The sequence below is a fragment of the Polyodon spathula genome, chromosome 5 (assembly GCF_017654505.1).
Source record: "Polyodon spathula isolate WHYD16114869_AA chromosome 5, ASM1765450v1, whole genome shotgun sequence".
NCBI classification, from domain to species: Eukaryota; Metazoa; Chordata; class Actinopteri; order Acipenseriformes; family Polyodontidae; genus Polyodon; species Polyodon spathula.
The window spans coordinates 3383863-3528041 of record NC_054538.1 but is presented as its reverse complement, the minus strand read 5'-3'; the positions used below and the strand labels follow the sequence as shown (position 1 = coordinate 3528041).

The following is a 144179-nucleotide window of genomic DNA, read 5'->3' as shown; positions in this document are numbered from 1 at the left end:
AGATGTTAAATCAATGTCATGCACAGTTCACATCTTACCTTTGTTAAGGTGGTCCACAATGAAAGGTGCTCTAGAAAAATAAAGATATTATTATAGTATACACTTCCATGTCCAGATAAAATTTCTTCAACTTTGTTTTTTCAGACAGAATATATTTCCCGCTTAATATCAAAACATTCTTTTCTATATGAGGGCTTTATTTCATGTATAAATGTGTTTTATCAAAATAATACTGGATAAAGTCTGTTAGAAGGTTCATGGTAAACTTTGAAGTCTATAATTGCAGATCCATTTATTTCCATTTAAATCCAGGCTATAGAAAACAGTTCAATTGTATTACACTGTTTCACTTTTAAACTTCCCTGTAATAAATACTTATGTTTTCTATCACAGCAAAACTTAAATAAATGCAACACTGTGGCTTTTTTTAGTTTCAAATAATATCTTGTCAAAAGGGTTACGTTTTCTTTTGCAATACCTAACCCCAGCTGGTGCAGCTGGTGTTTAGTTATTTATACTGTATAAATGGGTAATTGTATGTACAAAATAATGTGATATCTTGTAACAATTGTAAGTCGCCCTGGATAAGGGTGTCTGCTAAGAAATATAATAATACAGAACATTTAGCCAACTTTGCATTAACCCGAGCTATATTTGTGTCTTACGAATTAGCTATGTCCCGACAAATTCTGTAAAAAGAAAATGAAGTGATGATCAACAAATGCGCCAGTAATGTAAGTACCTGCATTTCATTTTATCAATTTGAATTCAGTTGACTGATGCAGCTGAGATGTAAGTTATGCTCAACTCTTGCCTCTATTCCTGTTTTGTTTTTGTTCCCATATAATTGACACTTTTCTAAAGCTCAAAGGGAAGTATTAACATTCACTTTTAGTCACTGTATGAGAGTTTTTTAAATTTAAGCTCACGTTGGGAAGTCGAATACTCGTTTGAGAGCTTTTGTCAGAATCATTTTCTTTATGTGTGGTAGGGACTTGCAGCTCGCTAACGTTACTGAATTTGTGCTGCTATGCCTGTTGGTGGTAAATCAAATTCCGACTGTCAAAATGTTTTGGTAGAGTGTGCGTTCTTGGAGAATATGGTGCTATTTCTGACAGTATAGAGTGTCCTCAGTACGCATATTGGTAATTACGTCATTACGCTTAAGTCATTAAGTCATAAATGGCCCATCAATGAAAATTTGGGGCCCAGTCAGGAATTAAATCCTGCCATCGCCCCTGAAAAGAACTTACACTTTAGACAACTTTTTTAACAATAGGAGGACCATAGAAATACTCATACCTAGAAGCCCCGCAGCAGTCTTTCTGACTGCTGTATTCAAAACACTATAAATAGTATAACAAAAGGGGAAACAGTCGGATGTACAGTGGATCTCAAAAGTATTCACCCCCACATTTTATTGTGATACAACATGGAATCAAAATGGATTTAATGAGGAGTTTTTGACACTGATCAACACAAAAAAGTCCATAATGTTAAAGTGAAAAATAAAATCTACAAATTATTCTAAATTAATTACAAATATAAAACAGAAAATAATTGATTGCATAAGTATTCACCCCCTTGAGTCAATATTTGGTAGAGGCACCTTTGGCAGCAATTACAGCCCGCTTTGCACATCTGGACACTGCAATTTTTACCACGCTTCTTTGCAAAATTGCTCAAGCTCTGTCAAGTTGGATGGGGACCTTTGGTGAACATCAATTTTCAACTATTTCCACATATTCTCAATTGGACTGTAATTGTTTTTTTTTTTTATTGAGTACGCCACAAATATTTGAACAACAGAAGCATATTATATATATATATATATATATATATATATATATATATATATATATATATATATATATATATATATATATATGAACATTTATTTTACAAATCAAAGCAAGAAAATGTAAATAAACATTGGTTTACAACATATGGTACATATTTATAAAACTGAAATGATAGCAATACCTTTTTATTTTTCAACAGCAATCGGTTTATTATCAGATGAGCAAAAGCAACTGAACAAAGTAGATAAACTTAGAAAGAAAAAAAATTTCAGACGTGCACAGCACAAGAACTTATAGAAAAGTCAAGAAAAGGGTATTCCTTTACCTTAAGTCTAAGATTGTTCTTGGCAGTCTCCCTCTGTTCCAAATGCTTCTTGCGAAGTTCCTGTGCTAACTGTAAAATATATTCTCTCCTTGGTAAATTCTTCTCTGTGCATTCTGTGTAAAGTACCCAGGAGTTGCTGGCTGCTAGGTCAAATACATTGCAAAACACCTGAACAGACCACTGTCGGGAGCCAGCTTTCACAGAATACTCCGTGCCATCTGATCCAAAACATCAACTCCAAATTTTGCTGCATAGTAAAACTCCACGGCCTCTGGTATTTATTTTCACTAGTCACATTGCGGGCTGGTCAACAAAAATAATAAAGTAGAATACTGTTAGGTATAATCAAAATACAGTTGTAGAATGTAATATATCTCCTTTATTTCTTCACTCCCGCTTTTCCTGCTTTGTGAGAATATTTAATACAGACGGAAAGAAAGGTACATGAACGTGCAGCCCCATGTGTGTTACACGGCTAGAGAAAATTATATTTTAAAACCAAAAACCTCCAAAAATGACAGCAGCGGGGCTTCTAGTGTTAATTTAATTAATTAAATGCTCGCTTCTGCCTTTTCTCTCAAGACTATAACTCGTTTGGCCCAGGTAGCTCTCAGTTAATTAGCATTTAGCTCATTTCAGAGGTATTTCTGGTCAGCGTTACCCCAACCCAGCTCTTTCTTTACTCAGACTTACAATGACTCTGCACATACACTGTTCACTCAAAAAAGGTGCTTGGGAAGGGAAGATGGGTTTTAGGTTCACTCTGACAACCTTCGGCTCCACTCTCAGAGTGAATCAGAGCTGTGAATCTTCCTCCCGACCTGTGAGGGCACTGTGCTCAAAGATAGGTGCACCCCTGATCGGAAGTGCTAACATCTGGGCACGGCAGGTCATCTTGGTAGGTCCTGAAGCTGCTGTACTGCTGGGCATGTTCCTCGTGGGCGCTCTGATTGGGCTGATTTTGGTGCAGTGCTGATTATAGGGAGGGGCCTAGCAGTATTTAAGGGAGCAGGGAATCTCGCTCTCCAGTTTTTGGAGCTGCATCGTATTGCCTTTGTTGTTTTGCTACCTGTTTTGTGCCTTACCATTTTGCAGACTGCAAAGACTGAAAGGGATGACCTTTTTTTCTGTTTTTGTTTTTAGAAAGCGACTGTTGTGTCATCATTGCTATTGCACTACCCACTACATTCTGAAAACACGACTGACGTGTATCTGAGTGTCGTATATCCATGTGCTGACTGTATATTATTGAACCTGCTGCACAGAAAATGATCCGTGTGAGAGAAGTCTGTAGTTGGAGATTGCACTGTAACTGTGGTGCTGTTTTCCTCAAAGTCACATCAGAAGCACGTTTAGAGTGCACCACAATGACTTTGTCGATTCAAACTCACTGCGTAACTCAGTAAAGTGGAGGCCAGATTGGTAGCAGTAAAGCACCAGAACCAATGCAATGATCCCTCTGGAATCACCAGCTAAGACAGGCAACTTTACAGTCTTAAATTGTACATGTTTATTAATGTTTAAATCAGCAGAAATGCGAAAAGAAATGTAATGAATTCAATGACAAACATTTCTACTAGTTTTCAAATGACATGTCACTGGGGGATATCCCTTTATGAATATGTATTTAGCTTCAAGCCATGGACACAGTGTGCTTGAAGATATTAGTGTTGTGGTACAAAACAATAACAGCTGCAGGTATATTAAACTGCAATTTAGCAAATGGCCAGTAGGTTTACATTATTAAAAATTTAATCATGGTTATGCTAGCATTAATAATTTACTATCCATTTCAGTCAGTAGTAAAATTAATGCTTGACACAGGGGGCTGGGACATGCTGTGCTGTAGTCTAGAAGCTTATATTGTTGGCAATGTTCTTTTAACTCCATTTAATCAATAATATGAACAAGGACCACATTTATCATTTTAAAAAGAGCTGCAAACACACACACACACGTGTATATATATATATATATATATATATATATATATATATATATATATATATATATATATATATATATATAAAGTGAGGCCAACTCTAAAACAAGACCATTTTAACCCTTTCATGCAAGAAATATTGAAAACTATACAAAACATAGTTAGTGTGCGCACATGAGCTAACATAACATTTTCAGAAAATAAAATCAAAACATCTGGAAGCCTTGGTTCCAAGCCATATGAAGTTGCAGTTTCGTAGGCCTAACAACAGTCCACAGTACAAATGCACTGCACAGTAGTTTTCCCATGCTGTTGTTACCATGGTTACACTACCATGGTTTGCCATGTTTTTTAATGTTTTACAATTACTCAGTGGTGTCCTCTACAATGCCTACCTATGCTTTACCATGTTTTCACTATGCTTTATTACACATTGCTATGCTTTTGCTATGGTTATTTGTATTCAAAAACCTTCTGCCAGACTCCAAAATTAAAAATGCTTTCTCATTTGTTGTGCCCATGTTAATCTGCCTCATTTAAATTAAATGAAAATATGACAAGACATTTTTAATTTCCAGCATGCACAAGGATAATTGAGTCAAGGACACCTGTGGGGTTGCGTTGTTGTACAGTATATAATGATGAAGACTAAACAGACAAAGAAACTGCCAAGTGAAAAGGGCTAGTCATTAATGCAAAATCATTTGAACTTCAAATAATACCTTTTGTAAATTTGAAATGACAAACTATAATCCACTTTTAATAAATGAGTCCCCTCATAGTTCAGGACCAGAGGTGTTTAATTATACTTTTGACAGGTGGTGTGTCAGAAATAATAATTATTCCATTAAAGGCTTCAGACAGTTCAACAGTGACAGCACCGCTCATTTAGAGTTTGTGACATTGAGGTATCAGTAATAAAATATGTCATTGTTAATGGGTAGCTGATAATCTGTAATTTTGCTCTGCATGGATCACAACTAATAGCAATATCCCCTGTCATGTGTCACAAAGCTGCTTTTAAGGTTTGAGGCTGACAGGATTGATCACACTGCATTTGCTTTCAATGAACTATTTTAGCCTTGATTTTCTCCTTGATTTTAGAATGTCCAAGTTTGTTTGCTGAGCAGGAGGTCTGTTTAACAGGTCCTCCACTCCTACGAGAAAACGAGTTGCCTCTTTATAGCCAGGAACTGGAAAGCAGATAAGGTGCCTGCTTGAGCTCCTCAGGCACCTGGCCAGTGAAACAGGGATCTCTGACCCCTTTTACTACCAATTATCAAATATAGTAGATACATGGCTTAGAATACTATATGTGTTGATACTTTACTGAAGCATAATTGCAATAATTGAAGACTGATGGTTGGACCACTGCAATTACCAGATGCAAAACAGGGTAAGTTGAATTCATGCTGAGAGTATAACAGCATTCTTTTTGTCATTCCATCAAAGGCAGCACAAATAATAATAAAAAGAGAGCTGGAGAGGACATTGTTTTAAGTTAATATATTAATAGAAGGGGAAATTACAATTTTTTTAATAGAATGCTTTTGACCACACCAAAAGGCACACTGTAGAAACATATTCAGACAAGAGAATATTTTGTGTGAGTTGATAATTGGCATGTTATTAAATTATCACAATTCTTATCTTTTCAAAGGAGTACTATTAATGGGATAGCAAAAACATTTCTGAGAATGAAATGTTTTTCTGACTTCAGAATTTTCTGTGACTATGTACAATGATGAATTTCAAGCAGTTTCTGTTTCTTGCTTTTTGTTTGATGTTGTGTGAATGTAAACAACTATACAAATATCCAAGTTCCAAGAAGTGAATCTCTGGATTTGGCATAAGTAAGATCAAAGAATTCTACTGATGAGACTTTATTTTGCAGTCTTCAATATCTTTTCACTTAATATTCTTACAGATGACAAAAAACATCTGTAATAATATTAATTCATTCTCTAATTTAACCCTGAATTAATTTCTAGGAATGCATCATCAGCTTTGTGGAGTGCAAGTCATTATCAATAGTTTAAGCAGCCATTTGGTAAATCAGCAGGATTTTGGTTTATGCACTTTTTGGTCTACCTACTCAGTTAGTTTTAGGGGGAAAACTATCCTTCGAATCACCTTGTTAAAAAGTCGTAAAAGGACAATTAGCGACAAGTGTTAACAAATATCCTTTTTATTTGCTTTCTTCTTACTGGCCAAAGGAAACAGATTAGTGTTTGTGTAAATGAATATGGGATGATCATGAGCTTAAGCCATCTGCTCTATAATTGCTCTGAAGCTCTGTGATTCTTCCTGAGCGTGCAGATCTGAAGTCTGCAGGGTAAAGCATGTGCTGTACGTTGTCTGGCAGGTGGATCCACATGATTGTGGAATGAGGTTTTAATGCATTCAACCCAAGGCTTGTATATCAAGCATTTCATCTTGAATTGATTCATTGCCTTCAAACATAAAAACAGCCTCTTCGGAATACCTGTTCAAATCACTTGTAAATATTTATTTGAAATCTAACAGGGTTGCAAATCCTGTAAATACAGTCCAGGACATATGTTTTCTTATTGTTTAGCTTTGGCTTAAAGATGGGAAACTCAACAACAATTACTACACAAAACATAGATCATGCCTTTCTTACATGGAGTGAGAGAGAAATGCTTTACTGTCACTCTGGACACAGAGGGCCATTGAGGTGTTTCTTCCCAGATAAAACATTCAATAATATTATGCTTGTTATTTTTTTTGTATTTTGTATTATAAAATAAAAATGAAGCCCCACATTTGGACCCTTGGGTGTGTTTTTGTACAGTAGATTAGTGCTGTACTGTCATAGCTGATGTCACAGAGTAGACGAAGCAGCTCCTGTTCTGCAGTTGAGGCTGCTGATCTTGCACTTGCTCATACAGTATTACAATACGCAGACCAAGACTGGCACTGAATTCACACAGGGTTCATTCTAAAAGGAGAAGAGTGTGTCAAGGGCAGGCTGGGTATTTCAAATGGCTGGAACAGGCACCTAGAACTTCTCAAAATGATTCTTTCTTCAATACCTTGCTCCTAGCAGAGTCCCCATAGTCGCACTGTAATAACAGTTCGACCAATCAAAACTTACTCCTAGCCGAGTCCTCATAGACATGCACTGTAATAACAGCTTGACCAATCAGAGGCTCTGCCAAGCGTTCAGAGCAGCAGCAGCAGCAGTAGCATTTCAGTATGTCAAGTCTGAGAATGGGATTTCAAAACCTCCGTAATTCCCTTTACACATGAGATCTTGATCCAAGTCACCTTAGAATGTGACTCATTTCATTATTTCCATTTTACATACTTGGAAACAAAGAACCGGAGCTGGAGCATCTAAACCTGCACAGAGCTACTGAAGAAACATTCAGCATTATAAACTAATTAAAGTAACTCACTGTGACTAGAAGCGTAATTTTATTGACAGAGTTGATTGCACATTTATTCATTGCAAAGTAGAAAATGAAAAAATGTTCCCTTTAGTATTCCCTGATGACAGAATTGAAATTACGAGCGGCATTCAAGTCATTCAAGTTTTAGCCCAAGAGGTAAATGTCAAGTCTTGACCCCATGAGATTCACTGGGAATAAATTTAGTCTATACATGAAATAAAAAGCATTGTTATTTCCTCCATGTTCATCTCAGCAATAATACAAATTATTAAACTATATATCAGAAAAGTCAGCCTGGCTAACTCTGAATATTATGTACTATATCAGTTTAAAAAATAACTCACAGGGGATAGAAAGGTATATTCTGTGCTTTAAATATGTTTTTTTTTTTTTATCTCATTTTATTACACTTTTGCTGTTAAAACTAGACAATTATGTTTTTTTGTTTTTAAATATTTGTTTCTTTAGTATGCCCAATTATTTTACCTCAATTTTCTCCCCAGTTTTGAATGTCGAATTAAATTCCCTCATTTCAGCAATCCCAACTCAGTTTGACAGCGGGTGTCAGCGAACCACTGGCCTCTAGATGGCAAAGGCCAGTCTACACAAGGGTCTGCTTTGAGCTAAGGTCTGCTGCAGTGGGATGAAAAACAGTGCTTGCTGACTAATCTGCAGGATAGTCAGAGTGATTGCAATGCGAAGATCAGTAAATTTGCAGAGTCAGTATGCAAGCCTGCACTCCCTAGTCTGTAGGACTCACCCTGCACATCAGACAGGCATGCCTTCACCATCATATGAGCCTGACATGGCCTTCCTGGAGACATATTGTCAGGGTAACGGCATCTTTGATCGAATGCCTTATAAACATGAAGTAAAATGGATATGTGACTGTGACAGGGTGCAAGCTCTATATAAAATGTGTTATTACATTATAGGGTTAATGCTATCCCTGCCAAATACACGTGCAGACTGTTGCTGGGACTTAATTGATTAATTAACAGTTAAGCCCAGCCACAGGTGTATAAAAGGAGCAATCTCTCTACTTGTGGGAAAATATTCCAGGGCAAGGAGCAGAGCACAGTACAGCAGAGCACAGCACAGCAGAGTCTAGCAAAGCAGAGCTGAGCACAGTGCAGCACAACAGAGCACAGCACAGCACAGCACAGCACAGCACAGTAGAGCAGAGCACAGTAGAGCAATCAAACCAAGGACACAGTCCCCCTGTTTATTTCCTGGACTGAATGCAGGTAACTACCAGCAGAACACCCAAAGTGGATTACCTACAAGCCCAGCCCCTACAGCTGTGCCTGCGAGCAAGGATATCGTTTGTTTATGAACTTGCTCTGCTTGGGCTCTAGAGCAGGGTTCCCCAGTCCTGGTCCCGGGGACCCACTGTGTCTTCTGGTTTTCATTCTAACTGAGTTCTCAATCGCTTAATTAAACCCTTAATTGAACTTATAATGTGCTTAATTAGACCTTTTTAATTGTTCTCAGCTCCTACGAAGTTACTAATTTGAAGTTACTTATAAAATTGTAATTGCCACCACTAACCTTCAACCAGACATTATCTTATATTCTGGATCAGCACTTCTTGTTCATCTGGTAGGGTTAACAGTGCCATGGGCAGATGCCGTGGATGAGGCGTATGAGAGGAAGAAACTTCGATATGCTCAACTAGCTGCTGAAGCGGAACAGCGAGGATGGAGAGTCTGAGTTTACCCAGTGGAGGTGGGTTGTCGAGGACTTGTGGCACACTCTACAACCCGGTTTCTCAGAGACGTCGGGTTCAGTGGCCAAGAGTTGCGTCGCACCGTGAAGAACTTATCTGAAGCAACAGAAAGGAGCAGTAACTGGCTGTGGTTGAGACAGAAAGATTCTGGATGGGGATCTCAAGCACAATAGAAAGAAAGCAATGCTGATGTACGGGTAAGTAAGCTGGGCTGTGCTGAGTGGGGGGCGGAGGGGGGTGATGCTGGGACACCAGAATTCCTGTCGAGCCCTCTTGAGGTGTTGTGGGCTAGTCGACGAAACAGAGAGGATGGAAGGTGCTCACTTGAAGACCCCAGAGATGTACTCTACTTAACTCAATCCAGATGGTTGTCATGCTGATGCGCTGGGGAGACCGCACTGAGTTGATCCCCGGAACCAGCATTGCAGCCGTTGTGTGTACTGCGCTGGGGAGGCAAAATTAGCTGATCCCTGGAGCCAGCATTACACTTCAGCAATCAACACCAGACAGAAGGATATCACCATCATCAGATGGAAAACAACGCAAATGGATGGAGATGCAGATGGATCACATTAGTTTACTGCAAAGCTATGTCTTAGTTGGTGCTTATCTTGGCGAGGGAATTAGAACCCATTAGTTTGAAGTCTCCTGTTGTCGGTTTGCATTAAAACCTTGTGTGAGTGCGCTTCTTTTAGTGCTAGTACGGTAGATTAGTGCTTTGCTAGGACACACTTTATCAATCAATCAATCAATATTGATTTTATATAGTGCATTTCATAGTGGACCACCATCACAAAGCGCTTTACAAGATAGTGAGAAACAATACATAATACATTAAATACAACAGTTAAAAAAAAACCCAAAATCAATGCAAATACATTACAATAGTCACAATACATTAAAGGTGGGGTGCAATGATTTTTCTTTTAGAATTCACTTGTATGTATTGTTGGTAGGTCAATAAAAGTATCTGAATATTTTTTAAGTGTAGGTTTTAACACTTAAGAGTTTTTATACACTTTAGTTGACATTTCTATGAAAAGTCCAGCTCACTCGAAGCTGTGGCTAATTTATGCGTGACATCACACCAGGATAAGCTTGCCATCCCACCCACTGCTTTCCCGCATTACCGCTCGCCTGAACAACGCATCCAGGGGAGAGATACCATGGTAAATAGGTGTGTAATATAGGGTTGCTCCAACACAGCAGGGCCACTGATGTCTCTTCACGAGTTTCCTAAAGAGCCGGTATGATGCCGGCAATGGGTGAAGTTCATGAGGAGGACCAGGGATTGGGATGCTGAGCCCAACAGTAGCTGCTTCTGCAGCACCAACTTTACTGAAGACAGCTTTATTAATTTAATGATGTTCAAGACGGGTGCTGTTAAATTAAAGAAGGATGCAGTACCATCCATTTGTCCGGATGGTACCTGCAGGACAGCAGCATCTTCTAGTAAAGAAAGTAATCGCCGGGACTCGAGCGGCTGCCAGGAAAAGAGAGGTGCAGAGAGTAGTGGCATGATCCTATCTTTTCATTATAATTATCTGTGTTTGATGAAACAGTGACGCGATTATATAACCAACAACCTCCCATGTACATTATTAATAAATAATGTGATAAAATGTCTTGTTTTTACTGTGAACGTGAACAATAAAAGCTCATTTTTTTTGCAATCTGCCTCATTGTTGTTTTGTATGCTTCTTATCAGTCACTGATGTTCTGCCCAGTTAAATACCAGTGCGGGAGATCATTAGAGGTCCTTTACCTTTATTGAGGGTAGCGTAGTCGAAACATACATAATCAAACCTTTTGTTTGATTAATAACTAAATTCCAGTAACGCGCAAAAGCAGGAATGCATAGATGCAACAATCAAGAAATATTCTACAAAATAAATTCACCGTCTGAATAAGGATGCTTGGCACAAGCTTTTCACTAAAAGCAGGCATGAAAATACTGCCAAGAAACATTCAAATTTAAAAAAAAAAACCTGAAACTGACAAAAAAAAACCTGTCATGTGTTACTCTACCATCAACAGACCACAACAAACCACGGAAGAGAGAGAAGTGCAAATGTAAACAAGATTTACACTGTGAAGCACAAGAGCAACATTTCTGATCTGTTTCATTTAAGATGCTAAAACATCCGAACTGGTAACATCGCTTTCACTTCTGTCCTCCATCTACTGCACTGGTTTACAGCAGTAAAAGTCCTGGTGTCACGCGCACGCGCGCTCACCCGGGGAGAGGAATCGAAGGGTTTTGAAAACGGTCTAACCACAAATTTGCCTTTTTCCCACTTTATAAGTAACAAATGTGAATGAAACTTTCAGGGCACGCGTGGAAAGTTCAGCTGCACTCAACAATGTCATTATGTCTTTATGTCATTGCACTCCACCTTTAAATAAAAGGCTAGGATCTGAATTCTAAACATTGTGGATGCGTGTGTCAAGCAGAATCATATGAAGAAGATGGAGTGAAAAACCTGAAATAGCAATTTAGACAACAGCTAATAGACACCAGGCTTAGACAGCATTAAAACAAAATAGAACAAGTGGGTCTTGATAGTTAATTTGAAGCGAGCGATTGTGGGAGCTACACGCACTAAAACTGGCAGAGAGTTCCAGAGATTCGGGGCCATGACGCTAAAGGAGTGCTCTCCGAGTATGGCGCGCTTTTGCTTGGGTATAACAAGCAGGCCAGAGTAAGAGGACCTCAGCTTGTGGGCAGGGACATAACGGGTCAGCAGGTTGGAGAGATACTCGGACCTGTGTGATGAAGGGCCTTGTAGGTGAGCAGGAGAGTTTTGAAAAGAATCATGAACTTTACAGGTAGCCAGTGCAGCTGGGCAACACAGTGGTCATGTGACTCAAGTCCTTTTTAATAAGTGTTCTCATTTGAATGCAAGTTGTGCCTTTTTATTTAACTGTTATGCAAAGCAGTGTTTTTAGTTATTGGATCTTCTGATAAAAAAATAAAATAATATTTGTTCTTTATTTTGAAAAATAAAATGTCAATGCATTGATAATCGAATACAAAATTAGGATGCCGATTATAATATAATTTATTTCTTTTTTGTATTTATCTTTTTTACTATTTCTTTCCCTATATTAGTATTTACTGTTGCAATTTTTACATATTATTCTTATTTATTTTGTCTTTGTTAATTGTAGTGATTCAAGATGGGTTCTTTTTGTTAAAGCTCTGATGTCACCTTTGAATGTAAACATCAATCTCTCTTTCCTACTTTCTCCTGAAGAAGAGACCTTTTGACGTTTTGAAAGCTTGTCATAAATTATTGTTTAATTAGTCCAATAAAGGGTAACACATTTCCTTCTCTTTTGTCTAGTTAACTTGAAATCTCCACTGTTTAAAAGCTGAAAACAATTAAAAAGGGCTAATGATTAGTTCAATTAAGGGTTCAAATCAATAAATGAAAACAGCTGGAATGAAAACCAGTGGACACCGTGGGTGCCCAGGATATTGTGTTTATTTTGATGACCATTTATTTAGTTTTGTTTCTGTAAATATGCACAATAGTGATTCAACTGCCCCCTGCCTGTTATTGTTACAGCTGTTAAAGGCTGCACTACAATGCTGCCCATTCACACTGACAAAGTGAGAAGAGAAAGACTGCACTACAACTCTGCCCATTTGCACTGACAAAGTGAGAAGAGAAAGACTGCACTACAATGCTGCCCATTCACAGTGACAAAGTGAGAAGAGAAAGACTGCACTACAACGCTGCCCATTCACAGTGACAAAGTGAGAAGAGAAAGACTGCACTACAACGCTGCCCATTCACAGTGACAAAGTGAGAAGAGAAAGACTGCACTACAACGCTGCCCATTCACAGTGACAAAGTGAGAAGAGAAAGACTGCACTACAACGCTGCCCATTCACATTGACAAAGTGAGAAGAGAAAGACTGCACTACAACGCTGCCCATTCACAGTGACAAAGTGAGAAGAGAAAGACTACTGCCCATTCACATTGACAAAGTGAGAAGAGAAAGACTGCACTACAACGCTGCCCATTCACAGTGACAAAGTGAGAAGAGAAAGACTGCACTACAACGCTGCCCATTCACAGTGACAAAGTGAGAAGAGAAAGACTGCACTACAACGCTGCCCATTCACAGTGACAAAGTGAGAAGAGAAAGACTGCACTACAACGCTGCCCATTCACAGTGACGAAGTGAGAAGAGAATGACTACACAACGCTGCCCATTCACAGTGACAAAGTGAGAAGAGAAAGACTGCACTACAACGCTGCCCATTCACAGTGACAAAGTGAGAAGAGAAAGACTGCACTACAACACTGCCCATTCACACTGACAAAGTGAGAAGAGAAAGACTGCACTACAACACTGCCCATTCACACTGACAAAGTGAGAAGAGAAAGACTGCACTACAACGCTGCCCATTCACACTGACAAAGTGAGAAGAGAAAGACTACACAACGCTGCCCATTCACACTGACAAAGTGAGAAGAGAAAGACTGCACTACAATGCTGCCCATTCACAGTGACAAAGTGAGAAGAGAAAGACTACACTACAATGCTGCCCATTCACACTGACAAAGTGAGAAGAGAAAGACTGCACTACAACACTGCCCATTCACACTGACAAAGTGAGAAGAGAAAGACTGCACTACAACGCTGCCCATTCACACTGACAAAGTGAGAAGAGAAAGTACTGTATGGCAGACAGTTAAAATAAAGATGGTCACACACAGAAAACTGAAAGAGATGTTTAATTAGTGTTTTGAACCATGTTTTATAGGCTTGTAGAATATTACATGTACTTGAATCAAATGTGTCTCTTTCCAAACTGTGCGTGAGACCTAATATATAAATAAGGGAAGTGCAGGGCATGCTACAATGTACTGAAGTATAACCAATTTTAATGACACCTTTTCACAAAGATTAAACTGAAGAGTTATTTAAGAATATTTTTTTTCAAAGTCTGTTTTGGGAATTAAATAAAGACTGACATTCATCAAATCATAAGCCAGCAAAATTATAGAGAAGAGATCAATGAATGTCAAGTTTTATTTAATTAATAAACGCACTCTAAATTGAGTTAAAGCTTTATGAACAGGGCCCAATATACTGTAACTGCTTTTGTTGAATAACACTCTGTTAAGTCTGAATCAGCTGCTGGGAGGAGGGCTACAAATAAGTTCTGAAAGACATAGTAATTCGATGGCATGTATGCCTTCAAATTGTTCTTAACATAATTACTTAAACAAACAAAAGGAACCGCACACCGAAGTAGGTGAGGTATATGCTCACTGAAGCCATAAATCAGTCTAGAGAGAGAATTGTACGCTCAATTGCATCCAATTTAATTCATAAAAACATATTGCCAACATTTCGTGATTACAATGATTTACCCAGACAAAAACTTCCTGGGATGTTATTTTTTCAGGGTCCCATTGAGAGTATTGAATTAGTATAAGCCCCTGCAATATATATGGAAAAGCAAATATAAGGGGATTTATTATGAAATGTAGTTTGCTTCAATATTTTGGTGAGTGTTATTAGACTCACTTCTTTCCATGGCAATAAACACTCAGGACTGCATGCTGATGAATTAGAGGATAGCTTCAAACACATACAATTTAAACATCAAAGCACGTAAGTCAGCTGCAGCAAAGCAAGCCAGAGTGTCTGGCTCTGGTCCCCTCTGCTCTCAAAAGGAAATTAAAGATGATAAGATGACAGAATGGCTGGGATCCAGAACAATGTGAATGATTGGTATCAACCGAAAAGTAACTCTAAAGTGACAACCTGTTCCCTATGCATCACTGTACCACTAAACTGCACACAGAGACAAAGGGCTGTTTAATTTCAGAGCTCTTTTCCCTTGTTCAAAAAAAAAAAAACTTTTATTATAAACAAGCACAAAATAAAAAGGGCACAAGGGCCAAAACAAAGATATTTAAACACAAATAACAAAACACAAAGCAAAACTTACAAAAATAAAGGTTTCCAGGCTGGGTGATGCCTTCACTGGATCAGAAATTCAAGAACACAAAACAGCAAGCACAACTACCAGCTTGCTTCCTCAGCTTCCTTCTCCCCCTAATGGGACACTGAGGCCTTCTTTTATGTCAGATGGCTGGGTGCTGATTGATCGTTAATTACTCCAATCAACCCCAGCCACCTGAACACAATGAACCCAGGCAGGTAGGGGAATTTAACCCCATCCCTGCCAATCTATACAGGGCAGAGCTCTGCTCTACCACACACCTCCCTGCATGTACAAAGTACGCAGGCCGCAATCGGCCAACTCAACCCCCCACTCCCTTTTAAACCCAAGCCCTCCCGCCAAGAGTCCCATTATGTCCCTTGGGTGGGCTGTTTCGGTGGGCGGTGGTGGACCGGGTTGATGTTGGAGCCCTCAAGCCTTCTTTGGTTGAGGGAGTCCCGGATCTCCAAGAAAGTAGGCGACGCTGTCAGCGGACCTGGACTCCTGTGGGAGTGGCCTCCTTGGACGGTGTGGGTCCCCCTAGCAGTGTCAGACCCTCTGGCGGCATCGGACCTTTCAGCAGCGTCGGACCCTCCAGCAGCGGAGGCGGCCCTGCTCCCTCTGGTGGCGGAGGCTGGGACAGCAGCCCGGCTCCCTCTAGTGGCAGAGGAGGGGACGGGGGCCCGGCTCCCTCTGGAACAGCGGGTGGGACCGGCGGACCCTCGGGAACAGCAGACGAGGACTGTGGTCACTCCGGTAGCGGCAGTTCCAGCCCCTCCACCACCGGCGGTGGGGGCTGTGGCCATTCTAGTGACTCTGAGGCAGGGCTGGTACCTGCCGTAACGATCAGGTGCGCCTCCGCTGGGCTCCTCTCAGCAGCACATGTAGAGGCTGCTGTAGAGCATCAGCCTTCTCCCCTTCTGGCTCTCTGGTCCATGGCTCCTCCCCTCTGGGCTCTGGGAGCAGCAGCTCCTCCCCTGTGGGCTCCACTCTCACTGGTTCTTGGGACAGATGAAAGTTACAAAGCCCCTACTTCTTGTCTATCTACCAATCTACCAATCATTCATTCTGAATACTTTAAACCTGCCCCAACTACTGAGTGTCAGCAAATTCCTACATTTCTATTGGAGACTCTGCTTGCGAGATTTAAAACGAGATTACAATTAGAAGGCTTATTCGCGGGATTTAAAGCTATATTACAGTTAATGAGAATTTAAAACAGAATTATAAATTGTGGGTTGAAATGTGTGCAAGTACTGTCGAGTTACAGTCCATATTTTGCAAAATCTAAACAGCCGTCCATCCTTTGTCCCAAAGAAGACCCAGAACATGCATGCTGTCATTCTGTGCAGTCTGAGAAACAAAGGCAACTTTATGTTCAAGAATATAGGGTTGCAAAACGTTTCAAGAATGCTGTAGATTTTTATACCGCTCCACATGATTTTCTCAGAAAACCCATACTGCGGCCAAAATCTGTGTTTTGCCATTCAAACCGTGTTTAGCAGCCGTAAAGCGGGACTGTAGCGGCCCCTCAAAATGTGGTGTATATAAAGAATGGCTTTCACCTGCAGCTCTGCACCCAACATCAAATTAGCACTTTGCCATCCTTGATCAATTTAAATGCATATTGAAATGTATTCAAATAAAGAAAAGATGCAAACCATTGTAGAAGTGAGTAATTAAGAACTCTATAAATCCACACCTATTCAGGAATCATTGGCTTCAGGATGGCTGCTGTGGTACACTTCCTGATGCGGCAACACTTGGCTCTTGTTGAGCACAGGCAGGAAAACCTTCAGAGGTTGACCCTGCATATTGAAACCCAGGGTCACTTTGTTTGGAATGCCGGAGGGTGGTTATCATCTCACTCCGCAGGTCATCCTAGACCTAATAGATGACTCAACACCTGGTTGATTGTCCTCCTGGTAACACCAACAGCACTGACTTTCTCCACTATAGAGGACCATATGGCCTCTTTGGTAGCATAACTGATGTTGGCTGAGGCCTTTCCAAGTAATTACATTTTCATGCAGAGTGACCTCAGCCGTAAGGGCTCTCAGCTCCTCCTCAGAAAACTTTTATTTTCTCTTCCGTGCACCAAGAGGACTTTGCTGTCCTTCCTCTTGTCACAAGTGACCGTCAAACCCCTCCTCTCTTATATATGGTATTGGTTCCTTTTGAATGGAAGGTCTAGGCAGCCAAAGTAATTGGCCCTTCGATCGAATCAACATTTCGGGGGGGAGGTTCCCCACTGATGATGGAGATGATAACGAGGCTTGGGAATCCTCTGATATGAAAAATAGTGAATTCTGGCTAACCCAGATATGCACCCTGTCAGAAATTCTTTCTGAAAAGGGGGACATAGTTACTTGCACCCAGACTAATGTGTGAATGTCAAAAGTGTAGAGCAGGGTTGCCACAAGCAGAACCAAAACCGAGTCCTGCATGTACCCACTTGGTAAAGCACTGTAGGATAATGTTTGAGTGTGACCCTGATGATCCGCAGGGGTTATCCTTTTCCCATTCAAATGTTAAATTAGACAATGTAAGAATAATTGAATGTTTGAGATGTGACGAGACTCACAGGTGAGATGGGATCATTTGGGAAAGTTAGAATGCAAAGGTGGGAGACCTGCTAGCAGAGTTCAGGTATCCTGCAGGTGTCAGGTATCTGAGACTGTTACACACACTTGCGATGTTCAGCACTGGATTCCAGACCCTGTGGTGGCTTTTAGTGATCCTTTAAGAACAGAACCAGAAAAGGAAAAAGTAGATCTGCAATCACTCAGTTAACAAACCGAAGGGGTATATATATACTCTGATTCGTTAAACTTTCAATAACCGAGTTTGTGTGATTAATCTTGATTAGCTGTTGTCTGTGTACGTGAAAATCTGTAAGCCAGTATAGGAACAACACACTGCAGGAGTTAGAATTAAAGAAGTGCTGGAACGTGACAGTCTGACATACAATTTGTTTGGTTTGATTTTGATGCTCCGCAAATCTCATACATCGCCTACTGCTCTCTGTATTCCTAACACATCTCACCCCTGGGCTGTTAGTGTGGCCACTAAGTACCCCGATGCACAGGCAGCACTCACTGCGACCCTCACTATCATGATTGCAGCTCATTATTTGTGCGTGTGTTGAGTAATATGCATTGCTCTTAAACTTACATAGGTCACATTGCTAAATAATTGCCTGGCTGCTAGGCAATTTGGATTTTGCAGCCGCAATTGTTTTCACTATGCCAGCTTGCTGGAAGAGCTGATCTGCTTGACATGAACTGGATGTTATAAACAAATTATTAAAACACACTGTTCAGGAAAATGTTATGATATACTTTGTATTAGCTTAGGAGTTTACATTCCTTTTTGAATACTATTATTTGATTTGTTTGAGACAGGCTGACTGGTGAAGTCTGTGGAATGTACTAGTTTTCCAAGTGAAAATGTCTATTAAAATTAGCACAGAACCTCTACAAGAAAAACAAACTCTGGAGTAAAATAATGTTCAGGTAAACTGAAACAGAATAGCTGAACCAAAATAAGTATTTGTGCTAAAGTTTTACTGTAATAAAAAATAGAAATCCTATTACAGGAAAAACTGGAGGCTGTGGGTGAGAATTTAATATAGGATTGTGACCTGGTTTAATAACCTTGGTGAAGCTACAAGTCCATTTTAAACACACAGTAGACTTACTGGAAGGGGCCTCTCGCCTTTGCTTGCTCAAGTGAAGCAGCACTGGACATAAGGATATAATGACATGCTTTGATATCCAAGCTGAATTTGCTAGTTGGCCACGGTCTCGAACCCAAGGTCAATCAGGAATGGAGACTTGTTAGCTGGATTTAAAGCTGTATTACAGTTAAGATACGGAGGATTTAAAACAAAATTGTGACAAAATGTAAAAAAATGCCTACACACAAAATCCCCAGAAGAATGTGCCCATGACCAGAGGGATTTCGATGTGGAAGACAGCAAAGGAAAGAGGGTACAACTTAAGTGTGCAAGTACTGTCGAGTTACTACTATACATATTTTGACAAAAAAAAAACCTCAAGCATTTTGGAAAGTAACTGAAAACACTAATTTCATACAGTATATCAAAAACAAAAGCCCCGAGAAAAAAAAGATTTACACAAAACTTGAAAATACCTAAAAATAAGCACTTAAAAATACAATTAAGAAAAAACGAAAAACAGAAGCCCTAATTATATTCTACACTACACTTCCATATATTGCAAGGTAAGCATAATCTTGATTTTATGTCATTTATATTAAACCACTGCTATGGGGTAAGGAATTATATTTTAGCTTTAGAGAGTGACATACCAATGCTTTAGGATTTAGCGGTGGGCACTTCAGTGTTTTGTATGGCTAGCCTAAGGACGAAACATGTGATAACCATAACTGTATTAAAGTGTTAACGTTGTTCAAATTGTAAAGCCACTGGATCTTCCAGATTGCCTATAGTTAAGAAAAATAAAAAACTGAAATATCTTGCTTGCATAAGTATTCAACCCCTGTGCTGTGGAAGCTCCCAGTTTGCACCGATGAAAGAAATTGCCCTAACAAGGACACAATTACCTTTCCATTGGCCTCTACCTGTGAACCATTAAAGTTGCTGTCACATTTTCTGGATAAAAACCCCACTGTTGAAGGATCATTGGTAAGGCTGTGAATCTGAAGGAAAATGAAGAACAAAGAGCATTCTACAGAAGTTAGAGATAAAGTAATACAAATGCATAGATTAGGGAAAGGGTGCAAAATAATATCCAAGTGTTTGGATATCCCAATGAGCACAGTTGGATCAATAATCAGGAAGTGGAAGCTGCATCACACCACCCAGGCACTGCCAAGAAAAGGCCGTCCCTCAAAACTCAACGCTCAAACAAGAAGGAGACTTGTGAGAGAAGCCACAGAGAGGCTAACAATCACTTTGAAGGAGCTACAGAGTTCAATGGCTGGGAGTGGAGTAATGGTGCACCAGTCAACCATATCAAGAGGTCTGCATAACACTGGCCTGTATGGGAGGGTGGCAAGAAAGAAGCTGTTACTCAAAAAGTACCATCTGAAAGCACATCTGGAGTTTGCCAGAAAGCATGAGAGTGACCCAGCTGCAATGTGGGAAAAGGTTTTGTGGTCAGATGAGACCAAAATAGAGCTTTTTGGCCAAAACTCAAAGCGCTAGGTGTGGCGCAAACCTAACACTGCCCATGCCTCAAGACACACCATCCCTACAGTGAAGTATGGTGGTGGCAGCATCATGCTGTGGGGATGCTTCTCATCAGCAGGGACTGGGCATCTTGTTACAATTGAAGGAAGAATGGATGGAGCAAAATACAGGAAAATACTGCAAGAGAATCTGCTTCAGTCCGCTAAAAAACTGAAGTTTGAGAGGAAATTTACCTTTCAGCAGGACAATGATCCCAAGCACAAGGCCAAAGCAAGTGGCCTAGTCAAAGTCAGACAAACAAACGAGTGGACGAACAAACAAACACGGTGAGTTTAAATCAATTATTTACTTTAGTTTTTACTTTCTCCTTCTCCACACCCATTTTCCACACACCGAACACACAACCCTGAGTGAAAACTTGCTGCTTTTATGCACCTGTACCGAGACTCGATTGCTAATCAATCATTCAATTGGAGTCTCGGTACAACTGCACGTGAATTAATTAAGTGCAATTCCCCGTTCTTGCATATTATTACATTTTACCTGCACGTGAAGTGCGGTGTGGCCAGTACAGCCTGTATGCGCCATGGCATAGAGTCTACTAGCCTCTGGAATTCTACAGGAGGGATGCGGCACCATTCTTCCACGAGAAAGCCTGGTTGATAGAGGTGGAAAACGCTGTTTCAGGCGTCATTCCAGAATATTCCATAAATGCTCGATTGGGTTCAGATCTGGTGACTAAGAAGGCCATGACATATGGATAACATTAGTGTCATGCTCATCAAACCATTGGTTGACCACACATGCTCTGTGGATAGGGGCATTGTCATCCTGGAAGACCCCCCTCGGCAGGAAAAAAATGCTGCAACATGGGGTGAAGATGATCACTCAGTACCATTAAGTAGCAATTAGCATTGATCTTGCCTTCTAAGGGAATGAGTGCACCCAAACCATGCCAGGAAAATGCGCCCCACAACATTACAGAACAACCAGAACCCTTCACTGTTGGAACCAAGCACTTAGGGCTGTAGAGTTCTTTAGGTTGGCGCCACACGTGCACTCGTCCATTTGTTGAGAACATGGTTAAAGATGATTCATCTAACCATATCACATTTCTCCACTGCTTGGTAGTCTATTGCCTCTGCTCTTTGTACCACTGGACACCAAACGTGCATTGCCAGGTGTGATGAGCTGTTTGTGCACTGCAACCTGACTATGGTATCCCGCTCTGTTGAGTTCTCGGCGGACCATTTTTGAGGAAACTGGCTGCTCACGCCCCAGGTTGAAATTTGCAGTCAATTGATCTGCAGTTGCTCACCTGTTTTGCCTTGCACTTCGAATTAATGCACAGATATCATGATCCTGGAGTATGTGCTTCCACCCAGTTGCCTTTTGCTGATGATGTCTTTCCCTTGGAGGTCCATGCCGACATCACCTTAGACACAGTTGCTCGTGAAACATCAGCAAGTTGAGTTGTCTTGGTTACTGAAGCTCCTGCCAAACGCGTCCCACCAATCACCCCTCTTTCAAAGTCACTGAGGTCTCGTCTTGCAGCCATGCTAGCCATAATTATAGGCAACTAGGCCTGTCCAGTAATTTTATAAATGACCCTAGTCATGCTGGGATGTTATTTGCTTAACACGAGCCACACCTTTGTGGAAGCCCTTGCTTTCAATATACTTGGTGTCCCTCATTTACCCAGGTGTTTCCAATTTTGTGTCCACTACCCGACCCTATATATATATATATATATATATTGTAAAACGATCCTCGCACTCACGGAGTTCGTTGCCCCTTTTAAAGTAGACCCAGGACACAGAAACGGAATTGCTTTAGCGCTGACGCGCACTTTTAATAAACATAAAACAAAACAGAAATAAACACCTAACTCCGTTTTGGAGCTCTCACTGTTAGCCGATCCCTGACTCACACACAGGACGGCTAAGCCGTTTACCTGACAAACACCAAAACACAAACGGGCTTCTCTCAACACTCTCTTCAATACGACTGGACACACACGCAGTCGGGCTCTTCACTCAGCACTTCACCTTCAATACGACTGGACACACACGCAGTCGGGCTCTTCACTCAGCACTTCACCTTCAATACGACTGGACACACACGCAGCCGGGCTCTTCACTCAGCCCTTCACCTTCAATACGACTGGACACACACGCAGTCGGGCTCTTCACTCAGCAGCCCCGATCAGTCTGGCTGCCTCTCAAATACCCTGCACCTGTCTCTAATTTATAATTACGATCAGGTGCCGAGGATTAACTAAATCATTAAAACAATTACAGTTAAACCCCATAACACCCAAATGTGCATTCTCACAAGGTTTTTAGCAGGGAAGGATTTTAACCCCCTCCCTGGTACCTTACATATATATATATATATATATATATATATAAACTCCTTTCCAACTCCAAGTATCTTGCTTTTTCTTATGAGTCACTGTGTTATTTTGCTTAACATTTACATTCATCATAACATTAAATGATCTTTCTAATTTCGATGTGACCCAAGTTTGGATCACTTCCTTTAGCACTTGCTATATACATTATTTTATTTCAGTTCACACATTCAAAGTTCACCGTTGCCGTGCTCTCAGAAGATGTTTCACGACTGGCTAGCAACAGCTGCAGAAGCTGCTGTGTACAGTCATTACAGAGCAACTCAAGCAGGTATCTGTTAACATTAGCTAAAAACAAGGCAATATAATCGGCAACATTGTCAAACAGAACACAATTACTGTAAAATGTTGCTATTACAAGCATTGCATAATTAATTAGGGTCCTTATGTTTAATATGCAAATAACAACTAGTTTAAGACTGACATAACACATGTCAAGTGTCAGCATTAAAAAAAGATGCATTTTCTTCTACTAGTAGCTTATGTATAAGGTTTTTTGTGTCCTCAAATGTGTAATATTCTATTTGAATAGTAGTTTTTATGTTTTTTTCATGTAATCGTGTATCTGACTACAGTGCTATCCCTAATCAAGATTATTATAATTCAGTTCTAGCGTTGCTGTGACCATATGATAACAGCTTGGTTGTGGGTTTGCTTGTGATTAAAATAAGTATATCTTGTACACATACATTTTCAAATGCTGAATACAATATTTTCATTTTCCAACAATCACATAAATGTGTGCATGTTAAATGGCTGAAGTAAGATTGAAAGGCTTTGTTTAGCCACTTTCTTTTGAGACTTGGGCTCTCTTTGGTTACCAGACACAGTGAGAAACATACTGAAAATAAAACCATCTTGAAAAAATCTATAAATATATTGGGCCAGATAAAATTGCATCCGGGCCAGTAAAAATCTAAAGGTAGAGCCCTGGAATGGGTAAAGGACCCCAGGTACAGCTCCTGGCTGTGCAACCCTGAAAATGGTATGTTTACAACCTTTAAAATATAAATAATAGGTTGACTGATTTGTAACTCTAAAGGAGGAAGCAACCAGGAACAGGACACTTTAGCCGATGCAGTCATTGGGAGATACAAGACCATGAGTACCCAATTCTGATGGATCTCAGAAGCTGCACTCAATTACTTGAGTGGAGAAACGGCAGTTTCTAGAACAAAGTACTTGTTCTTACTCACATTTCTTTTGGACAGGCAGAGCTCTAATGGTGTTGACCAGCAGAGAGGCAGTATTTTAGATAGGCAGCCAGGTATGCTGCTTGGTAGATTGTATCAGATGCTATGACAGATTTCTTCTTTGTAGAATGTTTGGCAGCAAGTATCTTTGATAAAGGGAGAGCACGTTCCTTGAAGTGATCACATCTTGGATGGAAGGAAGCAGCACGACTAGGTGGAAGACAGCACTTAGAAAATAGGACAAACTCCTGCTTAAATGCATTTAGGATAACCAATCAGAGAAGCTCTTGGCAACCTCTTGGGATTGGTTAATTCAATAGAGGATGAACGTACCTCCATCGGACTCTGTGTTTGGTGGATTTCAAATAAGATGGTATTTATTAAATACCATAAAACCACATCCTTTGAGATGCTAATTGGTTAAAAAAACAAAAACTCTTATAGTAAGATAACTCTTTCCGAGTATCTTGGAAATAACGATGGGTTTTAGTTTCATTTTCACAATGAAATACCATGAAATGTTAAGTACATACTAAATATTTGAGTGTTTGTAGTATAATAACTGTATAAAACACTAATATGACTGCTGTCCAATATCTATAATACCCCCAGTGTTATGGTTTTACATACAAGAACATTTCATGTCTGTGTACATTGATATCTATTAGATTTAATACAACACAACAAATATCGTTTTTAGACAGATCAAGTTTCTCATATCTGTGTCCATTGACTATTACCACAGCATACTGTCCATTTCATCCACTAGATGTCGCGGTTGTCCATTAACCCTTAAAATGGCAGTCCTTTCAAATTCCTGGTTCCAGGAAGTCTCTTTCCAGTGTAATAAATTAAATTAAGTCCCTTGGAGAGGGTGATATTTTCTTGAGGTCTGGCAGATAAGAGGTTAGCTCTGTTTCTTTACATAAAACACATGCAAATTAAGTGTTTTAAGGGGGAGGGGTGATTTTGTACAATGGAACACAGAATGGCTTTCCAGTATAAGGTTTTATAAGTTCAATTCCCAATTAAATATAAAGCTCCAAAATATCATTACAATTCTGAATGTAAACACTGAATCAGTACAGCTTCACCCTAATGACAGTGTTATGGCAAGTGGTTCTAATTTTCTGTCTAACTCCTGCAGATTAGCGAATGACAAACTTTGAAACCATAAAGAAACTGAAATGGGATGAGTGTAACCGATTGCACATTTTGAAAAGCATGCTTGTTTTGTTATGCTGTATTCCGTTTTCAAATCCACACCAGCGCTCTGCAGATTACCTTGCAGTTATCGATTCTGTCTTCTGCTAAAATGGATAGCTGTCTCTCGTTTCCTGCAAATATTTCTGTTCTTGGAGACCCTCTGTTCATATAGGTCTAACAATATTACCTTGTTTGTATTGTTTGTTTTACAAAAAAAACCAAACCAGAAGAACTGATAGTAATGACACAAAAACTGTATTTAATTTACTGCACGTTACTGCAGGAAAATGAGTCGCTGTATTCCTGTTTGAAAAATAAATAAATAAACAAACAAACAAACAATCAATCTCAGGCTGTTAATGTTTTAAATTGATATGTCAAGATCACAAAGGAGCAAGTGCCGACTCCCTGATTCCCTTACTGCTTCTTCGACATTTTTGCGGTCAATGACCTGAAAACAGATTTATTGATTCCAGTGTAGGACCAGATAACTGGCTACAAAATAAACAAGACATGTCTGCTATAAAAAAGTGTTCTTTTCAAAACTACCCATTGAATGGAAGTGCACAACTTGAGGGAATTATTCTGTTTGCTACAAGCACTTTAACAGCCTACTAAAGGTAACTTCTAGAGTTATCACGCCAAGACATCTTCGAGTTTCTGAACAACCATGCAGCCTCCTGAAACACGCTATCAATTACAACAGTGGTTCTCAAAGTAATTTGGGCACAGGCATAAATTGATCTTACTTGGCTGTTTGCAGGCACGCTGACTATTGCATAGGTTCTTATATTAAGAGTTTTAGTGGTAGTTATTCTTGGCTCACTCTGAAAAGGCCAAGTCTCAGGCAGTAATTGTGCGTGCTGAGCTTACTGTTTAAATAATTTATTTAAAATATGCAATACAAATATTTTTAAATAGCATGTTTACACATATAACCATGAATAAACTAAATAGATAGCGTCTCGCTTTTGTTTCAATTTGGCAAATTTGTCAACACTACTCTGTTTTAAAGATCGTTCATCTCCAGCAGAATTATTCAGAGAAAGTGGATTGGTAACTAAATATACTTCGGTGTTTCCCTTCTCTGGTGAAATTAAAAAATGAAGAGGGAGAAAATTAAATTCTAAATACTGAAATGTATTATTTTTCTCAATAACAGTTGACGTAAGTCAGTGCTTATCCGGCATATTAACACCCCGCCTCTGCTCACGAACGATTGGACAGTTGTCAGATCTGTCCCTTTCCCATTAGCTATTTAATTTTTTTGAACGGCTTCTGCTTGCTTATGATTGGACAGCTGCGGAAAACTTGGCAGAAATTTGACTCTCCTAATGGTTAAACTTACTGTCAGTGTCTGCAAATGAAAGACACAGTTTATGTCCCACCTAGCTAACTTATGATTAGGCTACCGCTAAGAAAATTCAGCTATTCAATTGGTTGATCGTATCACAGAGCCACATCAGGAAAAAAATTAATAAATGTCGAGTACGTACAAGCACAACATAAGCGAACAGCACTGTCAACAGACTGCTATGACGCTTTTGTTTGAAAACGTGTTCAAAACTTTATTTTCCCACGCTACGACCATGACCCATAATTTAAGAACCGCTGCCACAGGCACGATGGCCTGGCTTCGCGGGAACCACTTTGAGGACAACTGTATTACAGCTACAGTAGGGACAAGTTAAAATAATGAGCAGAGAACCCTGTTATCCATGAATAGAGAGTTCCATAATGATGCATAATGGATGAAAGACCAGGCAACCCTTTCACCTGAAAGCTGATGTTTGAACAGCAACTTAAGCAAGGAATAGTACAGGTTTCTGTAGCTAACATATTTTATAAGCATTTATACACTAACACACATCAGAATTAAATCAAAAGTTAGCTGAACTAACTACACGTGTGCCACAGCACGCAATGCAGACTCTGAAAACAGAAAACCACAATGAGAAAAGAAAAATCTCATACCAAATACAGTAATAACAATTACTTTAATTATACAAACCTTCTCGTAATTATGGCCGAAGTCAAAAGAGAATAAAATAACTCCAGTCTGAGCTACTGCAGCCTGGGGAAGAGCACAAAGTCAACTGACTTACGCTGCTTGATCGCTGAGAAGGGGCGACTGAAGCTGCCAGCAACAAAGCTCTAGTGCACAAACACGTGTAATTAGTGAGAGTGATACAGCGATTCTTTTAAATATCACCTATATTTTGTGTAAAAAAAACACAATAATTGCGAAAATCTATAGCACAAAAAGTAACATGTACCTATGTGAACAGGCTCTCCTGTCAGGTCAGTTGTTGAAAGTAAAATTGAGCTGACGTCTGTGAGCGCTGTCACTTTGTGCCCTCGGGGGCGGGCCATCACTGCGTCACAGGCTCTGCAAGCAGCTCCGATATATCGTATTCACGTTTCAGGTCTTTGGGAGGTAACTACCCATTCAGTTATGGTTACACTTCATACTTGAAAGGGAACAATGTGTTTACAAAACCATACGCAACATGTTGTTTAGACACAAGACTAACAAGCTGACAGAAATATATAGAGGAGGTGTGTCTTCTGAAAGGTCCAATATTTTTATTTTCAGAACAGAAAGGAGTTTAATACAAAATTGCTTGAATTATATGTAGATATTGAGAAACATCTTGTTATACAATATGAAAGTTGAATGTAAAATAGGTTTACACATTTTCTTTTCTTGGTCAAATATGGCAAATGATTAACATTAAACACAAACAAGGCTGCTACTACATCCTAAAGGAGTTGTATAGGAACTACTAAACGGCTCAACTGTCCTCAGCATCAGTAGATTTAAAATAGGCTCCTATTCTCCACATGTAGATAGAAAACAATGGGAACTCCTCTGACAGGAGCAGAGCTGTCCGCTCTAGTTTCTGTTGTAATTCCCTTTGCTCACAATGCTGTTCACTTCTGTATTCTTTCTTCTGACTCTGAAGTAGCTGCTCCAAGATCCAAAACAGGTAAAATGTATTCTCATAGCTGGACACATCAAAGTGTGGACAAGCTGACCTCTCACTCTGAAAAAAATCCACATGGGTAAAACAATTATAAAAGCGTTCTAGATTTGTGCTGGTTTTCGTTAACAGTACAGAAAGGTGAAATGCATGTTAAATATTTCAACTAAATAAACACAAAATGTCATGTCCACTTGCTTTGTGAGTAAACATACTAAAAACTTTAAAAAAAAAAAAAAAAAAAAATAAAATAATATATATATATATATATATATATATATATATATATATATATATATATATATATATATATATATATATATCAACATTGTAGCAGGAAGAGCCATTTAAAATGACCGATTTAGAGAAAAGAATTCAAGAGAATAAATATTATAGAGGTGCTCACATAAAAACGTTTCCAACCCTGCAATTCCCCAAATTATTATCTAATAATAAGATAATAAGTTATGTTTTAAAACATTGGTTTGTATTGGTTTCTTAGAGAGTTAAAAGGGTTAGGCATAGGACGACTGCTGTCATTACCAATAAGTCAATATGGGACAAAGTAAACAGCTATCTGAAGACCTTAGGCAGACATTTATTGTCATCAAGCTGGAGGATACAAGAAGATTTCCAAGCATTTGAGTATCCAAATTTCAACTATTGTTTGATTCGTGGTACTGTCACAATGCTCCCTTGGTCTGGAAGAAAGAAGGTTCAATAAGTGCGTTCCCTATTATATTTCCATATTGACAAAACAAGTTAATTGTCATTAAACTCGGACGTCCTGTAAAACATATGCGTGGATAACATTTTTTTTTTTTTAATGCGAATAGTCCATTTTAAAATATCAATAAAAGTGCCTAGGGTCTGCAAAAAAACACGAAGACATTTTTACCTTACTTTGGTGACTTATTTCTCTTAGTGTATGACACGTACTGACTTGTTTATTTTCTACATTTTGCCCAAGAGTGTTGGGAACTACAAATTAAAAGTGAAATGGTGCATTTGGCCGATTTACTTTTGCTGAACCAATACGCTGAAAACACGTAATCTATCCTTGCTGTAAAAACACTAAATTCTCAAACCTACAGAATGAATACAGATGGATTTGACAAAGAAAGTGTTCTACAATATGCCAGCAAGCCAGTATTAACAGAGAGCAATGTATATGATCTGTATAATGACTACTATAATTTTTTATAGAATAATGATGATTATTATTGAGCCCAAATCTGTGAAAAACAAATTGAGTTTACTGTTTGGGAAATCCCTGTGCTATTAATTGAAAACCTGAAAAGAGCAAGAATAAAAATTAAATATAATGTCCCAACAACGGTCACAATGTATACTGTACATAATCAGTGTTGCTCAGAGCTGGTTTAAAAAAGTCACTGATCTTGCTCTGAGTTTTTAATTGTCATAACTGCTCTTCATATTTAGACTGCCAGGCTAACAGAGTCTTAAATCTGCCTTCAGCTCATTTGTCACTGGTTTCAGTAACGACAATACAGTACTGTCCATTGGCTTGCACTATACTCTACTCAGTTTAACTGAAATAAATGATAACCGTCCACTTCTGTATAGATCAGATGATTTCTGTACTAACACATTTTAATAATGTACTGTATTAAACTGCACAGACTATCAAAACACAAATTATTGATACACAGATTAATGGGAATCTACTGCATTATAAACAATGATAATGTACATACACACACACACACACACACTGCTGTTCAAGTCTTAGACTCAGGCATTATGATCTACTATTATAACAACCTTAACTTGCATACAGAAGGAAAAACATTAAGTGAAGTAGCTTGCATCGCTTGATTTTCAAGGTGTGGTATCCAAAGCATAATGAACAAATACAGAGAAACATCATCTATAATTGACAAACCCAGGACTAGAAGACCCAAAAAGCTGTAAGAGCAATACTTGAAGATAATACCCTTAAGGAATAGAAAGAAGACAAGCTTTGAATTGACAATAGAACGGGTAGAAGGCCCCAACTGCCTGATCAAACCAGGATAACAACCATCTCAATTACTATTCTGAAACTTGAGATAGGAAGCTAGTATCTTTATCAGTTTGGTACTGAACAGTTAAGTGTGGAGCGTTTGTTGTTGAATTTTAATATTTACCTAGTGGGTCTATTAAATGACCAGATATCAATGAAGTGCACTGCAGAAGTTATTATAGCTAAAGACATTTATAGTACCATCACATCCAGCAATGTGGAATAAAAACTAAAAACTTTACACAGCAGTCTTATATACAGCTATGGCCAAAAGTTTTGCATCAACCTATATAATTAACTAATTTTGCTTCATAAAGTCGAATCAAACCTGCTGAATAATGTTACGTTAACATATTGAATTGCATGCAGCTTTGTAGTTTTCCATATGTTTCGAAATCTAACATCACATTCACATTTCTCTTGGTATGACAATCTCACACTTCTTGACAGGTCAGTGCATTTTCATAGTATATTGTATTGTACGGATCAGTCACCCAGTAGCCATTAGCAGTTGGGTATCAAACAGCGATCAGGCTGTCGACAATCGATCGATAGAAACCTCACTGACAGTCTCAGCTGCTATAGTATCTTAAAGTAGATGACCGCAGATCTGAAGAATCTTGAAACTCTGAGGTCTCTTGAAATTTGGCTTAAATGTAAAATGCATAACACACAGGGTGCAAGAGAACTACAATAAAATGCATATAGTGTTTTGGTATCCATTTACTTTTTGGTGGGGGGGGGGGGTTCCATTTTGTTTCCTACACAATTTAATCTTCCCCACTTACCAAACCGGGAGGGCTGCATATCCACAAATCCACTCCAAATAAAAACAATAAAAACTCACTGAGATGAGGCAGAAAGCTGGAAATAACAGAAGAAAAATTCTATAAAAAACAGTGCTGTATTTCTTTAAATCATCAAAAGTACACAGGAAGATGCAAGAAGCCAAATGGACAGGTTTTAGGATGACCTGTCCGTTTTTTTGTTGTAAAAAAACAACCAAAAAACCCCAGAAAAGACCAACTCTCATTGCGCTGCTCTTGTCTGTCTGTTCTGTTGGTTCTGAAGAGAACAGGGCTGTTGGTGGATATAATGTGTGCTATACCCTGAAAATCAAGCCACAATCTATTATTTTTGAGTAGCTGCTTCCCAACATATCCCACCCCACAAAAACAACTGTACAGAACACAAGACTACAAGTGTCTGTACTGTAATGCCCCACTTTGGGTCTATACAAGCAATATCAACATTAGTTTGCTCAATGAAAAGCATTTTCGGTAACTTGTAAGACTGTTCTTTTGAAAATGTAATACTTGTTGGGTCTATAGTACAGTGCTACCAATACTTTACAGTTCAAGAGAGTAAGATAGCAACATGGATCCACCACAGTAAAACACATTATTACATTTGTATCTGTGTAATAGATTTCATGTGATTCATCATAAACAGTGCAATCTACAGCCTTCTGCTGCCAGCTGGAAACATTTCCATTTGCAGATTGAAATGAAGTTGCTGCACACTGACGTTACAAATACTGGAATGCCAGTTTAGAATGCTGTGCAGGAGACTCCCCAGCTGTGCTGCATGGTCCCCAAAGACTGCTATACAAAATAATCCAAGTAAATAAATGACTCTTTACCCCCTAAAATGAATAATTAATACAAATTATACAACTGTCCCTTAGGAAAAGAAAGGAGTGAATAAACAAGAAAAATAAATGGGTTACTATTTGGTTAAAATACAAATCTACCCACAACGCCCACCCACCTCAAGTCAACTTAACAAGCCTGTTAAAGTTGCTATCAAATGAAGTGTTTATTGCAAATACTGAAAAAATGTTCTTTGTGTCTCCAACTGTACCAATGACTAGAGACCGTGACATGATGTCTGTACCAACGACCAGAGATCGTGACATGCTGCCTTGTACCAACGACCAGAGATCGTGACATGCTGTCTGTACCAACGACCAGAGACCGTGACATGCTGTCTGTACCAACGACCAGAGATCGTGACATGCTGTCTGTACCAACGACCAGAGACCGTGACATGCTGCCTTGTACCAACGACCAGAGATTGTGGCATGCTGTCTGTACCAACGACCAGAGATCGTGACATGCTGTCTGTACCAAGGACCAGAGACCTGGATATGCTGTCTGTACCAATGACCAGAGACTGTGACATGCTGTCTGTACCAATGACCAGAGAACTTGACATGCATTCGCATATCTGCTGCCTGGTAGTTGTAAACCATGGCTACGAATTCTGGGATGGACAATGGGCGATGTTGGTGTTCCCAGGCTTCCCATTGCTCCCTATCTCCGGCCCACAGCAGGTCGATCGAAATCGGAAGGGCCTCCATGAGGTTCACCTTAGGGTTCAGCAGGCAGTCCCATATCTCCTCTGAGGGTGTTGGATGCTCATGCTTCCCCCTGGTGCACGCAGGACGCTCCGTATCCCCCTTCATGGGCAGTGGACGCTAAAGCTCTTCCCTCGTTGGTGCTGGAGCTTGCAATGGCTTCTCTGCCTTCTTTCGAGGATGCCCACTCCTCCCTTTCTTCCTCTTCGAGACCGGCAATTCCACCTCCTTCCATGGAAGGGGTTGGTTGCGTGATATGTGCCCACCTCGCCAATGGCAAAGCACCACTCTTCCCCTTTTAAGCAGGCCAAGCAAACGTCCTGGTCCATCTGGACCACTGGTATGGCCTTCAGGCGGATCCATTCCTCTGCGGGCTCCACCTCACCCCGATTGAAAGCCTTCACAGGGTCACACGTCCGGGAGGTGTCCATACTCAAAAGAGATGAGGCACCATGGAGCCCCTCCTTTTTTCAACTCCCTCTGATGCGCATGTCACCTCTTCATATATTTATCCACCACCTCCATTCTTTTTTTCTTCATCTTCAAAAAATAAAAAATAAATCCTCTTCAAACTGTGTATCCACAGTACCGTTCCTGACCTGAGTCTGTGGAAGCGTTGTATCCATATTTGACCAGGCTGGCTGGTGTCAGACCCGGACAGCAGACAGTACTGGGGTAAATGAAAGCGCTGATGCGCACGTATAATAATAAATAAACAAAAGTTTTGAACAAATGAAAACACTTTCCAAAACAAAAAGGCACAATGGCAAAACAATTTGATTTCAATGAAAAACAATGAGTTCAATAAAAAAATTTAAATAAATAACAACAACAATAATAATGCTGCCTATATTTTTAATTTTTTAAAAAGTCTGTTTTCTCTCTACACTTACACATGTCTTTTTATTGAGAATTGCTTTTGATTCTTCCTTAAATTAGAACCTTAGTTTTGTTTTTCAGAAGCAACCTGTTTTGGACTCTTCATTTGGACTCGTTTTGGCTTACTTATTGGAGTCTGGATTTTGAAATCATTTTACATAGCATTTTGAGTTGGTGCATTTGCACCGTGGTTAATTAATTGTATTTTTTCGTTTTTAACAGACCATGTTTTCCTGTTTTCACAGCTATGGTATGTTGTGACCCTATCTCAAATGGAGGTATGCTGTAGACTAGATTATTTGGAAAGTGGTAAGTGGCCTAAAATTTGAAAACCACTGTCCTACAGCATTAATGTGGGTTTATCACCTTTTAAAAGTTACCTTTAAAAGAAGTGTCTTCTGTCTTTCTTCACAGTACCTCTTCTCCTTTTCTCATTCAGCCTTTAAATAACTTTGAGCCAGTACAATCTGTACAAATCAATAGGAGCTTCCATTTTTCCTTCTCAATCTCGTCCTTATTGTTTTGACAGCTGGCACCGAATTAGCCTCTTTGTGATGGATGCTCGATGTCTGCACATTCAGTTTTTTATTTTTAAGTAGGGTGGTCAAACGAAATTTTAGATTTCAACAATAAAAATAAAAGAAACAACTTTTGTAATTAGTTTTATTCTGACCTAAACATATATGAAAAAAAAAAAAAATTTAATATATAAAAAGGCTTTTATGCCTACCAAATTTAGCTTCTCTTTCTGACAGTGTCCATTTTTTTTTTTTTTTTTTTTTTTTACAAGCCCTGCCTACTTTAAGCTTTCTTTATTAAAATTTGTAATGCATTTGTACAGAAATAATAACATTTAAAAGAAAACAAATATAATCCTAGTTAGATGACTGCGTTAAACTGGAGTGTTGATGTTTTATACGTTTAAACTGTCATCTTAAAAACAGCGCTTCCTAATATGGTCAAAGGATGCAGAGGGGCGGCACCGACAAAAATGTAGCTTGGTCATTTTTAAAGTCACGTGATCTCTTAAACAAGCACATCGAAACCAAACTATTAATGGCTTTTACAAAAGAGAATATTTTATATGTTACTTTGTTTCAATTTATTTGTTAATTTTTCTAACAATAAATGAAAACAAAAGATAATTTATATATATATATATATATCTCACAAGAATAAAAATGAAAAGGTTGTAATAGTTACGATTTTACAGTAATATTTCTTCCCGTCTCACAACCCAGGGCCAATCCCACAATTCTTTTTTTTTCTACTCTCCTCCTCTTCCGCGAATAACACTGCTATTAAAGCAGCAGCAGCAGCCTTCCTTCATTGCATCGTGACAAAAATGTGCATTATTTTGGTTGGCATTACGTTGTTACCTGTATGTTGTCAGCTTGTTGACCGCATGCTTATCTCTTGTGTGACTGCCTCAAAATGCAAGGCAACACGTGTGTTCCTCTTGTTGCCGTCAACAAAAGTCACACGCGCATTCTTGGTTATGCAAAGCAATTTAGTATGCTCTCCAACAATGCTGCACTTTAAAATCACAGCATACAAGGTAAGCAAAACCGAAACTCAAAATACTGAAATGCAGCACCTCATAATAAAAGGTACCTCTATTGGTGTGGTGTGTGAAGCCTGACTTAGTTTGAATCTTTTTAGTTCACAGGGAGTGAGCTGGGGGTGTAAGGATAGGGCATAAGAAGCAGAAGGAAGCGGTAAGTAGGACAGTGTCGACTAGAAAGGACCGGACCTAGGATAGAAGAGTGGACGAGGCCCACTCTAGTAGCAGACCAGCAAAGCTGGACATGGAAGCTAGGATAGAAGGTGGTCACTGACTGAGGGCGGCGATGCTGACAACCCAGGGGCAAAGGACCCAGCAACCGAAAACACATACGAGGGTCATGACTCGGGGAGCAGCCCCTTGGGAGGGACGGTCCCGGAAGACCGGGACATGAAAGGAGATAGAGAGGGAGAGGTACCCAGCATCTGAGACTTCTGTAAAGGGGTGCTCGTTAGACCCCCAATTGGCTGAGACTTCAAGCTGCCTGGGACCTGAAATAAGAACAAGGCATAGAGGTTAGTATGGGACTCGAGCACAGAGTAGCCACGTCCCGAATTGAGGCAGAGTATAGAACAGAGCCTTCAGTGAGGCAAGATAAGCGCAGGAGCTGCGAAAGGACAGAGTGTGGCCGGGGGTCCACTCTGACTCACATGGTGAGAACCCCCCTGAATTCAAAGGGAGGCTGATGCCTAGCCCTGAGGTTGGGGAAGTGAGACTCACTTGCCCCCCCCAAAGGATGGACCCCCGGCTCCTCACAAAATCTCCCACACCGTGAGACGAACAAAAGGCAGCACATGCCAGCGCCTAACAAACAAAAGACCAGAAGGACAAACGAGACAAACAGGAGGATGGTCAGTAATTTAGTAGGATGTGACTATGTGTATACCTTCTGCTCAGTGGAGAGGAAAAACCCCTTGAGGCTGATTAGGGGAAAACCTGTAGTGGCCCCGGCAGACAGGTAGCCCCCACTCCGGGCATGCTAGCAATTTTAGAAGGAGCAGCAACTATATCAGGGAAGGATGAATGAATGAAGGAATCCACTGCAGAGGAGGACCAGCTCCCCCACATTCGTGATCAGGCTGGGGGGTGGGGGGGGGGGGGGGGTGGGGGTGGGGTGTGGGGTGGAAGAGAGCTCCTTTCCCTGTCCGGACGAGACCTCGCTCTGGAGGGCTCTCCTGGAGGACGAGGGAGGCTGCTCGGAGGTCCCTCAGAGGAGGGAGGGCTTCGGTCGCTCGGAGGCGGAGGGTGGAGGAAAGGAGGGAGGCCTTCTCTTGAGGCGAGGGTGGAGAGGAGGGAACTCCGATGCGAGGAAGGGCTCCCTCCCTCCCTCGCCCTCCTCCGTCCCTCTGGAGGAGAGGGTGGAGTTGAGGCGGGAGGCCTGCTCAGAGGAGAGGGTGGAGTCGAGCTGGAAGGCCTGCTCACAAGGCGATGGTGGAGAGGAAGGAGGCTTGCTCGGAGGCAAGGTGTAGGAATGGAGGGAGGTCTGCTCGGCAGAGAGGGTGGAGGCGAGTGATGATAGGAGTGAGAGGAATCAATGAACAGAGGGTCTGAGGAGGGGGGTGAGGGGTTCCTGCTGGGGAGATACCTTGAAAGGGGGATAGGGGACTTGATACTTGACGGGTGAGTGGACCGACCACGCTGAATGGATCCATCTTAGAGGTATGCAGCCAAGTGATGGAGTAAGCATGGAAGGCGGCCGAGAGGCAGCTGATCTCCATGGGTAAATCCTTGTAGGGGGAGATGCAGCTTTTCTGAAGAGTGGAAATTAGCAAATTGAGAATGTATGTTGATACAGACAGACAGGAAGGTGAGGCCGGGGAAAAGCCCTTAAAAATCCCACAGAGGGTCAGGCGGAATGCTGGTATGGAGAGACTGGAGGGAGATGGAGAGACTCCCTAGCACGGATGATGAGAGCCAGGATCCGGTTTTGATTGAAGGGCTATGATTATTCGATTCTGGGTGCAGAAGGTTGAAGACACTGAGCAGGCTGTAGAATAGGAGCTCTTGAACAAGGTGGAAGGCTGCAGACAGGTAATGCTGAGCAGATTGAAGGAGGTTACTGAGAGTAAGATTCAGTCAAATAGCATCTGGAGAAGCTGAGGATTCCGGATGGGGGTTGTGGAAGCAAATGGGACCAACTGACTGAACTTGGATACCAAAAGTACAGGCAGAAGGAGAGCTGGAACTGAGGGCTGAGGTGGCAGCTGGACTGAACGAACATATGAATCGGCTACTGGGGAAGCGCGGTGCCTTTGCGCCCCATATTCTAGAAATGAGGGCACACAGAGATGAGATGCCGCCTTTCTATGTGTTAGTTAATACAGGATCGATCAGCGGTTTGCTACTATCATGTCTGCTTGAAATGGAAAAGGTAAACTCACATTCAGAGATTTGGGTTTCGCAACGCCAGTTATTCTCTTAATAGTGGAAATCCTTAGCTCATAATCAAGACAGATTTCCAGTCTTGTACCACGTCTCACACCAAGTATTAATGCTGTAACATTTGAGCGGATGAGCAGAGATATGAATAGGATTGCTGAGGAAGCGCCCTGAATTTTGATTAGATGGGGATTAGCGTTAGCCTTGATTGTGAGAGTGCTGCCACGAACTTCGTATTGGAGGAAGGCTGGAGCATTGTAGGCTCTGGAGAAGTGCGGTTGCAGATTTAAACAGTAAACTAGAACGACTTTTGCATGCTGCAGTAGTGAGCTGATCTGAAGAGGGAGTGGAGATCTGCTGTAGTGAGGAGCGATTAACAGTAGAGGGCGGGATCCGCTGAACAGAGCAGAGGTCTGAGGAATAAAACAATGGAGTGCTGTCAGTAGTGTGAAGAGGCCCAGCTGTAGACAGCAGTAGAGATCTGCAATAGAGAATGGAGGACTACCATCAGTAGAGTGCGGTGGTCTGCTGCATAGAGTAGGGATCTGCTGAATGCAGTAGATATTGATCTTTCAGTGTTAAGGCAGATTTAGATGGAGCCAGAGACAGAGCTGCTTTTGGGAGAGATGAAGAACACAGAGACTTAAGACCGCTGCAGAACCGAGAGGATGACGAATGCGTTGCTCCGAGGCGTCTGCAAAACCTATTGATTGGTTGGGAGCAGTTTATTGTCTATTGGGCGTAGGAGGACATTGACTGGAACGTTGATAATCATAGGACATGGTTCCGTGACTGACTGACAGCTCACGTTGATGAAATTATGACTTTGAAGGTTGAATAAGGTGTCTTGATGAAGCTGGTCGGATTGGAGGAACAGCGCCAGATGAGGAAACACGACTCTGGGAACAGGAATAAGTCGCAGGAATGGATGTGTGCTGCAGGGAAGCAGGACGTTACTATGATGGTAGATACTGAGCATCTCGAAAACAGCTGAGTAAGGTTGCTTCATGACCAGGTCCTTGAAGAGGGGAAGAGTTGAAACTGGAGAATGTCAGTTGCTACAAAAGGTTGAGGAGGGGGACTCCTGAGAATCCCTCGGTGACAACAAACTGCAGGAATATATAGAAAAACTTGAGCGTGCGAGCTTCAGTGATAGCAAACCAGCTTAAAGACTGTATAAAATTTGTGGTGTTATACTGCCATCTAGTGGTTATGATTGGAATTAACCATTAGCTTGAGTGAAGCCGGGTAGAATATATTTGGTTATTGTGATTAAAATCCTTGTCGGTGTAGAACAACAATTGCGTATTCTTTTAGATTTGAATATCTTCATTACATGTTTTAGGACAGTTAGTCATGTATATAAATATGTTAACATAGTATTTAGATGTCACAGTTTGGCCAGTTGAATTCGGCAGTCGCTCAATGAGGGCGTTGCCGTGGTAGCCATGGACTGAGAGGCTCCGGTGGAAAAGTTGCAGAACAGCAGTGTTGTTGGAGCATGTTGTGACCAGTCAAAAGCACAAACCGCCAGGTTGCAATGGAGTATGAAATTAAATGGAGAGGTCTTTAAAACGCTGAACGTAGCTAACAGAAATCCTGGGCAGGATCTTCTGAAGGAACGGTAAATTGTGCTGGCTCTGGGAGCGGAGGAGGGGTGCTTGATTGCAAGCAAAGAGTAAAGAAAGATTCAGCTGACAGATCTTTGTGGTGGATTAAAATAGAGGAGTTATGGCAAGGCAAACGCTGATGACGGGAATGTTGATGTCCTGTTGAAGGAGCTTTTGTGGTTTTAGTGGAGGGCCAGTCTGTCTAATAAAGACGCGGACAAGTTGAGTAATGAATCTGCGGTTTGGATGGTGCTGTTGCTGGGCTGGAGGCTGGACGGAGAAGGAAAGACTAATGCTGGAGCTCCTGTAGCCGAATGAAGAAGCTGAACGATGAGAAGCACCACCAGAGCAGGTAGGAAAATATTTGATAATATCTTGGTAGTGCTGCGCAGAGAATTGACCTCCAGTGAAAGGCAACGAAGTGTAGATTAGTGCTGAAGCACGAAAAGACGGTGTCTGAGCATTTACTACAAAAACGAAACGCTAGACAACGAAAGTGCAAGTGATCAGGGCTTAAATAGAAAATAGGTACTAACTGACAGGAAATTGGAAGCCCCCTGCTGCACGCCCTGAACTACGCAGGCTAACATTTAAATTATTATTTTTGTTTTGCCATGTGTCATGCACAAAAATTAGACAGGCTCAGTTTTGGCACGTATGTTTGGACTGAATTACATTTTCTTTATTTGATTTCATGAAGCAAAAATTATTATTAATCACTAATTGATTGTATTCATTGTCTAATAATCCTAAACGTGATATTCTATTTGGAAGTGTGTTTTGTGGGGTGGTGAGGGGGCAAGAAGATTTTTAAGACAAGTAAATTTTTCTAGCATAATTGCACACCCCGCAATACGCTGTCTTGTATTACACAAGCTTAATGACATCTCCATTGGCAAGCCATGCTTTTACTAACACCAGATGTCTATTTTATAATGAAAACACATATTTGCTACAAAAGTAAGTACCTAATGGAAGTGCAAAATGTATGGAATTATTTTCTTAGCTACAATTACTTAAAGTAGAAAATGTGTTGTATTTCCATTACATATCTTTCTTTCCAAAGTACAGTATTTACATAATAGGTCAACAAATGTTTATCGAAGCATTATGCTCTGTTCAAAATAAACTGTTTACATCTTTCAATTACCTACAGACACAATTTCACTACAGCAATTTCCATTTCAGTCTCATTGGAACATGTTTTAACACACAGTACTTGTACTCCTTTCTGTATCAACCTGACAAAGGACTTCATCGAACAATGTCAAATTCATAGCATGGCAGGAATACCAACGCCCTGTTCAAGTGTCTTTCAAAAGTGGCACAGAAACAGTGAGCTTTGATCTCAGAATTATCTGTCGACTGACTAGGAATTTCCTTTTTCTCATTTTACAAATCTGTGCAACGGATACACTTCTTGTCTTTACAAAAACAACCCAGGTCTGTTAACTTTAGTAAAGCAAGTAGGAGGCTTGTTAATATTCTGTACGTTGGATTCAACTGCTTGAAACATGGATTACACTGAAATATACTGGACTATATCCCACTCTCACACACTCACTGGGGCACTCAAGGGCATCTTCCCCTTGGTGTTTTGCCTGCATGACTGCACGATTGTTGATCTATATTCCTGCAGCTCAGTATGACAAATGTACTTGAGATAAATAGTTTAAATATTATCATGGCTCATTTCAATAAAAAAGCATCATCCTCGTTTGGTTACCTCTGGCTGAGGTACTGTGTACTGGGCATGTAGTCACCCTTTCTGTTCCTGATGCAATCTGAGAATTGAAATGTCTTTTTGGCCTAAGAATTCTGATTGATAGTCATCATGAAATACACTTCTTGCAATGCTGGATAACTGTTGTGGACAAAATAGAATTACTGAATAAAGTATTTTGAGTTTTATTATGCACTATACAAACTGTGTTGCAGTGGTTAAACGAGCACAACAGTTTAGCTGCATTGGTACCGAAAGTCATTAGCGAAGCACACGTTACACAGGCTGGATTAGTACTGGCTGCAGCAGGGAGCTTGCTGTGGCAGGAGACCGGTAAAGAAAGTTTAGGGAACCAGCCTCTTGTTCCCGACTCTGATAGCTTGCTGCATTTACAGCTTGTCTTAAGTATGCAGAATGGAAATGCTGTGCGCTGGACGATACATCTGCAGCCTCTTACTTCCAGACAGCCTATTCAGATCAGCAGGACACCACTTGTGGTGGTTTGCTGGAGTGATTTCTAATGATCTACTGTAGCCTGCATTCCAGCCTGTGGTTTGTTTAGAAGTCTAATTTAAATTACAGATTAACCTCAAGGTAATCTGTTGTTGTTCAGTGGGGTGAACCAGCTTCATTACAGTTTCACACTCTACCTTGTTTGTTTATTTTTCTTATATTTTTAAAATCACTGTAAATGGTTTGAACAGGCACCACATTATACTGTTTGTAATGTTTTGTTGAGGGGGTCTGTCAGCTGATCTGATATCAGTGTGGTCTTCATAAAGTAAATACACATCTACACCAGCAAAAGGCAATGTAATACAGCAAGTCCATTCCAAATAGCACAGAAAAAGACTTACTAAAGCTTCTGAACATGCGCAATGCTTGTGCCACTGTAATCTACAAGAACAACTGTTAATGTTACAAAGCTAGAAAATAAAGTATGCTGTTGATATCCATAATCAAATTCAGAATGCTACAGTGAACATGGAACCTGGCTGTTTGTACAAACTTGTTTTATTTTTTATTATTATACTGTCAGATAATATCAATGTTGTAAGCCTTTTGAAACACCTGCATATGTTGCCCTGACCTTGCAGCTCTGCGGCTTGGCACGTGGCCCAAAATACACCCATGTTGGAGTGACTGGCTTTTCATAACTGAGTTCAGCTGTGATGATAACACTTGTTTTCGCATCAGAAAGCAGTTTTAAGCCTGTATAAACCATAAATCAATCCAATTAAAACTGGTTCTAAAACAACTTTTGTTAAAAACGACACACTATAACTTTATGCAAGTGTCACAGAATGCATAATAACACACTATACAAATGGCACATGTAGGCTTTTCCTGATCAACACGCCCCCTGTGCGGCAGCAGTGTACACATTGTTCTATTCCAGTTAAACTGCACAAGCTCTTCCTGTTTCATTAGCCTTTTGTTCCTTTCCATTATGAAACCCCTTGCTTATGCCCCTTTAAATGGTAAAGAATTCATTGAAACTGTCAGCAAACATTGTGTGATTTTACTGTGTTTAATGGAAGTTCTGAATCAAAGCAGGATTAACAAACTCTTAAAATCAAGCTCTGTACATAGCTGGTGCACATCAGCAGTTTGCAATCACCAGCCTTGTAGTTCAACCTTGTGATGCGTGGGTATAGCACTTTGCTGCCTATGAGAATTTAGCAAAACTGTTAAATGCAACTTCTTGCTATCTGGGTTTCTGCTGATCATGGTGAAGAAGAAATGCAGCTGTTAACTGTTAATGTGTTTTGTCTCACACCATGCATCATGCTAGGGAAATAAGACCAAATTTGGTCAAGGAAATTCCGTAAGCGAGCTGTATATCTGTGCTATACAAAGTCATTTTTCTACACTGATGCAAGCTCAGAAGCTAATATCTCTAAGTCATGTTGCTCAGTAAACCAGCCTTTTTGATGCCTTGAGAGCTGAGACATACCATCTCTACCAGGGCAGCTGAGAATACCATCAGCTGAGGCCTGTGCCTGCAATTACTGTTGCATTACCTTTGATATACAGAATAAAGCGATTTTGATTGAAACCACATGAAGACTGGCTTATCATTTTTATGATATTTTATGATTTCAGAGAATGCATAAGTATAAAAAAAAATATATAGGCTTTAATTTACCGGTACACTTTTACGCAAATGATTTGTTAAAAAAAAAAAAAAAAAAAATGTTGTTGATATCTATGCAATTTGTCAGCAGAAGGGAATATTAAAAAACAACAATAATAACAACAAAATAAAATTCCTATTTGTGGCACAAATCCCTGAACAGTAGAATGAATATATCAATGTATGATTCTGTAACATATGTGCTTTCTATTATTGGTTTTGTTTTATTCTTTGAATATAAAAAAAAAAAAGGTTTAGTTTATTTGCTTTGTGCCCACAGGTACATCTCAACAGTGCAGTACAAACACAAAGAGAGACATTTACTAAGATAAAAATAACAACACAAATGCTTTTAAAAAAGACCAAATTTCCATTGGGCTTATCTGTTTATTTATTTTTTTTAGATTATATTGATTTTTTGGCATTACATGCAGGCCAGCCACTATAAGATCGTTACCTTTATTAAAAATGCGCACGGATGAATCTACCGATTAATCAACTAATTTAACTACCCATAAATTAACCAATCAAAAAGTTGAATCGAGTGTACATAGTGTTTTTTTTGTAGTTAAGTCTTTGCAATGTGAAAATGGTATTTGCTTATTTAGTTTTCTTTGTTTAGAGAACACTAACCAGGACTGTCAGTATACACCAGAATGTAATCTTAATAGGCTTGCTACATTTCAATTTTAAATCAGTAAAATGTTAAATGTTGACTTCCCAAGTTTGAATAAATATACTGTAAACACTGGTAAAACCACCAACTATTTTTTCTTACCAAAATAATAATTTCAAAATCCTCTCTAGTTTGTGTAGTTTTTATATGTGCTGTCTGTCCCGCCTCCGTTCCTCTCTGAATGGCTAGGGGTCGCCGTCAGTCAACTCAGTGGCTAGTGTAGTTTCACCATCAGTTATTTTATCCTGTTCTGACAGATCTCATTGACTGAAGCAGCGCTAGAATGCTCTCATTCGTTTAAATGACTGTCAATCATCAAACCTGCACTGATTGTGCACTTTCATTTGCCAGCTACAGTGCCTGTCATTCAAAGTGCCTACTTTGAAATTAGCGGGTTAAGGTGTAGGTAAGCTTTTGCTATTGTAGGTATGGTGACAGTTACTAGTTTGATTTGAAGGTGGGGCGCAAGAGGAAAACACTTAATGAGTATTGCGCACAATCCCCTGAACGACGGCTGAAGTCTCCGTGTCGGGACGAAGCGAGCCCGTCTGCCTTACTTTCAGTGACTCCAGCTGAGCTGAAGCAGGAGAGGAGTGGAGCTCAGACTATGGATAAGAAGTGTAGTTTAGTTCTCTTCAGCTATCCAATGTTTTGTTCTGTGCACATTATTTTTACTTGTAAATCTCTGCTATAAAAGTCTATAATACACTTTTATATTGCGTTTTCTTTGGCTTATTTGAAACCATTTTTAAATTTGTGTAGGTACTTTAGCTTTACAAGGTATAGCGCCACTGTGACCAAACGTTATTTCAACTAGAATATTGGGAACCATGGTTTTGTTGCATGTTGAATATGACAAGGGGGTTTCGCTAAATTGGACGATTTCACCCATTCTCTGCTCCAAATGAAAAAAAATACTGTAAATTTTTCCAAAAAATAAATGCCGGTGTTAATCAGATTTGGCAAAAAAATAAAAAATTGAATAGTAGCAAGCCTAAAGCGTGTGTGTGTGTGTGTGTGTGTGTAGATATGGTTTAAATGCACACACCTTCGTAGCATTTAAACGTTCACAAAATTTACCAAAAGCATATCCCTAGTGCTTAGTCAGTTAAATAAAGCTATTTATTGCTATTACAGCAACATGTACTTTCAGTATATTGCAGAAACACAACAGACTGTTTCCCCAAGAAAAGTATGTGTGTATACATACTCAATTACTTGGAACATGGCTTTCGTAAAAATAAAACGATATATTAATGCTGTAAAATAAATAAATAAATAAACTTACCCCTGTGGCAACGGCAGGGTCTTCACAATACAATATGCAATACAATGTGATACATTTCAGACAGTAAACTAACTGAAAAGCATCAAAAATTCAGAGTTCTGTGCTGGGACAGCACTGCTGTCACCCGAGACTCCACGTCTGCTGCATTTGAGAAGGCAGAATGTTGTAGAGTCTATTGAATCTGTCATAAACTGAGCTGCCAGAAGAAGGGGTGTACAATGTTCTAATTTGGCCTGTGGATCACACAAGTGTGCAGCACTCTGTAAATTAATGTTAATTTTAATGACTTTGAATATATATTTCTCAGGTGTTATAAACGGCATGATTTTGCTCAAAAGTAGCCATAACCTAATTTCTAAAATGTTCCATTATCAAATCCATAAAACTGCTTGAATGAAAAATAGCCAGTTAATTGATTCTAAAAGGCAGAAATGAAAAAGTTAAAAAAGCAGCAAGGAGCATAGCAATTGAGGAACCCTAATCTCCAGGGATTCAAACAAGTGATCTGTAATAATCCTCATGGAACAGTCCAATCCTCAATATTGATTTTCTATCAAAAGCAAATAGGCATTGCATCTCATAAACCAGACACTGAGTTTACTGTGCATTCCACTATCTCCAACAAACCAGAGTACCGTAACCATTGCTGCTTCTGTAGTTCTCAAACACAGATGAAACATCCTAAAAGGCCATTATGAACAGTTATTTAACAAGTGGGTTATTTTAGGTTTTCAAATAACCTGTGCAGATTATTACATATTTTGCGAACGTTTGTACAGTGATAACGCTTAAGTATTTGTATAACACACAAACAGTTAAGCTATTGATATTTTTGTGACCAGAAGGCCAATGAGACACTTACTGGATCATGCTTCAAATGTAATACAAATGAAAGTACCAGCAGCCTTTCCAGCTTTCTGCAAAGTTTTCTTATCAGGCTCTGTCCTGTTCTTGCAATATTGCAAATGTATGTGTCTCACTTTCTTATCTGGCTTTCTGCCTTCCCTTTAACCTTCAATCCATTATATTTAGTCATAAGTCTGTGGTTATCGTCTTCCATCTGTTGTTTGTTCAGGTGTGTAGAAACAGCTGTCACATGACACATGAAAAAACTTGAACATGAAGTCTGTATGTTTTTTATAGTAAGATAATAGGTGTTAAAAGTATCATTGCATCAGATTTATTTAAAACATCCCAAATACGCTCATGTTATTTTATTACATCTGTACCATTAGTAGGGTATGCCTTTAAAATATTATTTGACTTTCCCTTCAAGACTCATTTCGCAATAACAGCAGGGGTGTGCAATTCATATTGCCCGACGCCTGTGACAACAAGAGTTGTGAGGGATGACAAGTTTTGCCGTTCTGCTTTGAACGCTGGACAAACAGTTTTTCCTATGCTCGTTCTGTTGCTAGAAAGACATTCCCGGTATATTTCTAAAGAAAACTAAAATTGCAGAAGTCTAGCACCTACACACAAACATTTAAATAAATGTTTCTGTCCCACCCCTATCACTTCTGATTGGCTAGCTGTGGAAAAAAGCTAATCTTCTATTGGTTACAAAGAAACCCAGAAATGGCTGCCAAGAGACCCTCTGGCAAGGCACAGACTAATCTTTTAAACTTAAGGTACAGTCGGCGCAGCCTAATTGGGATACTGATAAAATCGGGATTTCTGCTTAAATGGGATACAACTCTGGGAGACTGTTCTTCCCAATGCTATTTATGTTGTTTAATTGGGATCGAGTATTTTCATATGATGAACGGAGATAGCTTTTCAGAGCAAGATAGGTTCACGTAGCACAATGCAGGGAGTACATAAAATTTGCATAAACCATGGTGAACTCTTGAAGGAGCTGGATTCTCCTGTGGGTTCTCTGGCTGCTGTTGCAAAGAAAGTTGCCGTGTCAACATCGCAGATGCCTTGCCTTGTAATAAGATGTGATTTCACTCTTTCATTTAATGTAGAAATTTTAAAAAACAGCTATTAATTTTGTATAGGAATAAAATATATATATTTGTATTTTAAATTATGTATTTAACACTGAATCACAATGTGATGCAATTTTTTTTTCTTTACATTTAGAAACAAAAAAGTGTGACTAAGGTCGCCTCAAATGCCTCTCGCTTAATTGGGACAACTGCTTATCCAGGATATTTTTTACTTCTCCCGAGGCGTCATGACAAGCGGTGCCGATTTCATTATTTAAGTTTTTTTTGTAAATTATCAAATAAGTGATACTGTTTTCTGAATACATGAACCTGACATTTAAATGCAGCAATCTAGTAAAGTGGAAAAAATCCTCATTTAAATGCATGAAACTCTGAGGCACTGACACAACATAAAAGGTGAAAAAAGTTCAAGGTGGTTTAGACTTTCTGTCGGCACTGTTTGTGTGTATATGTGTGTGTGTGTATATATATATTTGTTGGGATGTTTTAAAAAAAAAAAAAAAAAGCGAAGTTTACTGTTTAGAAGCATTTCAAGCCAAACTTTCTCTGCAAGAATTCTAAAGATTTGTTTTTCTTTTGATTTTAGTTTTGCTAACCTAGTTTGTCATTTACCATATTTACAGATTTATTTATTTATTTAAATGCTATATTAAAAAAAAAAAATTATTACTAAATTTGAACAGACGCAATATTAGTTATTTATTGGACTTTCACAATAGCTCGATTTTGTGAAACTATTAAAACATAAAGATTGACAAATATAATGATAGAAATTAAATGCTTATATATGAGATTATCTGTACATTTTATTATTATTTTAAAATAAAACACAGACTGTAAATCTCATGGCAATGTGTTAATGTATGATTTGATTTATGTATTTATTTTTTAGTGAGAGTAATGCAGGGAAAGAATGTTTCCAAAAAATAAAATATAAAAAAAATAAAATAAAAGAAATAAAAGAAAAGCCATGAGGGTATGAAACCAGTATCACCCTGCTGCAGCAGTGTTCCAGTAACCATCGTGGGACCAGATATCAGATGAGGAAAAACTGCTGTAAAAATAAGTATGTAATGGAAATAAACAAAAGAAAAAACATTTTGTCTTTGCAGAATTTGACCCTACTGCAAATACTCTGCTTTTGGTCGAAAAACTCCAAATGCAGAGAAACTTGACACGTTACACACAAGTCCTTTAAAAATCTGGGTTCAGCAGTTACAAAACTGAAACGTAAAGAAAAATCGGAATTCCACAAAGCAGTAATAATTGGCAATGATTTTGCATCTGTGATGCAACAAACTAAAACACCTGAACATCAGGAGATGAATTCAGCTTATAGAGAAAGTGTGTGAAAAAAACCAGGCAGAAGCTATTTTTATATTTGAATAACTCTAAGTATTGCTTATTATAGGAAATGTGTTCCAGACTGCACTGAAAGGAACAATTCCTTAAAGTATGTTATAAATAGGTTGAGGTGAGGTGGGGTCACAGGGAACACTTTATATCTCCAAGAATTTAGTGAACAAGTCAAGCTACAAGCTATTCTATGTTTTTGTGTATGTTTTGTGCGATGGGGAAGGGGCAAGTAGATTTTTAAGACAGAAAAACCAGACTTGTTCCCCGAAAAATAATTTCCAAATAACTGGTTGAAAAGAAAAGGTGAAAAGATTGTACTTTGATTTTTAAAAAGCACACCTTGACAACTTGTTTTGCCTTTACCGCATAGTGGTTTACGATTATCTACTAAGTGCTGATCTGAGCTCAGTTTCAGATCCTCTCACGATCTTGATCCTGTGACGTGTTGGGTTGTACTAAAAGGATCAGTGCTGATTCTGAGCTCCATTTCAGATCCTCTTCCGATCTTGATCCTGTGACGTGTTGGGTTGTACTAAAAGGATCAGTGCTGATTCTGGCTCGGTTTCAGATCCTCTTCCGATCTTGATCCTGTGACATGTTGGGTTGTACTAAAAGGATCAGTGCTGATTCTGAGCTCCGTTTCAGATCCTCTTCCGATCTTGATCCTGTGACGTGTTGGGTTGTACTAAAAGGATCAGTGCTGATTCTGGCTCAGTTTCAGAGCATCTTCTGATCTTGCTTCACAGAAGGATTACATTCGAAACAGAGCTTGATTTCATTTTTTTTTTTTTTTTTTTATAAATGAAGGAACTTCAACAACAAAGGCTTATTCGTATACTACAAGACAAGAGCATGTGCTTCGTGATCAGTAAAAGCCTCTTTAAGTTTACTGTGTTACAGCATGCTGCAATCCTTTCTTTTCCTTCCAATAAATACATACATGCACTGGGTGATGGTGGCAAAGTGCCCCGCCCCTATGTTTATTTTGTGTTGTATGTTGTGTGTTAATGTTGGTGTATAGTCACTGGTACACAGGATATAAACGGGTCTGTGTAACACAAGTGTTTAAAATGTATATTTGTATTTAGGCACGAGGATTGCACAGCATTTCACTAGCAAGTAAATTGTAATAATATATGAGGACGGGGAATTGCACTTTATTAATTCACGTGCAGTTGTACCGCGACTCCAATTGAATGATTGATTAGCAATCGAGTCTCGGTACAGCTGCATAAAAGCAGCATGTTTTCACTCACTCTGGGTTGTGTGTTCGGTGAGTGGAGAACGGGATTGGAGACAGAGGTAATAATAATAATAATAATAATAATAATAATAATAATAATAATAATAATAATAGTTAAAATAGAAGCTCATCGTGTTTTGTCTGTATAGTCCGTTTTGTTTGTCTTTTTGTTTTGGCTACGAGTGCCGTGTCCTGTGTCTTGTTCGTCTTACAAACTTTTATTTTCTGTCTGTCTGTTCATTATTAAATGCTGAACGAGACCATTCGCTCAGTGTCACTAAACTCCACCTGTTTATTTCCTGGTTCCTGGTTCCTGGTCTGACGTCACCCACTGCAGCCGTCTTTGTGACAGTGATATAACAAAGTAAACTGAAACAGGATAAAGGGGGAGGTAGGAAAATTGAGATTTTCCAACAATTGAAATACATAAGAAAACTCTAAACTTTATTACTTTGATCTCGTTAGTACAACCGACCCCAGATGTTCTCATTACTTTTTATTCTGAGAGTGCAAGTCGCATGCCCTAAGGTTCTCATTATGGACTTGCTTATCAAATAAACAACTACATCGAACAGCCAGAATACAATCAAAGATTACTCAATGTGCAATGCCTGCTGTATAAGAATGTTCAGAATAAAAATAAAAAAGATGAATATTTACATCGTCTCTGACTAATAAACAAATGACCTTTCTGAGGAATCAGTCAAAAACTATTTAAGAGTAGTCCACTTTTTTTCTAATTCTCCTTTTCTTCTACATGCATTCCAACCAAATATAATTAGTCTCTTCCCCTTTGTTTCTTTACTCCTCCTTTGCAAAGGAAACTCGAAGTGGAAGAGTTTTAAAACCATGAGTAGAGGTAAGGGGGTCTTATACTTTCACAACAGTATGAAACTAAGCATGCCGTGCTGGTACTGCTACAATTAAATAGGATGACTAAACCAACATGAGAGAAATAAAAACTTACTAGAAATCAAAAGAGCAGCACAAAGCTTTAAATACAGACAGAACAAAAAGGTGTTCACCCCAGTGGGACCTGTAAATGGGTCCTCTATTTCTTCTGTTGTCTGCTAGTCCCTTTTCTTTACCACATGGACTGTCTAAGTCTTTGTTTAGTTGCTTTGTCTGTCTTAAAAGCAAGTCAGTGTTGTTGTTAAAACCATCTTTCAATGGAACAGATTTAGAAGAAGATAGTTGCCGTGAAACTCTTTTCAGAGATTATCTTTAATCTCAGCACACTATTTCAATCACACAGCTCCCATCTTGTTCTCTGTTTTCACAAAAAAGAATAGGTCTTGTGTAACAGGGCAGAGCCTGGGCATGAACTGACAACCCCAAACACCGCAAGCAAGCAGCTTAACCACAATGGGAAAGAGCCAGGCTTGTCCGCATTCAAGGTTTAAGAGCTTTTAACCTCATATCTTCTCGCCGGCACTGAACAGCAGCCTATCTCACAACAACGCTTGTTACATTTGCAATGACATTAAGCACTTCTCAAAATCAATAAAGTTGACATACGTTGACAGCTGGTTTCTTGGCTGATTATGTAACAATCTATGAAGATGACATTCGACTGCAAATGCACATCATTTTTAGCTTACTGTTTTATCTGCAACATTGTTCTTTTCTGTTTTTTTTAATATATTAGTCCACTATTTAAAACTTTGTAAGAACTATGTAGCCTGTGATGGCCAAGCAGCAATCTTAGCATAGTGTAAAATTCCCCTTTTCTAGAAAATTATTATTATAGGCTGTTATTAATGGTATGATGTACCATATTCTCAGCCAATGATTTCATTTCCAACATGTTCACCTATCTAAATATACTCGGTCATTGCAGCATACAGTTCTTACAAGCTTGCAGATTGTTTTCGGTTGTTTCAACTGAATTTCTGTCGTAAAGCTCAGAGGGCACGCACTGTAGAGTAACGACTGCTCTGACTGGCTGAGATACCCTGTCAGATTTATGCCAGTGCTTCTGAAGTATACTTAAAGAAACCAACCAAGGCACCCTCTGGGGTTTAACCTTTTAAGGTACATGGGACATACAGCAGTTTGCAGAAGCATTCACCCCCTACCAATAATGTCATATTTTGTTGAATTACAAATAACGTGTGCACTGTTTATTCAAAGCTGTAGTGGTTAAACTCAACACTGTTACATGAGGAGGAGGTTCAATGTCAGCAAAACTTGCAAAGAAAATGGACAAAATTAAATGTACTGATTGCATAAGTATTCAGCCCCTTAAGTCAGTACTTGGTAGAAGCACCTGCTATGAGTCTTTTTGGATAGGTCTCTACTAGCTTTGCACAGTAGGATGGTCAAATGTTTGACCATTCTTCACAGGAAAATTACTCCAGCTCTCATAAGTTTACTGGGGATCGTCAATGGACTGCAATCTTCTCGCCATAAATTTTTGATTGGATTCAAGTCAGGACTTTATCTGGGCCACTCAAGAACATTAATTCTCTTCTTGTTCAACCTCTCCAGTGTGGCTTTGGCTTTGTGCTTCGGGTCATTGTCCTGCTGAAATATGAATTTCCTCCAGAGTTTCAAAGTCTTAGCTGACTCAAAACAGGTTTTCCTCAAGGATTCGCTTTTACTTTGCATCATCCATTCTCCTGTCTATCCTGACAAACTTGCAAGTACCTGCTGAAGAGAACCATCCCTATAACATGATGCTGCCACCCATGCTTGACAGTTGGGTTTGTGTTGACTGGGTGATGTGCAGTGTCAGGCTTGCGCCAGAAGTAATGCTTGGAATTTAGACCAAAACATTCAATTTTTGTCTCGTCTGACCAAAAAACCTTTCTCCACATGTCTGCAGTATCATCTACATGCTTTTTCGCAAACTCCATACGTGCTTTAAAGATTAGACTTTTTAAGTAATGGCTTCTTTCTTGCCACCCACCAATCAGGCCAGCTTTGTGTAGGGACCGGCTTATTGTTGATGTGTGAACACTGACTCCCATCTCAGACAGAGAACTTTGCAGATCTCTCAAGGTCATTGTTGGCTTCAGAGTAACATCCCGAACCAGTTTCCTGCTTGCCCGGCTGCTCAGTTTGGGAGGGCGACCTGATCTGGGTAGTGTTTGGGTGGTATGATCCATCTTCCACTTCTTAATGATGGACTTCACTGTGCTGAGAGGGATAATCGACACCTTTGAAATTTTGTTGTACCCTTCTCCTGCTCTGTGCCTCTCTACCACTTTATCCCTGACTTGTTTCCAAAGCTCTTGGTCTTCATGGTTGTTTTGTTGGATCACTATGTCAGTTGCAGCTTGAAAGTCTTTACATACCTTAGGGAAATTACCTGCAAGTTAAACCACTTTGAGTACACACAGACTGAAACCATTTCACTAATTTTGTGACCTTTCAAACAAATCACTTGCACCTGAGCTGATTTAGGGCTGCAGTAGCAAAGGAGTTGAACACTTATATAACTGAGATAAATCTGTTTTTCTCTATAAAACTTATTTATATTCTATATACATTTTTTAACTTTATCAATGTGGAGTAGTTTGTGTATATTCTACATGTAAAGTCTAATTTGAAAGCGTCGTGGAGTACGCTCAGGTGCCAACAAAATGTGAAAACTTTGCAGGGGGGTGAATACTTCTTCAGTCAGCACTTGGATATCTGTTATGCAGATAAACGTCAGTAGCGTTTTACCACCCTTGTATTAAGAATAAAATCAATCCCCATTATACATATAATAAATGAATGCACATACCCGTCACCTGTTTTCTGATACTAAGCCCATCCCGTCAATGTAACAATGTACGTTTATCCGTCACAGCCCACAGTTTTTTTTTTAACCCTTGCATCAGTCTGTCTTTATTGTGCAGTTCCACTGCCCTTCCCCCAATTTCACATGAAGAAAAAGCACCATAAGCAAAGCGAACGAGACCAGCTACTGTAAAATAAAACAGTTAACCTTTAAACAGTTTTAGATATTGTGATTTTTTTAAAATCTGATCCTCAGTTGCTTTTGTGCACTTTCATTTGCAAGTGAACTGTGACATTAGGGCTTTATTGATCCATTATATTCTGCAATTTTGAATACTGACTTTGGATACGGTCTTAATTCTGGAAACTGATGTTTTTTTTAATCTTTTGCTAAATTGCACTGCCTTTTACACAGTTCTGTGCATGGGGAACATTTTGAATTAATTTTGCTGTTGGGTCGTTATGGGGAAGTTCACATATTGCTATAATACGTACTGGATTTAAAAGTATGTATTGTATTACAGTCCACGTGTCCACAGTCGTCTCTTTGGGAAGTGATATTTTTACAGTCATATTGTTCTAAATTAAAATACTTCTGTTGAAAATATAGTACTGTACCAACAAAACCAACTACAGTACATCTAAATAGAAGCCTACTTATTTTAAAAGTCTTTTCAGCTATGTATTTTTGACATTGTATCTTTTTTCTGTTCCCAGAAAAAATGGGCAAGGGTTGGAATGGGCCAAAATGAAATAATCCGATATGTGTCATACTCACTTAACTGTCACTAAAGTCAGAATTGTCTAAGGTTGGACATGCGAGTGCTGTCTGCATTTTTGCAATGCGGTGCACGAAACAGGGTTTAACATTTTATGACTGGTTAGATCTGGTAGACAAAATTTACAGTTTTATTGTGATACTTGATGCACTCTCAAATATCTTAAGAAAAAAACATTTGAACAACCACTCGATTCCTTGTGTTCCTTAAGGGTTTAATCTAAAGGAATGTCAAATCAGATGGATTGGGTTCTTAATATGAAGTAAAACTAATATGTGAAAAAGATCTGTACCATTTATATGTCTAGAGGATCAGAAGGGGTCAGTCACCCCCATATTCAGTTCGCAGACTTTATTACCATACAATCAAAATGCCCGAGAGAATCACGGAACACAATTGTGTATCAACTACAAACCCAATAATATAGTGGGCTGTCTATCTTCCAGATACCAAGAAGTAAATTAACCTTAAAATTACACCACAGATCAAAATTTCAAGGAAGTTCATACAAGCTCCTCTATGGGGCCCTTAATAAATAAATAAGCAATTTACAATTTTTGAAGTCAAAACATTAATAGGATCTGAATTATTTCTAGTTTCAGACATGATTAGGATCATGGCACACACTGCATTAGATTATTTTAAATTAAGCGTATTAAAAAGACTTGCTGAATTTTTTTATGGAATCAGTTTTCAGACAAGTCATTGCAAAGCGAATGGAAACAGAGAAGCATTACCTGACATGTTTGCCACAATTCATCTGCAAAACAGTTGGTTTGTGAGAGGAGCAGGGAGATGAGTGAAGCCCTTAACAAGCTGCATCCTCCCAGCTGGATCAGGCAGTCTGCCATGGTCTCCTGGATCTGGAACTAGACGATTTAATGGGATTTAGCATTCTTCTGGCATGTTAATATATATATATATATATATATATATATATATATATATATATATATATATATATATATATATATATATATATATATATATATACACAGTGCCTATAGAAAGTCTACACTCCCTTGAACTCTTTTCACATTTTGTTGCGTCAGTGCCTCAGAGTTTCATGCATTTAAATGATGATTTTTTCCACTTACCTACACACCATAATCCACACTGTTAAGGGGAAAAAAGTTTTTATTGAGAAAAAAATTATATATTAAATACAAAACTGAATCATCATAATCATAATCATCATAGTCTCCACCCCCCTGAGATAATACTTGGTGGAAGCAGCTTTGGCAGCAACTACAGCTGTGAGTCTGTTGGGATAGGTCTCTACCAACTTTGCACACCTAGATTTGGGAATATTTCACCATTTTTCTTTACAAAACGGTTCAAGCTCTGTCAAGTTCCTTGGTGAGCACTGATGGACAGCAATCTTCAAGTCATGCCACAAATTTTCAATTGGATTTAGGTCGGGGTTCTGACTGGGCCACTCAATGACAATTACCTTTTTGTTCCTTAGCCACTCCTGTGTAGCTCTGGATGTGTGCTTTGGGTCGTTGTCATGCTGAAAGGTGAACCTCCGTCCCAGTTTCAGCTTTTTTGCAGATGGCAGCAGGTTTTCCAAGGACTTCTCTGTACTCTGCTCCATTCATTTTCCCTTCTCTCCTGGCATGTGCCGAAGTCCCTGCAGATGAGAAACATCCCCATAACATGATGCTGCCACCTCCATGCTTCACAGTAGGGATGGTGTTTATTGGGTGATGCGCTGTGTTGGGTTTGCGCCAAACATAATGCTTTGCATTTAGGCCAAAAAGTTCCATTTTAGTTTCATCAGCCCACAAAACTTTTTGCCGCACGACTACAGAACCTCCCGAGTGTTTTTTTTTGCACACTTCAAAACGGGATTCAAGGTGGGCTTTCTTGAGTAATGGCTTCCTTCTTGCCACCCTACCATACAGACCAGATTTGTGAAGTGCTTGGGATATTGTTGTCACATGCACACTTTGACCAGTTTTGGCCATAAAAGCTTACAGCTCTTGCAAAGTAGCCACTGGCCTCTTGGTAGCCTCTCTGCTCAGTCTCCTTCTTGCTCGGTCATCCAGTTTGGAGGGACAGCCTGATCTAAGCAGGGTCTTAGTGGTGCCATACACCTTCCACTTCTTAATAATTGTCTTGATATTCAAAACCTTTGATATTTTTTTTAAAACCATCCCCTGATCTGTGCCTTTCAACAACTTTGTCCCGGAGTTATCTTGAAAGCACCTTGGTGCTCATGGTTGAGTCTTTGCTTTGAAATGCACTAACCAGAAGAGGGAACTTACAGGAACTGCTGAATTTATCCTGAAATCATGTGAATCACTACAATTTAACACAGGTGGAGGCCACTTAACTTGGTGTGTGATTTTGAAGGCGACTGATTATACCTGAGCTAATTTAGGATTGCTACTACAAGGAGGTTGGACACTTATCCAACCAAGCTTTTTCAGTTTTTATTTTTAAATTAATTTTCTACAAATTTCAAGAATATTTTTTTCACTTGGAAGTTGAGGGGTAGGATATGTAGATAAACAGAAAAAAAGAGCATTAATTCCAGGCTATAAGACAACAAAAGGTGAAATTTTTGAAAGGGGGGTGTAGACTTTCTATAGGCACTGTATATACCCTCTCCACGATAGGCTCTGGAAAATGAACAGGTTCTACAGCCTATGGTCAGATGAATAAAAGTGATGACTTCAATTTGTTTTCTAAGAGCATTTTCTAAAATCAAGAGCTTCAGCAAGAACAAAAGTTTTTAATAAAAACAGCAGAAAATAAATGACTGCAGTTATATTGAATACCATACATTCATATGCAATATCATGAGAATAACATAAAAGGTATCAAATGTTAAATATCACCACTACATAGCGAACAAGCTAATCAGTGTTGACTTGATGTAAGAATGACAACACCAATATTGCAAATATATAATACTTCTTCCTGAAGGAATCTCAGAAAGGTCTGAGTCACTAGTTTGAGAAACAAACATTTCTCACACTCTTGCATGTGCTCTGCAGCGATCTATTAGCGATCAACAGATTATTTCTTGTAATTCAACACCACGCTTACTTGAGCATGGTAGGAATGAATTACTTAGGGATCTTCTTTCTGTTTTAGTCCTGCAACAATCAGACGGTTTTAAAGATAATTTTTATTCAGTCTGCTGAAACAGCAGGACTAGGCAACACTTGCATGAGAGAATAAAAGAATATTGATGTGCACTACAATTAAAGCTTAAAATGTGTGCTAAAGATAATCAATAATGTAAATTAGCCTCCTATTTGATGTCACTAACACAAGGAGATTTGTCAGCAATTTTGTGTCTTCAGGATGAATAAGAAACTGTTTCTACAGCACAAAAGTGAAATAACTGCATTTTTAAAAATTATTATTCTGTGTTACTATGATTGTTTGAAGAAAGAGGACATTTCTCATTTATTGCAGAAATAAACTCAATGGCTTGAAATGTCTGAAAGTCTATTAATTCTGCAAGGCAAACCATATACTAACATGAACAAGTGAGGGGTGTCCTGGAAAAACTTGAAGCCTCACAAAATTAAGATGTGCTTAATTTTTCTTAAAAAAAAAACAAAAAAACATCAGCTTTCAGAAAATATGATGTTCCTACTCACAGCTGAACTATATATATATTTATACAGTTCAGCACTCGGATATCCGTTACCCATCACGTCAGTCATGTTTTATCTCCCTTGCATTAAGAATAAAATCAATCCCCAATATATATATATGTGTGTGTGTGTGTGTAACAAATTAATGCACTTACCGGTCACACATGATTTCCGACTCCGTCACCAGTTTTCTGATTCAAAGCCCATCTCTTCAGTGTTACAATTTATTTGAATACCCGTCACAGCCCACATTTTTTTTCTCTCTCTGCATGCCAAATCAGTCTGTTTTTATTGTGCAGTTACAAAGCGCTTCCACCAATTTCACCTGACCAAAATGCAGTAAAAACAAAGCAAACGAGACAAGCTATGGTAATGTAACAGTTAATCATTAAACAGTTTTTAGATACTACAATGTATTTTTTTAAAATCTGTGCTCTTAGCTGTTTTTGTGCATTTTCATTTCGGAATCATATTGATCTGAATTAAAATACTTCTGTTGAAAATATAATACTGTACACCTTAATGGAAGCCTACTTATTTTTAAACACAGACCTGTCAGCTATGTATTTTTTATATTTTTATCTGTTTTGCGTTCCCTGAAAAACTGTCAAGGGTTGGAACAGGCTAAAATGAAATAATCAGATATGCGGCACATGTGTTTAACCATCACTGAAGTCAAGATTTTACTGAGTCGGATATGCGAGTGCTGACTGTGTATGTATGTGTGCAATTATACATGCATGCATACATACATTGTCTGTCTCATATGCTAGAAACTCTGCAGCTCAGCGCTACAATAGGTACGTATTGTAGCAGTATGGAAAATTAACAACAGCAAAATAAAATCAGCAATGCAAGTTAGCAAAAGATAAAAAAAACACCAGTTTCCAGAATTAAAACAATATCCAGTCAGTATTCAAAACTGACCCTAATGTCACCGTTCACTTGCAAATGAAAATGCACAAAAGCAATTAAATATCAGATTTAAAACAAAAAACAAAACAAAAAAAAAGTACCTAAAATTGTTTAGATCCACTTTTGTACATTACCGTAGCTTGTCTTGCTCACTTTGTTTTTCTGCATTTTCATCATGGTAAATTGGAGGAAATGATGTGTAACGGCACAATCACGACAGACTAATTTGGCATGCGATAAAAAAAAATAAAAATAAAAAAAAATAAAGGGGAATTAAAATAAGAAGTTCATGTTACCATGGTTTCGTAAAGCATGACTGATTGACCCATTACCATAATGGGTACGACTTAACATAAATGTTTTGTATCTATTTGTGACTTGACTAATTTGATGAGTTGTGACTCTAAATTTGGAGGAAAGTAAACTTACCTAGTAAATACTAGACATTTTTAAAAGAAACAACATCATGCAATGACAAACCACCTTTTAATTTTTTTTTTAAGCCCACAGACTACAGTAACCAATGCACTGCTATTTAAATATGTAAATTAGGAATCGGAATGTGAACTTTCACGGTTTGCTGTTCGGGTGCGGGTCAAAAAATTTAATTTTCTGGTCAGGCTCTGTTCTAAATCTGAATCACCAAAAACTTGTTCTATCCTTTCAGCGTACTCGTCTGTAACCCTTTCCCAAATAACGTATTAGAAGGTAAATGTACTAGAGTATTTCCAGCACTAAAGCAGGAGGTGATTAGGGAGAAGTCAGCTGACTAAGCAGTATTCCCGGTTTGCATTGCCGCTTCTTTGTTACATTGCAATAGTCTTTTATCATGTCTGCTTGGTGATAATAAAAATGTCTGTGGATGAGGTGAAACAAAAGATAGCTCCAGGGTTTATATCATGTAGTGGACACTAGTTTGATAGGTAACCCAGAAGTGTGGAATTCTTTTGAAATCACAGTAAATGAAAATAATAAACCTGACTGGATTCGTTGCTTGTAAAACCTGTCATTGTGTTTTTGTGAACAAAACTGGTATATCTCTGCGAAAGCACAGGTGTAGCTCTCTTTCAACTGCTGGCATGAAAGGAACAGACAGATATTTTATAGTAAAGTAAGCAGTCTGAGATAGTTAATATGTTACAATGTTAAATTATATCCAGACCACTAGAGAAAGCTGCCACGCTCTATCATATTGTATAAACTCAATCTGTGGAGAATGGTAGAGATATCTGTATGTGAATATGAAAGCATGAGAGTCAGTCAGCGCAGCAGTAGGTAAAGGACAAACACTTGTGGGTTCAGGTTGCAGGTCTTATTAAAGCGGGTCGGGTCCTGGGTAAGAAGACAGTGTTGCAGCGGGTCCAGGTCGCAAGCGAGTCATTAAAATTGGACCCGCGCAGGAATTTGCCGTCCATCACTCCCCCCTCCAGCTCGTGTTATCCAGAGGCAAACCTTCTTTCTTCATTCGCTATCTTGACAGCAAAGCGATGTATAGCGTAAGCTGTATTGAAAGAAATGTCTCGAAACCCCTCTGCTGTTTGGGGTTTTTTTTGTTAAACACCCTGACGACCAAAAAAAAAAAAAAAAAAAAAAAAAAAAAAAAAAAAAAAAAAAAAAAAAGTTGAATGCAAACTGTTCAAGCAACTGTTGATGCATCATGGAGACACAACCAATCTCTGAGGTCACTTGACAAGCGTAAGTTCATATTATTATTAATATTTTTAGTTGCAGTAAAATGTGACTGACAACCTGCTTGATACTGTGACTGCTAAATAAAGCTTTCTTTGCCTAAGTCAGCTGCAGTTGGTGCTGCTTCGTTGCAAGCTTACTGTATATATCGTGAGCAGCATCAATTACGTGTAAATAAACCATGTACACTACCGGTCAAAAGTTTTAGAACACCCCCATTTTTCCAGTTTTTTTTTTTTTAATTTAAGCAGTTCAAGTCCAGTGAATAACCTAAAATGGTATTAAGGTAAGCGGTAAACAGCCAGAGGTTAAAAAAAAAGTTTAGGTTACCAAAAACTGAAAAATAATGTACATTTCAGAGTTATACAAAAAGGCCTTTTTCAGGGAACAAGTAATGGGTTAACAACTTACAGCTGTTCTGCAGCAATGGAAGTAAATTAAGCCTTGAAAGTTGATGCTAACAATTCCTACAGGTGTCCCAACTTTTGCTGATTACTTACAAACCCTCTGTCTGTATAAAAGCAGTGTTGGAACAGACTGTGTTACTACACCCTCTTAAGCATTATTTGGACAGTATTGTACTGCAGGAAGTTGTATATTGCTATCATAATGGCGAGAAAAAGGCAATCAACAAAGGAAGACAGACAGACCATTATAACCCTTAAAAGTGTAGGTCTTTCCTTTAGAGAAATTGCAAAGAAAGCCAAGGTGTCATTGAGTACAGTTTCCTACACCATCAAAAGGCACTTGGAAACTGGAGGAAACTCTGACAGGAAGAGGTCTGGCAGACCCAAAGCCACAACAGAATCAGAAGACAAGTTTCTGAGAGTCAACAGCTTGCATGATAGGCGGCTCACAGGACAACAGCTTCAAGCACAACTTAACACTGGTCGAAGTAAGCAAGTCTCAGTTTCAACTGTGAAGAGAAGACTTTGAGCTGCAGGTTTGACAGGTCGAGTGGCAGTAAGAAAGCCATTGCTAAGATGGCAAAATAAGAAAAAGAGACTTGCCTGGGCCATGAAGCACAGCCAGTAAACTACTGAAGACTGGAAGAAGGTCTTACGGACCGATGAATCAAAATTGAAATCTTCGGTTCATCATGCAGGGTTTTTGTACGCTGTCGAGTAGGCGAAAGGATGGTTCCTCGGTGTGTGACGCCAACTGTCAAACATAGAGGAGGCAGCGTGATGGTCTGGGGCTCTTTTGCTGGATCCAGAGTCAGCGACTTGCACAGAGTGAGTGGCACGCTGAACCAAACGGCTACCACAGCATTTTGCAGCGCCATGCAATACCCTCTGGTATACGGCTAGTTGGTCAGGGGTTCATCCTACAGCAAGATAATGACCCAAACCATACCTCCAGGCTATGTCAGAACTACCTTAGAAGAAAAGAACAAGACGGTAGGCTTCAAATCATGGAATGGCCAGCACAGTCTCCAGACAAACCCCATCGAGCTGGTTTAGGATGAACTGGACAGAAGGGTGAAAGCAAAGCAACCTACAAGTGCAACACATTTGTGGGAACTTCTGCAATAGTGTTGGGAAGAACTTTCCGAACAATACTTGATTTCCATTGTAGAAAGAATGCCATGAGTGTGTTCGGCTGTTATATCTGCAAAAGGTGGCTACTTTGACGAGTCCAAAATTTAGATTAAATTTTGTTAAACAAAACGATTCCATGATTTTTTTTTTATCTCCAATTGTTTATTTGTTCTATGCTTTAATTTCAGAGTACACTGAGACATTAAACTGCATAAATTTCAATAAAAACTGGAAAAACGGAGGTGTTCTAAAACCTTTGACCGGTAGTGTATATTTTTATGAAATTATAAAAACATGATTACTTTTCTGTAGAACACATTTTTAAACTACACGTGAATGTTTTACTCCATTTATATGAATTACCTGTAAAATAACAGGATTTTTGATTATTATTTTTGATTGTTAAATAGGATTTTCAAATATAAAAGTATCTATGGTGACTTCACCAATAAATTATGCAAATGAGTACCATCGAAGGTTGAACCTTCCTTCGGTAATGTGTTCCGAACCTTCAAAGGTGACAATGTACCCTTAGTACCAGCTCTACTGTTTTCCCAAGTAGACAGACAGCAACACAAAGACAAGTATGAACATTTTGCACGTCCACTGTGTCTAAACTGAGTGTGCTAATCAGCTATGCTCCAGGACAACACCTTCTGCAGGGATTTGTTTGTCAATACTGTCTGTTAAACTCCTCAGGATTCACCAACTAACGTTCTTCAAACGTCCTCCGTTTTTGGAACTTGACTGCATACTGTAGATGAGACTGACATGTGGATTTAAAACAACGAGAGCAAACTACTGTTAGCACAGCTCCTCATCTACTGCTGTATCTTCCGTTCCCCAACAGAGGGCACAGCAGCATTACTCCATTCCACTCAAATGGGCACTGCCATTCCTAGTGGGGACTGTTCCCTAATTGCATAGCCTTAAAAATAGGAGGATATAATGAAAATCCAATGGTAACACAATGACAGAAGTGGTAACCAATGATTTTGTTTATTTTTGTTTTGTGTATTTCTGCACTTAACATTTCACCAGGAGATGAAATGCTGGTTAATGGTTACATCAACCAATTTATCAAGTTGGCACAGCTTAAAGTGTGATGAAGTCTCTATAGACACACATGTTCACACCAACTCTGAAAATCTTTCTGTTGTAAATGCACTGTACTATTGAGCAAAGAGGCAAATATAGAAACATAAATTGGATTTAGAGGATATGCTTGAAATGACTTGTCAAACAAGGGGGCTTTGACAAGACTATCTTGCAAAAGTAATGAGGTCTTTGGTGCATCATGAAGTTCCAATCTCATTTTCTAGACCTAACCCAGGTGTTACTAAATGAGCTTTGTGATTCAAGTCAGCGCAGAGTTCTTTTCATTCAATGCAATCTCCTCTGAAGATAGTGAAAACGAAACAATGTAAAACATGCTCCCCAGTGTCAGTTCCATTACTGTGACAGTCTGCTGTCTGGAGGCACTTTAAGATAATATTATATTATACTTAGTCAGCACTGTTTTCTTGGTTGCCAAAGCAATGTTTCAACTCAACCCCTCTGTCTCTGTGCTTTCAGTGGATCCTAAAGCACCTCTGACATGTCCATTATAGTTCAAGTTGCGACCCTCACAGCAATGTTTAATACCGGCCACCACTCACAAACACCCATGTGTAGAGCCTCTGCTCATCCACAAGTCCTTACAAGAAAAAAAAAAAAACATTTTTAGTCTGTCTTCTAGACCTATAAACAACCTTATATTTATATAAAAATTAAAAATAAAAAAACAATAAAAAAACACAACACTTTGGTTGCCATTTTTCATTAGTCTAGGATAGATTGTGACTATGTGATTGTTTGTCTTGCATGCATTAAGCATGTTCATCTTTACATGCTGGCTAAAATCAATGTAAAATCAGTTACTGCAAATAAGTTACTGCAAACTGTTGTAGACTTTTGTGCTTTGTTGCTTTGTCTGAGACGTGTTCTAAAGATCATACTGAGAGGAAAAAAATAAATAAAAATTGGTGCAGAAATATACATTTCTTTTGTAACTTTACAACTGCCAGATATGCAAGACACTGTTGAACAATATGCTTTAGTAAATACAATTTTACGTTACTGTAATGCGCCAATACACATTGAACCATTTGGGAACTACTGTGTTTTATTAATATATTTTTTAAACTATTTCGTAGCCCATTAGATGTGTTACACACACGGTGCATTAAATCAACATGGGTTTTATTTCACAGGTCACTCATTACGGTAATGTGTTCCTCATAGCTCAGATAGGGTTGTCAACAGGCTCCAGAATCTGGGGTGACGAAGGCAGGTCAGGTTTTTTTTTTAAAACTCACCTCTCTAAACTGCAATGTACTTGACATGTAAAGTGACTGTGAATTGCTTCAGCAGTTTAGTAAATGTATTTAATTGTTTAACTGTAGTGGCGATTCTATCCGGAGAGCCTCGTAACAATTATTTTTTTTTTTTTTTTACAGTAAACAATATCTATCAAAATAGTGCAACACCATTATTATAGGCAGCTTTGCACTCACCTGCACTCTCTCATTTAACCTTGTGACAGCAGGTAAAGTTTCTATTTGTTTAATATTTCTTGCTTCACACAGTCCCGCCCAGCCAGGGACTCAGAAAGCCAATCAGTTGCTGTACAGGTCTGATTGACGAAAACGACCCAAAACAATAGATTGTGCGCGTTCCTTGTTAGTAGCTGCCAGTCTGTTTTTCACTCAACAGTTTCCTTCAGTTTTTCTTGAGTTTTTGTAGATTCGGTATTCGGTCGAATCTCAGACTTTCGTTCGGTGCATCCCCTACTGAAAAGCAGTTGGAATTCAGCTGCAAAGGTTACCTTACATTTCATCAATTATTAAAATTGATTACATCATTCTACTGCAGTACAGCAGTATCATCACATCCATTTTGCATATTGGTAATGACAGAAACAGTGCCAGACAGAACAATGAGTATTTTTGAAAGTTATCTAAACAGTGCTGATGTTCTGTCCATTCAATAAATTTCACACACAAATGCCGTTACTGACCTGTCTCAGAGACATTAAAAAAACGTAAAATACCCATTCACACAGCATGAAATTGCACAATCTATTCCAGTATAATACTGCCATCACCCTCTCAAACAGCCAAAGGGATCATGTGACTACAACTTTTAAACCTGTCAATGAACAGATCATTGTCACGGCAACATCGATTCGTTGATAAATTACAGGGTCACACACCGTCCCTTCTATTTGTGAATTCACCCCTTCGTCGGCCCGTAAAGTTAACAATTCCTAAACCTATTCCAGACTCCAATTACTACCTTGTTCTTGATCAGCCATTGTATCTAAAAAAAAAAAAAAAAAAAAAAAAAAAGGGGGTGTAACAACAACAAAAATACCAACAACACGCCTGGTATAGAGTCACGTGAGATGCTGACTTTCAATCCACAGCCACTACAGCGCTTCAGTGTCAGCATAGCCTTTAGTCATCTCCGAACCTCCTCGCAAGGTGGTTAAACTATGATGGCTCTGTGATGGTACAGGCAATTCCTAGACCAAAATGGCGCATCAGTGCCACTTCTGAACCGTCATAACTCGTCTGTGTGAAAGGGGTACTAGAGATGCTTAGTTAATTAATATATGCATTTCTGTAATTTTCGTCAAGCTGAAGTTTAAATAGTTAAAATGCTGGTTTCAAACATATTGTCCTTGACCAACATTCCAAATACAGGCATTCCAGTTCTTATTTTGTTCATTTTCTTTTTTTTTTTAATCAAACACACTGTGTCTGACCCTCTATTGGTTTATCATAGGTCCAGTGCTGTTTCTATAAACAAACTTGTTATTGCATAGTTTGCATTTACTTATTTATTTCTTCTAAATAATTCCACATAAAGCTAGTTTTCCACATTGCTTTAAAAATATGTCCTGAAATGCTCCTTCAAGTTTAATATCCCAGGTTAAGATTGCAATATGTAAATAAACGTAATTTAATAAGTAATGTGCAACAGCAGGGTTCTCCCCAGGAATTCTGTACAGCTGGTCGGCAGAACATTATAGCCGGGCGCACTTAACAGAAAAATAAACTTGTCTTACCTTAGATATATAATACAACCAATAATTAATGTGTCGTCTGTCGTTGACTATAATAACAATAATAATAATCTTTCTTTATTTTTATATAGCGCTATATAAAAGTATATAACAGTAGACCACCATCACAAAGCGCTTTACTAGACATGAGACTAGGGTGTGTGAACTATGCATCAGTCTCACCCGAAAGACAGAGAACAAGGAGGTTAAGTGACTTGGGGTCACAGTGGCTGAGCTGGGATTTGAACCAGATACCTCCTAGTTACAAGCCTGTTTCTTTAACCACTGGTCCACATAGCCTCCTCACTACTGGTTGTGCTTTTTTATGCTCTATATTTTCTTTTTCTATATGTGTGGAGCAGCCACCTAGTTCTCAGGGTGCTAAACGAAACAAAAAACTTGTAGGAAGTTGGTTCTTACCCTATTGAGTTCTTTATTTCTCAGAATTAGGCTCACAAGGTCTTTGAAGAACTCTTCCACTCTGGTCACGCACTGTGTGAAGGCTGGCTTGCACAGGCTACCGTGATCCAGCACACTGGCCAGGACCTGGGCAGCCTCAAGGAGGAAGGAGGAAGAGGGAAGGAGGAGCTTTGGATTTGTGCAGTAGGAGAGCATACAGTGGAGCAACTGGGAGACAGAATCGGTGACTACGGAGACGTCCCCCTGAGACACCAGAGGATCTGTGCTTAGGTACCCCGGTTCCGTTAGCTGTTTGAGACCCAGAAGGTTCTGTAAAAACTGAGTATGAAGACGGATAGTCTTCTCCTTACTGCTCTCGTTACTTGATCCGCACAGCGACTTTGAAGAAGTCTGGCGTGAGGTGACGTCATCAGATTCTTGACTGTGCAGTAGGTTTATGGTATTGTTTCCCTGTCCACTGGAAGTGTCGCAGCCAGAATCACCTTCAAGCTGAGTTGTATCATTTAGAGAGCCCACAAGGTCTTGTGGAAGGATCTCCAGAGAGTTGTCCCCTGTAACCCAAACAAATAAACACAGCTCAGTAACTGTATCAGAAACCAAAAGAAAGCACCCTGTGTGGCACTTAAACATGTAGGGTTATTCAGAAATGATGTACACAAATCATCATCAGTATTCTCACTACAATCTCCTGTTTTACCACTAAATGCTTACCACTATATGCTTGCAACTGGAGAAACAGTTGTGCTGACCTGGTGGCATGACTTCCAGATAAGCTTTACATGTATATTAAAGAGACACACTGTATATGGCAACCACATTTGGTTGATGTTTTTTAAACCTGGCACTTATGAGTAGGGGTCTACCTGAATTGCGGAGAATTTACATATTTTTCCCAGGTATGTTATGGAATAAAATTAAGATTTCGCCAACCTGTTTAAACATTAAATAAACCCAAGTAGGTAAGATTTCAGAGCACTAAAAGCCTAAAAAAGTGGTACCTGCTTCCTTACTAAAACGGACTGCTGTCATTTGTTAAAGGCAACCATGCCACATCCCCCCAGCAATTGCTGCCGACAGCCTCTGTCTCTGTGGTGCGAAGACTTGCCCATACATTGAGATTGCACATTCTGCATTCACTGAACGGGTTGGAAGTGTAAAGCCCGGGACTGACAGGCGTGGCACGCAGGGCATTTTGCCGCCTGTATCGCTGCCATTGCTTTCACATGGTGTTGGACAGATCAGCGCAGGACAATATCGCTATTCCCGCGGTGCCACTGGTCGGTACCGCTCAAATCAAATCCAGGGCGATTTTTTCTGGCTGTCACGCAGTACCGTCGGTGGATTAACCAAATCACAGCCAAATGCTGACAACACGTGCTTGTCAGGAAATATCACGAATGAAACTGCTATCTACGGAGGTGTCCAAGCACCCTGAAGTGTTTGATCCTCCCATATTTTATACAAGGACAGGCAAGTCTGTATTTTATACATCGCCCCTGATAAGCATTCTTCCTGTAGCCAATTTGATACAGTTATCACGCTTTGCCTTTTTTATTATTTTTGTAGTTAACTATTTTTAAATAGCAGAAGTTAACTGCGATTAGTTGACAGCCCTACTTGAAATTAATTAAATACGTTACTTTTATTATTATTGTGTACAATCACATCGAGACATAGTTCCTAGTGAACAAAACAAAGCACCCCTTGTGCACCAGCTCAATATTAAATGTTACTTCAGGACACACACACAGGGACACAAACAGGCAATTCCACACACATACAGGCATATACACATATATACACACACACAGTCTCTGTGATACAAATTGGAAAAAGTTACATGAAAGCAGCCGTAACAGGTCAGGAGTTAAACTGGAACATTTAACATGACGTGCTGGAAGCATTTTACAAAAGTTTGCATCTTTAATGGTTTCTTACATATTCATGTATCTAAAATGTGACAAATACATGAGACAGTCCTAAAGCTGAGGTAACACAAAGCCACTTTTTCAGGAACAGTGGCTTGAAACCTGGTTCCAGGAGATCTAGTTTGAGGCAACTTTGCTGTATCAAACCCCAAATCTCCCCTGGTGTGCTGTGCAGTGGCCTGAAACCTAGTAGCCTGAAACCAACTTCAAAGCCACAAGTGGCTTTGTGTTCCCTCAGCTTACAGTTATCGTCATTGTGACAGTAATTAATCATTCTTGCAACTTGGAAAAGAACCACTACTGCTTCTTTCTTTTCCCCAAAAAGGCTGTTTAGATCTGACCTTGTACAACACCAGCTCATTAACTCCAGCTGAAGCGCAGCACACAGCCAGTCTCACACAACATATAATTTATATTCTATCAGTACACAAAACTCTCTTGCATCTGTCCATTTCCACCACGATAAACTACTCAGTATGTATACACTGCCCTTTCTGACAGCACTGCAGGATGTCTTTGTCCCTCAGTGCTGTAGCCTACAATCAGTAATGCCCACTCTTTTCATTATTATTTTTGATTAAATGTTTTCAAGTAGACCCTCCCATTTTTTTTTTTTTAGCAACGTGCTATGTGATCAAACTACAGAGCAGAATGACACCACTGTGAACCTTCTCAAGGACCACCTGCAAAAGGCAATATTGTTAAAGTTTATCCAAGTTGGAACATCCATTCTACTCCAATCACAAGGCAATGAAAACAGAGGATCAGCCTGGTATTCTATGACCTTTACCTAGAGGTCATAGATCAGGTGTTTACCATTATCGCTGTACATCACTTAATTCCACACAGTACAACAGTAAAGAAAAGCCTATGAGAAGTCAGAATTCTAAGAAAATAACTTTTTTGCTGTTTATCATTATTAGCATAAATTATTAAATGTATTTGTATTTGACCCTAACCAAACTTCTGTTTTGTTTACTTTATTGTAAGAAATTAATCTCACATATTCTGTTATTGAACACATTATTATACATTTGGGATCTGTGTGGTCACTTTGTTAGGACATGAGAGGTATACAGCGGATTGGGATGACAAAGTGTGTATGTTCAAGTTCATCCCATAAAGTGTAGGGGTCAAGAAGGTTAAACAAATATTGTGAAGCACACTGAGAACACTGGCTCAGCACAGCTGTAAAGTAAGCAGCTGTAGGAGGATGTTTTAAAACTCAACCAACCCACGACACAGGGACAAGGAATTGATAAACTAGGGTACATCTGACCTTGTGTATGGAACCGCATTGTAACACACGCCAAGATATTGATAGTATTTAGATATTGTTATAAGCAGAGTTCAGCTTCACACACATGCAGTTAGGCAAGATATAAGACAGACACTTGTCAGTGTGAAAAAGCTACCTGAATCCTCTCCTGACGACAGAGCCATCACTGTACCTGAACAATCTCACAGAAAATGAGGTAACTGATCATGATCTTATTTATAACTAGGTGCCACAATCGTTGTGTGTAACGATAAATGTTTACTCTATAGATATGTAACTTTTGAATATTAGAATCAATAAATGGAAACTTACTAACATAGCAATTGGTATTGGGTGCACTCATTTGCAGACATCAGTGAAATTAGTTTCCTTACAAACCGGATTAATCCAGGAATTGTGGTGGCCGTGGAAGATGTCAGAAGACTCTCACGTGCCTCAAACCACCCGCACACAGTTGGCACTATTGCATCATCGTCCTGAAAGTAGCCATCGCCCTCCAACTACAACATTGTTCTCTGAACTTGATCCGCAAAAAGGATTAAGTAAACCAAGGCAGGTTTATAGTGCTGCTGGGATCACACCACACATGATCAAGCTAATTTGCATCTAATTCAAAGCAGTGCCAAATCCAAACGGTTAGAGCTGTCCTAATAAAAAGCCAGACAGTGCATATGATAAGTGAGGAGACTGTGTGGTTTACATGCACAGAAAATAGTGATTCTTTTATTATTCACTACACTTACCAGTATCCAGTTTGCCTCTGGGCTTGATCTTTGTGAGCAGCAGTTCCTGTTGTAATCGCAGTACTTCACCCTCCAGTGCCTGTGCCTTAGCTCTCCAGTTTTCATCCTTCCTGCACAGACCAGTAACCAGGTACTCTGTGTACTCTCTCCCACTTTTACTGGGGGGTTTGCTGCAGATTATAGCTAAAGCTAATGCCAGCTTTGATGTTTTGAGGTACCAGCTTTCTGAGTTTGTTCCTGTAAAAATTAAAAATAAAATATATAACAGTTCTGAGAACATAGGGATTTCATATTTAGTACAAACACATGGAAACTAAAAACATTGTTTAACATACCACAATCTTCAACAAATGTGTTATTTACATTTTTTAAAACCATAAGCATTTTGTCTTTTCATCGACACCTACTTACTGTGTAATGACGTAATGAAGGCATAATGGCCTTCTCTGGTTTGGCGCTAATGCAGGTCAGTATGGGTTTGGGTAACATCACTTCATTTTACAATAATCTGCGTAGTTAAGAATTACCAGATGTATAAATATAAATAAATTAGTTTCATTTAGTTAATATAATAATTCTAAACTACAACATGCCCTACGCATTTATTTTGTCTATTGCTAAAGCAAAATCAAATGTTGTTTGATTTCTATTTTACCACTATTAAATATTAACATTAATTTGTTATTATTATTATAATATTATGTTACAATTATTATTAATATACTGACATAGGGTTACCCAATGGGGGGGGGTTGTTAATGACAGACAAAATTATTTTACTGTATAAAACAATAAAACAAAATATAATTATATTAGCATATAAATAGTATATAATAAATATAAAAAATTATATATATATATATATATATTATATATATATATATATATATATATATATATATATATATATATTTGATGAAGTTTGAGTGTACCAGCTTTCTGAAGATCTTGTTCCTGTATCAATTAAAAATAAAATATATAACAGTTCTGAGAACATAGGGATTTCATATTTATACAAACACATGGATCTAAAAACATTGTTTAACATACCACTTATCTTCAGCTCAAATGTGTTATTTACATTTTTTAAACCATAAGCATTTTGTCTTTTCATCACAGTACTGCACTGTTGAAGACTTGCACACATGTGATTTCATTTTTTATCAGTCAGTAATGCTGATTGGCGGTGACGTAAAAAATAAATAAACTCTTGGTGTAACATCTGGTCAAATTATTATTCAAATCGACACAATGGAAACCCTTTTGATCTGGTCTGTTGTGGATATTAGCATAAACATGCAACAGTTCACTTCAGAAACACTAAAGTGAATGAATTAAGTAAAATACATATTTGGCACCGGCATTATATTATGTGTAGAAAATTGCAATAGGAAACCAACCAGCTATAGCTAGCCTAAAAATGAGGTAAAGTTAATCTGGGTACGGGGAAAGAATATCACATAGCTATTTATTAACCAACACTAATGACTAACAATATTATCTTCTATTTTCTAATCGTGAATAATAGATAAAAACAAAATGTTAATGTACGGTCAACAAACACACATGTCGATCACGCTTTGAACGTAACCCGTGAATGAACTAAACTAAAAAACATACCGCTACCTGCATCGTCCCTGCATCTCTCTGACTCAACCTCTACTCTTGTAACTGTATCCATCAATTAAAATATAAACAAAACGACTTCTGCCTGGTTCAATCGTGCTGGTCTTCGTATAAGCCGACTCATCTCAAGCTAAACCCACCCACCGCCTCTTCGCAGAGTATCCCGAGTACACTGCCCTCAGCCTTCCTCGACCTCGCGATACACATTGGGCAGGGGCGGAGTGAAGCGCTCGATTTTCCAATCGAAACGAGGCTCCCTCACGGCTTGGTGTCAGCCTGTAAAAGGCGCCGTTTCAGACAAAATTGTGTCAAATACGGCGAGTGAAGGATCTGCGCGTAGGGTCATATTTCGGCGCAGAGAGAATCAGGTTGCGGTGGAAAGGATCATGCGATGTGTAGCGCTCGGGAGAAATGTTTCTATTGACGCAATGGAGCCGTGTCGTATTTTGCTGATTTTCGTTTTTTTTTTTTTTTAATTTATTTATTTATTTATTTATTTTTAATGCATTCAACTTTTGAACTAAATTTCACAAGGTCTCTTCAAGAAAATGGCAACATTGACAAATGATCAAAAATGGTATTTTCTGAACACAGTTATGCAGAAATACAGAGTATAACTGCATTTAAATATGTAACATGGGTAGCAAGCATTGGTAACTTTGGGAATACATAACATTGCAAATATTAACAATATACAGAACAATATATCTATTGGGACAAAGCAAGTCCCCATCTGTATTATTGTGCTCTTGAAAAAAAAACTGTTTAAAAATATGTTTATTTGACAAATTCATAAAGAACATAACCAAATATATTGTAGCAAAACTGCTCAATGCAGGCAGGCGCATCACACAGGGCGAGACATTCCACACACAGGCGGAGGGCGGGTGTGAACCCGGGACCTCTCATGCTAAAACATAGCACCTCGCCCTGTGTGATGCACCTGCCTGCATTGACATTTTACAGTGGTGTGGGGAGTGGGATGCAGGTACCCTGGCACGTTTAGTGAGCAAGTCTGGGGCGGACTTGAGGCTGGCAGGGTGAGTGTAGTGTGCCGGGGGAAGGCAGCAGCAGGGATGGTAGGTGACATAATCACACTCTGGTGCCTGACGCACAAGGGACCACACAGGTGGAGTGGCAGTACATGCACAATGTGTAGGCGGGGAGGTGAAAACAAAGAGTGTCCTGGGTGCTTAGTTTTGAGGGCGGGTGTGAACCCGATACCTCTTTGCTAAAACATACAGCTCGCGGTGTGTGCGTGCACCTGCCTAGTGGTGCGACCTATTTCACTACATTGGTGTCAGACAGGATGCAGAAATACCCTGGCACGTTCTCGTCGGACTGGTGCCTGGTGGCCAAGGGGAGAGTGTAGCGTGCACAGGGAAAGGCAGCAGCAAGGCTGGTAGGTGACGTAACCACACATGAAGACATAAGCCCGATATACCCGCCTTGCAAAGGAGCCGGCTCTTTTGTACTTCGGTACTGGCACTATGCTTTTGTGCGAGAGGTCCCGGGTTCACGCCCGCCCTCCGCCTGTGTGTGGATTGCCTCGCCTGTGTGATGCGCCTGCCTGTGTTAACCAAGTTCACTACATTGGTGTAAGAAGTGGACGCAGGTATCCCGGCATGCGCTAGTCGGACTGTAGCCTGGTGACCAAGTCCGGGGCGGACATGAGGCTGGCAGGGGAGAGTATAGCATGCACGGGGGAAGGCAGCAGCAGGGCTGGTAGGTGACCTAATCACACTCTGAGACATAAACCTGATATATGCTTGTGGCAAAGTGGCTGGTAAGGGGAACAGGTGTAGCGGTGATGCGATGCAGGAGTGACAGGCAGACAACGGTAATTCAGTGAATAAATGTTTATTGTGCCATTTCCAGGTCTGGTGACCGTTAAATAATAAATCCCCAGCAGTACACAACAATGTGTAAAGCGCGGGGAGGGTGAATAACACAACACAGTCCTGAACAGAAAACAAAGGCACGGTCACCAGTCCTGGGTGAATCCAAATGTGCAGGTGCTCTGTGCAGTGATGCTCCAGATAGTGCTTTTGTGGCGACAGCTCCGGAGGTGTGCATTAACTGTCTAGTGGTGCGACAAAGACAGACAATTACAGACAGACAGAAATAACACACAATACATATAACACTTATTGCTTTTTTTATATTCTCTGAGAGCTCCTCTCTCAGTCCTTCTCTCCTAGCGTTAACCCAAACGAAGGAAAAGATCAGCGTGACCCTGGCCCCTATATGTACTCCCGCATGATATCTAGGTAAACGGTTGCAGCTGCCTTGCTGCTTGCAGCTGCCTCCAGTTTACCATTCAGGTCAATATAGTCTTACAACAGAGTCTCGCTTCTTTCCAGGCTGACCCACTTCCCGGTCCCGGAAACGAACTGTCAGGCCAGCCCTCCCAGATACTTCTCGTCTCGTTCTTTACCACCCTCACAGGTCGAGAGGAAGATTTTTCACCAGAACTCCTATTTCTGTCACAATGCTCCTTGCAAAGGAGCCAGCTCTTTTGTACAGCGGTATCAGTACTGTACTTCAGTGCAAGAGGTCCCGGGTTCACACCCATCCTCTGCCTGTGTGTGGATTGCCTCACCGTGTATGATGCACCTACCTACAGAAACTGAGGTACGCTACAATATGAACATAATATGTTTGATATAGCTCCTATAATGTCTCCTCAGCTTTACCGTTCTAAATGCTATGCTGATCATAAAATATCTGTGCTGTCTGGGACTGTTACCTTGAGCAAAAGTGAAATTTACTTCAAAAGTTGGATGCGTTTTTTTTGTTTTTTTTAATTAGTGAAAATCAATAAAATATGGCATGGCTCCATTGACTAATTAGAAACAGTTCTCCCATGTTCCATATATCCCATGACTCTTTGTGCTGCAACCTGATTCCTTGCGTGCAGAAAAACATGACCCTTGATGTGTTTGTAGGCAGGGTTGCCAGATTGGGGGAAAATCAACTATTTGTGGGGGGAAATGAGGGCAGAGATTTCATGGGGGAAAATGTGAGATTTAATTTTAATTATGGAGGAGAAACCGACTATTTTTGGAAGGGTTAAATATGCCTAATCCATACTTGACAACATTTGGAAACTGGTCAGAGGGGGGAGGGGTGTAGCCAGCTGAATTTGCTCACTTTCCATTGGCTCCCACATTTTACTGTAAACCATACACATCAAATCATATTGCAGTAGCAGGGAGGAAACAATACGCTTCTCCAATATGACATATCTCAATAAAAATATGAAATTTGGTCAGCAGTGCAGAAGGGTCAGCAGCTGGTAAAGACAGTGAACCCCAGAAAACACTACTACAGGTGCAAGAGCGAATGCCCTAGTGCTGCGAAGATTTTGGAAGGATAAATATCGGGACTTCTTCCAATGCATCGGGACACTGGACATCTGCTGAGAAATCGGGACTGTCTCGACCATATAGGGACTGCTGGCATGTAGGCTAATCTCTTTTAAGAATGATTATACACACCACACTTCATTCACTGCAAAGCACCTAGTGGAAGGGAGAAAAAATCATACATCTCAAACAGGTCCCACCTTTTTTCCTGTACTCACATCAATCCCTGAAAAGATGTGTTTCACCCAATATAACATTACGGAGAGTCGCAGTATACAACAGGAGAGACAGGTAGGACAAAAGTTCAAAGGGCATAATAACAGGGGCATGCTACAGTGACTACAGTTATACAATTACATTAGAAACGCATGCAGCAAAGGTGAAGCCATATTAATGGGGGATTTCAACTTCCCCTGTATAAAATGGGAAAACCCAGAGGGGAGCACGACAGATGAAATTGAAATGGTAGAAATGACAATTGACTGCTTCCTAATGCAATTTGTCAAGGCACTGACTAGAGGGGAGGCATGCCTTGATTTAGTCTTTTCCAATGACAAAGACAGGATAACTACAACAGAGGTCAGATAACCATTGACAAACTCAGATCATAACATGGTTTCATTTGAAGTGTTTTTTAACCCTTAGTTGTCCATTTATTCAGCACTTGTTAGACACGTCAGGTCCAATTTATTTTCACATACGCTGTTTATTTTACATGTGTTGTTTAAAAATCGGACTGGAAAGGGAACATTGTAATGTCGGACCTGGTCCGACATAGAACAGCAAATGGCTAAAAGCCAAAAAGTAATGACTAAAGCTAAGGTTTCCAATTTCAAAAGGCAAACTATAAAGGAATGAAACAAAGACTAACAGAAGTAGATTGGCGTAAAATAGAGAAAACATCCACAGAAAAAGATTGGCACCTTTTAAAAAATGTAGTACTAGAGGCACAAAACAATTACATCCCAAAAGTAGACAAACCAAAATCTAAAATAAAATTGCCAAACAAAATTGCCAAAATGGTTAAATAGAGCAATTAAAAAAGAAATATTTAGAGAAAAGGACACTTTACAGAGTGTTTAAAAGGGACCAAGAACAAAGTACACAGAAAGAGTACTTGGAACTGCAAACTCAAATCAAAAAGGAAGTTAGAAAGGCCAAGAGCGAGATATAAATGAACATTGCTAAGAATTAGATTGTAGATTGCAATGTGGGCTGAGCAGCCTCTTCTCTATCACAGCCTGGATGGGCTGAGCAGCCTCTTCTCTATCACAGCCTGGATGGGCTGAGCAGCCTCTTCTCTATCACAGCCTGGATGGGCTGAGCAGCCTCTTCTCTATCACAGCCTGGATGGGCTGAGCAGCCTCTTCTCTATCACAGCCTGGATGGGCTGAGCAGCCTCTTCTCTATCACAGCCTGGATGGGCTGAGCAGCCTCTTCTCTATCACAGCCTGGATGGGCTGAGCAGCCTCTTCTCTATCACAGCCTGGATGGGCTGAGCAGCCTCTTCTCTATCACAGCCTGGATGGGCTGAGCAGCCTCTTCTCTATCAAAGCCTGGATGGGCTGAGCAGCCTCTTCTCTATCACAGCCTGGATGGGCTGAGCAGCCTCTTCTCAATCACAGCCTGGATGGGCTGAGCAGCCTCTTCTCTATCACAGCCTGGATGGGCTGAGCAGCCTCTTCTCTATCACAGCCTGGATGGGCTGAGCAGCCTCTTCTCTATCACAGCCTGGATGGGCTGAGCAGCCTCTTCTCAATCACATTTTTGATGGACTGAGCAGTATGGAGAGTTAAATATTTAATTCAAAATCAATGAATTAATTGCATACATAATTTACTGTTTGCCAATTGATCTTTCAGTTTAATTTTGCAAATTATCTTTCAATTTAATTTGGGAAACGAAGACTTCTTTAAAGCTTGTCAATCACATCAGGGGACGGATTTTGTCCCCACGAAGTGACCAATCAGTTGTATGAGGGGCGGTTTCAATCGACTGTGCTGTAATTGTGAAGCAAGACTCGTTGTAGGGATGATTGGCCAGTAGAGGAGGATGGGAGGTTCATTCCGACTAATCTTTTTTTTCAATTTCAGTTTTTCATGACAAACATTGAAAAACAAAATTATTTTCCAAATAATTAAACTAAAACCTTTGAAAAAAAAGCATTCTCACTTCACATTGGATTTACCCTCCTGGTGCTGTGACGATCCAATGATTTCGCGCCTGCTCACATTCTTTTCAAACAAATGTGCTTGCTGTTATGTGGAATTGTGCTGTCTCATTGCTCAACTAATATTATTTATTATGTATTTATTTAGCAGATGCTCTTAATCAACACGGTTTGCAGTTGTTACAAATTACTGTACAATACACTACCCTATCCCCAGTGAAAAGGAGCTCTATATACATATGTGGGACCTGAACATATGCAGTATAATCCAGTTAACTTTATAGTTATAAAGCCAGGGGATAGGGAAAATATTACAGTAGTAATATTTAATAAGTAATAATAAGCATAGTGCTTTGAGAGCAAGAGAGCGCTTTGAAGAAAGCAATTACTACATTACCCAGAATTCAATATTGTAACTACAACATTTTGACAACATAGGTCTTAAAAAATATATGTATACATAATGTAAGTTTAATGTAAGTCAACTAAAACTTGGCTAGGCAGTTTTTCATACTATTTGCTAACGTGTGGTAGCGGTCTGCCTAGCCCAGGGGTAGGCAGCCCTGGTCCTGGAGTGCCACAATCCTGCAGGTTTTGCAGGTATCTCTTAATCATTAATTGCTAAATACTAATTAATTGCATTCCGAGACCAGGGTTGCCTACCCCTGGCCTAGCCTACTGAACACACCCCTGGTTTCCCGATGCAAAAATGATTGGACGGAATGAAACTCCCCTTCTCCCCTAATGGCCAATCATCCCCACAATGAGTCTTGCGTCACATTTGATTGAACCCGCCCTTGTACGATTGATTGGTCACTTAATGGGGACAAACCCCGCCCCTTAAGTGATTGACAACTTTGAAAGAATTCTTCATTTACCAAATGAAATTGAAAGATCAATTAGCAAACAGTAAATGACTTATGCAATTAATTAATTGATTTCGAAATTAATTTATGAATTGACAAAAATTTATGAATTGACAAATTAATTTAAGAATTCAAGATTCAATTTTGATTCTCTAATTTTGATCCATAGAGCAGCCTCTTCTCTGTCACAGACTTGTCTGATGTGTATATGCTTCTACAGAGAAGTAGAAGGCAAAGGGCTAACAGCTACAGACGGGCTCCCTGTAACAGCATAGATAGTAATATCTCCACAGATCAGCCGTCATGATTAGTGTTAGATGGAAAAAAAGCTTGCTGATTAGTAGCTTGAAAGTAACACAGGATAGGGAAATGCAGGTTAAATAATACACAAGTGTATCCACATCACAAATTAAATGTAAAACAGGGTATAATAGAGGCTAAGAGTGCTGCACATCTCATTAAAAGATGGTTATTGGATTGAGAGAAGCGGTGAATAGCCTGCAAGAAGCCACCACCAAGTACATCTGGGGCAAATTAATAAACACATTCATAAATATACATTTTAATATATCAACAGAATTATTTTACTGGCTTTTGGCACACTATGTGTCGTTAGCCTGTAATAGGTGATCCATATATACTGCAGTAAACAGTATGTTTTAATGAAAACAAATATTTTACTCCCTTCCATTAGTTTAGAACTTTTTTTACTGATGCTTTTAGTCTAGGGCTAAACACAATCTTGTCATACGCTCTTGTTATATCTAACTTTTCAGTAACCTCTATAAAGATACCTAAGAGCTGTCAGACAGTTGTTTTTCACCAGCTTGAAGGCTGGGGAGGAAATGAAAGTCGTCTGTCTTGGTGCAGAGCGGAATGCGAAGATTACTGTGATCGGCTGTGTTGAATTAGACAGTGGGCAGGCGTGTCAAGTCCTGATATATAAAGTGTCATTCTGTGAGTGCGGGCCCCCCTTTGAGGTTAGATGTGTAACCTGAGCCGATGTGTGATCTGTTTATGTGTCTGTTTGTCTACGTGCTGTTGCTGTGCATTGTGTTAATAGGACCGGGAATTGACTGACCCCATGGAGCTGCTACACCACTGCCAGTTCACCCAAACCCTGGCGCTGTTTACCTGGGCCTTGAATACCCTACACTTCAGCATAAGCACTTGTCACCACTCCAGAGAAGTGCACCCAGAACTGAGAGGGACTCGTTCTGTCAGGACTTCTATTTACCATTTCAGCTCCTTTTGCCTGTGAGCGCATTTTGAATAAAGTACACCCAACTACCTTTGCTGGTATTGGGGCGGTTTATACCGAACCCATGACTTTTTGATGTCATTTGTACCACCGCACATGTAATGGAGGTTAAGCCCTTGGACCTGTTATCTCCTGGTCCTGCTTTATTTCCATTTAGAAAAATCTGTACTACATTTACAACACCCCACTCAGCATGTAACTGTATTTGTCTTATGGACATGGAAATAACCCCCTGGTTTCTTTGAGTGCTCTTGGATATGTTAAAATATTTACAAAAATGACCACTGTGATGGGATTGGACCAACAGCTCATACCAACATTGTGCTGTGGAACTGGGTGTTATTTTGGTCTTTTAAAAGTGTATACCTCACATGGTCCTTGACACTGAAGTGATATGAGCCTAAAGTAAATGCTGTGGCATCCAATTCCCTATCTATGTTTTTACAGTATATAGAGTGCATTTGAAATTGAGAGATATGCATGAATAATATAAAAATTTAATTTGGCTTTTCAAAGCTCTATAAATACATTAGGGAGTACATTTTAAGATATTGACTAATTTTGTTAACACTATAGTATGTATGTATATCATTTTCCAGAGATGAATTAGCACAGACTACTTACTGAAGTTTAGATTCAAAACCATGATTCTTCTATGATAAAATGAAACACCAGTTAATTCTAAAACAGATATTGCTCACAGTCTGCATATTTCAACTACCAGTACCACAGAGAAAGCTATTACATTGAAATTATATTTATCTTCAACACATTGGGAATTGTGTCTTCTTCTGACACTAATAGTTATGCTTAAGAAGAAGTGATGTCTGGAGAGCTTAGAAAGTACACACTGCTTCCTATCTATTGTGCATTTTATAAACGCTTGTCAGAATGGTGCTCTTGAGGTCTTTCGACATTCTCTTAACATGAAAAGAAATTAAAACCAATCTCCCTGCTGCCTTGGATCTCTATTGCTCATTCCTCTCTTCCATCTCTTCTACACTCACCTCTGAAGATGTGTTACATGAAGATGTTATACAAGCTCGAAATACATCGCCAGGACAAAAGAATAAAATATGGAATGTACGGTGGCTTCTTAATTAACAAATGTACCACTTCAGAGTTTGTAGTAGGTTGCTTATACATTACGACGCATCAACCAGTTACTGGAATATGTTCAGCAAGAATAACGTTAGTTTACCTACCGTAAATCTGGTTCCCTGAAACAGAAGATGGCCACCAACTGCAAGGTCACATCGGTCAACCTCGCGGTTGGTGGCCATCCTTTCTTTCAAGGAACCAGGTTTAGAGTAGGTAAACTAACGTTCCCTTTCAATTCGAAGATGGCCACCAAACACCGTTTGTGGAAAAACGAATACCAGAGCGGTCGCGAGGGAGAATGGCAGCACATGAGGGACGCCTTAGCCCTGTCTGATCAAAGGTCAGTGGTGCGAGCGTGCAACCGCAAGGACCCTTGTGCCCTCTGAAGGCAATGAGGGATCTATCACGTTATGGCAATAGAACCTGGAAAAAGTATGTGGCGTAGCCCAGCTAGCCACATTACAAAACTCAGCCATGGAGGCACCTCTAAAGAGGGCCCATGACGTAGCCACACCTCTAGTGGAATGTGAGGCTACCAGCACCATCATGCGCAGTCGAGACTGTGTCTGCCATCCAATGCGACTGTCGCTGCTTCGAGAGAGGCTATCCCAGGGTCCGTGTCCCGTGGTAGACAAAGAGCAGGTCAGAATGACGCAATGCTCTCGTCCTATCCAAGTAGCATCTCAATGGCCGAACCTGGCAATGGAAATTCAACTTTCTAACCTCCTCCTCCGAAGCAAACAGTGATGGATGAAAGGGCTCCAATTCCACAGACTGATTAATGTGGAAGGCTGTGACCACCTTGGGGAGGAAAGCAGGGTTTTCATACAGTGACACTCTGCTACCATCATCCCAAATACGCATGCAGGAGCTATGCACAGACAACATCTGCAGCTCACTAACACGCTTTCCGGAGGTGATAGCCAGCAGAAAATTCTCTCAACTCAGAAACGGGGCTGGCCCCGGTGAGGAATACACAGCTGGTTCAGGCTGTAAGCAGTTGCACTGCAGCTAGTCCTGTGTGCAACCCAGTGAGAGGACGCGCAGCACAATCAAAACAACAAGGCCCCGACCGGCGGTACTGAAGGCGACTGGTGGGCTAACTCGACAACGGGATCAAGGCAAGCTTAGCCCTGGTGGAGTAATAGCGCTCTCCCAAGTAAAAAAGGATGAAAGACACATACTCACTCCTTTCAAATCAATACTGCACAGGCAGTCGACTCACAGACGACAGACAGTAAAGCAAAGCAGCCTGCAACGCAAGCGAGCAGGTGCGGAAAGGTACAATGATTAGAAAAAGAAAAACGGGCTACGGCTTAGGAGCTACTGATTCTGTGAAAGCGGCAAGCCAGCTTTCAGCACGATGTGCAAGGGAACTAGCAGCCAGCTCAACACAGCACTTTTTAAGTAATAAAAAGGGTTCAATGCAACACAAATGATCTTACCTTACCAACTTGAGAAGCAAAAAGAGGATGATCCTTCCCTGCATGACAGTTTTATCCCCTCCGTAGGTGGGATCTAGAAGTAAAGGCTCTCATTACAACCTTGCTTTGCCACTGTGGGGAGACCTTTTTAGGTGCTTGGAACATGGATTCTATATTCTCTATTTGCAGACTTTCTGTTTTGTTATGTAAGCTATTAAACTTATATTGAAAATTGGAGTTTGCTAAATAATACGGTACTGGTATTATAAACCATAATTTACAAACTGATTTGATCAGAAGGGTTAAAAAATGCAAACTTTTATTAAATGTTTATTTCCTTCTTGCTGCAGACAAGTCTCCCATATTGCCTTGCCTTTTATATAGCCTACTGTCTGACTGTGGCAAATTAACGGCTGCTTTTCAGAGTTCTTAAAATAATCACGCAAATAAGAGGCCCACAATTAACGACAGCTTTAATAAATTAAACAGAATATTTAATAGACCTCATTGGCAAAATCCCCTCCCAATTTTAGCGGTTTCATTCAGAAACCCTCCAGAATTATACATATACAGAATTACATATGCATCAAGGGCTAAAGCGCACAGAGACATTGCTCCCGCAAATCATGTTTCATAAAACATAAGGTCATAAAATAAGTGCAATTCTTTTATAAATCTAGGCTACTGTGTGTTTTGTCATTGAGTTTGTAACATTAACATGAATTTGTAATAAAAGCCTGGAGGAATTGGTTATGGCCCTATGTGTATATGAAATCAAGTTTTGAGCTCAATAAGTAATTTTACGTGGTTCAGTTTCGTTTTACTAATGGGTGACTAGACTGATGGGAAAGCAACACCAGCCTGTTTGACGGCTGGGTTAAGGTAAATGAGTGCTTTATTCTCCAAAAACATGTTCTGAATGAATTTGTTCAATATTGTTCATGCTTCATTTGTACTCGGCTTTAGTTTGTTACACTGCAGAAACCCCTGCTGTCTCTGCTGATAAACATGGTATTAATCTTGCTCATGTATAATCATACCATATCATTTTTATATGGTACGTTCATGAATATTAAAAAAAAAAAGCTAATTGTAGCAGAACTATACATAAAGTTTGAAATAAAATGACTGTGAAGATCATCAACGAACCAGCGATAAAGAAATATCAGCTGTGTCAGACAAATCAGTCAGCTGTAAAAAAGGCAAAATGGGTCTTGTGCAACTCTATGTATCCAATAATGTATTCATGTTTAAAAAGCAAATTCATTGACAGTAGCTTAGCTGGTTTAAAAGTGGCTTTATTCATGTTGTTATTATATTGATTGAGTATCTTAGGACAGGGCAGCACCCCCCTCAGTGACTCACAACATTCTCAGAAGACTGATATCAGAACTGGTACTTGATCTTTTTTCATAAATAAAGTTGTAACATGAACAAGAAATCTAAAAATATACCTTGACATCAAATTCACCAAAGCATTCTAAATGACAGCCATTCCATGAGATGGAACAAGGTCAAACGATGACAAACATAACATACTGATGCACAAAGAAATGCAACAGTCAGATCTCATGGGTTTAATCAAATACTTTAACCATAGCGATCAAACAAAATCACAGATGTGAACAAAAATACAGAACATAGTTTAAAAGCTAAAACATATTTTCTTGTACAATGAGAATCCTAGTACTCCCACAAGATAAGAATATAGAATAAGAATATAGAAACCTCTAAGTCCTAAATTGCAACTGCTGATAAGGAATGTGGCAACATGAGTATTCCAAGATGCTTTACAAGGTTTTTGAATCATATCAGTGTTGTATGGTTCACTAAACACATCACTAAGCTAACACAGAGTTCTTTGCAATGATATTCAAGTACTCTTCATTCTTGACCACAGAATGAAGAGATGATGAACTTTACCTGCTGCCTAGGTGTGTAAATCTGACACTAATGCACTAAAATATTTGAAAGAGTTAAAATCCCTCCACAGGATTTGCATTGTAAAAATCTGCATTAATAATCTATTACAGGACCTGTAACAGTATGACAGCTACAGAGAGATCGTGACAATAAGGCTTCAGAGGGACACCCAGGCATGTGATTTTAGAATTCAATTGAAGAGGATTGTGTGACACTGTAACGCCACTAATTTAAAATGATTTTTCATTCGGTTAAATTCTGTCCCTTTTAGAGCATGGGGGAAAAACCATTCTGATTCTGAGTTGTGTTTCAGCAGCTGTTTCTCCTTGTTGAAAAAAAATTGAGATTTTTAGATTGTGACCAATTGGGTTTAATTTCATAGGGGATTATACAGATTGTACAAAAGCACCAATTCTCATTAAACTCAGTACACCTACAGCATTGTATGTTTGCTGTTATTGCAATTGGAAACTGAATTGGTTGCTTCAGCCTAGAGATGAGTATACAACACTGCAGATAATCTGCTCTACTGAGAGACTTGTGAATAGAAGACCATAGTACTTTTTGTTTGCTCCTATAGATTCTGCTCCAGAGAAGATAGGTGTTGACAGTAACAGCAGACCTATGAAAGTACTTCCCGTATGCCCACGACCTACACTACAGTATATTACAGTAGTAACTGCAATAGATTGATACCATAACCACTAACCTCCTGGGGTCTTGGTTGCTTAGTCCATCCCAAGATAAAGATGAAGCTTCTTTACAAATGTGCTGTTCATACCTAGTACTGCATTAAGCACACTTTCCCTGACATGTCTGTGAAGATACAAGGCTTGACAATAATGACGTAGATTCAATTTTGCAATATCCTTGAAATACACTGAATTAATACTAATGAAATGATGTATTACAATATCCCAGGGATTGTGTGTACTGTAAATGGAAATCATCACCACCCAATAAATTCACAGTACTGTCAGTGAAGAGAAGTTAGTACTACAGCATCTGTCACACATGCCAAACATTACTGCTTTAATACCTTACTTAAAGATTATCTACTCTTTCCACGATTAAATAAAGCACGACAAACTTATTTTCTGAGTCTGCTACAGTATATGTATTTATTTTCCTTTTTAATTTCATGGTTGGTGTCACCCTCACGCAGCCTTGCATGGACAATCTCTTATGAGGCAGTTGAAAAACACTGCCACAGCTCTCTGCCCGAGTTCATCTTTCAGCAGTCAGAGTGTCATGTGATGATGCAGTAAATGTAGCACAAACAACTCCACTGGCATGTATTATAGCAGAAACAAACATCAGGGAATTCCATACTCTCCTCCCAGTGGGCTCTGCTAAATTACATGTAACTTTGAAAATGTTACACTGCACATGGGAGGAATTACTTTTTTCTGTACTTATCACAATAAATAATGCATGGAAAGACAGGCAGAGGACAGCACTTGCACTGCACAAGTGAAGACCTTCAAGAAATAGGAGGGGTTGCTGCTTCTGACATGAGTTTGTTTCTCGCACCCTCAAAGGTGCTGTTTTAACACAAGTGTTTCAAGGATGCTCATTTGTGGATTCACAAAAACAATCCCCACCTGCTCCCCCCAAAAAATACCCGTTAAACACACAGTCAAACATGGGGGTACAAGCCACCATTAAAACATGAGCTAACTAGTTGATCAACAGGTAATACTGCAAAAGTTTTCTAACGTTTTTAATTTCATTTTTATGTTGCAGTCTATTAAGATAGCTAAAAGGAAGTCTGAATATGCATTTGCAACATGTTTTATATTTATATAAAAAATCCAACAATGTCCCCAAACTGACGGTCTCCCACAATGTATGATAACACAAGCCTGCTTCACTGGAATGTTGCCAGTACCAATGTGCATTATGCCTTACATAGGCTACTAGGATACTTGGGCTCCTCTTTGATGTGACCTGACCACTTTCTGAGTACGGTTTCACTAACAAAAGGTAACGATGGACAGCGTGCACTGCCAATTACACCAGCTGCTATTTCCTCTTAGACTAATAGTTGTCTTTGGGAACAACACGCTATATAGACTTTTCAAGTCAAAACCAGCACTGCCTGTAGCAACATGGAGTGCTAACCCTTATGATTGCAATAGTCATGATTCTTTACCGTATACAGAGCCAGCACACTGTGGGAACCCCCATCTGAGTGAGGAACCTAACGATTGATATTTCCTGCACCCAGTTTATCTATCTCCTGTTACTTCAAACAGGTAAAAACTGGTTTACTCTGTTGTTTCTGTTGCACATCACTGCAAATAACAGACTGGACAGGAGGACTCCCAGCAGTTTGCTTAATGCTGCATCACACAGACAACATGAGATTATGCAGGGATCTAGGGAAATACTTAGCTATTGGATCAGCTAGAAACCAAGGTGCCAGGTTTCACTGCTGTTTGAAAGGTTAAAAAATATTCAACATGTGCGTGTGGAAATGTCAGATAAAATTCACGATTAAAACGTGATATATAGATGCTGTTATCAAAAGGGGGGGAGAATGATTTACAACACAAAACACACGTACTATAGTGAACAGCATGTTTGAAATCGTCTGCCATTTTAGGTTGGGCACTAGTCCCTTATTTGCTATGTAAAAAAGAACGTTCATGCTAGAACTGCTTTCTAAAGGAAAGCAATTGGAAATTGAAGTTGGCTGTTGTTGTATTTGTCAATAAGTCCAAATAATTGAAATAAAACTCAGGTACAATGTTTGTGTGTTAAACTTAATTGTTTATTTGCTAAGACTCTATTAGGCAGAGGCAAACGTGCCTGCTAGCTTACATATCCATTGTTTTCTACTTCATGTCGTAATGTCCCATTTCGTCACACTTTACGGTACCTACATTAACTGTCTTAATGAACCTTAACCAATACACAACAGCTGAGACCTGCAATTGTAAAAACTTTAAATGTAAATGACTCAGTCCAAAGATTGCTCTGTCATTTTGAAACTGTAATGTGGGTATGTAATGTGCATTGCTTTCTGAAGGAATATTTTACAGAACCTGTTAAAAAATGAAATTTCTGATCTCAAGAGATTTCCCTGGAGGACAGGTAATAAATATTCTGGAGAATGTCAGTTCTCCTTTTGAAAATGTGTACTTTAATCTTAATTCCAGCCTAATGATACCTGTGATATTCCCATGTCACCTTTTTGGGAAGTGAAGTGTACATTTCTTTTGTATTTTAATCCATCCATTCTTCCTTCAATTGTAACAAGATGCCCAGACCCTGCTGATGAGGGGCTGATGAAGTATGGTGGTGGCAGCATCCCCACAGCGTGATGCTGCCACCACCATACTTCACGGTAGGGATGGTGTGTCTTGAGGCATGGGCATTGTTAGGTTTGCGCCACACATAGCGCTTTGAGTTTTGGCCAAAAAGCTCTATCTTGGTCTCATCAGACCACAAAACCTTTTCCCACATCGCAGCTGGGTCACTCTCATGCTTTCTGGCAAACTCCAGATGTGCTTTCAGGTGGTACTTTTTGAGTAACGGCTTCTTTCTTGCCACCCTCCCATACAGGCCAGTGTTATGCAGAGCTCTTGATATGGTTGGCTTGTGCACCATTACTCCACTGAACTCTGTAGTTCCTTCAAAGTGATTGTTGGCTTCTCTGTGGCTTCTCTCACAAGTCCCCTTCTTGTTTGAGCGCTGAGTTTTGAGGGACGGCCTTTTCTTGGCAGTGCCTGGGTGGTGTGATGCAGCTTCCACTTCCTGATTATTGATCCAACTGTGTTTTTATTTTTCTTAAAAATATTTCCCAACATAAAACCAATGTCACCTTACAATAACTGATTCTGAGTTTCAGTGTTTAAAAATAAAATATCAAACAGGATGAAATTTCAACATACCATTTGTAATTCAGGAATATGAGAGAATTGGTCAAGGGTCTGAATACTTTTGCAAGCCACTGTGTGTATATATATATATATATATATATATATATATATATATATATATATATATATATATATATATATATATATATATATATATATATACACACACACACACACACACATACACACATACACACACAGACACACACACACACACACTGCTTCCTCGCTATAAGGCTCTTGATTATAACGCGCCTTGGATATAATGCTCCTCCAGCATGTCTCCCAATTCCCTAGTGATCCATGCAATATTTCTATAGTAAACCGTAAACAGCTTCTCAGTCTAACTTCTGTTTCTGTCTACCTTTTGATACAGTATCTGAACTGAAGAAAAGCTGCGCTGGCACTTTATAACACAGACATCTTATTCAGCATCAGTTTTATAACAAAATAAATATTAGGCCTGTTACGTGGTTATCTTTCCTAATACATTTGCTTTTTTGCTGCAAGAGGAGCTGCAGCTTTCTCCGGGAGACAAGATGCTTCAGCTTTGCTTTAGCCACGTTCTGGCAGCCGAACCTGGGGTGAGCCCATTCCCTCTTCCCCTCTCCCAACCTACTCTCCTTCTCGCACTTGGTTTGCTTGTCTGTCGCTTCGAACTGAACTCCTGACCGCCATTTAGTCAGGCTATTTATAGTTTAAAAACTGCAATTAAAATGATCCACAATGGGAATGTTACCTTTTTTTTCTTCTTTCTTTTTGCAGAAAATCTAGTGTTGATTACATGGTGCTTTATGCAGGGTTAATTCATGGAAAGTTACATTTTTGAGTAGGCTATATAAGAAACGTATCACATATTTGGATAAAATTCACTAGATATGATTGAAAAATGACAAACTCTGTTTTAGAGCAGGGGCAGTGACTTTTTATTGTGCTAATTAACAATTGACATCACAAAGATGCTGCAAAATGATCTGTCGATCTTGAACAGGTGTTGCGACTCTTGGGGTCTCCCAGTTCGTGGCCTGTCATTGACAGAGTGTGTCTGGTTATACTGTCTCGCCAGATTTGAAATTGCTGGCTGTGAGCACCCAAGACAGCAAGCCACAGTACGCTGCCCTAGTCCAGCCTCCAACATGCCAATTGCACGAAGGCATTGCTCTCTTAACAGACATGGCATATTGTTTTTTTTTTCTGTGATTTTCTTTATTGCTTTTATTGAGGCTTGCAATTCAACAGCTGAAGTCACTCCATATCCAGTGTCCAATCAACTGTCTCACTAATCAGGTGATTAAGTGCATATGCTTCAGTCACAGTCAAGTATTTTTTTTTATTATGAATTCTGCTTAGAGATACAGGGATAAAAAGATGTTATTCTATGACCCGACGGACATTACCATACTTCCAAGACATTGTTTCACCTGAGTGATTGCAATGACATAATACATGTTGTCACAAAGACGGCTGCAGTCGGTGACGTCAGACCAGAAACAGGAACCAACACAAAATAAACAGAGGTGGAGTTTTGGTGAAGCTGAGTGCTTGCTTACTAATCAATAATTCAATTGGAGTCTCGGTACAACTGCACGTGAATTAAGTGTAATTCCCCATGCTCACACATTACATTTTACCTGCACATGAAGTGTTGTGCAATCCTCCTGCCTAAATATAAATATACATGTTAAACCACACATGTTACACAGACCCATTTATATTCCGTGTACCAATGACTATACACCAACATTAACACACAACATTCAACATACAACACCAAAATACACACAGGGGCGGGGCAACATTGCCACATATCCCCCTCCCCCCTTGTGTGTAACACACATGGCCTCAATGGCCACCTTCCCCCTTAAAATCCAACAAGTCTCGCTCAAAGTTCTGGGCCATAACAGGGACTTTAAGGGGCTTATGGGCGGCAATGTTGCCAGTAGCCAGGCTGCTACTCCATGCTGTCAGCAGACGTGCTGACAGAGGGGCGAGTATCTCCTCCCGCTGTACCACTGGCCGGCAGCTCCCTCTGGTGGGGCTCCGGCCACACTGACCCCTGCGGCCAAGCAGAGCTGATGGCGACCCCTGGTAGTATATGCAAGGGCTGCTGAGGACCACCAGCATCCAGTCCTGGTCCTTCTGATGAAAGGTGAGGCAGCTCCTGGTCCTCTCCCCCTGATGGTGATGGAGGCAGAGCCAGCTCCAGCTCCTCTCCTCGTGATGGTGGGGGAAGTGATACCAGCAGGCATTCACCCTCTTCTGGTGGAAAGGGACCCAGCAGGCATTCACCCTCTTCTGGTGAAAAGGGACCCAGCAGGCATTCACCCTCTGTTGGTGGAAAGCATTGACCTGGATCCAGTCCCTAAGCCTGATGGCGTCTTCTGCCATTGCCCTTTAATATAGAGTTTTTTTTTTTCCACCAACACACAGAAAAAAACCCAGCTGGGCTTTTTTCCAAAAAACTGTGGTCCCTGCTCAGGTCTGCATCTAGAAGGCATAGAGAGGTGGAGTTTTGGCTGCTTGCGCTCAGCATTTAATAAATGTTAGCTTGCATAGTTCAGGAGGCATGCAGTAAGGGGGGTTCCAATTTCCTGTCAGTTAGTACCTATTTTCTATTTAAGCCCTGATCACCTGCACCTTTGATGTCTAGCGTTTCATTTTCCTCCTCCTCCCCTCCTCCACCTTCTCATACATGCCTTCACATCTGTCGCTCTGGGGGGCAAGTGATCTCACTTCCCCGACCTCAGGGCAGGCTTCAGCCTCCCTTGACCTTCAGGGGGGTTCTCACCGTGTGAGTCAGAGCGGACCCCCGGCCACACTCTGTTCTTTCGCAGCTCTTGCGCTTATCTTGCCTCACTCAAGGCTGTTCTATACTCTGACTCAGTTCGGGACGTGGCTCTCATGCTCGAGTCCCATACTAACCTCTATGCCTTGTTCTTATCTCAGGTCCCAGGCAGCGTGAAGTCTCGGCCAATTGGGGGTCTAACGAGTGCCCCTTTACAGAAGTCTCAGATGCTGGGTACCTCTCCCTCTCTATCTCCTTTCGTGTCCCAGTCTTCCGGGACCATCTTCCTCTGAGGAGCGGCTCCCCGAGTCATAACCCTCATATATGTTTTCGGTTGCTAGGTCCTTCGGCCCTGAGCTCGTGTCGGCATCGCCGCCCTCAGTCAGTGACCACTTCTGTATCCTGTCTTAGGTTGCTAGGTCCTTCGGCCCTGAGCTCATGTCGGCATCGTCGCCCTCAGTCAGTGACCACTTTCTATCCTAGCTTCCATGTCCAGCTTCGCTGGTCTGCTACTAGAGTGGGCCTCGGCTGCTCTTCTATCCTAGGTCCGGTCCTTTCTAGCCGGCACTCTGTCCTACTAACCGCTCCCTTCTGCTTCTTCTGCCCTATCTCTATCCCTATCTCTACCCCCAGCTCACGCCTCGTGAAATGAACAGACAGAAAATAAAAGGTTGTAAGACAAACAAAACAAAGGACACAGAACGTTCGCCAAAATAAAGAGACAAACAAAACGGACTACACAGACAAATACGGTGAGAAGTTCTTACTTTAACTAAAGGAAAGGAAGGGGGGAGAAATCAACAAAAAAACAGAAGGGAGACCGCATTAAAACAAGAACAACAACTCAGGTAAGACAAACATTAAATGTATTTATCTAAATGCTAGAAGTATCAGAAACAAAATTCTAAAACTTGAAGCTACTGCACTAACAGGTAACTATGATGTGATAGGTGTTACAGAAACGTGGTTGTCTGAGAGTGATGGGGACGAATTTAATATTTGTGGGTATACACTGTATAGGAAAGACAGGCAGGACAGAAGAGGAGGAGGGGTAGCGCTATACATAAAAAACAGTCTTGAAGCCCAGGTGTTAAACCTGGACAAAGAAAATAAAACCGAATCAATATGGGTCAGAATAACGGACAAAAATTCAAAAGGCATAATAATAGGAGCATGCTATAGACCGCCAGATTCAGACGGTGAGCACAATAATCTGTTATACAATGACATTAGAAATGTGTGTAGCAAAGGAAAAGCCATACTAATGGGGGATTTCAACTTCCCCCAAATAAAATGGGAAAACCCGGTGGGTAGCGCGAAGGATGAAATAGAAATGGTGGAAATGACAAATGACTGCTTCCTAACACAATTTGTGAAGGCACCCACTAGAGGGGAGGCATGCCTTGATTTAGTCTTTTCAAATAACGAAGATAGAATAACTAAAACAGAGGTCAGAGAACCACTGGCAAACTCAGACCACAACATGGTCTCATTTGAAGTGTTTTTTAAATCCCCAAAAGAAATGACTAAAGCTAAGGTTTACAATTTTAGAAAAGCAAACTATGAAGGTATGAAACAGAGACTAACAGAAGTAGATTGGAGTAAAATAGAGAAAACACCCACAGAAGAAGGATGGTTGTTCTTCAAAAATGTAGTACTAGAGGCACAAAACAATTATATCCCTAAAGTAGACAAATCTAAATGTAAAACTAAATTGCCAAAATGGTTTAATAGATCAATTAAAAAAAATATTCAGCGAAAAAAGGCACTTTACAGAGCATTAAAAAAGGACCAAAAAGAAAGTACGCAGAAAGAGTACACAGAACTGCAAACGCAAGTCAAAAAGGAAGTTAGAAAGGCCAAGAGAGAAATAGAAATAAACATTGCTAAGGGAGCTAAAACCAATTCCAAAATGTTTTTCCAATATTACAACAGCAAGAGAACATTCAAAGAGGAGATTAAATGTTTAAGAGATACAAATGGCAAAATCGTAGATGAAGAAAAAAAAATAGCAAATATGTTAAATGATTACTTTTCACAAGTTTTTACAAAGGAAGATACTGACAACATGCCCCACATGTCATCCAGTTCCTGTCCAGTTTTAAATAACTTTAGCATAACTGAGGCAGAAGTGTTAAAGGGACTAGGAGCTCTTAAAATAAACAAATCCCCTGGGCCGGATGAGATCCTCCCAGTAGTACTCAAAGAAATGAAAGAAGTAATTTACAAACCGCTAACCAAGATCATGCAGCAGTCTCTTGACACAGGGGTGGTACCGACAGACTGGAAAATTGCAAACGTAATACCGATCCACAAAAAGGGAAACAAAACTGAACCAGGTAACTACAGACCAGTAAGCCTGACTTCTATTATATGCAAACTTATGGAAACTATAATAAGATCCAAAATGGAAAATTACCTATATGGTAACAGGGTACTGGGAGACAGTCAACATGGTTTTAGGAAAGGGAGATCGTGTCTAACTAACTTGCTTGATTTTTTTGAGGATGCAACATCGATAATGGATAATTGCAAAGCATATGACATGGTTTATTTAGATTTCCAGAAAGCTTTTGACAAAGTCCCGCACAAAAGATTAATTCTCAAACTGAACGCAGTTGGGATTCAAGGAAACACATGTACATGGATTAGGGAGTGGTTAACATGTAGAAAACAGAAAGTACTGATTAGAGGAAAAACCTCAGAATGGAGTGTGGTAACCAGCGGTGTACCACAGGGATCAGTATTAGGTCCTCTGCTATTCCTAATCTACATTAATGATTTAGATTCTGGTATAGTAAGCAAACTTGTTAAATTTGCAGATGACACAAAAGTAGGAGGAGTGGCAAACACTGTTGCAGCAGCAAAGGTCATTCAAAATGATCTAGACAAGATTCAGAACTGGGCAGACACATGGCAAATGACATTTAATAGAGAAAAGTGTAAGGTACTGCACGCAGGAAATAAAAATGTACATTATAAATATCATATGGGAGATATTGAAATTGGAGAAGGAATCTATGAAAAAGACCTAGGAGTTTTTGTTGACTCAGAAATGTCTTCATCTAGACAATGTGGGAAAGCTATAAAAAAGGCTAACAAGATGCTCGGATACATTGTGAAAAGTGTTGAATTTAAATCAAGGGAAGTAATGTTAAAACTGTACAATGCACTAGTAAGACCTCATCTTGAATATTGTGTTCAGTTCTGGTCACCTCGCTATAAAAAAGATATTGCTGCTCTAGAAAGAGTGCAAAGAAGAGCGACCAGAATTATTCCGGGCTTAAAAGGCATGTCATATGCAGACAGGCTAAAAGAATTGAATCTGTTCAGTCTTGAACAAAGAAGACTACGTGGCGACCTAATTCAAGCATTCAAAATTCTAAAAGGTATTGACAGTGTCGACCCAAGGGACTTTTTCAGCCTGAAAAAAGAAACAAGGACCAGGGGTCACAAATGGAGTTTAGAAAAAGGAACATTCAGAACAGAAAATAGGAGACACTTTTTTACACAGAGAATTGTGAGGGTCTGGAATCAACTCCCCAGTAATGTTGTTGAAGCTGACACCCTGGGATCCTTCAAGAAGCTGCTTGATGAGATTTTGGGATCAATAAGCTACTAACAACCAAACGAGCAAGATGGGCCGAATGGCCTCCTCTCGTTTGTAAACTTTCTTATGTTCTTATGTACTATTATTGTTACCTCCATCTCCAATCCCATTCTCCACTCACCGAACACACAACCCGAATGAGTGAAAACATGATGTTTTTATGCAGCTGTACCAAGACTTGATTGCTGATCAATCATTCAATTGGAGTCGTGATACAACTGCACGTGAATTAATCAAGTGCAATTCCTCGTGCTCACATATTATTACATTTTACCTGCACGTGAAGTGCTGTGCAATCCCCGTGCCTAAATACACATATACATTTTAAACCACTCGTGTTACACAGACCCGTTTATATCCCGTGTACCAATGTCTATACACCAACATTAACACACAACACGCAACACACAACACACAAATACACACAGAGGCGGGGCAACATTGCCACATGTTGATTCCCAGGGTCTTTAGAAGCAATAATGAACACTACTCTTGATTATTTTCATTCCATTATTATCAGTAGTAAGAAAAATGTACCTGATAATGTTTTTCCTGCATGATTCACAAAAACTATTGGAAAAAGTTGATATATTTAATTCTCTGCAGGAGTTTAAATAGTGTTAAATTTATTTTTGCAAATGTACAGTAGCTACGTTTTATTTCTACCCCGAGATTAGTTTAAATCGCCTGATTTAGCGGACTAAATTGCTATATATATATATATATATATATATATATATATATATATATATATATATATATATATATATATATATAATATATGCATACTATTTTCTTAATTGTGGAAAAATATATCAAATTACCTTTAAAAAGATGAAAAGACCAAAAACAGAATAATGTACCAGATTTCAACGGGCACTTCTGTGTTTTCAAAGCGGAAGTTGATTAGAAGTGGTTTAGGCATGAGCGAGCAAGCGTAGTGCGCTGTGTAGCAAGTACCTGAAAATAACACTAAGAATGAGTTTAAGAGTATTGATCTCTTATGAAAATGCTTATATGGCGCCCGACCGGTCTAGTTTCGGTGACTGGGCACTAATTAAGCCATGTATTTTCTCTGGGGAAATAAAAGTAGTCTTTCCATTGAATAGGCAATAGGAACAAAAAAAGAAAAAAATATATATTAAAAAAAAAAAAAAAAAAAAAACAGTCTCTTAACTGGGCGTACGGTATTTTAAATGTTTGCGGAGTCAAGATCCACACATCTCTCACACAATTATCTGATTTCAGTCAGTCATCCTTGTGACGGAATGAAGTTCAGGATTTCTATTACAAACTGCAATACTGCTTTAGAAGGCTAACCATTTATTATTATTATTATTGTTTTTAATACTGTCGGTGAACGAATGAACGACTGTCCTTGCTTTTAATACATATATAATGTAGTGTAAAATGAAATTGGCCAAAACAGTCGGCAGTTTAAAAATAAATTCAAAAACAATTCTAATTGTACTGATACACGTTTTAAATTGGTGACGAATAAAAAATAACTGATCGTTTGAATGATTCCAATTGCATTGAATGCAGAGCGCCAGAAAAAAAAAAGACGGGGAGAGAACATGAAATACTACACAGAACATCGTGGTGATTGAAGTTCTGCACTGGAGATGACCTCGTAATCAAAAGTAATAGAAAAACAAATAACCAAACCACTAAAGACAACATTTACCCTCTAGAGGCTTTCAAAACAAGCCAGATTTAGCTGAAAAACACCAATCTGGTAGCACCTATTACACGTTAACAAAAATTCAATTTACAAATAAAACTTGAATTCGTATAATTTGTTTCAGAAAAGTCTATATTTTAATTGTCGTTCCGGTGCTTTAAGACGAGGACTGCACCACTGAGTATATCATATATGTAATGGAAAATAATATATTTTCATGATAGAACAAGAATGAGCATGCATTTATAAAGGTATGGCATTGGGACCCAGAGGACGCCCGCGTCTGCTGAAAGGAGATAGAGGACCTTCATAGTAAACGCTGGTAGAATTCTGCTTGGCAAGGCTGTATAAAAGGAAGTGCCCAGTCGTGCACCGATACAGCTTCACAGGTATTGAGAGAGCTTTCGCTTCCAACACAAGATGGACTAAAAGAAAAACTTATTTCTATAAACACACAACCACAATTTACAGAATTGCGAAGCATAATATGACAAAAGGCTACCTTTAAATAATGAAGACATTTATCAGTAGAATGAAGAAATATATTTCTACCATGTCAAGCCATCAAGTGTGCAGAAGTGACCAAGAGACTGTAGAAGCAAAAATGAATGTAAACTTCGTGAAGCAGCAAAGGTAATATAACGACTCAGAAATGTGTGCTCAGAAACATTTGCACTGGAAATGCTATCACAGAAAAACACACTGTTCATGTGAAAGGAATGGAATCCCAGTGACTGGAGAAATAAGCCGCGCTACATTGAAGTGAGGTAAACATTTATAGTTTATACAGAGTCTTAGATGAGGGAAGTGCTTGTGAATATATTCAAATATATATATATATAATGATAAATTGCTAACAGATCGAAAATGTTATGCTGCCAGGCATTTAAACCAAATGTTAATCTTGTGTATAAAACAGGTCAGTAAACTTAAAAGAAAAGAAAAAAGTTGAAGCGATAATTAACCCCCGCCGTGAAGATAAAAGAAAAGGAGATTTTAGGGATGGAGCAGTCCAGCAAGTTTAAACCAATACCTGTATTATCCGATCAGACTTGGACAACTTATTCAATGAATAACAATAATGACACTAAGGAAAACGGAGTCGGGGACTTAGTTGTTCAAACCAGTTTAGCAATAACTCTATCACTTATAACTCTCGCTACAATGCTTGCCAATGGATTTGTGATTGTTACTATTTATCAAACTAGAAAGCTACACACTCCTGCAAACGTCCTTATTGGTTCTCTGGCCGTCACAGACCTTTTAGTATCCATTCTGGTGATGCCTATCAGCGGTCTCTACACAGTGAATGGCACTTGGACTTTAGGACAAATCGTTTGCGACATCTGGCTGTCCTCAGATATCACATGTTGCACTGCATCCATACTTCACTTGTGCATAATCGCCTTGGACCGGTACTGGGCAATAACTGATGCTGTTGAATATTCCAAGAAGAGGACCCCGGTAAGGGCAGCCGGGATGATTGCAGTAGCCTGGGTCATTGCGATCTCCATATCGCTGCCGCCTTTGTTCTGGCGTCATGCTAAAGCTGAAGAGGTCATTTCATGCATGGTGAACACTGATCATATTTTTTACACGCTTTATTCCACCTTTGGAGCCTTCTACATTCCGACTTTATTGCTGCTTGTTCTGTATGGGAGGATCTACGTGGAAGTCCGATCTAGGATTCTAAAACAGGCACCGAAAAAAGCAGGCAAAAGACTGACATCAGCGCATTTACTTACCGATTCCCCTGGATCAGCAGCTTCAACGACGCTCCTGACGTGCAGAGCACAAGAACCCTCCTCTGGTGACACCGGGGCCCCAGTGTGTCTAAACCATCACGTCCAGGTGACCGTGTCTGATGCGCTTTTGGAAAGGAAGCGGATCTCGGCTGCTAGGGAACGGAAGGCCACTAAAACTTTGGGTATCATTTTGGGAGCTTACATTGTATGCTGGTTGCCCTTCTTCATTATAACCCTGGTCTACCCTATTTGTACGACTTGCTGGTTCCACCCAGCACTCATTGAATTTTTCACCTGGCTGGGTTATGTAAACTCTTTAATTAACCCTATCATTTACACCATGTCGAACGAGGATTTCAAACAGGCTTTCCAGAAACTGATGCGCTTCAGATGTTGCACCTCTTGATCAACCCGTGTATATTACATAAATCAGCCAAACTGGCACATTGCAGTCTATTGAACGAAGTTGACTTTTATTTCCTTTAACTGTGCTGCGCTTTTTGGAAACTGCTTCTGTTAACGCACGTCGGCACACGTTTATTGCGAGTCGAACACACCTCTAGTACCAATACCACCCCTTTAATATGTCTGAGCTTTGTCATACAATTTACAGACTCTTCAGAAAGTGTGCTTCTGCAAAGATTTATTTGGACAAACTCAGAAATTATGTCAGCACATGTGTACCATGCTTACCATGTAATTATTCATTGAAACCAAACAAAAAAGCCTGAAATATTAATCATGTCTTTTTGGAAATATTTTATTTATTCCCATATTTGTGATGTTTGAAAAGGTCATATTACGGTAAGACTTTCTTGATAACCGTCATTTGCATAGTAAAAAAAAAATGTTATCTGGTGAGTGAATTGCAGTATAAATAATGGTCATTTGTAGGGAAAAAAAAAGTTACTTTTACCCAATAAAACTAGATTTTACAGTAAAAAAAAAAAAAACAGCAACTCAGTTGCCAGTAACATAATGTAAAACACCACAAACTCACAGCAAAATACTACAAATACAAACAATATTTAAATATTAACAAATAAACTCACTACTAAGTGTTCACATACTTTGTAGAACTACTGCTCTCAAAAAAAGGCTCAACCCGCAATAATTGCGCCTCGGAAGTACATCATCGGCTAGGATACTACCCACATTACACTGACCATACAATAAAAATACGAATAGAGCGGTGGCCCGCTCCAAGAGCTGGCCTGCCACAAGATGGTGACCACACAAACCATGAACAAACACAGAAAATGATGAGGGAACACAAAGGACAAGTACATTTACATAGAATTGTGCAACCGCACAACACATTTAACACACAATCACACAAATAACACAGTTAAAACACTACTATTTTCAATCAGCCCTGCAATGGATTCTGGGATTCCATTTTTAACGTAATTATATGTAATATTATGCAGCATTCAACCGTCAAAAGATGTGGTCTGTTAAAACAACGGAAAATGTCTGTTTTTTAAGGAAATGTTTTTAGTATGAAGGTAATTTGCTGTTAAATCTAAGGTAAATTGTCATTTTATAAGAGAAGCTAATTTACCTTCAATGTTTGCCAGAATTTTAGAGTTGAATTTATGGACATTTTTCCAGTGCAGCGCAGGTATACAGCCATATATTTAAAAAGCCAGTCTGGAGCAAACTGAACGACGCGGAAAAAAGGGGGCATTGAGTCTGAGAAAAGTTGTCAGTTTAAACATCAAGTCAGATTATCCATGAATGATTATATATCAGTGTTTGTGTTACATTATTAAATGCACGTGTTTCAAAACATAAGAGTCTCAGGCTATTTACACACCTGCCATGGTCAGTTAGCATGTGATGTGAAGTACTTCATGTAAAGTGACATGCTAATATTTATTTATTTATTGTTTGTTCTGTTGTACCCTTTTTAGTGAATGAAAGGTTGAACCTCCAGGGAACCATATATAATGTGTTTTATATTCTTTATTGTCAAGCCTGAATATGCAAATAGTCAAAATAGTCTGAGCAATCTTATTGTTACAGTTCAGTATATCATTATTATTATTATTATTATTATTATTATTATTATTATTATTATTATTATTATTATTATTTTTTTTTATCTTAAAAATTCATTCCTTCGTAAGGAAGCAGGATCGTATTTTCAGAAAGGCCAAACACACCCATTAAAGTTACCAAACCAGAAATATATATTTTACTTTGAATTCAGGAGCTTGATGAATGAAGTATTAAATCGTTTCCTATTAGTATTAGATATTTACATTTCTCATACTCGCAACGCCCTTTGCGACTCCAGCTTATGACTAATTTAACTGACGCAATTCATTTTCAGGTTAGTTAACAAGCCAATTAGTCACATTTCAAAAGCCTGGACTTCCATTTAACTGGAAAACAAGGAGGCAGCGCACATGTAGTCGCAACAGTTGGAAAAAAGAAAAGAAAAATCCATTCCTATCTACTCAAATTCAAGGGCGCTGGAGCTGGGGGTGCTGGGGGTGCGGCAGCACCCATTGGCTTTGCATAGCTTCCATCATATACAGAGGTTACAGTTTTGTTTCAATATCTCTAGTCTCTGATCCAATATTAATATTCACATTCTTTACACGCAATATCTGAATGTTTATGCATGTTTGTGAAAAATCATAATAAAAATGTTAAACAATAATATACGTTTGTTACATATGTTTTCAAATGGTCATATATTAAGAAAGCATTTAATATATTCTAAAATTAGCCAGCCTGCACTTATAAGCCCCTGTTCGAATCTTCTGAACAATGCATAAATGATAAATGAATCTTGGCTGTTGATTAATCTCAGTCAGATCGGCTGTGGCATGAGCCACGATACTTAGTAACTATATCCACGATAATACATTGAGCATCACATCAAACCTGCACAGTTAAAGAGTGATGATCTACTACACCAAGCACGTTTGGGAAGCCAGACAACTGATCATATTTGTGTTTGGTTCTATTTTGTTCCATATCCCCAACTGGAAATAGTATATACCCTCGCCCTACGGAAAAGTGCATCTCTGACATCATCTTTGACATAGAAGACTGACAGATGCCTGCTGATTGTCCCCAGCTGTTGTCTGGGTGGCAGCCGTTGCACGACAATGAATGGCTACTGTAACCTTTACAGGTAGAGATAGCGTGACTGCGGTCTGTTTGTGATTCCAAATCAAACTTAATCACGCAGTTTTGTTATAGTGCGTTTATAATTCTAAATGTGTTTAGGATTTAAACACCTAGTAGTGTTTATTTTGTAAACTCTTAGTGGTGTTTATGATTTGTAACACGTTTTAAACATTTGTACGTGTTTATAACAGGACTGGTGTTTAAAATCTAAACGTTAACAAAAACGGCACAGATTGAACACATAACGTTAACAATTATTTAGAGTTCAAAATGACTAAACACCAGCGAGACACCTAAACACTGCTGTTTATGAACAGAGCGTTTCTGTTTTACTGTACACGCCTGTCATTTAGATATAAACGCGTCACACGTTCTTTGGTTTTACAGTGTATATCCAGTGCGTATCTACGCATAACTTGTTTTATAGTCAGATCTAGAAATGTCTGACGGTGACTAAGTATTATGGGTTTAGTGTAGGTTTTTTTTTTAATTTTTTTTATCTCATCCCTTCCCTCTCTTGCTGCAGTAGCAGAATTGGAAGCGCTTCGAAATCATCCATTGCTCAGTAGCCCTGTCGGCGGTCGCAGTTTAAATAAGTCATGTCTTAATTAACGACTGTAGTTTGGTGTTTTGCAACTTTTGAAAATAAGGCGTTGCTTGCGAAATAAACCAATTATGAGTTTCATCTGCTTAACAAGCTGTAATGCGAGTGTGTTTTCAAAAAAAAAAAAAAAAAAAAAAAAGCGCAAAGCCTGGAATTTGAACGTGTTTGAATCGTAGTGCTGTGTATGAAAGCGGCAGATAGCGCTGGTAACAGCCAGGCTGTGCTGTGTGGGGTCTGTTTTATTTTTTATCACAAAGCTGGGACACTCCTAAGCCGAATGACCACCACTGCTATTAGGACTTCTTGAGAGCAGAGACTGTCATACACAATGTGCCACATTTTGCTGATGCACAGTGTTGTGTTGTAGGGAGAGACCACCAAATGCATTCCGCAATAACACATATTGACGCTTCTGTGCCAGCACCATCTATCTCTACATTCCAGAGCATGCTTGAAATGAATGCTTCAGTCACCACTGTACAGTTAGCCTGAATTTATCCCTCTGAATCCAACTGCAACTAAAAAGCAAAATAAAACCATCATCTTGCATTTTCTGTAATCACTCTTCAAATATGACATTTTGTTGTCACTACCTCCACATTTTAAATAGTCTTTACAATTTTAATACAATATGTATTGCTTACAACTTGTATTGTGCCAACATAAATGTTAAGATTACATTCTTTTTTATTTATTTATTTTGCACAGAGAATTCTGCATATACTGTACGTGGCGTTTACCAAATGTACAAAGAAAATGACGTGCTGTTATTATTTAATGGTGAACATTCAGGACTTTACTGTGTATAAAATGGGGATAGCTGTTGTACAATAAATTCTTTATTGCACAAACATATTTGTATTTTCAATGTGACTGTAATATCATCATTCTACATGATAACAACTGATATACTGCTGTCCTCTTGCCAATTAAAGCTGTTTATTTTCTTTATTTTTTTTTCTTTTTTTTCTCCAGTGTCTTAGCCTTATTGATGTTTCTAGTATCTGCTTTCCTGTCTGGATAACTAAAAAAACAGATGGGAGTGTCAGTGGTCAGTCTCTTAGGAATCATTACAAACCTAACAGCTTTTATTTCAGACACTGCTTCCTAACTATCTAATAATAATAATAATAATAATAATAATAATAATAATAATAATAATAATAATAATAATAATAATAATAATCTGATGTGAGAAAAACAAACTGTAAATTATACTATCATGACTTTACTACTGTACATGCCTTAATACAAAATGGATTAAAGATACCATATTAGTATTTAGTGTTAGTTTTATTTTTATTTTTTACTGTCCTAAGTCGTATTTACAGATTGAATCTGAATACTGGTTCTGATTCAAATGTCTTACAGGACACTAATCCACTGTAGATTGTGAACAATCTGTTATTATAATCTCTGACTATTATACTGAAATCTTATAACCTGTAATATCATTTAAACCTGAGCATGGAAACCCTAAACAATCATAGCAGTAGCAACATTGTTATTTCCCACCACAACTGCTACAACCACATACATACATAATGTACCTGTCATTCTTCTTTTCATTGTTAACACCCTGACAACCTTTTACACTTAGAACTTTAAAGTATGTTTCAACTGGGCTTTGAGGTCCTCTAAATTACTGCAGGAACAGCAAATAAAAAAAAAAAAAATATAACAAGTGTTCTGGTTTTTCTTTCTGTACCACACTGTGGCAATGGAAAATTTTATGTAGGCCTATGTATTTGATATTGCATTGAGTGTATATTTGTTTTATTTATTTCATTTATTCACTAATACGATTTCGTGTTTGTTTTAAAATGCACTACACTTTTGCTGCATATACTTCCGCCTCCTGCTATAAACTGAATGCTATAACTTCTGATTGTGAATGTTTGAAATTGCAACATTTTGAGTGCTGTATTGGGTCCCAGTGCATTATTTTTGTCAATAGCCTTCATATTGAACCAAACAAATTACAGCCCTAACCCAAACGGTGTAAAAGAAGGATGGGTTTCATCAGGGCTAATCCAAGCAGTGCAAGAGAAGGTGGGTTTCATCAGGGCTAATCCAAGCAGTGCAAGAGAAGGGTGGGTTTCATCAGGGCTAATCCAAGCAGTGCAAGAGAAGGTGGGTTTCATCAGGGCTAATCCAAGCAGTGCAAGAGAAGGGTGGGTTTCATCAAGGCTAATCCAAGCAGTGCAAGAGAAGGGTGGGTTTCATCAGGGCTAATCCAAGCAGTGCAAGAGAAGGGTGGGTTTCATCAGGGCTAATCCAAGCAGTGCAAGATTAGGGCGGGTTTAATTAAGGCTAATTCAAACGTTTTCCCATTTTTCAATTGATGTGAGAAAGGAAGTATTGATCATTGACAATTGTTGCCATCTCATGTGCCTCAATCTTATAATAGGGTGGGGGCTGCCCAATGAAAGGGAAGCAACATACAACCCAACATAAACAGGCTTTATTATATACTTGGAACTGGTATAGTCTGCCATTAACAATTCAATTTGATTGGTGGTGTTAATTATGATCCACTTCTACTACAGTCAGTTGTTCACTAAAAAATGTGCTTTTTTCACAATACATTACATTAAAAGCTTTGCTTTGAAAGCTATAAAGTGTTCACTGTTTGTAATTTGTTTGTAATTAATGCGTATTTGTTTTAGATGGCATTCAAACAGGGTACACTTGAGTTGCTTGTGTGTACTTCAGTGTATAGTCCATCGACACGATTTTTAAATAAATGTATAAATAAATGAACCTCTTCAGAGGAGAGCACTCCAAATGGTACACTGTGTTCTACCATGCAAAGCATTAGTCATGTGCCACTGAACACCCGAAAAATAATCTCAATCAAGAGCTTTAGACCTGCTGCTTTTTCCATTGTAAAAAACAGAAAGAATATGTTGTCTAGATTCAGTACCAGCACAAATGATTTACAACATTGGGGATTTTATTGCCCATATTGCTCAGGCCCTTTTACTTTCTAAATATATTGTTATTCCTTTATAGATAATGGCCTTCTCTGAGCACAGCTAGGGATGGGGGAGTTTGTTGCCTGATGATAATCTCACTTAGGCTACTAGTTCACAAAATAGATAACCGTCACCTTTAAAAATATGTAACGCAGTGTCACAGGGCAAAATAATAATAATAATAAATAATAATAATAATAATAATAATAATAATAATAATAATAATAATAATAATAGTAATAATGTGGTGGGAAAATTACAATGCTGCTACTGTTATGATTGTTTAGGGTTTCCATGCTCAAGTTTAAATGATATTACGGGTTATAAGATTTAGGTATAATATAATAATAATGTATTATTATTGGTAGTTGTTTGTGAACTCACTTCCTCTTTCTTGCTGCAAGGCAGATGGCCCATCTAAGGGATGGAAAGATAACGACTACTAGCTAGAAAGAGGAAGTTCTCTTTACTTAGCAACCGCAAGCTGTTTCTGTGGCACTTCACAGAATTGTCACCGACTTACTTATTTTAGGGGTGCTTGCAATTTAAATAAGTTGTTATTGTTGCATATGATTGGTCTCATCTTAATCTTCCAAGTTGTTGCTATCCGCAAATATTAAGTTAAGCTTCTGTGATTGGCTTGCAATAACTGTAGGCTACAAGGTATATATTATGCTTACTGGCTCTGTGTAGTCAGAACATTGCTCAGTTTCCTAACACCTGCGTGTGTTGAGAGTGTTCTCGGGTTTGCAAACCATTAAAGTTGTTTACTCAAAACTTGCTTGTCTTACTGAGTCTCTGCCCTGCAGGAGGTTGAATATTGAGGTATAAAACTTTCACCAAATAATAATAATAATAATAATAATAATAATAATAATAATAATAATAATAATAATAAAAACAATCTTTTTACTCCTGTTGTTAAATGTAATTTTGCAGTACAGGCTTTGAAAATCAAACTCCAGTGAGAGACCCAGCTGTCTTTCATTGAGTTTAGAAATGACTGTCCTAGCAACAGTCAGCACATCACTCCAGACTGAGCCGAGGGGGGGGATTGAATGTACTTGGTAAAATGAGATTTGAATTCTTAAATTGTGAGGCTTGAGATGCTGTGATAGTAATTAATTTGTCTTTCCACACCCTTCCTTCCCTCAAAACATTCTCGATTCATCTATTTCAAAGGACTAGATATTGATAACAGGGTGTTAGATTTAAATTGAAGAATGGTTTACATTACCTGCTGTGCTGTGCTGACCTGTCAGTCTTGTCTAAACAAACAAATCTGTTTCTCATCTTTTAATTAAGAACATCTGTCTGAAAGCCAATGTACAACTTTCTTCCTGTAAAGGATTAAGTAGTGCAACATCAGGTGGATACGAGGTGCCATGACTCTTGCCATTGTCTAAAACTATGATTCAAATGTAGTTTGACCAATGAGTAACAATTACATGGGTTTTAGAATAATTTTAATAAATCTTGCGGACTCAGGTTTAAGAGGTATTCCTTTCCAAAAAAAAAAACAAGTCAATGTTTATTGTGTTTTTAATGCAGTTTAAAGTGAAAATAATTCTCACATTATTTTTCTTTATTGTATACCGTGTTTAACATACTAATAATAACTAATAATTTTAAATTTATAAAAACTGTGCACCGTCTGTCTCCCCCCCCCCTCCAGCCCATGTTAACCAGAGGCAAATTTCTTCATTCACCATCTCGACCACAAAGCGTTGTATAGCATAAACTGCATTGAAAGAAATGTCTCGTAACCTCTCTGCTGTTTGGGATTTTTTTTTTTTTTGTTAAATGCCCAGATGACCAAAAAATAAAAAAAAGTTGAATGCAAACTGTTCAAGCAACTGTTGAGGCACATCCAATCGCTGCGGTCACTTTACAATCGAAAGTTCATATTATTATTATTATTATTATTATTAGTAGTAGTAGTAGTCCTATTTAAGGTCCGTTTGACGGGACTACACTACAAAAAAATTCAAAATAGCACCCTTGGGGGTGCTAAAAAAGACGAACCTTAACTAATTTAACTGAAAAAACATTGAAAAGACTGCAAATTAAATTAGCAAAACCAAAGGGGAGGTGGTACAGAGCACGCCCCCTAGAGCCCACTGGTCGACAAAGGCGGCCATGTTGCCAGCAGACTCCGCGTGGTCGTGCTCTAACTGAACCATGGATCGGATGAGGGCCCTGAACATGACCCTGCAGTCAAAGAGACCTTCCCCGCTCATCTTGAGCTTCCTGGTCTTGTAAATGGCTAGTTTAGCAAGAACCAGGAGCAGATTCACGAGGAGGTTTCTCTTCTTGCTGGAGCCACGAACAGGGTGATTATTATTATTATTAGTAGTCCTATTTAAAGCCCATTAATGGGACCGTCCAAACTAGAGGACAACTCTAGAAAAGAATTCTAATTAGCATCCTCAATTTGAGGATGCTAAAAGGTATGGGCTTTTAACAAATTAAACAAAAAATCGGTCAAAAAAGGACTGTAAATTAAATGTTTAGAACCAAAGGGGAGGTTCAAGAGCAAGGAGCAGATTCACGAAAAGGTCTCTCTTCTTGCTGGAGCCACGAACAGGATGATTATTATTACTATTAGTAGTAGTAGTCTTAGTAGTGAAATGTGACTGTGACTGATAACCTGCCTGGAATGGTGACTGTTAAATTAAGCTTGTTTTGCCTTAATCTGCAGCAGTTTGTGCCCTGCAATGCAAGTTTACCCGCAAACAGCATCAATTACATGCAACTAAACAACGTGTATTTCTATTTTTATTTAAATTATAAAAAACATGACTACTGTTCTACATAATGTGTTTTTAAAATATATATGAATGTTTTATTCAATTTATATGGTTTACCTGTAAAATAATATAATTTTCAATCAAATATAAACAAGTAGCTATGGTGACGTCACCAGTAAATTATGCAAATTAATACCTTCAAAGGTTTGAACCTTCCTTCGGTAATGTGTTCTGAACCTTCAAAGGTCAAAATGTACCCTTCGTTGCAGCCCTATACATGCTTTCCCTGCGAGTGTGTGTGACACCATTATAATAACGGCAGACATAATGCATGTGCTAAATCATTATTCAATTGTCATTTCATACTTTTCTTTGCTTGTAACAGTTTTGCTATTATGCTTAAAGAACACACTTGTTGCATTAGTAATTCAATCTCAAAACACTATAGCATCATTTTACTGAATAGCCCTGGGTTGAACCAGTTAGTAATCAGTCCCATAGAATTTTTTTTTTTCGATGTGTTGTGTACATGTGTTGCATATGTGTTGCATTAGATACTAGTCAAGCTTATAGTTATCTGTTCATCCCCTCTGATAATATTATTCATTTGTTTAGGGCTCATAAATAGTTGATATGCTATTCATCTCTATTAGTTAGTAATTCATGTGACCCTGAGCAAGTCACTTGACCTCCTTGTGCTCCATCTTTCAGGTGAGACATTGCAGCTGATGCATAGTTCACACACCCTAGTCTTGTATCTTATAAAGCACTTTCTGATGGTTGTCCACTCTGAAAGGTGCTATATAAAAATAAAGATTATTATTATTATTATTATTATTATTATTATCTAGATGTAAAATACAACAATAACATGTGTGTTTAAATATCAAATTAGTTTGATCTGATTACCCCAGAAGTATATGATAAATTAATAATTTTATTAGACACATTGATTCGCAAGAACTATAGTTAAATGGTAATGTGGATCTGAAAGGATACATTGAATGAGCAAAGATATTTTAATGGCTATGTTCATTAGGATTCCATGAAGAAGCAACATGTGGCTCTTTTATTCACTGCCGAGGGAGGATCTTAGGTGCTGTACAAATAAATACACAATCTGAAAAACCAAGGTGGATATTGACGGTTCCATTAAGACTGATCAAGACCTCCAACTTGCACCATGACAACAGCTGGTTTTCTGAAAGGTGAAAATGTATGATTTAAAATGATTTATCAAGTGAACATATTCTCAAAAATATATGAGCTTTCATACTGTACAGTAAGGTTGGGCCGAGTACTCAGATCATACCAGTACCCGTTATGATTTAAAGTAGTTTATCTGAGTAAAAATAAAAATCCCTGGGTAAAATGCCTGTAATTTGGTTGTTCATCGTAGCAAGAAGGACAAGTAAATCACACGTACATATAATTAAACACAATGCACACGTGGGTGTTCACAATCAAAATGCAGATCGAGCAATGCATTTGCTCACTTCAAATATATAGATGAATATTAATTTCAATATTCTTTTAGTTATAAACCTTTTGGAAAACCAGGAAAAGATGGTATGCAGTGCCAACATGTTAAACGTATAACTACACGGGTAGAGGTAAAGTGGAAGCATTCTTTTTTTTAAATGTTTTTTTTTTAATATGCTCGTAGAATTGTAGTGTGGAGTGATGTCCATGGAGTAGACATGAACAGTATATGATCGATTTAACTGAACAGGGTTTGGGGTTGTGGCAAAGTGGTTAATAGCATGCAGGTGATCAAAGAACAGACAGACAATTGTAATCCAGGTGCAAAGGTTTCTTTTATTTTATTCCTTAAATCCAGTGCCGGACAGAGAAACAAACAGTAAGTAATAATGCTGGTCAGTAATACAGCAGTGTGTATTACTTACATTTATAATCCCCCAGCTGGTCCCGAAATAATAGTCCCGTTATTGTATAACCACATTAAAGACAAAACACATTCACAAGTTTGTTTAGTTTGTGAATTAGTGATTGTGGTACTATACAGTTTACAGGAGTACAAGTGAAGTGCTGTCTCGGGTTTGTGCTGGCCTTTGGCAACAGCTCCGGGTACGTGTTAGTCGTCTAGTCATTTACAAACACAGACAATTACTAAAAAACACAAACAAACAACATTCACGAATATTCTGTAACAGTACACTTTCACTGTCCTTCTGGTTCTTACTCATTACAAACCAATAGGAAGGAACAGATTACGATTCTCTGTCCGCCTTATATGCTATCACACATGACCCCTTGGTAAATGAATGCAGCTACCTTTACAATCTGCGTTTCCCTTCCAGGTCGATACGTTCTTGCAATGGAGTGTAGCCTTTTTCCAGACTGATCAACTTCCCTAACCAGGGAAAGAACTGTCAAGCCAGCCCATCCAAAAACTCTGTCCTCGCTTAGCGCCCTCACAGGTCGGGAGGGATATTTACAACCGAGGTTCATTGTATTTCTGTCACAGGGGTGCATTAGCAATTTATGGGAAAAAAATGCATTTATAATAATCATTTATATGTAAACATCAGCACTACATTGGTATAATGCATAATAGAAATGAATGGACATGAAAAAAACTGTGCCACTTGAACAACCAGGGTAAACATTAAAGAACCTTTCTGGCTTTTTTTAGCCACATGAATAATGATCAAAGTGTTTGGTCACATCAAATATCATTTTTTGACAAGCAATGACCATTCAATGATCAAAAGAGGATGACATCACATGTGATGCTTCTCGTTTTTGAGAAAAAAACAAGAAGAAACTGACATAAATGAACCAATTCCAATGCTGTGCTCTAGTGGAGGCTCCTAGAAAACACCACTGAGGTTTCATTAGGTAAGCATATGTTATTAAAGAACAGGATTACTGTCAATGAGCTCCAACAAATTCCCTGCTGAAATTAAACAAATGCATTTATTTGAATAGCTCAGGCAATGAAACATTTGAGTTACACTGGAGCGTTTCAGATTTAAAATAACTTAATTCATATAATCTTCAAAAGGCAACAAGAGCTGACCGAAGGAAGTTAGAGCTTATGATTGTAGTATTATTATTTATCACGATGTTATTTATTTGAAATAGCCTTTTACTTTACAAAATTAATAAAGGTACAAAAATTGATCAATTCATACTTAAAAAATTAAAGTTTTATGTCACAGGGAGCAGAAGAGTATACACTTTGAAGCAATGACTCCAATCTACATGTATAACAGGAAGTAAAGCCGTCGATAGCCAGGGCCAAAGAATTAACAGACCCTAACAATTATTTTTTCTGTCTATAATATGTTTTTTAAGTTATATTTTGGACTGGATAACTGACTGCTTGAAATATATGTTGCCGTATAAAGGGAGTTGCAAGATTCTAAAGAGATGCTCAAGTCTTATGTGGATGTCACTACAGTGGCAGCTAGGGAGAACCCATTACATTCTCCCTTACTTATTCAAAGCACTTCAAGTGCAGGCAAGCACTTATCCAGCTTCATCTGCATCTCTTTGGAAGAACAGTGCCAGGTGCAACAGTGACCAGCAATCATTACATGTAATTAAAACACATTACCATTAGGGGTCAGGGTGCTTGGCCCACAGGGCAGCATACTTACAATGGAATTCACAAGAAACACAATTTAAATAGAAAATGGCAGCTGATTCTTCTATCTAAGCTGGACACATCTACACAGAAGGCAGTTTTAAAAAATCACAAATAAGTAAACTAAAATATGGAGTAGAGTATGAATGATTAACGAGAAGCATGCCAGCCCTAATTATTGCATCATAATCACTCAATTCCAAAAAGATTAACGATAATACTACATTACTTTAATTATTTTGGACTTTATGTTTCCTACAGTCACGGAAAGGGTTGGCTCCTTTACCTTTCAATCATAATGTTCCGTTTTCCAGTTAGAATCAAGCCAGACTTTCTTATATTGGAACAGATCTTGCATCCATACATGATCTTAGGGTGATTTAAAGGCAATACACAACTGAATCACTAAGCAACCTCTGAGCACAGCTACCTCCACAAGCAAAAGGAAATACTCTACAGCTATGGCCAAGAGTTTGCATCACCTAGAATTTTAGGATTGAGACATAATTAAAAAAAAAAAAAAAAAAAAACATTCCATTGTTCACTGCAGAGATGGCACATTTCTAAGGAAACTAAGGAACTGAAAAAACATATTTCATAACAAAAGAACACAAGAAAGCTAAGTCAAATAAAATATAAATGAGTTGTAGTTTGATCATGACAAGCTCTATATTAAATAACACTTTGTTTTTAAAGAAACAGACAAAGTATTTGTGTCTAAAGATCGCTTTAATAAACTATTATCTCTGAACTAGTTTCTGTTATCACTCTCTTTCTCTAAAGTAAATGAAAAAAACAATACCCTGCTGTTTAAAAATGCAAGCATGAACACATAATTTATAAGAAATATTTAATATATAGCTACATAATAATTTATGTATAACTTTTAAGCTTTTGCAGTTGAATATTCTGTTCTTATTTTGCTGATACAATAGGTAATTTATTTTAAAAAGCTACCACATAGGACACAAAATGAAGGCTGCAAACAATGCATATTTTATCTTTTAAAAGTAACGAATCTTTATGCAGTTGCGTTTTCCAGCATTTCTTATATAACTTGTAATTTGCTGTTGTGCTGTGACCTTATATGGTAGGTAACCCTTTAAAATCAAATATAAGAAACACTAATAGCATTATGTAAAAAAAACAAAAAAAAAAAAACACAGTTTTTCATTACACGCTGGTAGTCTCAATGATTCTTGCTTAAATTATTAGCTATGATACAAATGATGCATGTATGATAATAAATCATTATTATGGCTTCATACACCAAAATGCAATATTGGATGAAAAAGCCCTAAGATGGCTGTCATTGTGATGTCACTTGTTTTCAGGATGATAAAGATCCAATTAGTGAATGGCTCCGAAATGTATTGGTTAACTGCTGTATCTATGACCTATCAATGTGAAATGTATTGGTTAACTGCTATATCTATGACCTATCAGTGTGAAATGTATTGGTTAACCACTGTATCTATGACCTATCAATGTGAAATGTATTGGTTAACCACTGTATCTATGACCTATCAGTGTGAAATGTATTGGTTAACCACTGTATCTATGACCTATCAGTGTGAAATGTATTGGTTAACCACTGTATCTATGACCTATCAGTGTGAAATGTATTGGTTAACCACTGTATCTATGACCTATCAGTGTGAAATGTATTGGTTAACTGCTGTATCTATGACCTATCAATGTGAAATGTATTGGTTAACCACTGTATCTATGACCTATCAGTGTGAAATGTATTGGTTAACCACTGTATCTATGACCTATCAGTGTGAAATGTATTGGTTAACCATTGTATCTATGACCTATCAGTGTGAAATGTATTGGTTAACCACTGTATCTATGACCTATCAATGTGAAATGTATTGATTAACCATTGTATCTATGACCTATCAATGTGAAATGTATTGGCTAACTGTTGTATCTGTGACCTATCAGTCTGAAATGTATTGTTTAACTTAAGCTATAAATGTATTGGAAGCAAATTAATTTTCAAGGACTTATTTAGGAAGCGTTGAAAGAGAAGGTGAATTCTGGATTAAATTACTCATGAAATATAATGAGAAAGCTTTATATAGGTCTAGAACAAGCCTCTATAAAGTACAGATTACAGTGCATATTAAGACAAGACAGATCAATGATAGAACTGTAACACTTTAAGAATGTATTGTATATATTTTGTGTGTGCACGATAATTCTTTTCTTTCACTAATGTAATATACATGTTTTTGTTTGCATGTGGTGTTCATTAATGTATCCTTTTATATTAAGACTTAAATTTGGAGGACTAATTGTTTGTGTGTTTGCTTTTCTTTGGGAACTTTTTCTTTCGTTTCACTGTGGGCGATCTATTGAGGCAGAAGTTGGCTTTGTTCAGGATGTGTGTTTAATTGCTAGGCAACAGATGATGCAGCTGATTGATCAGAAGAAAGTAGAATTTTGAGGGCAGAAGTTCCAAAAGCAAGTGTGTTGCTATATAGAGTACCATGCAGATTACAAAAGAGAGTCTTCAAATTAAGCAAACTGTCTGAGGAAGGAAACTAGTATTTACTTAAATTCTAGAAGTTAAATACTGCCCCCAGTGGCGTAGCTGACTATATCTTTGGTTAAATTTGCCACGCAACTTCCCTTCAAGAGTAAATGTGGTTTGGTAACTTTTATTTTTTTTTTATCATGTTTTTCTACCCTGTTTTAAATTCCCAAAATGTAATTGTTGCCTCATCACTGTAATCCAAAAGGAGAACTGAAGATCAAGTGACCTCTTTCTACCCACACCAAGGAACTGAAGCTACTGAGCTCTTGAGGAGAGACCCAGCCTGGGGACCAGTTGAGTGCCTGGTCAGTAAGTGCTGCTGAATGGCAATGAGGTGAACTATTCACAGCTGATTTCATTGCTAATGTGATGATCCCAGTTCAACTCCAGCCAAAATGGTCAACTCTGCCCTGCTTTTACTAGATGAGCCATTGAAGCCTTTAAGTCTCTAGAGAAGGGGTTCACAACGTGTGGCCTGTGTTGGCACAGTTTTCGGCCCTCTTCAAACATTTCTAAGATGTTGTTTTTATATTTTCTTGGAAAGAAAAGATGGGCCATTACAAGTTAATTTTCTGCTCAATATCGCTACAAGCAGCTTACGTCGTGCTACTCTAGCTTGAAGAACATGAAAACAAAGCACACGTGCAGCCAGGGTCACTGATCTCAACTGCAATTCCTGTCCCAAATGATCGCTGGGAAGTCAGCTGGGTGAATCCCGCTCACTCAAGCAGAAACTAGGTAAGTTCCTTGAAATTTAATAATAATAATATAATAATAATAAATAATAATAATAATAATAATAATAATAATAATAATAATGATTTTCATTAACATACAATTAACATACACCCTATAATAATCACTTTAAGCCCTAAAAATAACCTGCTTACTGTAAACTGCGTGTAATGTGAAAAGCACTTAAGGTGGCTTAATGTGTTGAAATACAAAGCAAATGCTTACAAACTTTGCAGATATCAAACTTAACACTTTATAATACTATCCTAAAGTAAATCATACCTTTGTAATTAAACTGTGCTGATAAAAACAGCGAGAGTCAGTTTTGTTGATAATTACTACACTGTGCTGATAAAAACAGCGAGAGTCGTGTTATGATGGCCAGTGTTTCGGATTTATTTATTTTGGCACTGGTGTTTTTTAATAAATTCACATGACTGAAAAAAAGGGATTTTATCTTTTAATTTGAAAACATTTGTATGCATTCTTTTAAAAATAAGGAATCCCATTAGATTTCATTAAATATGGGTAAACATAGTGCATAACTTAATTGTGCACATGAAGCGCTTTTCACATTACAAACAGTTCACATTGAGCGTGTTATTTTTAGGGCTTCATGTCATTAATGAAAACCACATTTATTGTAGGATAGTATTGGGAAGTGTTAACCCTGATATTGGCAAAGTTTGAAAGTATTTGTTTTCCATTGAAGCACACTAAGCCACAGTAACCGTTTTAGAATGTCTCATAAATAGGGGTCTACTTAAATTGTGGTAAATTTACCCATTTCCCGCAGGTAGGTTATGGAATAAAATTAGTAAACCTAAGTAGACAATATTTCAGAGCACTGTAAAAGCCTAAAATAGTGGTACTTGCTTCCATACTAAAACAGAGTGCTCTGAATTGGTTGGAAGTGTAAGGCAAACTTTTGCCAAGTCATACAGATGTGAAAACTGATTGGAAACAGTCCCAAAACTTAGTTACCCAAGGGCATCTGGCATACTTTAATAAAGGCAACACTGCACTGTTTATACAGCATGTTCGTTGTCATATTATTTGTCCCATTCAATAATTTATTTTATAAGTACAGAGTCAAAACAAAGAAAACAGGCCTATTCGGGTCTAAAATTCTAACTGTGTTTAAAAAGTAAGCAGCAGGTTGTTTGAAGCAAGGTGGCTGTGCTGGATCGTCCCTGTAGTACTGATTTAACTTGGCTACAACCAACATGACTTTTTTTGGACTGCGCTGACTTTCCAGTTTGTTTTCTGAAAGATGTTTGTTTTACGTTCTGTTCAGCAGCCTCTGTAGTGGCCTTTCATTTAATATGTGATTCTGAAGCTCAATAGCAATCGCTCGTATTTTCTTTAAGTCACATTACAAGATGTGCAAAACAGTTACCTCCATCTGCACATACAGTTTATTTGGGAAATATCTTGACATGGTCATCAGCCGAAACATTTCTTGTATTTTACTTCCAATGCTGAAAACTAGATTTTAGCAACCTAAATGAAAACAATGCAACACTGACTTTGTCCCACCCCCTACTGCACAGTACAGGTCACAGAAAAACAGTACAGACGCAATGATAGGCTGATTAAAACATTGTTGTCATTTGAACAGTGTACAAGAACGTTAACTGCTTTGGACTATTTTCTTGTAAAGGATGTTTTTATTTTGCCTAAGTGCAATGCACACAGGACAGTGAAGGAATAAAAAGCCTATCTACAGAAGGAAGATACGTAATTTGCATTGCTTGCATTGTGCAGTAGTTCATTTTTCTCTCCGTACTTGTCCGGTATGCATTGGCCCCTAAAAGAGATGAATTTCGCGGTGACCCCTCAATTTCCCGATTTCCAGAAAATCGCGATTTTAGGTAGATCCCTTCCCATAAACATATACATGCATGGCTGGTCTCACAGATCCTAATTAGCACCAATCTTGGACTACCCAATGTTAATTAGGTAAGGTACATTGAGATTAGTGCTAATATGGGTCTGTGAAACCAGCCAATAAAGTATAAATAAGAACATGATAAAATCAAATCTTAAAAAAAAGGCAGCCAGAAAGATGTACGTCTTGGCACTTATATATATATATATATATATGGTATGTAATATTTATTGTACATATTGGTGTTTATTATAGGTTCATTTGAACATGAGCCCACCACCCAATGTCCCACCTGTAAAGTGGCCCTCCTTGACTAAAACTTTGGGAACCCCTGCTCTAAGGCTTGCTTAATACCATGGGCCACAAGCAATCAGTGGAGTTGAGCCACATCCTTTATTTCAATTTTGGCAACTGCTGCTTTGATAAGATTGGTGTAGAGAACCGAGAGTAGCATGTCATTGTGTACACCCCTTCCAGTTGATTGTGTACATCCCTCCAACTCATTGTGTATAACCCCTCCAGTTCATTATGTACACTCCCTCCAGTTCATTTTGTACATCCACTGAAATGTGTTTGTGTGTGTGTTCCACTGTACCAGGATAAATCCTGCTAACTAATCTCAAGGAGTACTGGTTTCTCCTCACAGTTCAGTACTTATTTTGTTGTTGTGTGTCTCCCAAATTCCAAAAAACAAAATGATCAAGATGAACAAAATGACCAAGATGAACATCAATCTAAGCAAAGAAATAAACACCCAGTTTGTAAATCCATGTGTCTTGCAACAACGTTTCAACTCAAATGCTTTCCATTCTCAACACAAGTTAATTCCTAGTTATTGATTTCAAGGCAGTTTTGAAGTGAGATGAGTTCTGAAGAGTCGCTGTGTTGATTGTATTTAGGGTGTGTTTCTCTTCCTCCCCTTCTCTTCACCAATCACAGCAAGAGCCATGTCTGCTGTAGTGCACATTGCTGACCTGTGTTACTCCAAACATACTATTTATTTGTTGAGAAAATAGTTTCCTCTTTGTAGAAGTTAATTGATTGTCTTCAAACATACAAATCAGATCAAGCTGTTTTGTTTTTCTGTGACAGATGTGCATTCAATAATGAAATAAATATATTGACCTGGCCTGACGTCCTTCTTTTGGTTTGTTAATATCCTTGACAATGACTTGGCTTATCTGGATGATGGTTGAAAAAGTTATGTGGATTTCATTAAGTGCAGCTATCATTTACGCCTATTCAAGCATTATCACAGCCTCTGTCAATTAATCCAGTTTTTAAGATAAAACTGAATGTTTTTACAGCAGCCTCACAGTATGTGCAGTAGTTATAATATGTGTGACTCCGTATGATGCCTGTAATATCTACAAATTAAACAAACAAATGTGTTCCGACATACTGTGATTGTGTGCAGGGAAGAGGGAGATTGGACAGGCTGTTCCATATCACATTGGGCTCCCAGTGTCACTCTGTACTCCCAGTATAAGCAATGACAATCTTCACAAATAGATTCATAACAGTCCTTGTAAAGTTTTCTGCAAAGTGATCTGTTCATCACAGTGTTATTATAATAACATTATTAAATACCCCCACTAATATTGTACTGTAAAAATCTAATGTTCTATGAGAGGGTCCAGAGGGGTTATCTTAGGGGAGGTGTCCCAGGATAAATGCTAATCTGGGTCTGTGAAACGAGTTCATTTAAAACATGGTCGTCTTTAATTGGGGAGTGCATAACTCAAGCTTTCTTTGAGAAATCCACTACTGGCTCTATAGACAGCTCAACTCAGAAGACTAATTTAACAGCTTGTAAAAGGGCAATAAGCACTTTACACTTTGGTGATTTAAAATGACTATTTTGATAAATCTTAGTTATGATGACCCGTCAATGAAAAATCTGTAATTGATCACACTTGGATATTGAACAATGTGTTGTTGCTCCTTGTAACTGTGCTGTCAAATAAAACAATTTTCATTGATTTTATATGTATCTTTTGTGTTCACAAACACAATTTCATGTTGATGAAAAGGCCTTCATAAAAAGGGCCATTGTGTTTTATACTGACCTTCTGTGATATGGAGTGACTGCATTGGACACTAGGTTTCATGGCAAACCTAACTGGAAATATTTATGAAATGGTGAATTAGAAGCACACAAGAAAAAAAAATACTCAGTGCTTCTGGTTTGCTGCAACTGAAGGATCCTTTATCATTCAACAACCAATTACAATTATGACCCTGGCTGGATGCATACAATTTCACAATAAATGTTATCAATACTGCTGCCATTGGAGATAACAATATGGGTGTGATCTAAAATCCAACCAGTCACTCTGCATTGGTGTGGGATTAACAGCTACTATTGTACAGTACTTATGGAAAAGATGAATATAAACGATGGCTTGTATTTGAAGATCGTATAATTATTATCTATGCACGGACACAGTGATATTTAGTATCATGGGGCCGTTAGTCTCTGATTCCTTTTGAACTTACCGTTATAGTTTTATGCACCACTCATAGCAATAATCATGAAGCTTTTGTTACTGAATCATGGTTATTTACTTGAACAGCGGCTACCCACACGTGTGACCCAAGGAAGACCCTGTCACAAGGAGATTAAATGTTTAAGCGATACAAATGGCAAAATCGTAGATGAAGAAAAAAAATAGCAAATATATTAAATGATTACTTTTCACAAGTTTTTACAAAGGAAGATACTGACAACATGCCCCACATGTCATCCAGTTCCTATCCAGTTTTAAATAACTTTAGCATAACTGAGGCAGAAGTGTTAAAGGGACTAGGAGCTCTTAAAATAAACAAATCCCCTGGGCCGGATGAGATCCTCCCAGTAGTACTCAAAGAAATGAAAGAAGTAATTTACAAACCGCTAACCAAGATCATGCAGCAGTCTCTTGACACAGGGGTGGTACCGACAGACTGGAAAATTGCAAACGTAATACCGATCCACAAAAAGGGAAACAAAACTGAACCAGGTAACTACAGACCAGTAAGCCTGACTTCTATTATATGCAAACTTATGGAAACTATAATAAGATCCAAAATGGAAAATTACCTATATGGTAACAGGGTCCTGGGAGACAGTCAACATGGTTTTAGGAAAGGGAGATCGTGTCTAACTAACTTGCTTGATTTTTTTGAGGATGCAACATCGATAATGGATAATTGCAAAGCATATGACATGGTTTATTTAGATTTCCAGAAAGCTTTTGACAAAGTCCCGCACAAAAGATTAATTCTCAAACTGAACGCAGTTGGGATTCAAGGAAACACATGTACATGGATTAGGGAGTGGTTAACATGTAGAAAACAGAAAGTACTGATTAGAGGAAAAACCTCAGAATGGAGTGTGGTAACCAGTGGTGTACCACAGGGATCAGTATTAGGTCCTCTGCTATTCCTAATCTACATTAATGATTTAGATTCTGGTATAGTAAGCAAACTTGTTAAATTTGCAGACGACACAAAAGTAGGAGGAGTGGCAAACACTGTTGCAGCAGCAAAGGTCATTCAAAATGATCTAGACAAGATTCAGAACTGGGCAGACACATGGCAAATGACATTTAATAGAGAAAAGTGTAAGGTACTGCACGCAGGAAATAAAAATGTACATTATAAATATCATATGGGAGATACTGAAATTGGAGAAGGAATCTATGAAAAAGACCTAGGAGTTTTTGTTGACTCAGAAATGTCTTCATCTGGACAATGTGGGGAAGCTATAAAAAAGGCTAACAAGATGCTCGGATACATTGTGAAAAGTGTTGAATTTAAATCAAGGGAAGTAATGTTAAAACTGTACAATGCACTTGTAAGACCTCATCTTGAATATTGTGTGCAGTTCTGGTCACCTCGCTATAAAAAAGATATTGCTGCTCTAGAAAGAGTGCAAAGAAGAGCGACCAGAATTATTCCGGGCTTAAAAGGCATGTCATATGCAGACAGGCTAAAAGAATTGAATCTGTTCAGTCTTGAACAAAGAAGACTACGTGGCGACCTAATTCAAGCATTCAAAATTCTAAAAGGTATTGACAGTGTCGACCCAAGGGAGTTTTTCAGCCTGAAAAAAGAAACAAGGACCAGGGGTCACAAATGGAGATTAGACAAAGGGGCATTCAGAACAGAAAATAGGAGGCACTTTTTTACACAGAGAATTGTGAGGGTCTGGAATCAACTCCCCAGTAATGTTGTTGAAGCTGACACCCTGGGATCCTTCAAGAAGCTGCTTGATGAGATTCTGGGATCAATCAACCACTAACAACCAAACGAGCAAGATGGGCCGAATGGCCTCCTCTCGTTTGTAAACTTTCTTATGTTCTTATGTTCTTATGTTCTTATGAAGCAAATACAAAGTTCCTAACTAACACATTGCAGGCTAGGCCTGTTAAGAATCCAAAAGTGAGAAAATCCTTACTGGGCTTCCAAGGTACATTTACAACAAGTATCTTCCCTCTAAAACACTTGCTCAGCTTACTTCTACTGCTGACCCAACCAGTGTGGGGGAGCTGTTAAACCAGCACAATTTTTACTGATGAGACACCAGTCATAATTGGCTGGGAAGCTGGTGGTCATTCTGGCTTTGTAGAATCTCTATATCCAGGGTGGCTTCAGCCTGCTGAGTTCCCCAGCGTCCTAATCTTGACCTTTTTGTGTATTAATGCAATCCCTATTGCAACCCAAAAATCTAGACTGTGTGATATATCATACACTGTGTTTATAAGAACATAAGAACATAAGAAAGTTTACAAACGAGAGGCCATTCGGCCCATCTAGCCAGGTTGTAGTACTTAGGATCCCAACATTCAAGCACTTCTTGAAGGATCCCAGGAGTCAGCTTCAGCAACACATGTTTGCAATCATTGAAATCAACATAGATAAACATTCTAGTTCCAAATATGTACATACATCCACATTTACATATTATAACATTAACCATCATTTCTATTTGCAGGTCGAAAAAGCTTACCGGGTAATAGATAGAATCTCTAATGATTGGGGAAAACATTTAAAGAACCCAAGGCTGGTGAACAACTTATTGTTGATGTTAATACATTAAAACTAGAAGAAATTTCTTCTTGCAATATTATATGATGTAAAAGCAAATTAATATAGGAAACTGTTCGGGAAGAACGTATATAAAACTGTATGATGTTAAGAGAATAGCAAGGTGATTAATAATACATGTAGACATATGATTGGGGTTCCACTAATGATTATTACATTTTTAATCTGCCTGTACCCCATAAATATTTTGGTAACATGATTGCTCATTACAAAACTGTGACTATTATTTGAAGGTGGGACAAGCCACACATTTTATGTCTTCATCAGTCCTAAAATACATGTTGGTGGGTCAGTCAGTGTGTCAAGCTAAAAGATAGCAGTATTTAAATCAATCCGTCATAAATTTAAGAAAAATTCACTGAAAGAAAATAAAGTTTTTTGTTTGTTGTTTGTTTTAAAATGTGAGCCACTCTTACCGAAATGCAGCAAGACATATTTGAATGTTTATAATGGTTAACCATCTAGGGCTGTGACACACCGCCTCACAGGGCGGGGAAATAACAATATTACAAAATATGTTGTATGTAGTGTGTTAATGTTGGTGTTTATGTATAAAATACACAGGATATAAATACGCAGCAAATACAAGGCAGTGAACTAATTTGAAAACTACCATTTAAATATAATCAGCAAATTAGACATCTAATTAGATTAGTGTAAAATTTATTTCCATGTAGCATTACAGGACGTATGCATTACGAATAAAGTTGTCTTAGTAAAGCGGCTATCCTGCATAAATTACTTTAAACAACAGAAATCTTTAAAAAATAAAAAAATAAGCCAATGAGACATTTGGTCTTTTTAAAAATGTATTTTTAATAAAATTTAATGATCGTTGTGGGCTGTCCTGCATAATAATAATTAAATCAATAAAAATCTTTAAAAAAATAAAAACAAGCCCAATGGAATGGAAAGGTCTTTTTAAAACATTTAATATTTTGTTATATTTTGGGCTATTGTAGTTTTGTTCGGGGTTGGATCCTTGTACACTCCTTAAAAAGAATGTGAACATAACTCAGTCAAAAACAAGCCCCATGTGTCGTCCGTGTAAACAGTGTTTCCTTAGGAATCGTATTTGGTAAGATTCAAGGAAACATTGAGCACAATGCACACGAGTAACACAGCAGTAACATGTAGTTGTATCATTGTAAGATCACATAGATAAATACATGTATGCAATGGTGTAAATACATAATATTGTAATATATAGTAAACATATATATCATATATATATATAACTATATAAAAAAAGACGAACCAATTTCTCGTAGTGTAAGAGCATCACATGACAACGTGTGTGTGTGTGTGTGTGTGTGTGTGTGTGTGTGTGTGTGTGTGTGTGTGTGTGTGTGTGTGTATATATATATATATATATATATATATATATATATATATATATATATATATATATATATATATATATATAGTCTAGCACGCTTGCATACTAATGTGCCACTTCACACTGAATAAATCACTACCACCACTACATTCTAAATTCCATGACAAGCTGTCATTTTATTTGTTATTAGTTACAAAACCACCTTCAAAAATGAGTGTCATTTAATCTATTTCCTTTAATATATTTGGGGATGAAACGCCACATAACTGGTACAACATCAGCTTTCTGAGTGAAGACAGCAGTCCATCTGAAAATAAATAAATCAATTAATGAAATAAGTGCTCCAGCAAGAGTAGAGCCATAACAGTAGATGAGGAACAGCTAAATGAAATAGAAGAAAAAGACTGAAAAAAACTAAAACAAAAAAAACTACAGCATGGGCTGGTTAATGTACTTAAAGAAAAAAACATGGACATTCATTTTATGGAAATAAGTCCAAAAAATCTCAACAACATAAGGGAATTTTATGCCAGTGCAAGAAGTTCAACTGAGGACCAGTATTCAGTCTCCAGTTTTATAACTCTGCTGTGGACTAAATATATATTTTAACAGTAGAAGTTTTAACATCTCTTCTGACAGCGATTTTAAAACCAGCAATAATGTATTCCTGTCAGTCAGCAAAACTCTTAGAAAAGCAGGTAATGACAAGGCCAGACACGATCCCCCAAATTACCGGCCTGGATTTTAAGATTCTGCAGGAAAATGAGGCACAGTCCCCTGACAAGCGGTCGGATTGTTGCGTAAAGTCTGGTTCGATCATCAACTTAATCTGACATGACTTGGACGCCAGGGTGTCCGACAACTAACATAAACATATTTTGTAGTCCAAAAGGATGAAAACGTACCAGAATATGAGTGCCCTGCATACAACAAGTTCACAAACTCCCTTCAAGATCCAGCTTCATTCTCCAGCCTTTTTAATAAGCAAACAATGAATTCAATTGAATTAAATTTGGGACTATATTACACTGCGGATGTATACAAAATAAAAGTTTCTGGCTTTGTCCTAATTTGAATGTGTTTTAATGATTTTAATTCCCACAAATGACAGGTTCCAATGATATATACCACTTCTGGGGTGGTTAAAGGCGTGGTAGATATCATTGGAACCACATGGCCTGTTGCGGTTTATACCTTACATATACACTTCAATTCCCATCTGAGGGTTTTGACTCAATTTTCCTTGGGTGCAAACTTATAACTTAACTACTGAAAAGCAATTTAGTTGGTAACATCTGAATCAATAACAATGTCATGCCACATCAATTACCCTGAGAGTTTGAAAGTAGTTTTGTCCTTGAAAACTTTAGAAACTCATGACAATGTACCTGTCTGACTTTCCTGACATCTAGGTTATTCAAGCAATATGAAAATAAACAAGCAGAGTCCAGGAAGCCACAGCACCTGCTTGGTAAGTTTTACTCAGGCTTGCAGAGACTTGTAAGAAATGGTGCTTGCGTAGCTGTGACAGGGCACAAGCCCTGCCTGTATAAGATGTGTGTGCATGTGTGTGTGTGCATGCATGTGCGTGTGTGTGTGTGTGTGAGGAGAAACCATGTGGGAATGTGTCTGGGGCCATAGTTGAATGATTAATGGCTAATGAGGCTCCAGCCATAGATGTATAAAAGGGGAATCACAGGTGTTAGGGGAGTTAATATCGGTGTTGGTGGAGGTGCGCGTTGCGGTGAGAGTTTTTGTATAGACCTTTTGTTTTGGCCCTTGTGCCTTTTTGTTTATTACTGTGTTTGTTTGTTTAGTGTTGTATTTGTGATTAAACGTGTGCGATAGAGGTTCACTGCATCGTCTGTGTTCTGAGTCTCTCTTCCTGCTGGTAACAGCTTGATCATGACACTACCATGTCACAGCAACACATTGCAATTTACCACAAGCAGACATTAGGCAGGTCAGGTCTTACTCGGCCCAGACCCAATTCAGCATCAGATTTCATAATCAATATCTTATTCTTATAGTATACATAACCCCACTCAGAGCAACCAGATCACCATCCACTGTCCCCTCTTGGGCCAAATTACTACATTACAGTAATCTAGTTACATAATTTACAACACTGTTACATCAATATATTTTTACTTATAGCCATTGTTATGTGTTCAATATATAAACTATTAATAAATAAACAATGATAGTAACAATTTAGTACAAAAGGGATACCATGTAATTCACATATGCTCACTTCACATAATGTATCCAAGCTGTAGAATATCATTCTTCTGCATCTCTTTACACCCAGGTAAGTTAGAAGCAAAATTGCACCCCCGTGTCCCTGCTATAAAGCTGGATTTGTTGGCTAATAATTATAAGCCAGGATAGCTGTTTGTCATTGGGTTATTAACATATTTAAAAGGTGATTGACACCAGTTTAGTAATATAACACAGAACAGATAAATGGAATAGCAACCACTGTGCCAATTCGGAGTCCTTGACCCATTTCACACCCATTGGTAATTATTCATTGATTCATCCTACAAAGCGTTTGATCTTTGCACGTCTTAGTGTCCTCTGTGTTTGTATGTATGTATATATTGTTGCAAATTCACTGTGTGGGAGTGAATGTAACAGTAGCAGAAATATGTAAAAATAAACTCTTTGAAACCAGGAATCCACCTGATGGAGGCTTATTTATAATAACAAACAAGTTTCAAAAGACAAAACAGGCACAAGGTTGGTACACGGAATCAGGTTCTCAACACAATCTGGGGTCAGGGATCAATTCAGGCAGTCAAACAGAAGCAGGTCATAACACGGATACTCACAATAAACAGCAGGTGCAGTTTCCCCTGGGTCCGTCATCTTACTTCCGGTAACTGAAGGTATAATCTGCCATCAAACTTGCCCTCATATACCTACCATTCATGACCCTGCCCTGTGTTTTACCACAGTATGTATGTATGTATGTATGGTAATTGATTAACAGATAACACAATAGATAAATATATTAAAAAAATAGTCCATTTTACTCTCCTCTTACTCAAATTACCCAGCATTCACCAGGGGAACAAAATAACAACAAAGAATAACAAAGATGTAAATTACAATGTAGTCTACGCACGAAAAAACTAAATGTGGAATAAAACTCCTGACAGGCAAAGTGGGTTTAGAGTAATTCTACTTTCAAAAGTATGAATCTCCTTTGCTTTTGTATTTCAACTGAAATGAATGTTCGGTTTTGCTCAGGTTAACCATGTAGTTTAAATAATTACTCACAGCACAGACCAAATGCATGATGTTGTCTTTTAAAGTGATGTTGTTTTTAATGATGTGAAATGGCCCGTGGCTGTGGCTGGTCCTTTTGTCAGGACACTCTTGTAAACAAGGCGTGAGTCTCAATGGGCTTATTCCTGCTTAAAGAATGAATGAATAAATTCATAAATAAAACTAGTGACTTTTTTGTTAGGTTCAGAATTGAATTAACAGAGATCTGCTTGACATCTGTTATCATGTATTGGAAATAACCCTCCCAGTGTCCCCTCTCGCACAACCTGAGATAATGTCAAAATATTAAATGACATTAGTGGATCAGAAGACACTTGGGTTTGAATTGTCAGTGGTCAGCACTTCTTGCCTAGTTCAATTACAATTAATTTAAGAGCTCTAGAGGACATTACGCAGTTATACAAATATCAGCACAAACTGAAAGGACATTAAATGATTCTGCCATTGACAGTTGTGAGACAGGGTCAGAGAAGATGATTGCCAGCAGTTTTCCATCCCATGTTTATGACTGTCCTTGGTGACCAAAAAGGCTTGTACTAGAGCAAAACATTTCCCCCTCTGTGGTGTTTATTGTTCTAGCCTCATTAATAACACCTACTTCTTTTTCCAATTATAAAACTGCCACATCGTTCTTCTTTCTCACAACTTTGATTGAAGAGATCATAGCAGTCTAACCTTTTCACTGCCTGTGATAAGAGCCCTTGCCATTTCATAGTGTCTTACAATGTACCAATGATAAGAAAAAACAAAGTGTCATATATATATATATATATATATATATATATATATATATATATATATATATATATATATATATATATACATATACACACACACACAGTGGCTTGCAAAAGTATTCAGACCCCTGACCAATTCTCTCATATTACTGAATTACAAATGGTACATTGAAATTTCGTTCTGTTTGATATTTTATTTTTAAACACTGAAACTCAGAATCAATTATTGTAAGGTGACATTGGTTTTATGTTGGGAAATATTTTTAAGAAAAATAAAAACTGAAATATCTTGCTTGCATAAGTATTCAACCCCTGTGCTGTGGAAGCTCCCAGTTTGCACCGATGAAAGAAATTGCCCTAACGAGGACACAATTACCTTACCATTGGCCTCCACCTGTGAACCATTAAAGTTGCTGTCACATTTTCTGGATAAAAACCCCACTGTTGAAGGATCATTGGTAAGGCTGTGAATCTGAAGGAAAATGAAGACCAAAGAGCATTCTACAGAAGTTAGAGATAAAGTAATACAAATGCATAGATTAGGGAAAGGGTACAAAATAATATCCAAGTGTTTGGATATCCCAGTGAGCACAGTTGGATCAATAATCAGGAAGTGGAAGCTGCATCACACCACCCAGGCACTGCCAAGAAAAGGCCGTCCCTCAAAACTCAGCGCTCAAACAAGAAGGAGACTTGTGAGAGAAGCCACAGAGAGGCTAACAATCACTTTGAAGGAGCTACAGAGTTCAGTGGCTGGGAGTGGAGTAATGGTGCACCAGTCAACCATATCAAGAGCTCTGCATAACACTGGCCTGTATGGGAAGGTGGCAAGAAAGAAGCCGTTACTCAAAAAGTACCACCTGAAAGCATGTCTGGAGTTTGCCAGAAAGAGTGACCCAGCATGAGAGTGACCAAGATAGAGCTGTTTGGCCAAAACTCAAAGCCCATGCCTCAAGACACACCATCCCTACAGTGAAGTATGGTGGTGGCAGCATCATGCTGTGGGGATGCTTCTCATCAGCAGGGACTGGGCATCTTGTTACAATTGAAGGAAGAATGGATGGAGCAAAATACAGGAAAATACTGCAAGAGAATCTGCTTCAGTCTGCTAAAAAACTGAAGCTTGGGAGGAAATCTACCTTTCAGCAGGACAATGATCCCAAGCACAAGGCCAAAGCAACATTGGAATGGCTCAAGAACAAAAAAGTGAATGTCCTACAGTGGTCCAGTCAAAGTCCTGATCTCAATCCCATTGAGAATCTGTGGCACTATTTGAAAACTGCAGTCCACAAGCGTCGTCCAATCAACCTGAACAACCGGGAGCAAATCTGCCAAGAAAAATAGGTCAAAATCACTCCGACATTGTGTGCAAAGCTGGTACATACTTACCCCAAAAGACTTAAAGCTGTTATTGCAGTGAAAGATGGCTCTACCAAATATTAATATGTGGGGGTTGAATACTTATGCAAGCAAGATATTTCAGTTTTTTATTTTTCTTAAAAATATTTCCCAACATAAAACCAATGTCACCTTACAATAATTGATTGTGAGTTTAAGTGTTTTAAAATAAAATATCGAACAGAACGAAATTTCAATGTACCATTTTTAATTCAGTAATATGAGAGAATTGGTCAGGGGTCTGAATACTCTTGCAAGGCACTGTATATATATAAAAATGTCAGGATATTCACAGGTCTATACATCTGCTTTATGTACAACAGCTACAGGCATTTGCTTTAACACAGAACAACATACTATATATATATACTATATATTGCCAGTGGTGTAATTTATTTCAGCTGCCCTAAATATTTCCCTCTACAGGTATTACACATAACTTACCAATGCTCAATTACTTTTCTCACTGGAGCAGCCAAGCTTATCATTATCAGCTTTGTCCATATTCTTGGCTGATTAAACCGCAAAATAGACCTTGATTAGCTCAGTTCATTAGTTTGAGGACCAGCTACAGAACTAACAGGTGCCTACTAATCCAATGGTAATTTAATGGCAGGCTTCTGGAAAACCAGTGTTGAAGTCAAGTCCAAAAGCAAGTCCCCCCAAGTAAACTCAATGTGGAGACACCTTGATTTGCTAAACTCATTGTCACAGAGACAGCCGAAGTGGGCGGCATCAGAACCAGGAAAAGGAATGAACACAAAGACAGATGATGTGAAATGATGATGGTGCTTGCTTGCTCTGGTTTATTGTAAATAAAACAGTTAAACAAACAGAAACAACAAGACATGGCACTCTATGCCAAAATAAAGGAGACAAACAAAAACGTACTATACTTAACAAAACACGATGCACGGACAGACACATTAACAAGCACGGTGAGCAGATAAATAAACAAGTATCATGCTGGTCCCACCAGCACGCAATAGCAATTGATATTTAATTCTAATTCTCCTCCTCTCTCTCCCACATTCTCCGCTCACTGAACACCCAACCCCGAGTGGGTGAAAACATGCTGCTTTTATGCAGCTGTACCGAGACTCGACTGCTAATCAATCATTCAGTTGGAGTCGCGGTACAACTGCATGTGAATTAATAAGTGCAATTCCCCGTGCTCACATATTACTTTTTACTTGCATGTGAAGTGCTGTGCAATCCTCGTGCCTAAATACAACTATACATTTTAAACACTCGTGTTACACAGACCCGTTTATATCCTGTGTACCAATGACTATACACCAACATTTAACACGCAACATATAACAGAAAATAAACACAAGGACGGGCACTTTGTCACACTCATGTATTGAACATAATGGCCCAGTGTGTGCAGGGAAAGGTTTGCACACATTAACAAAGCTGTTACTACTTACTGTAAATAGCGTACATGTACTGTAAATAGCCAAGTACTGCATTACCGATTTAACCAGGGGGAAAAGTAACATCAGTGCTTTTTAAATTCATATGTTATGGCTTGAAATGGTCACTAACATTAGCACTGAATATTTTCATCTGTTGTATCTGCTATTGTTAATAATACTACTCATTGAGGACATTACATTGAGATCACAATATCAATGACATCATGACCTTGACAATTTAAACTTAGGTTGAGATATCAAGAAAGGTTTCTTGTGATAGCGACATAACTGATTGGAAGGTCGAAATCCCAAGATAATTAGAATGTTTAAATCATGAGATTATTTATCTTGTGTTCTCAATGAGCCATTGATTAAGTCATAACTTATCTTTTAAAACTACACTTTCAAATTAAGACAGAGGAATGAATGTATATTTAAACCATTAAAGAAGACTTCTTATAGACAAGAAAGTGTTCATTCAGTTCCCATGGAAGTAATATTCTGGCGATGGCATTAATTATGGTGATGGCATTATGCAGTTCTGTGGTCAGTGGGGTGTCAGGGGAGATATGTACACATGCTACTGACACACAGATCCAGACCAGCAGTACGAGTGCAGGGTGGCCTTCTAACTAGCCCTGAGTGGAAAACATAGTTATGAGCAGAACAAGTCATTGTGCACTCACCTCCATATTCTCATCTCACTCATACATTCTCATGTCACCACCACATTCTCATCTCACTTCCACATTCTCAACTCACCTCCACTCATTTCACCCCCACATTCTCATCTCACCCATACATTCTCATCTCACCCCCACATTCTCATCTCACACATACATTCTCATCTCACCCCTACATTCTCATCTCACAAATACATTCTCATCTCACTCCATATTCTCATCTCACCTCCACATTCTCATCTCACTTCCACATCCTCATCTCACCCCCACATTCTCATCTCACCTCCACATTCTCATCTCACAATAACATTCTCATCTCACCCCTACATTCTCATCTCACCCCCACATTCTCATCTCACCCCCACATTCTCATCTCACCTCCACATTCTCATCTCACCCCTACATTCTCATCTCACCCCCACATTCTCATCTCACAATAACATTCTCATCTCACCCCTACATTCTCATCTCACCCCTACATTCTCATCTCACCACCACATTCTCATCTCACAATAACATTCTCATCTCACCCCTACATTCTCATCTCACCCCCACATTCTCATCTCACCTCCACATTCTCATCTCACAATAACATTCTCATCTCACCCCTACATTCTCATCTCACCCCCACATTCTCATCTCACCTCTACATTCTCAGCTCACCCCCATATTCTCATCTCACCTCTACATTCTCAGCTCACCCCCATATTCTCATCTCACCCCCACATGCCATTCACTTCCATTCACTATGTAGATCTCATACGTGAAACAATAAGTTTACTGCAAATTAGCTTTTTCATTGTTGTAAATGATTTCTGCTACAGTTAAGGGATGCTGTCAGTTTGCTTGCTTCGGGTAGTCTGTTACTCTTCAATATTATTTCACCTCAGGTGAAATCTTGCCTGAGTGAGGACAGCCTGTGAGCCAGTGTCCCTGCAGTGAAAACATAAGACATTAAACTAACGGTAGAGCACAAGCGTATTATATAAGGAAACATCAGTACAGTAATTTAAAACATGGAAGTAGGCAGTTCTGTTGCATGCAGGCAGAATATAAATACTGTAATGAACTGTTTCATTTATGTGAGGAAAAGCTGCATATTTTACTGTTCTTTTATTTCCAGCCTATATCGTCTAAAGACAAAGGCATACAGGTTATTCAGCACTAGCACAACAGTGCATTCATTAAAATTAAATTTAAAGGGTCGCCTCACAGCCAACTGTGACATGCAGTAATTTGAGCATTATCTAGTATTCCTGCTTCAAGTATTATTTAGATTGTAAGCTATTTTTCAATAAGCAGTCGAATGGCAGCTTACAGCTAAATCATGTTTGTCATATGTCTTGACTGAGTTATAAGGTTTTTTGTGCATCTCATGTTTGTTTTTTTGGTGACTGGCAAGGCTAAAGATGGGACAAACTTCATCAAACACAGCCGTAGTTAAGCCCCATGGCCTTAAAGCACATGCATCCTGTTCAAATTTGGTGTTTCTATCAGCATTTTGTTTAGTTCTGGTTCTATTATGAAGGCGTCATTACCAGTTCAAATCCACTGAGGAAAACAGAAGTAGTTGCAGGCAGAGTAAGTGCATATCTCAATCTCAGATATTAACATTGATCCTATTGGGACTCTGTGTTTGATAATCATGATAATCATTAATAATCATGCTGTAGCAAATAACTTTAGATGTCAAGCAATGAAAACACTTAAATCTTAGCTTGTTTTAGCCCAGGAAGGAACTGTAAATTGAGTTGCATTATTGCACTCACCTCTCTTACACCATATATCAGAGCTTTACAATCTTTTTGACTGAAAGAGCCATATTGATGACCAGGGATTTGATTTGTTGTTCATTTTTTAATAACTACTTAATGCCCAGCCATCACCTTTAAGCGAGTCGTATTGGTTTGTCATTGATTTTCTTGGTATAAATCAGTATTTTCAAATGTCAATATTCAGAAAGAACCCCCCCCCCCCCCCCCCCCCCCCCCCCCCCCCCCCCCCCCCCCCCCAAAAAAAAAAACAAAAAAAAAATGAATGTAAAGCTTTTGTAAAACCTGGAATGTTTTCTGTCAAAATAAAAATAAGAGTTTCAACAACAGTCTTCTACCTACTACAATGCTACTCTTTTGTATTCCAAAAGCCCATTACTAATTACAATCCCACTTACTTATTTTAAAGAAAAAGCTTATTAGGAAACTGCTTCAGTGTAAGTGGATGCTCTTCTGTCAGGTGTTAGCTTGTTGAACTCAGAGCCATTTATTCTGCAGCTGTACTTTCCATTAGTGCATCCAATGATTGAATCTGTATTTATGGAACATTAGCTACACCTACACCTGGTATTTTTAAAGATACAAGGGTATTGTACAGTTATGGCCAACAGTTTTGCATCACCTAGAATTTTAAGATTGAGCTCCGATATATATATATATATAGACATTTAATTATATATGTATATAATTGTATATTATAGATATAATATATATATTATAATATACATGAATCTGTGCATTGTTTAGATACTGCTTATGCATTATGAGCATCAACAATTTACTCAAAATCTCCATTAGTGTATTTTACTATTATAACAACCTTGACTTGAATAAAGAAGGAAACAAATTGAGTGAAATAGCTCACATCACTTGATTTATCAAGGTGTGGTATCCGAAGCATAATCAACAAGTACAGAGAAACATCATCTATAATTGACACTCCAGGACTGGAAGAGCCAAAAAGCTGTCTAACAAGGATGAGCAATACTTCAAGATAATCTCCTTAAGGAATAGAAAGAAGACAAGAGTTGAATTGACAACTGAACTGGCAGAAGGTACAGGTGTCATCCATCAAATCAACAGTATGAAGGTCACTCTTGAAATCAGGATTTAAAGGATGTGTTGCAGTAAGAATACCTCTGTTAAGAAAGGGGAACAAGACTAAAAGGCTAAAATATGCACAAGAACACAAAAACTGGACTATGGATCAATGGTCAAAGGTGCTTTGATTAGGACCATAGTTTAGATCTTAACATCACGTAATCAGATAAACTACAAAATTATATTGCAAAAAAGTATAAGAGAAGACATAATAGTAGTACAGTATTTCATACATTTTGAAATGTCACATTTTTTAACTTTTGTCAGTTTTTCATGAAGTATATGTTAAACTACAAAGCGGTATGTAATTCAATATGTTAACATAACATTATTAATAACAGGTTTATGTAGCAAAATTTGTTAATTCTATAGGGTGATGCAAAACTTTTGGCCATAGCTGTACACCAGTTATTTGCATGCACAAAGTACACACCAGAGGTAAAAAGAGCTTTTAATATTGTGAAAAAAACTGATTTCCCACCTTTAGTACTGCACTCTTTTCACTGCAACGCTGCCACCAGCGCATGGCTCTTGATCCTTGTATGACCCACAATAAGGCAGAGTTGCTTTCACATTTACACATTCCAACGACACACACAGATAAATATTTTATTTTTTTATATTCAATATACATTATATCAGACAGTACACTGAGTGCTCCAGACAGTGATCTTATTTCAAGTTTTTAAAAGTGTTGATACTATGTTCCTAAATATTTTCATGCTAATCTTATATTGCAAGTCTTTCTTTTTAAAACAGTGTTTATTTATTATTTTTCAACAAAGATAAATTAACTGACTTTTTTTGGGGGGGGGGGCAGGTTGCCACTGTTGATCATGCTTCCTGTTTTGCAGCATGAGTAAATAGATGTTATCTGATGCCATCACTGGTTGTGCTGACGGTGAATCATCAGGTTTTGCATATAGAAAACAATGCCTACTAATTAGAGAATCATTCTAATCTGAAAATACTCTCTACGGAGGCTTTTAGTCATAGTTATAAACTCTACAGCACATGCAGTAGAGTGGAAAGCATATGTTTTGAGATAAGAATTCTCATCTGTGTTGTTGATACACGACACTCTTGAAACGATGATGATGCTGATGTTTTATTCAGGGCAAGCAAATATTGAAGCACATTTACTAATGTTGCTGTAGGTATATAATGGTCTTTATTGTTAAGCTATTGCACAACCTGTATATCTGTAGGCATGGAAACTCTGTACACACCTTATCCAAGAAACTCCTCAATCAAAACAGAAAATACAGTAAATACAAAACATGAGATTCCCGTTTTTAACAGGATATGTAATGACTTATGGTGTGTGAAATAGTGTCATTACCAACCTTTCTAAAGCAGTCAAACAATAAGAGAGGTTAACTGCACTGCATTAGATCTGCCCATGATAGTGGCTCAGTTAATGACACCTCCATCACCCAGTCCAGGGAATACAAAGTGATTTACTAAGATTAGCCAATAGCAAGTTATGAAATTTCTTGGAAAGTCTAATCATAGCTACATCTGCCTAATAAATGTACAATGCAAACACAATTGTTGACATCCCGTCTTGTCTCATGTTGGAGATGGGATGGGGACAGTTTCAATGACTCTGGTTGCTTCCAAAAACAATTAGCTTGCATATTTATCAGCTGTTTATCCACTTGCTTTTTCAAGCAATACTACAAATATTTAAAAACCTTTATTTGTTTATGTATCCCACTTGCATTACACTACTGTAGTTTAATGCTGTAAGGATTTTAAAACTCTTGCTTCTCTGATCTTGTATCTCTTTAGCTTGGCACATGGCCCCAAATACACCCGTGCTGGAGTGATTGGCTTTTCATAGCTCAGAGTGCATCTGTGACCTCGGAGGGATGAGAAAACCTTTATTTCTGTTTAATAAGCTGTTTTGAGCCCCTAAGTACAAACCATAATCAAACCAGTTAAAACCGGTTCTAAAACCACTTACTTTTGTTAACAGTGACATGCTATAACTTTAGATAAGCGTCACAGAATGCATAATAACACACAATTGGAACACGTAGGCTTTTTCTGATAACCACGCTGCTTGTGTGGGGCAGTGTGCACATTGTTCCAGTTAAATGGCACAAACTCTTATTGTTTCATCAGCCTTTGTTCAGCAGTTTCCAATCACCAGCCTTATCATTTGACCGTGCGTATAGCACTTTGCTGCCTTTGAGAATATAGCAAAACTCATATCATTATCCTTAAATGCAACTTCTTGTTATCTGGGTTTCTGCTGACATTGGTAAAAGAAGAAATGGAAAATAAGACAGCATTTGGTCAAGGAAATTACATAAGCTATTTGTATGTCTGTGCTATACGAAGTAATTTCTTAGCTCAGAAACTAACATCTGCACTGATGCCATGAAAGCTCAGCTTGACTCAGAAGTAAATAACATCTACCCTGATACCAGCTCAGAACACCATCAACTGAGACTTGTACCTGAGATCACTGATGCCAGCTCAGAACACCATCGACTGAGACTTGTACCTGAGATCACTGATGGATCACCTTTGATTTACTTTGTTCCTGCTTGCATTTTGATTTCTGAATAAACTATTTGTGATTGGAACTACCCGAAGAAAATTGACTTATTATTTTCAAGATGAAATCTAACCTCTTACAATACTGTTCCAGACTAGAATAAATGTCATAAAACAACAAATCATTTTCAATTACCACAGGACTGACGCTAAGCCGTGGTACAGTACTTTAAGGTCAATAGTTCAAGCCCCCTGTGTCAGCCTTTCTAATTATAGTTTATTTCCAAGACCATTAAACACACGTACAACAACTGAGAAACTAGAACGATACCATTGCTGAGGATAAGCCAACAGGCAGTGATTTATTTAATCGCTTCCTTAGCTTTTGAATAATCACGTTGCAGTTTAACACAACTGTGCTAATGTAAGGTTTGTATATTCATTAACAGCACACAGTAAGTGTGTTCCAAAGGCTTTATTTAGAGAGCAAAAAAAAAAAGGATAATATTAAGCTTTTTGAAGTTGCAGACTGAAAAATCTAAATACGTGTGCAAATGTGATAATTTGATTGACGGGAAGATCATTGCAACCATGAACAAAAGTCAAGGAGGTACCTCCCACATTCATGTTAATCTGCAGGAAGTGGCAGCTCCAAATACAGTTCAAGCCAGGTACATTTCAAGCTGCCTCTCTTTGCAAATTGTAACATCTTCCACCCCAACCTTATTCAGCCTGGCCTGGGTGGTGGCATTGAACTGCCTCCTGCTGGCTCTGAAATGCCAATGTTCAGGAAAAGCGAGGCTGATGTAATATAATTACTCCTAATCATATTACCCACTTAAATCACTGCAATTATAAATATATATTTAATATTGTGTAAAAACTGGGAAGAGTGAACAAATAAGAGCCATTAAAACAGGAAGTGAGTAAAAGAATTTGACTTTTTATAATGTTTTGATCTGAGTTTTCAATAGGAGCACAGAAAGCTTGGTGTTTTATAAAAGTACCTAACATTATATCATAGCACCTCTCACTTTCACACGGGTCAATGGCTATACCTGAGAAAAGGGAAAAGGGGTTAATAAGCAAACCAAGCCAAAGGTGTTGATTGATGCATTAAGAAGCACTTACCCGATTATTACAAGCCCCTTTATTTATTGTAAGGAGATGTGGTAAGCTTCGCTGGCCCAAAGTAAAGATCCACAGACAATATGAATGCTCAGACTGTGTATAAATAGAAAGGGCTCCATTTGATTTAGTGGCCTTCGTTCGGCCTCCTGAAGGCTTAAAAAAAAAAAAATGCATAAATACTGTGAGGTATTTGGAATCCTGAAACCCAGGGAAAATTAAAAACAAAACAAAACAAAACAAAAAAAAAAAAAAAAACAGTATTCAAATTTAAACCAAAATCTCCTGGACACATGTAAAGTCAGCTAGTAATTGTGTTCCACATGACAACAGCTTTACACTGTTGCACTTCCTAAAAGATTCTAAACCTTGCTTGTGTATCTCATTATAGCCTGAGACTCCTCAGCACACAAGTTAATAGGGTTAATGTGCTTTGCTGCATTACAGCTTTCTAAATCATGCTATTAAACTGTTGCCAGATAATGAATAGAAAGAAACTGCACTTCCCAAAGATGATGCAATGGCTGATGACAGCGACTCAGTCTGACGAGGCATTTCTAGCATAATTAACACCAACCCTTAATAGGACACTGTTTTTAGTAATCAGTGAGGAAGGGAGCACTCCCCTCTGTGTGTCAGGCTGGTTTATGATCAATTCGTACCTCAGCGTAAACATGTTAGGACAGAAACCGCTGGCTTTCCTTTTCCTAACACAGCACAATTAGAGACACTTAATGTGAAGTATTACCAGAGATGGATACACACATCCACCTGCTTCTACAGACATCAGTGTTTTATATCACCAACACAGCTATGCTGATATTACCACACACACACACACACACATTTCTGTTAGGTTGAACCCTTGACTTTTCCTGGAGCGCAACACTTTAAATACAAAGGCTTCTTCAAATTCCTGATTATTTTCAGATGTACAGTATATTGCTGATTCAAGTATGTGAGGTAAGGGTATCGGCAGGAGAAGGGATTATGAGCTGTCAATATTTATCAGTACAGGTTGATCAGACCTGACCAAATTAAGATACATGATCATGTCAAGATATGTTATTGGCTGTGAACAATAGTTTAATACCTTATTTGAAGCATTACTGAGAACTGGACCGTGTGCAGATTACTTACCTTACTGACTCGTGTGTTGAATATATCACTGCCAAAGTGATGTATTTATTATGCATGTAGCCTGAGTTATTAATTCACTGTGGAGTGAAGGTGAATGGTCACCCTTGCTTATGGAAACAGTGTACACATGCTCAGCATTCTTGTAGGAGGATTATTACACAAACAGGACATGGTGTTCAGCTGAAGATTTCTTGGTCTAAAAACGTACACAAGGGAATATGTTTGACTTTATTCCGTTCTTGATTAATGGATATTTGAGGCAGGTTTTTAAAAAGTTTTGCTTCAGTGCAGAAGTTTACTCTTACAAGGAGTAATAATAGACTATTAGGGTCATCTTTTAAATCAAGGGCAAAACCACATTTTCTGAGAGAATTTAAATAATTTTAACATTATAAAACTTTTAAGAAGGTACTTAGAACAGCTTCTTCCTTCATCGATGTTATTCCTTCACAGCTGTTCTATTCCTCTCAGCCATTACACTTTTGGTAAAGTGGGGCCCCTGCTGTTTTTACTTTTATAAAACTAAGCCCGCACTCAAAGTAGGGAACAGCTTTCTGTACAGACATCAGAGGTTATGGGTGACTGAAGGTCTTGTCACATGAAACCAAAGTGACTCATCTCACAAAAATCACACTTAATTAGGTACCTTTCTTATTAACTCGATCTGTAGTGGAGCGGTGCATTGCAAAAGGAGAGTAAAAATAGAAATTGAACCAATCTCAGATTTCATTAGCATTGTTTCAGTTGGGGCTGAGTTGTTTAGATTAAATGTGACAAGTGTTTGACACCTAGCTGACACTGGATATTGCAAAAACAAATTGTTCAGATCAGGCTTGTGACTCCCTCAGGCCATGGAAATCACTTAGACACAAGCCTAGAGATTAGACAGTGCTCCTCGTGCTAGCTGACTCCCCCAGGCCAGGGAAATCACTTAGACACAATATTAATTAAATATATTGTCAATGTTTTAATTAATTTAATGATTCAATTAATTCAAATTCAGTCAATACTCATTAATATGATTTCAAGGGACCAGCAAAAAAAAAAGGGGGTCTTAATTATAAGTAATTCTTATTATCAGGACTGTAAGCCAAATGCATACTGTTTGTTTTTATTAAAGTTACAATAATTTGCTCAACCAGGAAATTCATGTTAAGTGAATTCATATTATAAGAAGTAATTTACAATAAACAACTTCTAAATTTTGCTGGGCCCATGTACAAAATTCATAGTATTGAGGAATGTCCTTAATTCCAGTTGGTTTTATTGAACATGGACGGTATATTTAAATGTTCCCTGATCAGCCTTGTGCAAGGTGAGGCAGGGGAGAGGGCTGGCTCATTTAAAAACAACAGTACAGTACAGTAACAATGATTCGGGTTGATTTAAAAAGGGTGACATCACAAAATAGTGGTGTCTCATTCAGAAAATCTTTTCTAATAAACAAATACATTCTGACTCATGGCACCATGTATGAAGCAACATTCTAGTCTAAGAGTCACGTAAGGTCACAGTTGTTCCTCCTGGGTAATGTAGTGCTATCATAGTTTATAGACTGCTGATCGCCTGTGTATGAGGGATTATCTGCATTTCTACATGTGAACGGACCGCAGCTCAAGCATCATTATTTCTGAAATTATCTAGATGTTGGATCATTTGTATATTATCTAAAGCTTATTTTGTTCTTCAGTGCCCTGATTTCAGACTACAGCTAGCTCATAAAGCAACTAATACCCTATCTGTACTGGTTAAATAATTTGAGATCAATACACGTTGAAACCACATAATTGCCTTTCATTTTATTCAAAATCCCCTTTTAACGCAACGATTAAGCATTTTACAGGCAGTGAGAATAGGTTATGGGGTAATTTGCATATTATCTACCCAATGTCAGAAATGCAACATGTATCTGCAGTTCATATGACATGTTTTAGATTGTACTATAACCCTCAGAAAGCCAGGTTACACATGCCACCTCAATTGTGCAACAATCTCCTGTACATCTAAAAGCCACACCACTCCCATTTGGATTTAGCTACAAGAAGCTTAAAGTATAAGGAAGAATGGCAAGAGTAATCCCATTCCAGAAAGATGTAAACAATAAGGCCTGCATCCACATCTTGAACAAGAACACGCACGCACACACACACACACACACACACACACACACACACACACACACACACAACACCACACACACACACACACACACCAGTAAGCAGTTTTATGTCTGAGCAGCAGATAAACAGACTGTTCCAGAAACTGACAGCTTTTTTTTTTAAACTTTTGGCACTCTTTGACTCACTCAGAGTTTCATCTCACCCCGGTTCAGCAGTGTGCTCTTCCGTTGTTAACTGCCACGTCCTTGGAAGTTTTACTATCTGGTTTGAACCTAAGCTAGAGTGAGCACCACAAGGACCACTGGGCTACAATTCTGAAACAATAACTTTAACTATTTCTATTTTTGGAATTCGTGGGCACAATATAGAGCATTACTGTTTTTTTTTTTTTTTTTTTTTTCCTGCTAAATTTTAAGTAACTAATCATGCAATTGAAAACTGGACTACTGCTTCTCATCGTTTTGTTTACCTGTCATATATTTGGAAGAACAGGTGAGTTGTTAAGGCTTTGTTTCAGAGAAGTATTTTGTGCTATTTCTTTTTTAAGCTGCCAATAATATAGTAATATTTTTGACTGAAATTTCAATTTAATCCACTTAGAAAATAAACCAACACAGTGTGAGGTTGCTTAAGCGAATGATTATAAATATTTACTGATTGCAGGACACTAATGTTTTAGCGACTAACCCATACCAGCTCATAAATATGATATAATATGATTTGTGGTATTAATATTTCAAATAACTCTTTCTGCCTGTTCAGAAAGTTTACAGGTCATGGTATAAACTTGATTATAAATGTATTTTGCCATTTAGAATTTCTAACCGAATAAAACACAATTCCCCTGGAAATTCTAACACTTTTATTGGTATTCCTAAATTATTTTACTGTATATGTCAGATTGTTTTTTCTCTATCAACCAAATTCCACAGCAACACTAATTCTGTTTTAATTCTTCTGAAAGACTGGGAGTTCTTGCTAATGGTATGTCATAAATAATACAGAAACACAACAATTTCTCTACCATTTTGAAGATTTCCATTCTAAGATAATTAAACTCTCATTTCCTTCAAATAATCTCTTAATGTCTTATGTTTTATGATTGGTCATGTGTTTTTTTTTAAATCTTAATTCATTGGTTTTGTTGTTGTTTGCTGTGGTGGTGTGAGTCTCTTTCCAGAGGCCTGATAATAAAATAACTCCCTCCCTATAATGCACATAAAGTGAAGCAAAAATGTAACTTTCCATGAATTAACCGTGTATAAAGCACCATGTAATCAATGCTATATTTTTTACAAAAAAAACAAAAAAGGTAACACTTCCACTCATCGTCTCCCAGAGAAATCCACAGATCCTCTCACAGCAAAAAACGAAATACATTAGGAAAGATACCATGTAATAGGCCAAATATTTATTTAGTTATAAAATGAATGCTGAATAAGATGTCTCTGTTATAAAGTGCTTCAGTTCAGACACTGTATCAAAAGGGAAAGACAGAAACAGAAGTTAGACTGAGAAGTTACTTACAGTTTGAGCAACACCGGTATTGTATTTACTGTAGAAATATTGCATGAATCACAAGTATAGGGAATTGGGGGACATGCTGCAGGAGCGTTATATCCGAGGAGCATTATAATCGAGAGCCTTATAGTGAGGGAACAGTATATATATTTAGTTTTTGCAAAACTCCAAAAATGCTAATTTAAAAGTAATCAAACCCTGACAAGGAACATTCAATTAATAGCCAGTTGAGGCACTTTTAGCAATAATAACTTCTTTTAAATGATTAGGATATTTGTCAATGAGCTTTTGAAATTCCGAGGACTTCTCTTGTGCAAAGCCTTCTTCAACTCATACCAAAGATTCTCAATTGAATTTAGAGTGGGACTTTGACTCGGCCATTCCAGAACCTTGATTTTGTTCTTCTTTAACCAATCTGAAGTACATTTTGATGCATGCTTTGGATCGTTGCTGTGTTGGAATGTTCAATTGCACTTTAAATCAAGTTTTGAGGAGGAGGGTTTCAGATGATTGGCCAGTATCTTTTGGTATGCTATGGAATCCATTTATTCATGTACTGGAACTAGATTTCCTGTGCCATTAGAGGAAAAACAGCCCCATACAAGGATATTACCATCTCCATGCTTGACAGTAGGTATGGCGTTCTTTTCTTTGTACACCTCACCAGATGTTCTGCAAACATCAGCGTGACCAAATAGCTCGATTTTTGTTTCATCACTCCACAAAACCTTTGACCAGAACTCATATTGATCATTCAAATGCCATTTTGCAAACTTTAAGAGACCATTGAGACCTTCACCATGCAATACTTGACCTATGGTTGAAATGGAAACCCCAGTCCCACTTGCAGCCAGTTCACTCTGAATATCTTTGGCAGTGAATCTCGGATTGTTATTAATCTTCTTCACAATTCTTCTGCTTGTTCTTGGTGAAAGAGCCTTCCATCTTCCAGACCACGGGAGCGTTGTGACAGCACCATGAGTCTTGTACTTCTTGAGAATAGAAACAATAGTGGAAATTGGGATACTCAACTGCTTGGAAATCTTCTGGTATCCTTCCCTTTATGACAATACATACTTTTCTGCCTGAGGTCTTCAGATAGCGCTTCACTTTTTCCCATACTGGCTTATTGGTAATGACAGCAATCATCCTCTGCCTAACCCTTTTAACTCTCTAAGAATGTTCACCTACAATCCAGCATTTTCTAGACTTTTATAGAATTAGGTTCTGTATTTACATATTAAAATGTCTTGCACATTGTAGGCAATACTATCATAGCATCAATGGGTATGAATACTTTTGAATGATCATTTTTGGAGTTTTGCAAAAATAATTAGCTAAAATAAGTAATTGTCAAACATATTCCTCATCCACAAAAGCAAAACTTTTGCTACAAAAGATTCTTCTTAAAATTCTTTGTTTTCGAGAAATTTCTAGAACTTATACATTTCCATTGGGGTATGTAAACTTTTGACTACAACTATATATATATATATATATATATATATATATATATATATATATATATATATATATATATATATATATATAGTTGTACAGATATGGTCTCACCAGACAAAACTTTTGAAAAATGTTTAATGGCGGTCATTGGAATGTTTCTAGTGACATGGACATGTAAATGTACGTTTAGCCTATTTAAATTTAAAAGTGAAGTACATGCACTCTAGAGAAGGCTTTAATTTGGGGGGGGGGGGCTGTGCTCCCGCAAGCATAAGTATTGCTGTGGCAATTAAGAATAATAATATAATGAACTTTTGTGTATACAGTTACCCAGACCAGTTATCAGGAAACACTGCTTGATATTGAAAGAGAAAAGCTGCAATTGGAAAGAGACAGATTGAAGTTGGAGAGAGAAAGAGAAGGCACAGCAGGAATAGATGAATTGAAGGCACAGCAGGAATGGATGCATTAACAAAAGAACCAAATCACGTAGTGACCAGAATGCAAAACGAGAAGAAGTCTATTAGTACTATCAGTACAGATTCTATGTGTGATTTATTTATGTAATTTTAAAAGATGATAGTAAAGATGGGGGTTTGTTATGTGTGTGGGTTGGCACTGGTAGACACAGAGCAGTGGGTGTTGACACGCCACACAGGTGCTCAGATTTTATTTAACACACAGGCTGTCACTAGCATACCAGAAATGGTAGCCCCTTAATAAAGAAAATTAAATAAAGTTAAAAAGTTTACCACACAAGGCGAGTGCTAGCCTCATTAAAAGAGACATCCTGTTCCAAGAACCTACTACACTACAAAACCCTCTCTATACTGTTTGGGATCAACATCCACTAAACTAACCTACTACTGTTGCTTCTGAAGTCCTGGCCTTTGATTTGAGCCTTTACAGGCACCGTCTTGCAGTTCAAGGGTTCCATAGTAGTTAAGCTACAGAGCGAACAGTCTTATCCTGGATATAAACAAAGCGCACCTCTGTGTAGCATGGCCATGCAGTCTCCTCTAGTTGTGGCGCAGGCCCCTTTTGAGGCATGCTCCCCAGCCAATCTGGAAGTCCAAATCAGCTCAGCCCCGGGAGAGCCTAACTGCTCAGTCGGTTGCCTGCGCAGCATGTCAACACCCAATGCTCTGTGTCTGCCTCAGTATTGTTCAGTGACAACCAACACGCGCAACACTTTCCCCAATTACAACATCTGACCAAAACATTTGACATTTACAAATAAAGTGATCAGTGATATATGAGTGTGTAAGATATGATAAAGACATTTGGCACTTTGTTGTTCATTGCATGCTTTGCTGAAGTGCTCACCTAGCTGTTTCTAAGAGCTGGCCAGTTTGGATTTATGAATGGGAGTCGATTGTGATAGGAATTGTATTTACAACACATTAACTCTTGTTCCCAGAGTCGTTGAAATCAATGGAATGCATACTCATCTGAGGCCTTTAGTTTTAATTCATAATCATTGAGATGAATTAGTTCTGATACAGCAATTTGGGACTAATCCCCCCCTTCATTCTGCAACTGAACAAAAGTGTTCTGGTTCACTGTGTAAAGTACAGTAATTCTGACTTGTGCTTCCTCCATTATTGAGGAGATTATAAACTTGCACTAATCTGTGAATTTGTCTTGTTTA

General features: G+C 38.5%; 2 protein-coding genes across 2 annotated transcripts; one reads left to right on the top strand and one right to left on the bottom strand.

Annotated features, from left to right (window-relative positions):
• Positions 1-27770: 27770 nt before the first annotated feature.
• mei4 (meiosis-specific, MEI4 homolog (S. cerevisiae)) lies at positions 27771-70590 on the bottom strand. The gene is made up of 5 exons (XM_041249377.1): positions 70509-70590; positions 70102-70338; positions 66152-66702; positions 54599-54730; positions 27771-28221 (listed from the first exon to the last, which is right to left on the bottom strand). The coding sequence occupies exons 1-5, from the start codon at positions 70588-70590 to the stop codon at positions 27970-27972; spliced, it is 1254 nt and encodes a 417-aa protein (XP_041105311.1). The 3' UTR covers positions 27771-27969.
• Positions 70591-96208: 25618 nt separating this feature from the next.
• Positions 96209-99581, top strand: LOC121315428 (5-hydroxytryptamine receptor 1B-like). Its single transcript, XM_041249514.1, has one exon. The coding sequence runs from the start codon at positions 96809-96811 to the stop codon at positions 97955-97957; it is 1149 nt and encodes a 382-aa protein (XP_041105448.1). The 5' UTR covers positions 96209-96808; the 3' UTR covers positions 97958-99581.
• The last annotated feature ends 44598 nt before the right edge of the window (positions 99582-144179 follow it).

What these genes read in the sequence shown, in the direction of transcription:
- mei4 (XM_041249377.1), bottom strand. Translation starts at nt 70,590, where the DNA reads ATGTTACCCAAACCCATACTGACCTGCATTAGCGCCAAACCAGAGAAG. An exon ending in CAGAGGCAAACTGGATACTG is followed by an intron (nt 66,703 to 70,101) that starts GTAAGTGTAGTG and finishes TTTGGGTTACAG; the next exon opens with GGGACAACTCTCTGGAGATC. An exon ending in AATTGTGGCAAACATGTCAG is followed by an intron (nt 28,222 to 54,598) that starts GTAATGCTTCTC and finishes GATTTTTTTCAG; the next exon opens with AGTGAGAGGTCAGCTTGTCC.
- LOC121315428 (XM_041249514.1), top strand. Translation starts at nt 96,809, where the DNA reads ATGGAGCAGTCCAGCAAGTTTAAACCAATACCTGTATTATCCGATCAG.